Source organism: Coregonus lavaretus, assembly GCF_964263955.1.
Source record: "Coregonus lavaretus genome assembly, chromosome: 30".
NCBI classification, from domain to species: Eukaryota; Metazoa; Chordata; class Actinopteri; order Salmoniformes; family Salmonidae; genus Coregonus; species Coregonus lavaretus.
This window is the reverse complement of record NC_140017.1, coordinates 25,781,415-25,903,310: the sequence shown is the minus strand read 5'-3', so window position 1 is coordinate 25,903,310 and position 121,896 is coordinate 25,781,415. Positions and strand designations below refer to the sequence as shown.

The window sequence follows — 121,896 nt, the reverse complement described above, 5'->3', positions numbered from 1 at the left end:
TTTTAAAATAACCCAACCCTGATCTGTACTTCTCCACAACTTTGTCCCTGACCTGTTTGGAGAGCTCCTTGGTCTTCATGGTGCCCCTTGCTTAGTGGTGTTGCAGACTCTGGGGCCTTTTAGAACAGGTTATATATACTGAGATCATCTGATAGAAAATGTGAGACTTAGATTGCACACAGGTGGACTTTATTTAACTAATTGTGACTTCTGAACGTAATTGGTTGCACCAGATCTTATTTAGGGGCTTCTTAGCAAAGGGGGTGAATACATATGCACGTACCACTTTTCCGTTATTTATTTTTTAGAATTTTTTGAAACAAGTTATTTTTTTCATTTCACTTCACCAATTTGGACTATTTTGTGTATGTTCATTACATGAAATCCCCCCCAAAATCCATCTAAATTACAGGTTGTAATGCAACAAAATAGGAAAAACGCTAAGGAGGATGAATACTTTTGCAAGGCACTGTAGCGAGCTACATTTTCAGATATGTCACGTTTCTAATTTTGTCAGAAAGTCGTTTTCATTTTAAGTTAAAGTGTACTGTTAGCTAGCTAGCTAATGTTAGCTGGCTGGCTCGTTAGCTAACATTACGTGTATGATCTGTGTAGTAATATTATTTGTATCTCAGAGCCATTTGCTTTGCTAGTTATAGCCTAGTGTTAGCTAGCTAACATTGAACCTGGTTGGTTAGCTACCTGCAGATTCATGCAGAGTAGTAACGTCATGAGTTGGGATTATGGTTCATTGTTTAGCTAGCTAGCTACATGTCTTAACAAAAGACTCCACTATGCAAGTATACATTTCAAAAGGGCGAGTAAAATGGTCAGAGTGAGCTGTTCCCTCATTTGTGTCTGGAAGTAGCTAGCAAGCTATCCAACGTTAGCCAATTAGCTTGGGTGCTTGACTGCTGTTGTTAGGTCAGCTATTAGGATCAAATGTTTTGGTTCTAGTCAAGATTCTAGCAGCTGTGTTTAGCACTAACTAAAGTTTTTTAGTTATTTATCCTGGTAGCCGGAGTAGAGCATTGCAGTAGTCTAATCTAGAAGTGACAAAAGCATGGATTAGCTTTTCTGCATAATTTTTGGACAAAAAGTTTCAGATTTTTTGCAATGTTACGAAGATGGAATAAAGCTGTCCTTTAAATATTCTTGATATGTTAGTCAAAAGAGAGATCAGGGTCCAGAGTAACGCCGAAGGCCCTCACAGTTTTATTTGAGACGACTGTACAACCATCAAGATTAATTGTCAGATCCAACAGCAGATCTCTTTGTTTCTTGGGACCTAGAACTAGCATCTCTGTTTTGTCAGAGTTTAAAAGTAAAACAATTGCCGCCATCCACTTCCTTATGTCTGAAACACAGGCTTCCAGGGTAGGCAATTTTGTGGCTTCACCATGTTTCATCGAAATGTACAGCTGTGTGTCGCCCGCATAGCAGTGAAAGTTGACATTATGTTTCCGAATGACTAGATAGTGAAAACAATAGTGGTCCTAAAACGGAACCTTGAGGAGCGCCGAAACATAAAATTGATTTGTCAGAGGACAAACCATCCACAGAGACTAACTGATATCTTTCCGACAGATAAGATCTAAACCAGGCAAGAACTTGTCCGTGTAGACCAATTAGGGTTTCCAATCTCTCCAAAATAATTTGGTGATCGATGGTGTCAAAAGCAGCACTAAGGTCTAGGAGCACGAGGACAGATGCCATTAAAAGGTAATTTACCACCTTCACTAGTGCAGTCTCAATACTATGATGGGGTCTAAAACCAGACTGAAGCTTTTCGTATACATTATTTGTCTTCAGGAAGGCAGTGAGAGTTGCTGCGCAACAGCTTTTTCTAAAATCTTTGAGAGGAATGGGAGATTCGATATAGGCCGATAGTTTTAAAAAATTGGTTTGGCTTATTCAAGAGAGGCTTTATTACTGCCACTTTTAGTGAGTTTGGTACACATCCGGTGGATAGGGAGCCATTTATTATGTTCAACATAGGAGGGCCAAGCACAGGAAGTAGCTCTTTCAGTAGTTTAGTTGAAATAGGGTCCAGTATGCAGCTTGAAGGTTTAGAGGCCATGACTATTTTCATAATAATAATAATATGCCATTTAGCAGACGCTTTTATCCAAAGCTACTTACAGTCATGCGTGCATACATTTTTGTGTATGGGTGGTCCCGGGGATCGAACCCACTACCCTGGCGTTACAAGCGCCGTGCTCTACCAGCTGAGCTACAGAGGACCATGAATGTGTCAAGAAAAAAACTTGAGTGTCTCCATTGATCCTAGGTCCTGGCAGTTCTGTGCAGACTCAGGATACTGAGTTTTGGAGAAATACGCAGATTCAAAGAGGAGTCTGTAATTTGCTTTCTAATGATCATGATCTTTTCATTGAAGAAGTTCATGAATTCATCACTGCTGAAGTGAACACCATCCTCTCTTGGGGAATGCTGCTTTTTAGTTAGCTTTGCGACAGTATACATTTTGGGGGGGGATTGTTCTTATTCTCCTCAATTAGGTTGGAAAAATAGGATGATCGAGCAGCAGTGAGGGCTCTTCGATATTGCACGGTACTGTCTTTCCAAGCTAGTCGGAAGACTTCCAGTTTGGTGGAGCGCCATTTCTGTTCCAATTTTCTGGAAGCTTGCTTCACGGGTTTGAGATCCTCTCAAGCTCTGTCAGGTTGGATGGGGAGCGCTCAGGACCTCAGACTGGGGCGAAGGTTCACCTTCCAACAGGACAATGACCCTAAGCACACAGCCAAGACAACGCAGGAGTGGCTTAGGGACAAGTCTCTGAACGTCCTTGAGTGGCCCAGCCAGAGCCTGGACTTGAACCCGATCGAACATCTCTGGAGACCTGAAAATAGCTGTGTAGCGACGCTCCCCATCTAACTTGACAGAGCTTGAGAGGATCTGCAGAGAAGAATGGGAGAAACTCCCCAAATACAGGTGTGCCAAGCTTGTAGCGTCATACTCAAGAAGACTCGAGGCTGTAATCGCTGCCAAAGGTGCTTCAACAAAGTATTTTCGTTTTTTATTTTTAATAAATGTGCAAAAATGTCTAAAAAGCGGTTTTCGCTTCGTCATTATGGGGTATTGTGTGTAGATTGATGAGGATTTTTATTTATTTAATCAATTTTAAAATAAGGCTGTAACGTAACAAAATGTGGAAAAAAGGAAGGGGCCTGAATACACAGTTTAAAGCAGGTATAAAAGGTGCAGTGAAATGCTTATGTGCTAGCTCTCTCAACAATGCAGTACATTAATCAATATCAATAACAACAATAAAAGAGTAAAGTCAAAAATAACAAGTAGTAGAAGTAAACTGAACCAAAATATAAATGCAAGCTGCAACAATTTCAATGATTTTACTGAGTTACAGTTTCTATAAGGAAATGAGTCATTTGAAATAAATTCATTAGGCCCTAATCTATGGATTTCACATGACTGGGCAGGGGCGCAGCCATTGGTGGGCCTGCGAGGGCATAGGCCCACCCACTTGGGAGACTGGCCCACCCACTAAGGAGCAAGACCCAGCCAATCAGAATGAGTTCTTCCCCACAAAAGGGCTTTATTACAGACAGAACTACTCCTCAGTTTCTTCAGCTGTCCACATGGCTGGTCTCAGACTATACCTCATGTGAAGAAGCTGGATGTGGAGGTCCTGGGCTGACGTGGTTACACATGGTCTGCGGTTGTGAGGCCGGTTGGACGTACTGCCAAATTCTCTAAAACGACGTTGGAGGCAGCTTATGGTAGAGAAATGGACATTCAATTCTCTGGCAACAGCACTGGTGTACCTTCCTGCAGTCAGTATGCCAATTGCATTCTCCCTCAAAACTTGAGACATCTGTGGCATTGTGTTGTGTGACAAAACTGCACATTTTAGAGTGGCCTTTTATTGTCCTCAGCACAGGGTGCACCTGTGTAATGATCATGCTGTTTAATCAGTTTCTTGATAATCCATCCACCTGACAGGTGTGGCATATCTTGGCAAATGAGAAATGCTCACTAACAGGTATGTAAACAAATTTGTGCACAACATTTCAGAGAAATAAGCTTTTGTGCGTATGGAAAATGTCTGTGACCTTTTATTTCAGCTCATAAAAGATGGGACCAACACCTTACATGTTGTGTTTATATTTTTGTTCAGTATAATAGAAGAAGTAGTATGCATAGTAATAATGGACTGTATTTGCACTGTATTTACAAATATGAAGTGGGTAGTGGCACGCAGTAGAGAGATCCTGGTTCGAGTCCAGGCTCTGTCGCAACCGGGAGACCCATGGGCGGCGCACAATTGGTCCAGCGTCGTCCAAGGTAGGGGAGGGTTTGGCCGGCAGGGATGTGGGTTCGTTTCCCACGGGGGGCCAGTATGAAAAAAATAAATAAATAAAAACCGTATACATTCACTAACTGTAAGTCGCTCTGGATAAGAGCGTCTGCTAAATGACTAAAATGTATATGGCCAATATACCACGGCTAAGGGCTGTTCTTAGGCACGGCGCAACGTGGAATGCCTGGAAACAGCCCTTAGCCGTGGAATATTGGCAATATACAACAAACACCCAAGGTGCCTTATTGCTATTATGAACAGGTGCCAACGTAATTAGAGCAGTAAAAATACATGTTTTGTCATACCCGTGGTATACGGTCTAATATACCACGGCTTTCAGCAAATCAGCATTCAGGGCTCGAACCACCCAGTTTATAATAAATAGTATTTACAGTAGAACGGCAGTGTTGACCATGTGTATGTACAGTATGTATGTGTGGCTTGTGTGTGTGTGTTTATGCAGCCTGGTCTCAGAATAGACATAACATAGTAAATGTAAACCATGGACACTCAAATTAGTATGATGTGTTACATTTGGTATGGTTATATAAGACAGAAGGCAAAAATGAAAGTAGGGTGGGTGGTCAGGGTGAATGTGTGGGTGTATAACGTGAACGTCTATCAACCCAAAGGTTCCATGTTTGAATCTCACCATGGACAACTTTACAATTTTAGCAGCTTTGCAACTACTTACTACTTTTTAGCTACTTTGCAACTGCTTAGCATGTTAGCTAACCCTTCCCCTAACCCAAACATTAACCCTTTAACCCAACTTTGGTTTTTGCCCTAGTACTACACAGCTGATTCAAATAATCAAAGCTTGATGATTAGTTGAGTATTTTAATCGGCTGTGTAGCGTTAGGGCAAAAACCAAAACATGCACCCCTTGGGCGCCCCCAGGACCGAGTTTGGGAAACACTGTCCCCCCCTAGCCTAGCTGACTTTAGCCATCTAGCTAACGTTAGCATTAGCCACAACAAATTTGAATTCTTAACATACACAGTTTCATACATTTTGCAAATTGGTAACATATTGTACGAATTGGAATTCGTAACATATCATACAAATTGTAAAGCGTAACATATCATACAAAATGGTAGATGGACATCCACAAATTAATACACACCATACGAAATGTAACATATTATATTAATTGGCTTCTCCCGGATTTACATTTACTATATTACGTCTACCCTTGAGTCCAGGTTGCAACATGGGTTTGTGTGTGTGCACAACCTATACTACTGAAATCCACTGATGAAATAGTTGACAAGGCTGCTTTCTGTTTGCCAATAGCAAATATCTTTCTTCTCATAAATCACCCATGACATAGTAAACATACTTTTGTTTCTTTGTTAGGAGTGGAAGAGCGATTGAAACCTGTTCTCTGATGTACAAGGACAGTTGAGGGCACTAGGACTTTAACAATTTCAGGAATCATTTATTTACCTTGCCTGCGCATATGACCACAGCCAGGTTTTGCACGCTCACAGCGTTGGGTGCAGAGCATACGAGGCTACGGGTTCTATCCCGCTGTCTCTTCTGTAGGACATGTTCACTGACGAATCGCAGATTTGTTTTATTTTCACTGAAGCAGCGCGAACTGGGCTTCGTAGTGCGAGGCTGAAAAATCCAAGTCATTGCTGCCGAAAACCTCAACAGTTGTGAACTGCGCGGCACACTGCGACTCGGAGAAGATAGAGAGGAGACGCGTGGTGTTTTGTTACAGGTATGTTTAAAATACCATCTCAAAGTGTTACCATCGTCGTCATTCTTGTGTTGTGCTCTGTATTGAACTCGGTTTTAGATGAGTGAGAAAGTTAGGATGTGAATGAATGTTGTGGCTTTTGAAGGTTATGAGATATATCAGTTGTGTATGTAATGACAACATGTTGACTATATTTAGATCCTATTACCTTACTAGAGGAGCTATGTTATAAACCCTCAATTCCATAATGGGAGAAAATGGCAGCCATCTTGGTCAGGGAGAAATCCAAACCAGTCTAATTGGAATTAATGGCATAGAGGCGTAGGTGATACATTTCCTGCTTTTACTTATGCTGGAAAATAAAAGTAGGACATGATGTATCAGAAATTGTGTAATGGATTTATAGTCAACCTAAAATAACAACAATAACCACATTTCCATCCACAGTTTTTATGCGAATAAAGTCATACCGTATATAAAAAATAATAATAATCACGACAGCTGTGATGGAAACATTACGTTTCGGTACAATTTTATAAATGCTGACAGAATTTGTTTGTTCAATATGGTGGGATCTCTTTGTGTCGGGAAAATTAATTATGCGAGAAATTGCATAATTGGAAACGCCTTTATGTGCAGATATTGATATACAGTGCATTCGCAAAGTATTCAGACCCCTTGACGTTTTCCACATTTTGTTACGTTACAGCCTTATTCTAAAATGGATTCAATACATTTTCCCCTCATTTTTTCTACACACAATACCCCATAATAACAAAGCAAAAAAGGGTTTTTAGAAATGTTTGCAAATGTATTACAAATAAAAAAACATACCTTATTTACAAAAGTATTCAGACCCTTTGCTATGAGACTTGAAATTGCGCTCAGGTGCATCCTGTTTCCATTGATTATCCTTGAGATGTTTCTACAACTTTTTTGGAGTCCACCTGTGGTCAATTCAATTGATTGGACATAATTTGGAAAGGCACACACCTGTCTATATAAGGTCGCACAGTTGACAGTGCATGTCAGAGCAAAAACCAAGCCATGAGGTTGAAGGAATTGTCCGTAGAGCGCCGAGACAGGACTGTGTCGAGGCACAGATCTGGGGAAGGGTACCAAAATATTTCTGCATCATTGAAGGTCCCCAAGAACACAGTGGCCTCCATCATTCTTAAATGGAAGAAGTTTGAAACCACCAAGACTCTTCCTAGAGCTGGCCGCCAGGCCAAACTGAGCAATCAGGGGAGAAGGGCCTTGGTCAGGAAGGTGACCAAGAACCCAATGGTCACTCTGACAGAGCTCTAGAGTTCCTCTGTGGAGATGGGAGAACCTTCCAGAAGGACAACCATCTCTGCAGCACTCTACCAATCAGGCCCTTATGGTAGTGGCCAGACGGACGCCACTCCTCAGTAAAAGGCACATGACAGCCCGCTTAGAGTTTGCCAAAAGACACCTAAAGGACTCAGACTATGAGAAACAAGATTCTCTGGTCTGAGCACACAGCCAAGACAGCGCAGGAGTGGCTTCGGGACAAGTCTCTGAATCTCCTTGAGTGGCCCAGCCAGAGCCCGGTCTTGAACCCGATCAAACATCTCTGGAGAGACCTGAAAATAGCTGTGCAGCGATGCTCCCCATCCAACCTGACAGAGCTTGAGAGGATCTGCAGAGAAGAATGGGAGAAACTCCCCAAATACAGATGTGCCAAGCTTGTAGTGTCATACCCAAGAAGACTCAAGGCTGTAATCGCTGCCAAAGGTGCTTCAACAAAGTACTGAGTAAAGGGTCTGAATACTTATGTAAATGTGATATTTCCGTTTATTTTTAATACTTTTGCAAAAATGTCTAAAAACCAGTTTTTTCTTTGTCATTATGGGATAATGTGTGTAGATCGATGAGGGAAACATTTTATTTAATACATTTTAGAATAAGGCTGTAACGTAACAAAATGTGGAGAAGGGGTCTGAATACTTTCCGAATGCACTGTAATAACCATCATATCGAAGTAAATTTGGAGTCATGCAATGATATGGTGTGGACTTGGGAAACCATGCAGTTTGAGGTTACAGATGAAATAAGTTAAAATGAACTTCACAGGGTGGTGAAAGTGATGAGCTTGACGCTCCTTTCCAATAAATATTGAGGGTCTTATTCTGGTGACATGATAATGATCGATGCTTGACTGCCATTTGACAAATACAAATATTCTCGCTCTTATCCATAATAATCTCATCAGTTTGGTGGAAACACACCACTGGTGTGAAAATGTGCATATTTTCTTTATGCAGATTTTTGAATATTCACATGAAAATCTGTAATCAATTGGATGGAAACCTAGCTACAGAATAATACATGAAGAATCCAAAGAAATTGTCAAAAGCCACCCATGGACCACCCATGCCAATCCCATCCCAACAACGAGTCAGTCTCCACCATCTCCACTAAGCTGTAAGGAGTTTTTTCCTATTAATAATGTAAAATTAACAGCTGTACAGAGACTCATGTGAATGCCAAATTACAGAGGAGGAACTTCTTGATGCAATTAAAGCCTTTAAATACGGGAAAATAATTAAAGATATTGTTGGATATTATTAATCCTAATCAGACAGGTTTTTTACATGGACAATACATTGGAGATAATATAAGACCAGTACTGGAAACAATAAAATACTATGAGAAATTTGGGAAACCAGGCCTGGTATTCATAGCTGACTTTGAAAAAGCTTTTGAGAAAGTATGACTGGAATATATACACTACCAGTCAAAAGTTTGGACACACTTACTCATTCAAAGGTTTTTCTTTATTTTTACTATTTTTTACATTGTAGAATAATAGTGAAGACATCAACACTATGAAATAACACATATGGAATCATGTAGTAAACATAAGTGTTAAACAAATCAAAATATATTTATATCAAATAGCTACCCTTTGCCTTGATGACAGCTTTGCACACTGTTGGCATTCTCTCAACCAGCTTCACCTGGAATGCTTTTCCAACAGTCTTGAAGGAGTTCCCACATATGGAGTACTTGTTGGCTGCTTTTCCTTCATTCTGCGGTCCGACTCATCCCAAACCATCTCAATTGGGTTGAGGTCGGGGGATTGTGGAGGCCAGGTCATCTAATGCAGCACTCCATCACTCTCCTTCTTGGTAAAATAGCCCTTACACAGCCTGTAGGTGTGTTGGGTCATTGTCCTGTTGAAAAACAAATGATAGTCCCAATAAGCCCAAACTAGATGGGATGGCGTATCGCTGCAGAATGCTGTGGTAGCCATGCTGGTTAAGTGTGCCTTGAATTCTAAATAAATCACAGACAGTGTCACCAGCAAAGCACCCCCACACCATCACACCTCCTCCTCCATGCTTTACGGTGGGAAATACACATGTGGAGATCATCCGTTCACCCACACCGCCTCTCACAAAGACACGGCGGTTGGAACCAAAAATCTAAAATTTGGACTCCAGACCAAAGGACAAATTTCCACCGGTCTAATGTCCATTGCTCGTGTTTCTTGGCCCAAGCAGGTCTCTCCTTCTTATTGGTGTCCTTTAGTAGTGGTTTCTTTGCAGCAATTCGACCATGAAGGCCTGATTCACACAGTCCCCTCTGAACAGTTGATGTTGAGATGTGTCTGTGACTTGAACTCTGTGAAACATTTATTTGGGCTGCAATTTCTGAGGCTGGTAACTAATGAACTTATCCTCTGCAGCAGAGGTAACTCTGGGTCTTCCTTTCCTGTGGCGGTCCTCATGAGAGCCAGTTTCATCATAGTGCTTGATGGTTTTTGCGACTGCACTTGAATAAACTTTCAAAGTTCTTGAAATTGTCCGGATTGACTAACCTACATGTCTTAAAGTAATGATGGACTGTCGTTTTGTCTTTGCTTATTTGAGCTGTTTTTGCCATAATATGGACTTGTTCTTTTACCAAATAGGGCTATTTTCTGTATACCCCCCTACCTTGTCACAACACAACTGATTGTCTCAAACGCATTAAGAAGGAAAGAAATTCCACAAATTAACGTTTTAGATGGCACTCCTGTTAATTTAAATGCATTCCAGGTGACTACCTCATGAAGTTGGTTGAGAGAATGCCAAGAATGTGCATAGCTGTCATCAAGACAAAGATGGCTATTTGAAGAATCTCAAATATAAAATATATTTTGATTTGTTTAACACTTTTTTGGTTACTACATGATTCCATTTGTGTTATTTCATAGTTTTGATGTCTTCACTATTATTCTACAATGTAGAAAATAGTAAAAATCAAGAAAAACTCTTCAAAGAGTAGGTGTGTCAAACTTTTGACTGGTACTGTGTATGTACACTACCGTTCAAAAGTTTGGGGTCCCTTAGAAATGTCCTTGTTTTCGAAAGGAAAACTTTTTTTGTCCATTTAAAATAACATCAAATTGATCAGAAATACAGTGTAGTGTAGACATTGTTAATGTTGATTTTTAATGGAATATCTACATAGGCGTACAGAGGCCCATTATCAGCAACCATCAGTCCTGTGTTCCAATGGCGCGTTGCGTTTGCTAGTTTTTAATTTTAAAAGGCTAATTGATCATTAGAAAACCCTTTTGCAATTATGTTAGCACAGCTGAAAAATGTTGTGCTGATTAAAGAAGCAATAAAACTGGCCTTGAGACTAGTTGAGTATCTGGAGCATCAGCAATTGTGGGTTCGATTACAGGCTCAAAATGGCCAGAAACAGAGAACTTTCTTCTGAAACTCGTCAGTCTATTCTTGTTCTGAGAAATGAAGGCTATTCCATGCGAGAAATTGCCAAGTAACTGAAGATCTCGTACAATGCTGTGTACTACTCCCTTCACAGAACAGACGCCTCACAGGTCCTCAACTGGCAGCTTCATTAAATAGTACCCGCAAAACACCAGTCTCAACGTCAGCAGTGAAGAGGCGACTCCGGGATGCTGACCTAGGCAGAGTTGCAAAGAAAAAGTCCAGTGTCTGTGTTCTTTTGCCCATCTTAATCTTTTCTTTTTCTTGGCCAGTCTGAGATATGGCTTTTTCTTTGCAACTCTGCCTAGAAGGTCAGCATCCCGGAGTCGCCTCTTCACTGTTGACGTTGAGACTGGTGTTTTGCGGGTACTATTTAATGAAGCTGCCAGTTGAGGACCTGTGAGGCGTCTGTTTCTCAAACTAGACACTCTAATGTATTTGTCCTCTTGCTCAGTTGTGCACCGGGGCCTCCCACTCCGTTATTTTCTGGTTAGAGCCAGTTTGCGCTGTTCTGTTAAGGGAGTAGTACACAGCGTTGTACGAGATCTTCAGGATGGTATCAAGAAATAACTGTACATCTAAATGTTGTATAAATATATTATTAAGTATGAGAGTATTTTGGTTAAGATAGCAATGTGATTTTAGCCTTCTAATGATAATTGTTTTCTCATTAGAACTTTTGCCCAGTCAGTAACCATGCCCAAGTGAGCACAGACATTGTGTTGGCGTGATGGAACGCCCCCTTTTTACCCGAGGATAAAAGTCTTGGTAACTACATTTACATTTAGACCAGGAAGCGTGGAGCTGTGGCTACACAGCTTAAAATGGTTAGACCAGATAGACCAGCCGACATACAGCGCGAACTGAATGTTGCAAATGGTTGAAACTCTAAGACCAGGAAACGTGAGACGTTAGTCCACACGTTTGAAATGGTGAGAAACTCTGAAACTCTCAATCTCTACACAAGAAGAAGAAACTCACTAGACCGTAGCATTACCAGTCTGCAGCTGGCATGTAAAGTAGTCTAGAACTTTGACTAAAGACACGAGGTGGCGAGGACAATCCCATCTCAGACAACCGTTGGTACATCTGAAGTATGAGCTCTAACAACCACTTCACAACCAGAGAAGCTCTACAAAGGACTTTGTGACCTCCGGTGGAAAACCAGAGCCTTACACCCATCGGCACCTTCCTCATAGGATTGATTGGTTTAAACAGAGAGACGAGGGAGAATACATTCTACACGTAAATACATTGCATTTCTTACCCAAACGGGCGGTGGTTAGGGTGCTAAGTATTCTGATTACCGTGAGCATAGTTTCCAAATGTATGTACGATAAGTTTGACTCTCTTTGTCCCTCTCTCCCTCCTTCTATTGACCCCTCCCTTTTTGATAACCAAGCAGTAATGCTGTTAGTCCACTAGGGACTTTTCTCATGTATTAAGTATGTATGTATTGTGTTAGCTAGTAAATAAATAATTAATCCAATTTGTGAATTGCTGACTCATAATTAAGGTTAGGGTTCTTGCAGGTTCAAGGATTATGCGACGTTCAGAATGAGACTGATGAGGTAATGATTAAAAAGTGACGGTTATCGATGTATGTGTGTATGTATGTATGTATGTGTGTATATATATATATATATATATATATATATATATATACATATACATACAGTGGGAAAAAAAAGTATTTAGTCAGCCACCAATTGTGCAAGTTCTCCCACTTAAAAAGATGAGAGGCCTGTAATTTTCATCATAGGTACACGTCAACTATGACAGACAAATTGAGAAAAATAAATCCAGAAAATCACATTGTAGGATTTTTAATGAATTTATTTGCAAATTATGGTGGAAAATAAGTATTTGGTCACCTACAAACAAGCAAGATTTCTGGCTCTCACAGACCTGTAACTTCTTCTTTAAGAGGCTCCTCTGTCCTCCACTCGTTACCTGTATTAATGGCACCTGTTTGAACTTGTTATCAGTATAAAAGTCACCTGTCCACAACCTCAAACAGTCACACTCCAAACTCCACTATGGCCAAGACCAAAGAGCTGTCAAAGGACACCAGAAACAAAATTGTAGACCTGCACCAGGCTGGGAAGACTGAATCTGCAATAGGTAAGCAGCTTGGTTTGAAGAAATCAACTGTGGGAGCAATTATTAGGAAATGGAAGACATACAAGACCACTGATAATCTCCCTCGATCTTGGGCTCCACGCAAGATCTCATCACGTGGGGTCAAAATGATCACAAGAACGGTGAGCAAAAATCCCAGAACCACACGGGGGGACCTAGTGAATGACCTGCAGAGAGCTGGGACCAAAGTAACAAAGCCTACCATCAGTAACACACTATGCCGCCAGGGACTCAAATCCTGCAGTGCCAGACGTGTCCCCCTGCTTAAGCCAGTACATGTCCAGGCCCGTCTGAAGTTTGCTAGAGTGCATTTGGATGATCCATAAGAGGATTGGGAGAATGTCATATGGTCAGATGAAACCAAAATAGAACTTTTTGGTAAAAACTCAACTCGTCGTGTTTGGAGGACAAAGAATGCTGAGTTGCATCCAAAGAACACCATACCTACTGTGAAGCATGGGGGTGGAAACATCATGCTTTGGGGCTGTTTTTCTGCAAAGGGACCAGGACGACTGATCCATGTAAAGGAAAGAATGAATGGGGCCATGTATCGTGAAATTTTGAGTGAAAACCTCCTTCCATCAGCAAGGGCATTGAAGATTAAACGTGGCTGGGTCTTTCAGCATGACAATGATCCCAAACACACCGCCCGGGCAACGAAGGAGTGGCTTCGTAAGAAGCATTTCAAGGTCCTGGAGTGGCCTAGCCAGTCTCCAGATCTCAACCCCATAGAAAATCTTTGGAGGGAGTTGAAAGTCCGTGTTGCCCAGCGACAGCCCCAAAACATCACTGCTATAGAGGAGATCTGCATGGAGGAATGGGCCAAAATACCAGCAACAGTGTGTGAAAACCTTGTGAAGACTTACAGAAAACATTTGACCTGTGTCATTGCCAACAAAGGGTATATAACAAAGTATTGAGAAACTTTTGTTATTGACCAAATACTTATTTTCCACCATAATTTGCAAATAAATTCATTAAAAATCCTACAATGTGATTTTCTGGAAAAAAAATTCTCATTTTGTCTGTCATAGTTGACGTGTACCTATGATGAAAATTACAGGCCTCTCTCATCTTTTTAAGTGGGAGAACTTGCACAATTTGGTGGCTGACTAAATACTTTTTTTCCCCACTGTATGTATTCACCCCCTTTGCTATGAAGCCCCTAAATAAGATCTTGTGTAACCAATTACCTTCAGAAGTCACATAATTAGTTAAATAAAGTCCACTTGTGTGCAATCTAAGTGTCACATGAAATAAGCAAACACGTTTGGTGTTCACCAAAAGGCATGTGGGAGACTCCCCAAACATATGGAAGTAGGTACTCTGGTCAGATGAGACTAAAATTGAGCTTTTTGGCCATCAAGGAAAATGTCTGGCGCAAACCCAACACCTCTCATCACCCTGAGAACACCATCCCTACAGTGAAGCATGGTGGTGGCAGCATCATCAGCAGCAACATGCTGTGGGGATGTTTTTTAAATCGGCAGGGACTGGGAAACTGGTCAGAATTCAAGGAATGATGGATGGTGCTAAATACAGGGAAATTCTTGAGGGAAACCTGTTTGTCTTCCAGAGATTTGAGACTGGGACAGAGGTTCACCTTCCAGCAGGACAATGACCCTAAGCATACTAATAAAGCAACACTCAAGTGGTTTAAGGGGAAACATTTAAATGTCTTGGAATGGCCTAGTCAAAGCCCAGACCTTAATCCAACTGAGAATTTGTGGTATGACTTAAAGATTGCTGTACACCAATGGAACCCATCCAACTTGAAGGAGCTGGAGCAGTTTTGCCTTGAAGAATGGGCAAAATAAATTCCCAGTGGCTAGATGTGCCAAGCTTATAGAGACATACCCTCTATAAGCTTGGCACATAGCTCAGCTGGTAGAGCACGGCGCTTGTAACGCCAAGGTAGTGGGTTCGATCCCCGGGACCACCCATACACAAAAAAAAAAAAAAAAATGTATGCACGCATGACTGTAAGTCGCTTTGGATAAAAGCGTCTGCTAAATGGCATATTATATTTATTATTTATTTATATTTATTATTTATTATTATTTATTTATATTTATTTATATTTATATTTATTATTTATATTTATATTTATTATATACCCCAAGAGACTTGCAGCTGTAATTGCTGCAAAAGTTGGCTCTACAAAGTATTGACTTTGTGGGGGGTGAATAGTTATGCACGCTCAAGTTTTCTGTTTTTTTGCAAAAAATATTTTGCTTCTTCAAAGTGGTAGGCATGTTGTGTAAATCAAATGATACAAACCCCCCCAAAATCCATTTTAATTCCAGGTTGTAAGGCAATAAAATAGGAAAAATGCCAAGGGGGGTGAATACTTTCACAAACCACTGTATTTAAAACCGTATTTTAATCTCCCACCATAATAATCGTCTTGTATTTTTTGTAGGGTTGATCAATTATTATATACATTTCAAAGAAGCGTGGATCAACATTATTTGGAACGTATAGGTTAATGAGCCATATCTGTTTATGGTCCAATTACATATTTAAAATCATCCATCTACCTTGAAGATCTGTTTGGACAATTTGCGCATTCGGATCAAAATTACTATGAATTAATATCATCACCCCTTTTAAATGTCTTTGACCATGGAGAAAAATATTTGCCCCCCACTAAAACCCCTCCCCATTACAAGCTGGGTTGTCATCCCAGTGACCGGCAGACCACCCCTGTCCCCCTGGATCCCAGGGCCCCCGAGAGACTGGGACCCATCCTTCGAAAAGAGCACACAGTGCCACTCACAGAACAGAAGCAGATCAACCGCCAAAAGCATTTCCATTGCCCTCATCTCGATTTGCATTATATATAGCTATTAAAAATATATATATTTTAAAAATCCTGCTTATCTTAATTTCTATAATTAACAAATAATATTCGTAATAATGTAGGCAGTTCATGCAAAGGATTTTTACCTTTAACCAGGATTGCCATGACAAAAATTACATTTTTGGCAAGCAATTATTATTTTAGCAAACAATTATTGTGTTTCCTCCTATATTGTCCCTAACATCTTTACACCCTAGCAACAGTTGTGGGATACACAAACACTCATACACACTCAACCCCTTTCCCCCACAAACAACCATAAACTCAGTAAAGGCTTCAATCATACAAAAGTTATACTTAAATCCGAACTGGTTCTCTAGCAGATTAGTAAGAATGTCTAACCGCATCTTCAAGAATAGCCTTTTTCCCTTTTATTCAGATTATAACCTCATCTTTGTAAATTATATCATGAATAGGACTGGTGGAGTTATGTCACACGCAGCTAACAAGAATATATGGAAATATCTACTCTACTCAAAATTACAACCAACTAATTGCAGCATTACTGCAAAAATGGAAGAGGCAAGTGGAAGGGGGAGAAAGTAAGGAACTTGTCTGTCGGCCCTGCATTAAAGACCAAAATTGGCTAAAGAAAATTGTGATAAATAACAAAGTTATACCAGTTTCATTTAAGGACCAAAAAAATTGACAGCTGTTCCATATAGATTGCAAAATAGTTGGGAAGAGATTTTCGATGTACCGATTCCATGGCACATGGTTTATGAACTGATACACAAACAATGCTGGATTCAACATTTTAGAGTTTTTCAATGTAAATTATTATACACAATTCTGCAACCAATAGAATGTTATATATATATAACCATCCCAGCTCTGCAGATTTTGCTGCGAAGAAACAGAATCATTAGATTATTTGTTTTGGTACTGTCCATATATAGCTCATTTTTGGTCACAAGTTCAGGACTGGCTGAAGAATTGCAACATTTACCTGCAAATAGCACTGCTGGGTGATTTAAAAAAGTCATAGTCAATCGATTTAATAATATAATAATACTCTTAGCAAAAATGTTTACCTTTAATTTACAATATGTAGAATCTATGAGAATAGAAAGGTTCAGAACTTTTGTGAAACATCACAGCACAGTTGAAAAATATATGGTAAATAGAAAAAAACTGGATGGTGTGGGAGGGGTTGAGTGGAGCTGAAGGATGGGACTAAAAACAAAAAGTAACTATTATAAAATATACTGCGTCTGTAAAATGTATATAGTATGTATAAGCTGGAAGTAGAAGCCTAAGAATTGTCCATTATTTTCCCCTAACCCTACCATCCCTCCCCTAACTGGAGTAAACTAATCAAGGAAAGTATATTAAAACGTGTATATACAGTACCAGTTAAAAGTTAAAAAAAAAACTATTTTCTACATTGTAGAATAATAGTGACAACATCAAAACTATGAAATAACACATATGGAATCATGTAGTAACCAAAAAAGTGTTAAACAAATCAAAATATATTTTATATTTGAGATTCTTCAAATAGCCACCCTTTGCGCTGATTTGTGCCATAAATGCTAAAAAGTTAGCATTTGAAACAGTAGCCAACAAAACCAATGCATGGGTTGCTGTCATACCTTGTCAATAGACTGCTTACAGGGTAAGGAAACCAATGTAATTTTGTATAGTGGGGGGGGGGGGGGGGGGGTTCAAACTTTTTTCACCTAAGGGACTGCACCATCTAGTTGGGCTGGTACAGCAAAGGCAAGTCAGCCGTTGCTCCCGGTTCTCACATGGGCAGAGCCCCACCTGTTTTGAGCCACACCTATATAGCTAAAAATACAAATGTTATTTTGGCATTAATACGTGTCACATGAGATTGCAAACAATATTTAAAAAATAAAGTTAATAAAGCCGTAAACAAACATGGTCTCTTTTTTACTTTCTTGAGTAAGGCAGCTCCAAAATGCAGGTGTTTCAACCTTGCTCAGTGCTTTCTGTGCTGGTGGGGCAGCCAGCGGAAAATACGGAGTGTAGTGGTTGGTAATGTTAGCTAGTTGCGCTGTGATTTGCTCAGTGTTCTGTCACTCATGGGGACACTATGTCACCGCAAAATCAATGGGGAGAGCTCAAATTCAAGGCCTTTGGGTGCCTAGAGTTACATTCGAATTGCCCATCCAAAAAGGCTCAAGGTCATTGGCCACAGTTAAAATGACGTTAAATCACGTTATATGTACAGTAGCTTTGATTGGACTGATCGTGTCAACATCATACTTTCAAAATCTTAGCTAGTAAGCTAGCAGTCATCATCATGATTCAAGTCGACAATCTACTAACAAATCCTTTTCAATCCTTGTCATATGAAGAAAAATTATAAATAAAACGTATCGGTGCTCATCGGCCATTGGACATAAACATTACACAACAAGTTGGAAATCGCAAATTCAACAATAAGTGGTGTGGGAGGAACCAGTGGCTAACTACAAGCATTGCAAAGCAATGTAGTGGGTGTATGGTCCAAGTCTGGGTTTAAGGGTCTGTTTTTCCAAGCTTAAAGGGATAAGCATTCAACATTGGCCATGCTATCAATCCAGCATGACTTCTGCCGCGTTTGAAACAACTGGAAACTCGGAACTGGGAAATTACATTCTTCAGTGAGTTCAAAACAGCTGGGAACTCTGAAAAAAACGAGCTCCGACTGGGAAAATACGTTTTAAACAGTCATCCAACTCGGAATTCCAAGTCGGGAACTCGGGCCTCTTTCTAGAGCTCCGACCTGAAGATCACTGATGTCATGATTCAACCTTGTTTTTTTTCCGAGTTCCCAGTTGTCTTGAAAGCATCATAAATCCAGAGAATGCCAGACTTTGATGACAACTTTCCACGAAGGACCGCCGCACCACCTTCTTGTTCAAGTGAGCACAGCACAAGGTGAATCCAAAAATGTCTTGTATGCTGCTGCATAAATGATTTAATATGCCAGGGAGATATGTATACTCTAGCTAAGAAAGTAATACTAAGTGTATGTTGTGTAGTAAGCTGTTAGTAGGCCATGTGCCTCACCCTAATAATTTGGTCTCTTTTCCCCTCATAACTTAGCCTACTGTTCTGACTTGGTGGTGCACATTTAGCCTATAGAGAAATGTCATCATCGACTATTGTAAGAGTTTTCATTGTCTGCTTATATGCCCCCTTTATTTATCCTACGGTTCTGACTTGGTGTACAGGGAGAATACTGTAGAACGGCCCGTGTTCTGAATTCTGTCGCTGTACATTTCAAAAGTGCTGAACAAATAGTTATATTGAGTCCGTCTGTCCTAGCTCGCTCATTAATGTCTTAATCAAAATTACGGATTGCCTCTTCTCCGCTCGTCGTCCTCTTATGCCATAGTTTTTACATCTCAATTGTCAGTAGAAACCACATTTGTTTAAGCAAGTCAGCCGTATCAGCTATGTTTTTTTAAAAGGCAGTAAATGAGGCTGAATGAACTATTTCGCTCCCAGACAAGGCTCCGCTGATAGCCAGGTGTAGTAGTGGTAAGGTGTTGGGATTCTACTGTTGGGACAGCTTTATGTAGGCTCTAACAGTTTGTGGTCACCGTTATAGTGGAATTAATGTGTGGTTTAGTGTTGTGTAGTGGCTTTGCTGGCATGCATCTAAACATTTTTTGTTTTTGTTTGCTTCACCAAGGATTACATGCTAAAATCGCCACTGAATGACTTTGATCATGCACGCCGCACATTCCTTTCATTTTCTTTTGCGGGTGCCTTTTCATTATCTGGATAGACAGTGGTTTCTAGCTAACGTTACACCAATCAAAGCAGTGGAGCGTGTAGTGAAGCAAAACTTGGGGGGAGCTATCATATCACGCAATTATACCATTTATAAAATGGTCATTTTTTTATACAGACTAGCAAAAACATTTGTGATAATTGGCATCCAATGGATCGATAATTTTCTAGTAAAAGAAAGTGGTGCTAAAACATAAGTTTGCACCCCCTATTTTAATTTGCTCGCTGGCTCAGGCGGCCAAGTGGACACAAGGCTGTTTGGCGCATCTCAGTCGCGAAGAGGAATAACTTTTCAGCAGTTTCTGATTTAATAAAAAAATGCCACGCTGGTGGGTGGTAACATTCAAATAAAACTCAGCCCTGAAACGAATCGTAGGCTGAAAATAATTTATCATAGGAAAAGACGGCACATTTCTTATTGTTGCATTGTCGAGAAAGAACCTGCAAGGAAGCATTTTGTTGGACGGTGTATACCCCCTCAAACTCAACTCTGGACCTCGAAGCCAGTTCCACTGCATTTTTTCATTGTTCCCCTCTAATCAGGGACTGCATTAGACCTGGAACACCAGGTGTGTGCAATTAATTATTAGAACAGAGACCAGGATAATCCGGACATCGTCCAAATCAAATCAAATCAAATTTTATTGGTCACATGCGCCGAATACAACAGGTGCAGACATTACAGTGAAATGCTTACTTACAGCCCTTAACCAACAGTGCATTTATTTTTAACAAAAAAAGTAAAAAATAAAACAACAACAAAAAAAAGTGTTGAGAAAAAAAAAAAGAGCAGAAGTAAAATAAAGTGACAGTAGGGAGGCTATATATACAGGGGGGTACCGTTGCAGAGTCAATGTGCGGGGGCACCGGCTAGTTGAGGTAATATGTACATGTGGGTAGAGTTAAAGTGACTATGCATAAATAATTAACAGAGTAGCAGCAGCGTAAAAAGGATGGGGTGGGGGGGCAGTGCAAATAGTCCGGGTAGCCATGATTAGCTGTTCAGGAGTCTTATGGCTTGGGGGTAGAAGCTGTTGAGAAGTCTTTTGGACCTAGACTTGGCACTCCGGTACCGCTTGCCGTGCGGTAGCAGAGAGAACAGTCTATGACTAGGGTGGCTGGAGTCTTTGACAATTTTGAGGTCCTTCCTCTGACACATATGGTAAGAGTTGAGTACCTCTGGTGTATACCATGTGTATCCTGTACATACGACTAATAAAACTTGAAACTTGATAGGAAAAGACATTGCATGAAGTGGGCATTTCGGATTTGTCACTTCAAGCCCAAATATATCATACTTTGACTAAAACGATGACGTATTGACTTAAATCGTTGTGCAACATCATGGGTAAGCTCTGGCCATTTGTCTTTCAGCTCGAAAAAGTGGATTTCTACTGGTGTGGGCGTTTTTTTTAAAAACGTTACTACCAGCACCAAACCTATGTCAACTAAGCTTAAAGAATTCCACTCACATACCTAACTGATTAAATTTGAACAACATTCAACTAGGCTTAAAGTAGGTCCTTTGTTGAATTGCTTTTCTCAATGGCAAGAAAGTGTGTGTAAATGAATGAATTTCAGTTTGTTATTCTCGTTTAATGCATCAGCTCCTATTTTTGGATAGAGTATAGTCTTTGACCTTTATACTATAGGTCTAAGCCTCATTTTGTGTGTGTGTGTGTGGAATGGGACAAAGAATGATTTATACAGCTATGGATTTCATCATGAGATGAAACACAATTAATCCCACTGTAGTAGAGTAAATCAGATTATAGAATCGTATGATTCTCCCCCCTGAAAATAAAAGCATTAATCAGGTTTTATCCCATAAAAACAATCACCACTGTACTGTATACAGTATTGTCATCATAGTACAGTATTGTCATATTTTTTATAACTAAACCAAGATAGACCCACAGCCTGTTGTTTCCAATCGGAACAAATTAGTCAAAGTGGGCAGAACAAGCAAGGAGGTGGGCAGAGCCAAGCATGAGTTAGCGAGATCCAATTGGCGCGATCTAGCAGCATCTGCATATTTCCGTTAGGGAACGCCTCCTCTGTGAAGTGCGCGTGTGCAATAACTCAATTTGCCTTTGCACTCCTTCTAAACAACAGTTTTTTTTTTAAGTTTGCAAAGGGTAAAGTCTACAAAACGTAGTCCACTCTGTTCATAACATATTTTAGTTTCAGGAACAGAAACTGTATTAAGATCAAATGTTTCATTGATGAGAAAATGTGTAGAATGTTGGCCAAAATCCATCTAGTTCCATCTTCTCCCGCTGCCGGCCAGTGGGCTTCCTCTCACTACCATATTTGGTAGTGAGTGGAAACGCCAAGCGGATGCTTCACATAATACATCCGGTGAAATATCTGTCTCATTGTTCGATCTGTGGTATTGTACTGTACAGTTTTGTCATCATAGTACATAGTCTCATTTCCTCTTCCTGCTACCTTATCAGTCAAGAAGAGGAGAGCGGCTCACAACCGGCAGGTTGCCATAGCAACCCCAGGCCTTCTCCACTGCACTAGCTTTAATGACTGCATTCCAGATCTCCGAATGAGAGCGTAAAACTTTCCCCTCAACAGCCAGATGGAAACACACTGTGGAGCGGCTCTATCAAAACCCCCCATGGAGATGTTGTTGACGAATACAGTACTGCCTACACCCCTGCGTGTGTGGAGCTCAGCTGTCTGGTTGGGGGGCTGCTCAGTGACCCCAGAGATACCCAACAACATAACAGTATGAGGTGAAACAACAGTCATTTCTCTCTTCCGAGCGACTCCCTTAGTCTCTCACTTAGATATATATAACACTACATACACTACATGACCAAGAGTATGTGGACACCTGCTCGTCGAACATCTCATTCCAGAATCATGGGCATTAATATGGAGTTGGTCCCCCCTTTGCTGCTATAACAGCCTCTACTCTTCTGGTAAGGCTTTCCACTAGATCTTGGAACATTGCTGCGGGGACTTTCTTCCATTCAGCCACGAGCATTAGTGAGGTCGGGCACTATGTTGGGCGATTAGGCCTGGCTCGCAGTCGGCGTTCCAATTCATCCAAAAGGTGTTCGGTGGGGTTGAGGTCAGGGCACTTTGCAGGCCAGTCAAGTTCTTCCACACCAATATCGACAAACCATTTCTGTATGGACCTCGCTTTGTGCACTGGGGCATTGTCATGCTGAAACAGGAAAGGGCCTTCCCCAAACTGTTGCCACAAAGCTGGAATCACAGAATCGTCTAGAATGTCATTGTATGCTGTAGAGTTAAGATTTCCCTTCACCGGAACTAAAGAGCCTAGCCCGAACCATGAAAAACAGCCCCAGACCATTATTCCTCCTCCACAAAACTTTACAGTTGGCACTATGCATTCGGGCAGGTAGCGTTCTCCTGGCATCCACCAAACCCAGATTCGTCCTTCGGACTGCCAGATGGTGAAGTGTGATTCATCACACCAGAGAATGCGTTTCCACTGCTCCAGAGTCCAATGGCAGCAAGCTTTACATAACTCAAGCCGCGGCTTGGCATTCCGCATGGTGAACTTAGGCTTGTGTGCGGCTGCTCGGCCATGGAAACCCATTTCATTAAGCTCCAGACGAACAGTTCTTGTGCTGACTTTGCTTCCAGAGGCAGTTTGCAACTTGGTAGTGAGTGTTGCAACCGAGGACAGACGATTTTTACGTGCTTCTGCACTCTGCGATCGCGTTCTGTGAGCTACCACTTCCCGTCTGAGTCGTTGTTGCTCCTCGACGTTTCCACTTCAGGGCAGAAATTTGACTAACTGACTTGTTGGAAAGGTGGCATCCTATGACGGTGCCGCGTTGAAAGTCACTGAGCTCTTCAGTAAGGCCATTCTACTGCCAGTGTTTGGCTATGGAGATTGCATGGCTGTGTGCTCGGTTTTATACATCTGTCAGCAACGGGTGTGGCTGAAATAGTCAATTTGAAGGGGTGTCCACATACCTTTTGTGTGTGTGTATATACAGTGAGGGAAAAAAGTATTTGATCCCCTGCTGATTTTGTACGTTTGCCCACTGACAAAGAAATGATCAGTCTATAATTTTAATGGTAGGTTTATTTGAACAGTGAGAGACAGAATAAGAACTAAAAAATCCAGAAAAACGCATGTCAAAAATGTTATAAATTGATTTGCATTTTAATGAGGGAAATAAGTATTTGACCCCCTCTCAATCAGAAAGATTAGGAGCACACTCTTAAAGGGAGTGCTCCTAATCTCAGTTTGTTACCTGTATAAAAGACACCTGTCCACAGAAGCAATCAATCAGATTCCAAACTCTCCACCATGCCCAAGACCAAAGAGCTCTCCAAGAATGTCAGGGACAAGATTGTAGACCTACACAAGGCTGGAATGGGCTACAAGACCATCGCCAAGCAGCTTGGTGAGAAGGTGCAACAGTTGGTGCAATTATTTGCAAATGGAAGAAACACAAAATAACTGTCAATCTCCCTCGGCCTGGGGCTCCATGCAAGATCTCACCTCGTGGAGTTGCAATGATCATGAGAACGGTGAGGAATCAGCCCAGAACTACATGGGAGGATCTTGTCAATGATCTCAAGGCAGCTGGGACCATAGTCACCAAGAAAACAATTGGTAACACACTACGCCGTGAAGGACTGAAATTCTGCAGCACCCACAAGGTCGCCCTGCTCAAGAAAGCACATATACAGGGCCGTCTGAAGTTTGCCAATGAACATCTGAATGATTCAGAGGAGAACTGGGTGAAAGTGTTGTGGTCAGATGAGACCAAAATGGATCTCTTTGGCATCAACTCAACTCGCCGTGTTTGGAGGAGGAGGAATGCTGCCTATGACCCCAAGAACACCATCCCCACCGTCAAACATGGAGGTGGAAACATTATGCTTTGGGGGTGTTTTTCTGCTAAGGGGACAGGACAACTTCACCGCATGAAAGGGACGATGGACGGCGCCATGTACCGTCAAATATTGGGTGAGAACCTCCTACCCTTAGCCAGGGCATTGAAAATGGGTCGTGGATGGGTATTCCAGCATGACAATGACCCAAAACACACGGCCAAGGCAATAAAGGAGTGGCTCAAGAAGAAGCACATTAAGGTCCTGGAGTGGCCTAGCCAGTCTCCAGACCTTAATCCCATAGAAAATCTGTGGAGGGAGCTGAAGGTTCGAGTTGCCAAACGTCAGCCTCAAAACTTTAATGACTTGGAGAAGATCTGCAAAGAGAAGTGGGACAAAATCCCTCCTGAGATGTGTGCAAACCTGGTGGCCAACTACAAGAAACGTCTGACCTCTGTGATTGCCAACAAGGGTTTTGCCACCAAGTACTAAGTCATGTTTTGCAGAGGGGTCAAATACTTATTTCCCTCATTAAAATGCAAATCAATTTATAACATTTTTGACATGCGTTTTCTGGATTTTATTGTTGTTATTCTGTCTCTCACTGTTCAAATAAACCTACCATTAAAATTATAGACTGATCATGTCTTTGTCAGTGGGCAAACGTACAAAATCAGCAGGGGATCAAATACTTTTTTCCCTCACTGTATAGTGTTTTAAAGCTTTTGGCCTAATTGCATACAGCACTGTAGCAAATGCATTAGGTTAACATGTTGTGAGTGTGTCTAGTGTGAAGCTTCAGAGGCTCATGGCATGAAATTCTTCTCTTAGAGATAATGTGTAGGCATCAATTCCTCACTCCAGCTCATAAATTCGAATACAGGTTTCATAAATGGCATGCAGAATTGGGTAGGCTGCCCTAGTTTTCCTGGAATACCATGTAGGCCAGAGCCGTCAAAGCCAGATCAGAGCTGTTTTTGTCTCCTGGCAGCAGAAATAGAGAGCTTCCTTCAAGTGGTGAAAAATATGTCTTGTAGCTACCGCTACTGTACATTACAGGTTGATGGTTTTACTATGACTAGTCTGGCATGACTGACAGTTAAGCAGGGGAAAGATAATGTCCCAAATTACACCCTATTCCCTATATAGAGCATTACTTTTTGACCAGGGCCCATAGGGTGCCATTTGGGACATAACCCATACCAAATGTATAGCATTGGCTAACGTGAAGACTTGTCAGGAAAAATCTGTGTCCTCATTAAATTGAATAGCATTGCCATATTATCAGTATCCTAAATGGATAAATGAATGGATGTACCTTGTCATGTTGCCATAAGGCAGTGCTGAGTGTGTCTGCTACACAGCAATGTGAAGCACAGGATGTCCTTATCTGAGACGAAACATTCTCCATTCTGAACAATCATCAAGGTCAGGCATGTTACATTTGATCATGGAATAAATGCAATATCGTCGCCTACAGAGCTTTTGAAAAGATTACTGGAGGTGCATAACGTTTTACCACACATTGTGATGGGTGACAGATTGCCAGACTATACTGAATGTCAAAAACATTCTGTACATACATTTTTACATTTACATTTGAGTCATTTAGCAGACGCTCTTATCCAGAGCGACTTACAGGTAGTGAGTGCATACATTTTCATTCTGTCAAACTGGTGTATTACTTTGTTCATCTTCAAAGTCATGTAGCCTATCCCTGGAGAGACTCAGGACAGCTTTGGGACTTTAGATAAATCGTTGCTTGTTTTTTGTGTGTCATCATGCTATCCTCTCTCAATAGATACATATTTGTCTTTGTATTCATGTTTGATAGGATATCCTCTAGCAAGGCTACAGCCGCCATTGGAGAGATGAGGTGAGAGTACAGTAGAATATAGTAGGTCTGTGCGTGTGGAGTGGGTCTGGTTTGGCCTGTGTCTCTGGCTGGTCACATTGTGCTGAGTCAGAGGGCTGTGTGGAACTCTCTCAGCAGTGAGCACCACTCTGTGTCTATGGGCCAATGGGCTGCCTCCCTCTGCCTGCTCTCTTGGGGAAACTGCTACCCTGTACTGTAATGGCTGGCCTGATGTATCTATCTATCTACTACTCCTTACTCCACACATCTCTATGGTCATCATTACAGCTTCTGATTGGAGAAGAGGGACAACTCCTGTTTTAGTGCTGAGGTGTAGAACCGAGGTACTTTGAGTGCACAGTGCACATACTGTAGTACTCCAGGACCAGGGTTGGTTGGTTACGACTGCTCTGTGCATGCCTAAATCCTACCAGACGTGAGTTCAGCTCCCAGTGCTTCCTTTCATGAGGGCTAGTTATGGAAAGATTGGAAGGCTGTGTGGAGGTGTTGTATTTCGCTGTCAGAGCATTCCTTTTATTTGTTGACAGTATATAAAGAGCTGTATTGGGATGATGGATCATGGGGGCTGTCACAACACTCCTCGTGGGGGCTGTCACAACACTCCCATGCTGGTGGGGTTGGTTTCTCCCTCAGGATAGTGCCAAACAAAGTCCTAGATACATGTTAGCGGAAGGAGAGTCCCAAAGTTGACATGTAGTGCTCCTCCTAGACCTGTATTGATTGTTTTGAAAATAGATGTTCTCTAACTAATGTTTAAGAGGTTGGTATGTACTTGTTGGGATCCCTTCTGGGGTCTCTTCACAACAACACTCATCATGAAGGGTTCGTTTCTGCCTTTCAGGACCATTCCAAACACGGTCACACGTACAAGTCTCAATGCTTTACTCCGCCTGCAGTATGGATGGATTCCATATCATTAAAAAAAAGCATTTTTCAATATAACCTGTTTGAATGAAACAATTTGGTGTGTAAGAAGTGGGTATTTACTTGTTTACTGAATGCCTGTCTTACTATAGACTCATTAACCATTAATCTGTTAAAAGGCGTGAAATTATTCTAGAGAGCAAGCTGCAGCTAAGAGTGGGTTAATGTCTGGCAGGTTCCCAGCTAAGGTTGTCTCTCTCTCTCGCTCTCGCTCTCTCTCTCTCTCGTCAGTCGACTGTTGCAGTAAGGCAGTATGATGGAGGCTGGCTGTGGGGTTGCCGCGGTGATCGGGAATGCTGCATCAGGACCCCAGGGAAAACCAGGAAGTGGTGACGTCCTTGAGGGGTGAGTTACTCTCTCAAACACACGCCGCACCGTACCGCTGCTATGTCAGCTAACCAGGACTCTGCAGATATCACACCCATAAATGTATAGAGGATCAGTTTAGGATGTGTGTGGGTGATTGTATGGGCATGTGTACGTGAGAGATTGACAGGGAGGAAGGAAGTGATAGCGAGAGAGGAATTCTAAAGACATTAGAGATGGCTATAGTATATCATCCCATTGTAAAGGGTTGTGATGACCGACACATGATCTCTTCTCTATCTACTGTAAGTGAGCTGCAATACAACCAGGCCTAGATAGGATAGGATGGCTCTCATTTAATCACAGATCTCCAACAGATGAGATGTGCTCATTCTTTCATTGCCAGTGTTCTTGTCCTTATCAGCAGATCTGAGGAGAGCTAGCCTATGAGACTGAATCACTGCATCACTCAGTCTGTGTCTGAGCCCAGGAAGGAACGAGAAATGTCAGGCATCCACTCTTCTTCATTGTCCCTGAGAAAAGTTGGGCTGAAAGGACTTTTCTTCCTCTGCCTAGCACACTGACTCCGATTTCAGCTGCAGGTTTTGTGAGGCGATCCCTGGTAGGCGGATTGCATTCGTGACTTACTCAAAGGAAAGGCTTTGCTTACCTGAACATACACAAAAGTCATTATAGCTTTGTTTTGGTCCTACCAAGTGTGAGATGCTTCTTTTGTCAGGCTAAGTATGTTCTTTCCCCAAGATGTGTTTACTGTATGTATGCTAGGCTATACTCCTCTCTGGAGCTTTCTGTACCTGTCAGTAGCCATTTGAGACTGTGTGCCGTTATGTGCTACCACCAGAATAACAAGGATCTAAATACCACAGGCTGCACTATGTTTTCTGGACCGCTGGTGCAGTGTCATGATTTGATTTGAGCCCCAGAAACATGATGTGAATACATTGGTCTCTCTCACTGGCTCCCTCTGGTGGAACCCAAAGAAAAAAAATGTAAAATGTAATGTATTTATGGATTCTGATTCTTCTCCATCTTTCTCTCTCTGTCCTTCCCTCCCTCTCCCTGTGTAGGGCCATGTCACCGTGTATTACACCAGATGAAGACGAGACCCAGCCTGATCCACACAAGAGCACTACTCCAACAGATAAATCCCCACAAGAGAGCACAACTGCCATGGTACACAGTCTATTATCACCATCACTAGATGGTACACAGTCTATTATCACCAGGTTACAGTGCTCACTATCACGAGCACTGTAACCTGGGAATAGCAGTCTCTGAACTCTACTACTATGTAGTCTCATAGATACTGCTAGTATGGGTTTCTTTTTAGTATTATTGGACCAGCAAATTACAAGTGTTGACCGTCTTGTAATTGGTTTACACGTCAGGAATGTTGAGTATTGTGTGTGTTGATTGGCAGGTACGGAGTGATGAGGTCACAGAGCTTCCTGCCGAGCATGAGCCCACCCTGCGTTCCTGCGTCAGCACAGCCAGCATGAAGGTCAAAAATGTGAAGAAGTAGGTGCTCCCCACCCCACGGAAATGGGCTATTATGGGCTGTAAAACGGGCCTCTAAACCAGGGCAGGAAAATGATGGGCCGGGCAGAGACCGACTGGTCAACTTGCTCTCTGCTATCTCACTCTCTTATCCGCTCTCACACTACTATCACCCCCTTCTCTCTCTTCCTGCTCTCTTCTCTCTCTCTCTCCTCTCTATGTCTCTCTGTCTCTGTCTCTCTCTCTCTCTCTGCCCTTTCTGCCTCAGTGTAACAGCCAGTTGAATACTGATGAGGTGATTCTGTTGTATTTCAGGCTGACGTTCCCCAGAGGGCATTTTCCCAGGCTGGCTGAGTGTGCCCACTTCCACTATGAGACCGTTGACTTTGGCACTGTGCAGGTGAGACCCGGCCCAGAACTGAACACACATACATTCTATGGAAAACAGAAGTAATTTGTTGATGGTAGTTTGGTAATTGTGTCCTTGGCTCAAGTTCATGTGTAGCTCAGTGGACATCATGGTGAGTTGTTCCACAAAATACCTAATTCCCTTAATGGAACCGAGCCATAGCGTCAGCAGTTTGTCCTAATTATTTTAGATAATCTTGTCCCCGCCCCACCCCCATTCCAATTTCCCATATTTGGAAAAAGTACAGATGGAATTTAAATTCTCATTCATTATGTACTCAAAGGGATACTTCGGGATTTTGGCATGCTAGTCAGTGCGCTAACGCTTGTTAGCATTGGCTCGCAAAATTAAAGCTAACTTCCTTCATAATGGACACAGCGACATAAAAATGGTATCCACTAGTTCATCTGACCCTGGGGAAGTAGATAAAGGGCCTCATTGCCAAAATCCTGAAGTATCCCTTTAATTTGAAAATAAAATTGGATAAGTGATACAGCAATCAGCAACATAGAATCCAATATATGAGTATATTTAAATGTTATGAATTTTTCATCCAGTGTGTGTGTTAATCCACTAAGTAGCAATCATTCCTATCTGATCCGCTCAGCTCAGCATAAACCTGCAATCCTCAGTACTAGTTGGATTAAGCTGATGATATCAACCAGAGAAATAGAGAATGGTTTTCTGGGCAGACAGCGTTACTGTAGGAGCATCCACAGCCGGTCAGTACTACTGTACAGAGAGTGAACTGTGGCAGCTTTCAGCTTCCAGGAGGTGGCAGAAGAGAGCAGTTATGTGCGGGGAGTTATGTTTATCACTGGAGAATGTAAGAGAACATTTAATTGTATAAGATGTTGCTTTGTTTGCTTAGCTTTCACCTGTGATATCGTCATGAGGTGGTCATTTAGGATGGCCCTATGGGTCATTTTTGCTGACACTATAACTGTAGATTCATTGCCATTACAGTCAGCACAGATTTCAGAGGGTTGAGAGTGAATTTTTTTGTGCCTGTGGTGATAATTAGAATCAGTCAAGCAGAAGTGATTACTCACTCATCTGTGTAATGTTGTTGGCTTGCCAGCAGAGAGCAGTAGTCAGCTACTCATTCGCACGCGGATGCTTTTACCACAGTTTCTACGTTTTACATTTTAGTAATTTAGCAGACGCTCTTATCCAGTGCATAGATTTTTTATCTGTTTTTGTCTTATATTTTACTTTTTTTTTTAAATATATTTTTTCATACTGGCCCCCCGTGGGAATCGAACCCACTACTGCGCAACATCCCTGCCGGCCATTCCCTCCCCTACCCTGGGCCAATTTTGCGCCGCCTCATGGGTTTCCCGGTCGCGGCCGGCTACGACAGAGCCTGGATTCGAACCAGGATCTCTAGTGGCACATTGCGATGCAGTGCCTTAGACCACTGCGCCACTCGGGGGCCCAACAGAGAACAGGAACGAATGCGAAGCAGACAGAGCAGACCAGACTGGGGTTTGGAGTTTGAGAAGTCAACGAGAGAAGTAAAAAAGTATTCCTTAGTTGTACATTTGTTCACGAAATCTAAAGGCACAACCTAGATTTGAGCCAATGTCTTACATGGCTGAACATGTTATTACTCCAACCTCGTGAAAGTGACAAACTGACACGTTTTCATTTTCGTAAAAAACGATTTTTTAGCGAAGGAGTGCATTTGATTTGACGGCATGCGCAGTTCGCCGCGAGACGACCGTTAGACCTGATGACGCATAAGTTTAGCTAGCCAACGTTGCCATGACATCGGCTACAAGCGTGATCTGGGATTTCTATTGGAGAAGCAGTTTCTGCATGTCGTCATACTAAACCATCTTTGCTTTTACTGTTGAGAGAGCCTCACTGAACTGCAAAGAGTCAATATTTGCAGTGTTGACCCTTCTTTTTCAAGACCTCTGCAATCCGCCCTGGCATGCTGTCAATTAACTTCTGGGCCACATCCTGACTGATGGCAGCCCATTCTTGCATAAGAGTTTGTTAGAATTTGTGGGTTTTTGTTTGTCCACCCGCCTCTTGAGGTTGACCACAAGTTCTCAATGGGATTAAGGTCTGGGGAGTTTCCTGGCCATGGACCCAAAATGTCGATGTTTTGTTCCCCAAGCCACTTAGTTATCACTTTTGCCTTATGGCAAGGTGCTCCATCATCAGGCATTGTTCGTCACCAAACTGTTCTTGGATGGTTGGTTGGTACCATTCTTTATTCATGGCTGTGTTCTTAGGCAAAATTGTGAGTGAGCCCACTCCCTTGGCTGAGAAGCAACCCCACACATGAATGGTCTCAGGATGCTTTACTGTTGGCATGACACAGGACTGATGGTAGCGCTCACCTTGTCTTCTCCGGACAAGGTGTTTTCCGGATGCCCCAAACAATCGGAAAGGGGATTCATCAGAGAAAATGACTTTACTCCAGTCCTCAGCAGTCCAATCGCTGTACCTTTTTGCAGAATATCAGTCTGTCCCTGATGTTTTTCCTGGAGAGAAGTGTCTTCCTCGCTGCCCTTCTTGACACCAGGCCATCTTCCAAAAGTCTTCACCTCACTGTGCGTGCAGATGCACTCACACCTGCCTGCTGCCATTCATAAGCAAGCTCTGCACTGGTGGTGCCCCGATCCCGCAGCTGAAGCAACTTTAGGAGACGGTCCTGGCGCTTTCTGGACTTTCTTGGGCGCCCTGAAGCCTTCTTCACAACAATTGAACCTCTCTCCTTGAAGTTCTTGATGATCCGATAAATGGTTGATTTAGGTGCAATCTTACTAGCAGCAATATCCTTGCCTGTGAAGCCCTTTTTGTGCAAAGCAATGATGACGGCACGTGTTTCCTTGCAGGTAACCATGGTTAACAGAGGAAGAACAATGATTTCAAGCACCACCCTCCTTTTAAAGCTTCCAGTCTGTTATTTTAACTCAATCAGCATGACAGAGTGATCTCCAGCCTTGTCCTCGTCAACACTCTCACCTGTGTTAACGAGAGAATCACTGACATGATGTCAGATGGTCCTTTTGTGGCAGGGCTGAAATGCAGTTGAAACGTTTTTTTGGGATTAAGTTAATTTTCATGGCAAAGAGGGACTTTGCAATTAATTGCAATTCATCTGATCACTCTTCATAACATTCTGGAGTATATGCAAATTGCCATCATGAAAACTGAGGCAGCAGACTTTGTGAAAATTAATATTTGTGTCATTCTCAAAACTTTTGCCACGACTGTATGCTAAGGGACGTGTGTGTGTGAGAGCTGATGGGAGCTCTAGCGCAGTGCATTGCAACTATAGAATAGCTGAACTACTGTAGCTGTGGCAGATGTGCTACATTAGACGTGTGGCTGGGGCTTAGCTGCTGAACAGAAGTGTCTGTCTGTGACCTTGATCTTCCTACAGGGGAAGATGAGCTGTGCTAGGAGAGAAATATCACTCTAGGGAGAGACCAGCCATGCCTCACTCTGACACTTATAGTACAGACCACACACATACAGTGCATTCGGAAAGTATTCAGACCCCTTGACTTTTTCCACTTTTTGTTACGTTACAGCCTTATTCTAAAAAAAAATTTGTTTATACATAATCTCAGCAATCTACACACAATACCCCATAATGACAAAGCAAAAACAGGGTTTTAGAAATGTTTGCTAAAAAAATTAAAATATATATTTACATTAGTATTCAGACCCTTTGCTATGAGACTTGAAATTGAGCTCAGGTGCATCCTGTTGCCATTGATCATCCTTGAGATGTTTCTACAACTTGATTGGAGTCCACCTGTGGTACATTCAATTGATTGGAGATTATTTGGAAAGGCACACACCTGTCTATATAAGGTCCCACAGTTGACAGTGCATGTCAGAGAAAAAAACCAAGCCATGAGGTCGAAGGAATTGTCCGTAGAGCTCCGAGACAGGATTGTGTCGAGGCACAGATCTGGGGAAGGGTACCAAAAAATGTCTGCAGCATTGAAGGTCCCCAAGAACACAGTGGCCTCAATCATTCTTAAACGGAAGAAGTTTGGAACCACCAAGACTCTTCATAGAGCTGGCCGCCTGGGCAAACTGAGCAATCGGGGGAGAAGGGCCTTGGTCAGGGAGGTGACCAAGAACCCGATGGTCATTCTGACAGAACTCCGGAGATCCTCTGTGGAGATGGGAGAACCTTCCAGAAGGACAACCAACTCTGCAGCACTCTACCAATCAGGCCTTTATGGTAGAGTGGCCAGACGGAAGCCACTCCACAGTAAAAGGCACATGTCTTCCCACTTGGAGTTTGCCAAAAGGCACCTAAAGGACTCCCAGACCATGAGAAACAAGATTCTCTGGTCTGACGAAACCAAGATTGAACTCTTTGGTCTGAATGCCAAGCGTCACATCTGGAGGAAACCTGGCCCCATCACTACGGTGAAGCATGGTGGTGGCAGCAACATGCTGTGGGGATGTTTTTCAGCGGCAGGGACTGGGAGACTAGTCTGGATTGAGGGAAAGATGAACGGAGCAAAGTACAGAGAGATCCTTGATGAAAACCTGCTCCAGAGCGCTCAGGACCTCAGACTGGGACGAAGGTTCACCTTTCAACAGGACAACAACCTTAAGCACACAGCCAAGACAATGCAGGAGTGGCTTTGGGACAACAACCTGACAGAGCTTGGGAGGATCTGCAGAGAAGAATGGGAGAAACTCCCCAAATACAGGTGTGCCAAGCTTGTACCGTCATACCCAAGAAGACTTGAGGCTGTAATCGCTGCCAAAGGTGCTTCAACAAAGTACTGAGTAAAGGGTCTGAATACTTATGTACATTTTATATTTCTAAAACTGTTTTTGCTTTATCATTATGGGGTATTGTGTGTAGATTGAGGGAAAAAAGTAATTAATTTTAGAATAAGGCTAACGTAACAATGTGGAAAAAGTCAAGGGGTCTGAATACTTTCTGAATGCACTGTACATACAACTTAACACTGTACAAAACACACTTAACTGTTTTCTTAAAGGCCCAGTGCAGTCAAAAGTGTGATTTTCTTCCGGTGTTTTATATATATTTCCACACTCTGAGGTTGGAATAATACTGTAAATTTCTAAAAAATTATTAGAACGCCCTTTTAGTGTAAGCGCTGTTTGAAAAGTGCCTGAAATATTTGCCTGTTTTGGTGGGATGGGGCTTTACCATGCAGTAAATGAGTTAATAGACCAATAACAATTTCAGTTTTCCCCTCCCTTTCAGACCACTCCCAGACAGTCCTAGCAAAATTCTTGCTTGAGAAATTGCTCTTTGCTTTCAAACGATTGATTCAGGGTTCTTTAGACATATTTGGTATTTTGGTTACTGCAATTTTTTTTGCTCGCTTTTATTGCTGGCTCGATGCTCGTTTGTTGCTAGATTCGCGGCTGTATTGATTTGGCTCGGATTTAGTAGAAGAAATCTGCCTAGCAACAACTAGTGGGTGGCTGGTGGGAAGATTTTAATGTGAGCATTGAAGTAACACAAATATTTACAGTCTCACACATATTTTGTTTTAATATAATGTTCAATGTTTTGAAGGGATGAATGGTCTCTAGATGGAATTGGCTATTGCTCCTGTCAGATTGACCAGATTATTATTTGCTACTTTTTTTGTAATCGCCCACTGATATTTGTGTAGCTTGTTTTATTCCAGAGTGAAAACTAAAGGGAGAAAGTGGGAGGGTAGAGCGAGATGACATTCAAAGACTGCCTGTTTTCAATACTGAAGGGGAGAGAGAGACGATAGCTATACTGTTTTACTTTTAAACTCAATACCATTGTTTTCAATATCGTAAAGTGTAGTAGCCTATCCAGTCAAAGTGCAAATACAAGTCACGGGAAGGCGAGTCAGAGTCACCAATGGTCGAGTCACAAGTCCTGGACTCGAGTACTACAACACTGCTTAATTGTTACCCAGAAATGATTTGATATTGAGATAAAAACAGCTGCAATGGACCTTTTAACAGCTGTCATGATATAATTTATGCGCTGACTTCACCCTGAGAGGAAGTGGGCTGACATATTAGAGGGAGTGTCATAACATTGTCCCTGTGGTGGGTCTCATGACTCATATGCTTGTTCTAGAACTCACACACAGGACCAGCAGGGATATGACAGATCAGGTCTCAGACACAATGGCAACATGAGGACAGCAGCCATCAGCCTCTGAAACACATACAGCGTACTGGGCTGATTCTGCCCAAGATTACTTCCATTCTCTACAGAAGCACCATTTTGAAATGGAGATGCCTGGGTGGTCTGTGTCCTCCTGCACCTCTGTCTCTGTGTCAGGCTTACGTATGGGTGTGTGCTAACTGCTCTGTTTTAGCCTATATACTGTAGAGCTCCTTTGTCACAAGAGGATGAGGGAAGGTAGAGGGAGGGAGGGAAGGAAGGAGAGTGGGAGGGAGATGGAAATGGGGAGCGGGCGGGAGGGAGATTGAGGAGAGGAAGGGTTGGGAGGGAGAGAGAAACAGTGGGATCCTTCCCCTATTTCTAGTCTCTGCTCTTGTGATGTAATTGAACAGTGAAAACATGTTGTGGATCCACCTTGTGGCGAAGGACAGGCTGAAGGGGATTTAAGCTCGGGGACAGATGAAAGCAACCAGTATCTGTTTAACTCTGCTCAATCCAGTGGCAACTCCACACTTTCCTCTGTCCTAAATCCATCAGCCAGTGGTAGGAAGCTAAGGGTTCAGCTCAGTGACTTCTATCTGGAGACACAGGACTGCAGTTGAACACTGTCCGGGAGACATCCAGCTGTGTTGTAACCTGACTTAATAGCTGAGGAGCAGTAAAGAGCCTGCACTGGCAGGTACCAGTATGCGCTTGTGACTTCATTTCTGTTTCTGGGTCCAGATGTGTATATTAATAGTTAATGGCTGCATGCATGTTTCGATTTAGGGATTTGTGCTGCACTGTGTGAGGTTGTCAGTTTTAGTTGCTTGGCTAAAATGCGTTGGGGGATAGAAAGAGCTTATACAAAACATAAGTAAGACATGCACTAAATTTACTCAGTTTCGTTTTCAATGTTAAATGACTCCGCTCCATGTGACGTGTGTTTCTCTGTCCAGACATCCTCTTGACATATTGTTAATCATCATTGATTCATGTTTGTCTTATCATGCTAACCGTCAATCTTTCCATCCACATGACCATAGTTATTGTTTAATTCACTCATTGACTCATGATTATTCTTCCAGACTGTATTAATAGTTTACGTCCTCCAAATATTATTGACTATTTACATTCTATTTCATATGTTAGCTTTGTAATACCTTAACTATTACTACCCTGCCTCGCAGGCCTTTGAAGTTTTGCCTGTATTTGATATCAATTTATTCCCCTAACTATTCCTGAGGCTTTGATCTCCTCTTGGTATACAGTGGCTTGCGAAAGTATTCACCCCCCTTGGCATTTTTCCTATTTTGTTGCCTTACAACCTGGAATTAAAATGGATTTTTTTGGGGGGGGTTGTATCATTTGATTTACACAACATGCCTACCACTTTGAAGATGCAAAATATTTGTTATTGTGAAACAAACAAGAAATAAGACAAAAAAACTGAAAACTGGAGCGTGCATAACTATTCACCCCCCCCAAAGTCAATACTTTGTAGAGCCACCTTTTGCAGCAATTACAGCTGCAAGTCTCTTGGGATATGTCTCTATAAGCTTGGCACATCTAGCCACTGGGTTTTTTGCCCATTCTTCAAGGCAAAACTGCTCCAGCTCCATCAAGTTGGATGTGTTCCACTGGTGTACAGCAATCTTTAAGTCATACCACAGATTCTCAATTGGATTGAGGTCTGGGCTTTGACTAGGCCATTCCAAGACATTTAAATGTTTCCCCTTAAACCACTCGAGTGTTGCTTTATTAGTATGCTTAGGGTCATTGTCCTGCTGGAAGGTGAACCTCCGTCCCAGTCTCAAATCTCTGGAAGACTGAAACAGGTTTCCCTCAAGAATTTCCCTGTATTTAGCGCCATCCATCATTCCTTCAATTCTGACCAGTTTCCCAGTCCCTGCCGATTTAAAAACATCCCCACAGCATGATGTTGCCACCACCATGCTTCACTGTGGGGATGGTGTTCTCAGGGTGATGAGAGGTGTTGGGTTTGCTCCAGACATAGCGTTTTCCTTGATGGCCAAAAAGCTAAATCTTAGTCTCATCTGACCAGAGTACCTTCTTCCATATGTTTGGGGAGTCTCCCACATGCCTTTTGGCGAACACCAAATGTGTTTGCTTATTTTTTTTCTGCCCACTCTTCTGTAAAGCCCAGCTCTGTGGAGTGTACGGCTTAAAGTGGTCCTATGGACAGATACTCCAATCTCCGCTGTGGAGCTTTGCAGCTCCTTCAGGGTTATATTTGGTGTCTTTGTTGCCTCTCTGATTAATGCCCTCCTTGCCTGGTTTTTGAATTTTGGTGGGCGGCCCTCTCTTGGCAGGTTTGTTGTGGTGCCATATTCTTTAAATTTTTTAATAATGGATTTAATGGTGCTCCGTGGGATGTTCAAAGTTTCGGTATTTTTTTTATAACCCAACCCTGATCTGTACTTCTCCACAACCTTGTCCCTGACCTGTTTGGAGAGCTTATTGGTCTTCATGGTGCCCCTTGCTTAGTGGTGTTGCAGACTCTGGGGCCTTTCAGAACAGGGGTGTGTGTATATACTGATCATGTGACACTTAGATTGCACACAGGTGGACTTTATTTAACTAATTATGTGACTTCTGAAGGTAATTAGTTGCACCAGATCTTATTTAGGGGCTTCATAGCAAAGGGGGTGAATACATATGCACACACATTTACATTTACATTTTAGTCATTTAGCAGACGCTCTTATCCAGAGCGACTTACAGGAGACCACTTTTCCGTTATTTATTTTTTAGAATTTTTTTAAACAAGTTATTTTTTTCATTTCACTTCATCAATTTGGACTATTTTGTGTATGTCCATTACATGAAATCCAAATAAAAATCAATTTAAATTACAGGTTGTAATGCAACAAAATAGGAAAAACGCCAAGGGGGATGAATACTTTTGCAAGGCACTGTAGGATGTTATGGAGTTATATGGGAGGGATGGAGGGAATTGGACAAGGATTTTTGGTACATTTCCATAGCCTCTCAAATGCTGAAGGGGTTATCAATTGCTTATGTATTATTCATATACTGCATTTTTATTTTGGGTTGAAAAACATGTCAAGGGCTCAGTGTCACAGTGTTGAAAATGCACATTCACACTTTCTTAACCTCACGAGTTATTTCCTTATTGTGCATGAAGTCAGCAACTCAAGACCAAAGGACCTCCAACAACCCATTTTTCTAAAGGGACCTATGTTCTTTTTTTTTTGGAAAAACATGGTCGTATATATTATGTATTATCTAGATGTTTCTGGTTAAAACAAACTAACCCATTTCTAACCAGATATGATGTTACCCAGTTGGGGCTACTGTCCATTATTGATAGAGTTTGGAGAGTTGGCTAAGTGACCGAACATGAATTTGGTGTATGTTCTACTTTCACGGTAGTTCTGAAACAGAAAGTGGTTGCTGTGTTAAACTACATTATTTAGAGTGTGGTGTCACTCACTATTTTAATCTCTCTGTACCCATTCCCCTGCAGCTGTCCTTTGCAGAGGAGCAGACTGAGGGGCAGAAGGCTGGTCTGGACTCCAAGGAGCCACTCTTCCTGGTTCAGATCTGCTGCCAGGTATAATGGAGCTTGAGGGCTAGGCTCTAGTTTCTGACCCATAGAAAAATCTGGAACATTTAACTGAAGCATGATATTAATTTCTAAGGGGGTAGGATAATCCAGTGATTCTCAACCCTCTCCTCGTAGACCCCCAGACGTTTCACAATTTTGTTGTAGCCCTGAACTAGCACACCTGATTCATGTAGTCAAGGGCTTGATGATTAGTTGAATAAGGTGTGCTAGCTTTGGACTTGGATAATACATTTTGCGCCTTTGTACAGTATCTTTATCCTAGATAGCTTCTCTGTTTTTCTCAGTCTGGTCTCATTTCAGGCTCACTCTTGTCTCTGTGTTTGTGTCTCAGAGTCGGAGCTGGCTGGTGAAGCGCTCCTATGAAGACTTCCGTGTGCTGGACGAACACCTCCACCTTTGTATCTATGACAGACGCTTCTCCAAACTCACTGAGTTGCCCCGCTTTGACTCGCTGAAGGACACAGTAGAGGTAGGAGTCAGTCAACAGGACTAACTAAATCTTACCACTGGGAATATTTAACTATCTGCTGTGAATGAGACCAGTTGTATCCCAAATGACACCCCATTCCCTAAGTAGTGCACTACTTTTGACCAGTGCACAGGAAACTGGCCTAAACTAGTGGACTACTTAGGGAATAGGGTGCCATTAGGGACACCTCCACAGTCATAGTTACATTACATTATCTCCCCTGGCTTTGTATTCAACCTAACTCATTCCTGCTGGTTCTATTCTCCTTAGGAAATAACCGAGATGTTGGCAGCCTACCTGTCCCGTCTCACAGCCATCGCTGACAACAAGATCAACTGTGGTCCAGTGTTGACATGGATTGAGGTGAGCTACTCATGTTTCTCTTACACACTCCTCAGATAAACAGGACAACTTGTTTATTAAATTAGACTTCATGCAGAATTCAATTTTCCATTTTAGTAATAGATCTGATATCAATGCTAAACTCCATGATGTTGAGTATTTTGTAGACTCTGTCAACCTGTGTTTTGTCTCTCAGATTGATAACAAGGGTAACCACATTCTGGTAGCTGAGGAGTCCTCCATCAATGTTCCTGCCATCGCCGCGGCCCACGTCATCAAACGCTACATTGCCCAGGCCACAGACGAGCTGACCTTTGAGGTGACCCCTCTGTGCATCTTGTGATTGGACAGGAAAGGGGAGGGGTTTAGGGAACAGTGTGGAGATATGGGGATACATTCACTAGGTGATTTGTACACATTCTGCCGTGGATGTTGATGTTTTTAAACCCACTCAAACTGCTATATTCTCTCATTTGACTTTTCTGTGCTGACCCTTTTCTAGGTAGGGGACATTGTGTCAGTCATTGACATGCCTCCTAAAGAGGACACTGGCTGGTGGAGAGGGAAACATGGTTTTCAGGTAAAACCCTTCAAACAAGTCTGTGACTCAAACAGCTCTGTCTGTCCCTTCATACTAGTGATCAATTTTCTCCATCCCACTCCCTACTGTACATGGAGCTTACTACCACTTACTCTTCCTTAGATCAATATCTGGTGCATGATAGAGCGCAGGAGATTGTTACTATTCCTACTTCTGTTTCTCTCTGTGCAGGTTGGCTTCTTCCCCTGTGACTGTGTGGAGCTGATCAGTGACAGGATTCCCCCCTGTGTGTCCAGCTCTGTGCCAAAACCAGGTACTGTGGGCGGTTTTACAGCAACAATACTCTGTCCTCCCTCTTCTCTGTGATTAATATATAACTGACTGGAGGTGCCTCTTACAGTTTTTTCCAACTGCATACACACGTTTTCAAAACTGTCTCCTTTTTTCAAAACGCTACACACAATTCCCAAAACTGCACACACAAAATGCAAAATGCCTCACATCTCCTTCAAAATGTAACACTGCATTCAAAATGCCATAAACACATGTCAGAGTGAAGCATTTGCATCAAATGGCAAACACTTCTTTCATAATAGTAAATTTTTGGATATACCATGTAAACACTGTTGTTCTAACTCTAAAGCACTTTGTATTGAAATGTAGATAAGCCTATGAAAGACCAATGTTCTACAGTGAAAGTAATCTGCTGAGAGGGGTAACAAGTACACTGTAAACACCAATGCGATGTAGAAACAGAAAATATTTATTAGGCCAAACATTACTGTTGTATACAGTAGCATACAACAAAACCATAAACATATGTAAACCAAAAGTATATAATTTAGAATACACTAAATAACACAATTGTGTGTGTGTGTGGGGTCCCGGGGGGGCAGTCCAGGAATTGGGGGGGGGGGGCAGTCACCAGTGCTAAGCTACGCTTCATCTCTTCTCTGGGCTGGGTCTGGCCACAATACTTCGTCCACATCACAAGATACGTTTTCTCTTGCCAAACATCGAGGGAAGTATCTCCTAGCATGGCGTATCCAACCTTGGACAGAGGCAACCTCTATGTCCCCACATGCGTCCTCCATTGCCTGGAGAAGCGGCATGCGGGCATAGGGTTGGCGATCATACACTTTCCAGCGCCAGGCTGAGAAGACTTCCTCTATGGGATTTAGAAAAGGTAAATATGGGGGTAGGTACAAAACTACAAATTGTGGATGGATGGCAAACCAGTTTTGGAACAGAACATCCCGGTGAAAACTAACATTGTCCCATATGACCACAAATCTAGCAGGCTCCTGATCTGGATCAGAGACAAGCATTGTGTAAATTGCATCCAGAAAAGTGAGCATATGGCTGGTGTTGTACGGACCAAGTGTGGCATTGTGATGGAGGACCCCGTTTTGAGTGATGGCAGCACACACAGTTATATTACCCCTGCGCTGTCCAGGGACATTGGTAATTGCCCTCTGTCCGATTACATTTCTTCCGCGGCGCCTGGTTTTGGTGAGGTTGAAGCCTGTAGTGTCTGTAGTGACGCATGATCAACAAGTGTTGCCCTAATCTCATCAGAGATGGCTCTCCTTCCTTCTCTTCTTTGCCCTCATCCTCTTCTTCCTCTTCCTCCTACTCCTCCTCTTCCAACTCTTCGTATTTGAATTTGTCCTCGTTGTTGTCCCCTGCCTCTCCCTCCTACTCCTCTTGCTCTCTGTTGTCTTGTTGGCATCCATTGTTCAAAACAGGTCATCTGACCTTTGACCTATTTATAGGCCTATACTACAGTAAAGCAGTGATTGGTTAGTGATCAGTTAAGCAATTAGTGTTTGCACATGTGAGGAGTGTGTGTGTGACCTGGTGAATAAGTGTAGCATTTTGATTGGTTGTTTGGAAAAGGAAAGCAAGTCACTTCCTGTTAGATTTTTGTGTTTTAGGTAGAGAATTGTGTGTAGTGTTTTGAAAAAAGTGTTTTATGCAATTGACAACTGAGTCAAAGGCTGAGAAATAGCTTATGGTTTTGGAGATTTGGTGTGTAGTTTTGCACTTTGAGTGAGAGGTTTCAAAAATCGTGTGACATGAAAAGATTTTGTGTGTAAGCAGTTGGAAAAAAACTGTAAAGTGTGTCTGAAAGAATGAGATGAGTCTGGCATGCGTGTGTGTAACAGCGTTGTATGGGTTGACTCTTCGTGTTTTTTTACTCATACTTTCATGTGTTATCCACTGGGATTCAAATGCACATCTATTGTATGTTTTATTTACAACCCCAAAACAAAAGTATATTCATTCAGTGTGTGTGTGTCCATCAGTGTGTAAGAAGCATGGGAAGCTGGTGATGTTCCTGAGGAGCTTCATGAAGTCCCGTCCACCCCCTCAGAAGCTGAGGCAGCGTGGGATCCTCAGGGAGAGGGTGTTTGGCTGTGACCTGGGGGAACACCTCCTCAACTCAGGACATGATGGTCAGTCTCCCAGCAGCCTTATCTCTGTAGTTAGCACTGTATAGAGAAAGGTAGACTTCTCAGTCTTTGTTGTGAAAATCTCTTTGATGTTACTCTGTGTTGACAGCCATTTATCCTCTCCTTTCTCCAGTCCCCCAGGTGATCAAATGCTGTACTGAGTTCATTGACAGACATGGTGTCGTGGATGGGATGTACAGACTCTCTGGGATCTCCTCCAACATCCAGAAACTGAGGTAAGTCCCTGCTTCACTTATTAGCATCAAATAATGTACAACATCCTGGAAAAAAATGAAGAAATTCAATCATCATGGCAGTACTGCTTATGGACTTAAACCGTGTTAACTGTACGTGATGGTCTGATGTTGAGTGTTAACCAGTGTCTTCTCTCCTCTGTTTCCCCAGACATGAGTTTGACTCGGAGCAGATCCCAGACCTCAGTAGAGATGTCTTCAATCAGGATATCCATTCCGTAGGGTCCCTCTGTAAACTGTACTTCAGAGAGCTGCCCAACCCTCTGCTCACCTACCAGCTCTATGAGAGATTCTCAGTAAGGAGCAGAACACTGAACTGGGACTGAGGGGAAAGGTGGAGGCTGATTGGGGAAAACATGAGTAGATGGAGATATTCTTAATAATATAGTCATCTTGGAATAAACCAAGGGAGATACTGTACTAACATACGCTTGTATTTCCCATTCAAAATATGTGAAATAGAAAGGTCTTATCACTGAAATGAACTTAGAATTCTTAATCAGAAACATCCTCGTAGCACAGCGGGGTGTATTGAAGATAACCGTAAAGGGGGGGGGGGGGGGGGGGGTAAAGGACTGAAAGCTCCTGCTGGCCTAGTTATCAGGCTCTCTCTCAGTGTGGACCTCTGGTGTTCCCTCCCTCCCTCCACAGGAGGCTGTGTCTGCAGCTACTGATGAGGAGAGGCTGGTGAAGATCCACAACGTCATCCAGCAGCTTCCTCCTCCTCACTACAGGTCAGTGGGAGATGAGTTCACAGCACATCCTAGTGGCTCCTGCAATTCTGCATCTTCTGTATTCACTACAACGGTGTATAAAGTCACCACTGAACTGTAGGTGCTAAAGCGCCATCTGTTGGCTAACAGAGAGCATTGAACAGTCACAGTCTTGGCATTGTAAGCTGACAGTAAAGAAGGGTGTATTCCACATGTCTGTGTTCTACCTGATCTGTAATACTCTCTGGTCTGCGCTGCAGGACTCTGGAATTCCTCATGAGACATTTGTCCCAACTGGCCACCTTCAGCCCTATTACCAACATGCACACCAAGAACCTGGCCATCGTCTGGGCTCCCAACCTGCTCAGGTATACTGTAACGTTCCAACCACCAACACTGTCATTAGTATTAACTGCGATTATAAACTGGGTGGTTCAAGCCCTGAATGCTGATTTTATCTGAAAGCCGTGGTATATCAGACCATATACCACGGGTATGACAAAACATTTATTTTAACAGCTCTAATCACGTTGGTAACCAATTTATAATAGCAATAAGGCACCTCTGGGGTTTGTGGTATATTACCAATATATCACTGCTAAGGGCTGTATCCAGGCACTCCGCGTTGCGTCATGGTTAAGAACAACCCTTAGTCGTGGTATATTGGCCATATACCAAACCCCCTCGTGCCATATTGCTTAAATATACACTGTTTTGTAACTGGCTATGACTGGCCATGCAGTTGATTAGGACATAACTGTGTTTCAGGTCCAAACAGATTGAGTCGGCCTGTTATAGTGGAACCGCAGCCTTTATGGAGGTGCGTATCCAGTCAGTGGTGCAGTCAGTGGTGGTGGAGTTCATTCTGAACAACACAGAGGCACTCTTCAGCCCCAAAGTCAACGCCCTCATCCAGGAGAGCACAGGTACAGCATTACCCTGGCTTTGGCACTCGTTATGGGAACGTTATGGGAACTTCAAAAACATTTCTCTCTCTGCTCCCAGGTACCAGTACCCTATCCAGACCCAAGTCTCTGCTGGTGTGCTCTCCCTCCACTAAGCTCCTATCTCTGGAGGAGGCCCAGGCCCGTACCCAGGCCCAGCTGGGCTCCCCTGTTACTACCCCCGTTCTGTCCCACAGCGAGTACATCGAGGTGGGGGAGGGACCCGGGGCACTGATGGGCAAGTTCCACACAGTCATCGAGCTCCCCACTGAGAGGTAGGTTGTTGGTGCTTCTAGAAACTAGTAGCCTACAGTACATTGTAGTTTTATAAACCATGCAGTGGCTTGCGAAAGTATTCACCCCCCCTTGGCATTTTTCCTATTTTGTTGCCTTACAACCTGGAATTAAAATGGATTTTGGGGGAGTTTGTATCATTTGATTTACACAACATGCCTACCACTTGGAAGATGCAAAATATTTGTTATTGTGAAACAAACAAGAAAAATAAGACAAAAAAACAGAACTTGGCCGTGCATAACTATTCACCCCCCCCTCCCCAAAGTCAATACTTTGTAGAGCCACCTTTTGCAGCAATTACAGCTGCAAGTCTCTTGGGGTATGTCTCTATAAGCTTGGCACATCTAGCCACTGGGATTTTTGCCCATTCTTCAAGGCAAAACTGCTCCAGCTCCAAGTTGGATGGGTTCCGCTGGTGTACAGCAATCTTTAAGTCATACCACAGATTCTCAATTGGATTGAGGTCTGGGCTTTGACTAGGCCATTCCAAGACATTTAAATGTTTCCCCTTAAACCACTTGAGTGTTGCTTTATTAGTATGCTTAGGGTCATTGTCCTGCTGGAAGGTGAACCTCTGTCCCAGTCTCAAATCTCTGGAAGAATGAAACAGGTTTCCCTCAAGAATTTCCCTGTATTTAGCGCCATCCATCATTCCTTCAATTCTGACCAGTTTCCCAGTCCCTGCCGATTAAAAACATCCCACAGCATGGTGCTGCCGATGATGCTGCCACCACCATGCTTCACTGTAGGGATGGTGTTCTCAGGGTGATGAGAGGTGTTGGGTTTGCGCCAGACATAGCGTTTTCCTTGATGGCCAAAAAGCTCAATTTAAGTCTCATCTGACCAGAGTACCTTCTTCCATATGTTTGGGGAGTCTCCCACATGCCTTTTGGTGAACACCAAACGTGTTTGCTTATTTTTTTCTTTAAGCAATGGCTTTTTTCTGGCCACTCTTCCGTAAAGCCCAGCTCTGTGGAGTGTATGGCTTAAAGTGGTCCTATGGACAGATACTCCAATCTCTGCTGTGGAGCTTTGCAGCTCCTTCAGGGTTATCTTTGGTGTCTTTGTTGCCGCTCTGATTAATGCCCTCCTTGCCTGGTTTTTGAATTTTGGTGGGCGGCCTTCTCTTAGCAGGTTGTTGTGGTGCCACTTTCTTTCCATTTTTTAATAATGGATTTAATGGTGCTCCGTGGGATGTTCAAAGTTTCTGATATTTTCTTTATAACGAACCCTGAATCTGTACTTCTCCACAACTTTGTCCCTGACCTGTTTGGAGAGCTCCTTGGTCTTCATGGTGCCGCTTGCTTGGTGGTGCCCCTTGCTTGCTTGGTGTTGCAGACTCTGGGGCCTTTCAAAACAGAGGTGTGTGTGTATATATACTGAGATCATGTGACAGATCATGTGACATTTAGATTGCACACAGATGGACTTTATTTAACTAATTATGTGACTTCTGAAGGTAATTGGTTGCACCAGATCTTATTGAGGGGCTTCATAGCAAAGGGGGTGAATACATACAGTTGAAGTTTACATACACCTTAGCCAAATACATTTAAACTCAGTTTTTCACAATTCCTGACATTTAGTCCTAGTAAAAATCCCTGTCTTAGGTCAGTTAGGATCACCACTTTATTTTAAGAATGTGAAATGTCAGAATAATAGTAGAGAGAATGATATATTTCAGCTTTTATTTATTTCATCACATTCCCAGTGGGTCAGAAGTTTACATACACTCAATTAGTATTTGGTTGCATTGCCTTTAAATTGTTTAACTTGGGTCAAACGTTTCGGGTAGCCTTCCACAAGCTTCCCACAATAAATTGGGTGAATTTTGGCCCATTCCTCCTGACAGAGCTGGTGTAACTGAGTCAGGTTTGTAGGCCTCCTTGCTCGCACACGCTTTTTCAGTTCTGCCCACACATTTTCTATAGGATTGAGGTCAGGTCTTTATGATGGCCACTCCATACCTTGACTTTGTTGTCCTTAAGCCATTTTGCCACAACTTTGGAAGAATGCTTGGGGTCATTGTCCATTTGGAAGACCCATTTGCGACCAAGCTTTAACTTCCTGACTGATGTCTTGAGATGTTGCTTCAATATATCCACATAATTTTCCTTCCTCATGATGCCATCTATTTTGTGAAGTGCACCAGTCCCTCCTGCAGCAAAGCACCCCCACAGCATGATGCTGCCACCCCTGTGCTTCACGGTTGGGATGGTGTTCTTCGGCTTGCAAGCGACCCCCTTTTTCCTCCAAACATAACGATGGTCATTATGGCCAAACAGTTCTATTTTTGTTTCATCAGACCAGAGGACATTTCTCCAAAAAGTACGATCTTTGTCCCCATGTGCAGTTGCAAACCGTAGTCTGGCTTTTTATGGCGGTTTTGGAGCAGTGGCTTCTTCCTTGCTGAGCGGCCTTTCAGGTTATGTTGATATAGGACTGGTTTTACTGTGGATATAGATACTTTTGTACCTGTTTCCTCCAGCATCTTCACAAGGTCCTTTGCTGTTGTTCTGGGATTGATTTGCACTTTTCGCACCAAAGTACGTTCATCTCTAGGAGACAGAATGTGTCTCCTTCCTGAGCGGGATGACGGCTGCGTGGTCCCATGGTGTTTATACTTGCGTACTATTGTTTGTACAGATGAACATGGAACCTTCAGGCATTTGGAAATTGCTCCCAAGGATGAACCAGACTTGTGGAGGTCTACAATATTTTTTTCTGAGGTTTTGGCTGATTTCTTTTGATTTTCCCATGATGTCAAGCAAAGAGTTTGAAGGTAGGCCTTGAAATACATCCACAGGTACACCTCCATTTGATTCAGATTATGTCAATTCACCTATCAGAAGCTTCTAAAGCCATGACATCATTTTCTGGAATTGTCCAAGCTGTTTAAAGGCACAGTCAACTTAGTGTATGTCAACTTCTGACCCACTGGAATTGTCTGTAAACAATTGTTGGAAAAATTACTTGTGTCATGCACAAAGTAGATGTCCTAACCGACTTGCCAAAACTATAGTTTGTTAACAAGAAATTTGTGGAGTGGTTGAAAACAACATGTTTTAATGACTCTAACCTAAGTGTATGTAAATTTCCGACTTTGAAACAAGTTTTTTTTTTTCATTCCACTATTTTGTGCATGTCTATTACATGAAATCCAAATAAAAATCAATTTAAATTACAGGATGTAATGCAACAAAATAGGAAAAACCCCAAGGGGGATGAATACTTTTGCAAGGCACTGTATATGTCTCTGACCACCCTGTATGGTCCACTGTAGTCATGGGGGATGTTGTGTTATAGTAAGAGGGCTCCTGGGAAGGTGAAAAAGTCCCCAGTGGGAAGCTGGCGTTCATTCTTCCACCTGGGCAAGTCCTCCTCCATGACCTCCAAACGCAAGCTGAAGCGTCACCCCAGCGAACCAAATGAGATCAAGAGCATCGCGCTGCCAGGTCAGGCCTCAACCAGCTCTACACTGTCACCATCCAGTACTGTACACAACCATAAGGACCCTCTTCAGAGCCATGTTATAAAATACTTCCAGTCATGTCTCTGTGGTTATATGTATGGGTGATGTGATGAAGTCATGTTTAAAAATAAATAAAAAATAAATAAAAACGTCAATTTTCAACTTCAGTTTGTAATTTCATATTATTCAGGTGGAAGAGGTGATAGTGGGACACTGCGCTCCTCCAAAAGTGAAGAATCTCTCACTTCTTTGCACAATGTGGAAGGTAAATATGCCCCCAGTCACACTTTCAATCCTGTCAGTACCTGTGTTTCATAATAGGTGATAAACAAATTTAGACAGATAATTTGTTTGTTACCTTTATTTTTATGTTGTCTAATGTTGAAGTCTGCCTCTGAACGTTAATGTATACTATCTATCTGTCTGTCCTAGGGGAGCCCCAGATGTACCACCCTCCTAGACCACGCTCCACCACATTCAGGGATGACCTGTGTGATGCCTGGATCAAAGTTGACCTCTACAACAACCAGGCCAAGAAGGTCCATAGTGGTGCTGATGGTCCAGCCTATGACCCAGCTGGCGTGTCCCCTCCACATCAGGAGGACGACCTTGACCTCTGTCTTCCAGCCCCTGGCATGGCCTTTCTGGACTTTGACCCCATGTCTTTCCAGTGCAGCCCAGTGAGCCCACCAACAGCTAAATCCGCTCCTCAACGCAAAGCAAGCGTCAACTGTAGGAAGAATGTCGGGGGTTCCAGTGAATCAGAGCCCATCTCCTCATCCCTCTATAAAGTCGTCAGTAACTCCCAGTCCCCTGACATCAGCCCAGTCCATAGGAAAGGAGGGGAGAAAAAGAAAGTGTCTCGGGTCGTCTCCCCCAAACTCAGACGGAAGTCCTCTAAGTCCCCCCCTGTGGTTGAAGCAGATGTGCACACTGTGTGTGCCTCTGCCCCACGCTGTGTTTCGGACACCCAGGGTGGTGAGTCCTCGTCCCCTCCACCTCTGGATCTGTGTGAGGCCCAACTAGTGAGTGAGGCCAGGGCACCCTGCCGGCCCCCCAGCCCACCAAGTTTTGCCTCAACTGTCACAGACAGCCTGGCTTCACAAAACCCTCCGGATGCAGGTCAGTGGCACATTAAAAACAAATTCAATTTTAGTTCATTTTATATCGACAGTTTATCATTAATGTGCAGCAATGTTTACATGGATATGTACAGTTCTTAATGTGTTTCCTTATTAGCTTAAGTTCTTATGGTATTATTCTATGTGTTGTCCCCTCATGTCTGATCACAGCATTGTTTGTCCTGTCATACTGTAGCAGCATTGTTTGTCTTATGCCTCCCCAGGAACAGATAGGCTTGTGAATTCCGTGTCAGTCCTCCCTCCTCACCCTCCGTTGACGAGTGCTGCCCGCAGGCTGGCCCTGGCCCTGGCTGAGTCTGCCCAGAAGGCCACCCTGACCTCTCAGAGGAGGAGCACCCAGCCCCCCTACCCTCTCCAGAGACAGGACACCCCCCACCCCCTGACCTCTCAGAGGAGGAGCACCCAGCCCCCCTACCCTCTCCAGAGACAGGACACCCCCCACCCCCTAGACAGACCCCCACGGCCCTCTGTTCTCCACCTCCAACCCTGCTCTCAGGATTACGGTGACCTCAAGGTCTCTTCTCCAGCCCCCCTCTTACCCTTGGCTGGCACACCAGTTGAGAGTCCGTGTGACCGTTTCCCTGGCTATGAGAGAAAACAGGCCCCTGAGGGACAAGTGGCCATGAGTAACTTCACTCCCACTATCAGTCCCTTAGAGGCTAGAGCTCTACTGCAGGGCAGCACAGAGGTGAGGGACCAGAGGGAAGGGAGAGACCGACCCCTGGGAGCTGTAAGGACTGTTCATCTTCAGACTGTGTCCTCCTTGTATGGCAGTGGTGGGGCCTCCCCTCCCATTCAATCAGTCTGCTCCATTCAGAGCCAGTTAGCTGCTGCTGTCCTCGCTAACACTGACTCAGTCAATGCCTATAACTATCGGGCTGTTCTTGCTGAGGCGTCCATGCCAGGGTCTGTGGATGAGATCCCTCCACGTCCTCCTCTGCCGTCCTTAGTCCACCAGTACAGCTCTGATGAAGAGAGAGCTATGAGGGAGGCTGAAGACGTATACAGACATCATCGGGTCAATCCAGCAGGACGGGTATCTGGACATCCTCATCCTCAGCCTGACTGTCTCCCTACCCACCAGGCAGGGCCCAACAGCATGTACAAACCCACGTCTAACAGCCACTACAGTACTTTAGGCCTCCTGAACTACCCCTCTTCATCCTCCCAGTACAGAGGTCAACCCCAACCCCAACCCAGGGAGGAGCACAGCTCCAGTGGCCACCACAGATCCAAGGGACAATGGCAGAGGACTGAGGATAGAGCCCAGGGGTGCCCCGTCATCCGCAGGGCACACTCCTTCCATGCCCAGCAACCTATTCGTATTCAACTGGCAGACACCCTGTTCTACGTCCAACGTCCAGCTGTCCAGGAAAAGGAGTACCAGAGACTAGTCCAGTCAGATGTCCAACCCATGCAGCCGTACTTTGAGAATGGCCGTGTTCAATACCGCTACAGCCCCTATTCAGACGCAGCGCCTCTAGAGGAGTCTTACTACTATGTGGACCCTTACAGGACGAGCCGCATCCGACACAGTCAGTCATACACCATGCGCTCTACCAGGGATTGTGGACATCCTGGCTACCACTACCATCCCTCACACAACATCCCACCTCCAAAAAGACAACTCTTCTTAGAGAGCAGAGATCCAGAGCGAGTCATTTACAAGTCCTGGGACCACCCAGAGGGTTGTGACAGACTAGTCTATCAGCCAATCAGGCAAGAAAATAGAGCCAGGCAGAGGCCCCAGGGCCCTATCATGTCTCCTTATGAGAACCTAAATCCTCCCCTCCCACAGAGTGACATAAGGGGCAGAGATATCAGTCACACCAGAAGCAGGTCAGACCCAGGTAATGCCTGGCTGCTGGCCATCGACAGAGTGGACAGCCAACGGGAAGTAGCTGCCGTGTCCCCAATCTCCCCTGGCCAGCAGCTTTCAGACCCTAGTGATTACATCAGGCACCAGAGGGGTCATTGGCTAGGTGAGGAGCCAGTCCCTCCCCGGAGAGAGAGCGTCTCCAGGAGAACCCAGTCCAAGCAGGGCACCTCCCAAAGACATCAACCCCAGTCACAGCATTGCAACGTCCCCATGCTCCTAGATGTTAAGAACGTGGAGCAGGGTGAGGGTGGTCATAGTAGAGGTCATGACAAGGTAATTATGGGCAACGCTGCTAACAGTTACTCTGCCCGATTAAAACCAAGCACCCCCAGGAGACCACGATCACAGAGCATCAGAGAGCCTCATTACTACCACCATGTCAAATCGCCTGTGGAACCAGAGCACCCTGGGTCTTTCTCCACCCAGCCCCACAGGAGAACCCAGAGCACCAAGGCCATGCCCTCTCACTATGCTAACCTGGAGGGGTACTACCCAGCTCCCAAGCCCAAACCCTCAGGATCTGGTAAGGCCATGCCAGGGCCGTTCCCTGGGCCTTTCCCTGGCCACGGCTGCATGCCCCCACACAGCCACAGACCGCTGTCCCAGGCCCTAGGGGGCCACAGGGCCTTCCTGCAGACAGGCCTCAGGCCAGAAGCTGGAGTCTACGCTGAGTGATTCAGTCCTCTAATCACACCAGCAGCTAAAAGAGGCCAGCTTGGCATACATCTCTAACTCAACAGATTAATGTTGATGGTTATAAAAATGTAAAAAATGCATACAGACATATCCCTTCAAACAATTTTTAAGAAAATGTTGAATTGACACGAATGGGTGGGTCATACTGTTGGTAACATGTAGATAGCAAAGAAAGAGGGAAATTATTTTCTCATAAACTACAAAGGGACTTTAAGAGGTGAGATTTTGAAAGCTCGTTTTGGGAAATGGTTTATGTAGGTTTTGTATCATTTTTATGTCCGAAGGATAATTATAATTTAATGTCCGTAAGATAATATTGTCCAACAAACAGAAAATGCCATTTGAAATGTCTGCCAAATATTGTTAATTTTATGAGCAATAATATTCTAAGATAGAATGTCTTACTGGGCCTACAGCCAACGTGATATTGTTAGCCTAGTTAATTTACGCCCTAACTGAAGAAACATGCACTTTTTAAATAATTATAGCATCTGAAAACCATGCATAGATCCTTGACTTTTTATGTTTTGCAATTCCACTGATTCTTCACTGAAGGTGTTTGGTAACACTTTGTTTGGCACTTGTGGTGTTATTTAGTTCAAACAATAATGGAAGACACTGAGGACATTTCTTCACCTGCACTTCTCCCACCTTCACAAATTAAGGAGCATGGAGGATTGTGACCACAGTTAGGGTCCATCTAATGTCATGTTACCAGGATAAATAACTTCCAAATGTGTACGTGTGCTGCAAATGTGAAAGAAGTGTATGTCAATGCACTCCTCACATTAACCAGAAGCTGTAATGCTTTATGACATTGTGTTGTATTATGAGAGGACATTAGTTTCTCTCTTTTGTAGGGATATTTTAATTGTATGTCATGTTTTATCTGTTGCTTTACTCTTTTGTTATAGTTTTTTATTCATTAATGATGTTATTTCAAACCCAACCCTCTGTAAATGAGGAGATATTGCTAAGACATTTTGTTGTTTTTTCATGAGATAATCTAAATAAAAAAAAAAATAATATCCTAAAACATACTATGAAAAATTGTGGCTGAATTTATTTGATCTTTTGGACTATTTTGTTCATTGGAATGCACATCTGATTAAGTCATTGGTTGGAGCAACAATGCATACTCACTGGGCCTTGCATTTGCTACCGTGCAGATTCAGAGAAGTTTAAGCATTAGACAGCAGAGGGCACTGCAGTATTGCAGAGAAAGTGGTTCCCTAATAATGTCTCTGAATCTCTAGTGAAGATAGAACTCCATTTTTATTTTTAAATCACTTTAAGTCAGTTTTTGTCCTAAAGTCTGTCTCATTCCTTAGATGTGTAGTGTATTGCTATACACACAGTGACTGTAGTTGTTTCCCAATAGTATCTCATTAGCATAGACAAATCTGACAACTCCCGAAAATATAGTATTTTTGTTAATGCATCCTCTCCCCTTGATCTGTCATCCATATTCAAGGAAACTGCCAGTGCAAATTTAGGAACAAATCATTCAGGATCATTTTTTTGTAGCGTCTGCCCAGCAAACCGGGAACATTCCCAGAACATTAGCTAACGTTCCAATTAAGTTCTAGTTAGGGTTTATCTGGGCAAAGGAAACTGACGAGATCTCCTCTGCTCAGAAAGCTACCATTCAAGCTACCATTCACCAGCTCTGCAAGCGTTATGTCAAAATAAGTTAGTTACTCACCAAATATGCCTGCCCTTCCTGCAACTATTGTAATTTACTGCCATTACGTCTGGTATGTACTTCCAAAAAAGGTCTAAATTAAAATTCACAAGCAACCAAAACAATTTCTGTGTTTTAGACCTTCGCCTCTCCCGAGCCCGTTGGGCAGTTGCAGCGATGAGACAAGATCGTAATCACGAAATTGGGGAGAAAAAGGAGGTAAAAACATAAACGATAATGGAAGTAGTTCTGAAAACATTTATGCAATGTTCTGCTAATGTGTAGTGTAACATTTTCAGAGGATTTCCCTTATATTATTATTATTATATACCCTTTTTTTCTCCCTAATTTCATGATATCCAATTACACTCTTGTCTCATCGCTGCAACTCCCCAACAGGCTTGGGAGATGCAAAGGTCGAGTCATGCGTCCGCCGAAACATGACCCGCCAAGCTACACTTCTTAACACCCACTTAACCCAGAAGCACCAATGTGTCAGAGGACACACTGTTCAACTGACAACCACTGTCAGCTTGCAGGTGCCCAGCCCGCCACAAGGAGTCTCTAGAGCACGATGATCCAAGTAAAGCCTCCCCGGCCAAACCCTCCCCTAACCCGGACGATGCTGGGCCAATTGTGCATAGCCCTATGGGACTCCCGGTCAAGCCAGTTATGACACAGCCTGGGATCGAACCCCAGGCTGTAGTGACGCTGCAACACTGTGATGCAGTGCCTTAGACCACTGCGCCACTCAGGAGGCCTCGATTTCCCTTATATTATTATCCAAACTATGGCTATATGTCTTAGTACATATGAATATCTATGTATACCTCACCGCAATCTGCCAGGCAATAATTTAACATGATTTCTGAAATCAAGTTTGTAGGGAAAATAAAAGTCTATATAAAGAAGATTGTCAGAGTAAAAAATAAGAGGATACTTATTTTTCTAGATTTAGTTATCCTCTCTTTTGCAAAGACAAAGACCACAACCTGGAATAAAGGTGTAAACAGCTTTTACATACACTCAATTAGTATTTGGTAGCATTGCCTTTAAATTGTTTAACTTGGGTCAAACATTTCGGGTAGCCTTCCACAAGCTTCCCACAATAAGTTGGGTGAATTTTGGCCCATTCCTCCTGACAGTGCTGGTGTAACTGAGTCAGGTTTGTAGGCCTCCTTGCTCGCACATGCTTTTTCAGTTCTGTCCACACATTTTCTATAGGATTGAGGTCAGGGCTTTGTGATGGCCACTCCAATACCTTGACTTTGTTGTCCTTAAGCCATTTTGCCACAACTTTGGAAGTATGCTTGGTGTCATTGTCCATTTGGAAGACCCAGCTTTAACTTCCTGACTGATGTCTTGAGATGTTGCTTCAATATATCCACATAATTTTCCTTCCTCATGATGCCATCTATTTTGTGAAGTGCACCAGTCCCTCCTGCAGCAAAGCACCCCCACAGCATGATGCTGCCACCCCCGTGCTTCACGGTTGGGATGGTGTTCTTCGGCTTTCAAGCGACCCCCTTTTTCCTCCAAACATAACGATGGTCATTATGGCCAAACAGTTCTATTTTTGTTTCATCATACCAGAGGACATTTCTCCAAAAAGTACGATCTTCATCCCCATGTGCAGTTGCAAACCGTAGTCTGGCTTTTTTATGGCGGTTTTGGAGTGGCCTTTCAGGTTATGTAGCTATAGGACTGGTTTTACTGTGGATATAGATACTTTAGTACCTGTTTCCTCCAGCATCTTCACAAGGTCTTTTGCTGTTGTTCTGGGATTGATTTGCACTTTTCGCACCAAAGTACGTTCATCTCTAGGAGACAGAACGCGTCTTCTTCCTGAGCGGTATGACGGCTGCGTGGTCCCATGGTGTTTATACTTGTGTACTATTGTTTGTACAGATGAACGTGGTACCTTAAGGCGTTTGGAAATTGCTCCCAACGATGAACCAGACTTGTGGAAGTCTACAATATTTTTTCTGAGGTCTTGGCTGATGTCTTTTGATTTTCCCATGATGTCAAGCAAAGAGGCACTGACTTTGAAGGTAGGCCTTGAAATACATCCACAGGTACACCTCCAACTGACTCAAATTATGTCAATTAGCCTATCAGAAGCTTCTAAAGCCATGACATCATTTTCTGGAATTTTCCAAGCTGTTTAAAGGCACAGTCAACTTAGTGTATGTAAACTTCTGACCCACTGGAATTGTGATACAGTGAATTATAAGTTAAATAATCTGTCTGTAAACAATTGTTGGAAAAATTACTTGTGTCATGCACAAAGTAGATGTCCTAACCGACTTGCCAAAACGATAGTTTGTTAACAAAAAATGTGTGGAGTGGTTGAAAAATGAGTTTTAATGACTCCAACCTAAGTGTATGTAAACTTCTGACTTCAGCTGTATGTTTATACAATATATGTCTAATAAATTATGTGATTCCAAATAATTGCCATACTGTATATGTTTCTACGTGGATTGTTGTACAACTACTTTAACCTCCGCAACAGTAAAATAACATTAACACTTGAAAGAAACCTCCATGGACTGTTCAAAAATGTATTATCATTCTGGGAACATAGGAATAACATTCAAAGAACATTGAGGGAATGTTTTGTGCACCCTGATACAAACATTGTAAGAATGTCATCAGAATTGGAAAGTTTTTGTGTTTTGGGAACCTATTTCTTGTCATATCCTCACAAACAAAAAAATGTTTTGGGAACTTTTAAATAACATAGGAAATGTGTTCTGGGAACATTCTTGCCGCATCAGGCAAAACATTTTTAAACCTACTAGAAACATTGTAATCATCAGCACAACTGGACAGTTTTTGTGTTTTGGGAACATATCTTTTGTGATGTCCCCACAATGTCACCACCACGCTGTTCCCATAACCTAATGAAACATTCTGGGGATCTTTAAAGAACAGACAAAATGTGTTCTGGGAATGTTCTTGCAACGTTAGGCAAATGTTTTATACAACTGGACAACTGGACAGTTTTTGTGTTATGAAAACATTTTCCGCAACCTAACGAATATTCCGGGAACTTTCACAGAACCAATTTTGGTTTGCTGGATGTTTTGTTGTAAATTAAGAGAAAACAAGCCTCCATCAAATCACAGCTGACTGAGAGGTTTCCTTGCACTGTGGCAGAAGCAATTACTGAGACCTGAGGAGGTCGAGACATCCCTCCTGTCAGTTCAGCATTGCTCCGGGAGCAGCCATCCCACAGAGCCATTGTATATTCATCGCTGCATTGACATTCAATGTGCACCCGTACCGCGTCCTCTCATAACCAACAAGTTGCAATTGTTATGCATGTGAACATTGGAGGGGAAATTATTTATGGGAGACGGCTTGGGTAAAGTGAGCTTTTAGCAAAGCGTTTTGCGCTGCATCCAGACCCAAAGTGATCCGTTTATGTATTGGATGTGCTGGATCACAGCGAGGTGTGCATGCATTATTCAGATTTACTGTGGTGGGTCTGGTCCCCAGCTAGACGGCCATCTGCTCGGTGGACATTGTGATGTATTTGGGACATGCTGCCTTTCAGCTTCAGGTTTACACCTCATCGTTCAGTGAGGACAAATTAAATGAAGGGGTAATGGTTTCCTGTAATAATGTCCAATGTCCTTTTCTCAAAGTTGGCCGCCCTTTCCCCTAACCAAAGTAGTTTAAGTTAAGGGGAAGAGAGGGTTAAGTTGAGTTAAACTGTGAAGACTAAGTCTGAAACCTCTTCACCTGGTTGCTTGGAGAATTATTCCTGAACAGCTGTGCCTGTCCAGATGCAGAGGCAGCAGAAATGTGCTGTGTGGGGTAGTTTGGTGCCATGCTGTGCCCGTTTGGTGGAGACAGCAGGTGCCTGGCGGTAGAACGCCTCTCAAGGGGGAGTGGTCTGTAATCTGCCCTATGGGTGTGATTGTTGTCTGAGAAAGATTGTGGGTGGCTCAGCACAATAGACCCCTGTACAGAGACACTGTCCTTGGGGATAATACCAGGGGGAAAGCAGGTTTATGGGGTGTAATGCAGACGCTAAGGAAAAAGGCCATGGGAATATGCACTTTTGAATCTGATTGGCATGTGGCATATTCTGCTTTTCAACAGCTCAAGGTTGACCCTATTGGAATAATTTCAAAGGGGTAGTTGCCATTACCAAGGCAAATAGAAAGCTTAAAAAAGTATTAGCATCCCTCATAATCACCTCAGCAATAGGGTGCTAAATGAATTAGCAACAACCCTAATCAACAGAACCTTGTTAGTGCTTGAGGTTTCTAATGCTGTAACCTTGGATTCGGATGGAATAGAAGAGGCAATCAGTGGCTTTCACCTTCTTGCTGATGGATTGGAGGAATAGGGGTTGATGGGCTAGAGGAGGGCAGAGAAACAATACTGGGCTGATTGAGTGGCTGATTAGACCTCACAATTACATTAGGCAACAGCTCTTCACTGAGCATTAACCCTTACACGGCCCCTCTTATTCTGATATTCTCATGTGGATTCTGTATTCTATTCTAGAGGAGTTGATTGTGGTTGAGAAGAAGGCGTAGTTTGACTGTGATCTGATGCTAAATGCCAGGCGTCACTGTCACAGACTGATGATGAAGCTCTTGACCTTTCCCTCTAGGTGACCAATCCTAAATGATAATTCCCTACCTGTCACCCTAGCAAGGTAGGCAATTATTCAGGAAAATACTGTTGGTACAAAGGGTATTTGTTAGACTTTATTAATATTAATTAGCTGTGTGCCACTAATTATCTGCTGTACTTGTCACTAGTCAGCACCTAACCTTGTCCCCAGGCTGAAGTGCTAGAGAGCCAGCTGGGGATGAGATTAGTCAGTGTCTTATAATACAGCTGTTATTGGGTGATTGTCTTTATAAGCTGTAAGGAGAGGGTTAAAGGGTTTAGTCCATAAATGGCTGTTTGCTTTCTGCCTCCCTTCGGATCACTTAACATTTATGACTGATCCATAAAGGTTATGTGCTTGAGTCACTTGTTCCCCATCAAATGAGAGACCAAAACACACACACACACACACACACAGCCTATGCTAATAGGCAAAACACTCAACGGATGCCACTCTTCCATGACTGAGTGAAGGCGCCGGAGGGGATGGCTGCCGTTTTACAGGCTCCTAAGCAACTGTGCTATTTTGTTAGTTTTTTTGCGTTGTTTGTAACTTATTTTTTTACTTATTGTGTACATAATGTTGCTGCTACCGTCTCTCATGACTGAAAATAACTTCTGGACATCAGAACAGCGATTACTCACATCGCACTGGACAAATATTTTTTATTTAACGAGTCCAACACGAAGGATATACTGCTTTCTCGAGAACAGGCCCAAATCCCTGTCATTTGCGTGAAGAAAATATGGAGAAAAAGGGGGCGGAGGTCGGGCTGCCTTCTGAGAATTCGTAGGCGATGGCCAATGTGCAATCATTGGAAAACAAAATGGATGATCTACGATCAAGAATATCCTACCAACAGGACATTAAAAACTGTAATATCTTATGTTTCACTGAGTCGTGGCAGAACGACGACATGGATAATATAGAGCTGGCGGGATTTTCCATGCATCGGCAGCACAGAGAAGCTACGTCTTGTAAGACGAGGGGCGGGGGTGTGTGTCTATTTGTCAATAACAGCTGGTGCGTGATGTCTAATATTAAAGAAATATCGAGGTATTGCTCACCTGAGGTACACTACCGGTCAAAAGTTTTAGAACACCTACTCATTCAAGGGTTTTTCTTTATTTTTACTATTTTCTATATTGTATAATAATAGAGAAGACATCAAAACTATGAAATATATATTTTATATTTGAGATTCTTCAAATAGCCACTCTTTGCCTTGATGACATCTTTGCACAATCTTGGCATTCTGATTCCATATGTGTTATTTCATAGTTTTCTACAATGTAGAAAATAGTGAAAAATAAAGAAAAACCCTTGAATGAGTAGGTGTAAACTTTTGACCGGTAGTGTAGACCACACTATCTACCAAGAGAGTTCTCATCTATGTTATTCGTAGCCGTCTATTTACCCCCACAAACCGATGCTGGCACTAATACCGCACTCAACGAGCTGTATAAGGCCATAAGCAAACAAGAAAATGCTCATCCAGAAGCGGCGCTCCTAGTGGCCGGGGACTTTAATGCAGGCAAACTTACATCCGTTTTACCTCATTTCTACCAGCATGTCACATATGTAACCAGAGGAAAAAAATCTCTAGACCACCTTTACTCCACACACAGAGACGCATACAAAGCTCTCCCTCGCTCTCCATTTGGCAAATCTGACAATAATTATATCCTCCTGATTCCTGCTTACAAGCAAAAACTAAAACAGGAAGTACCAGTGACTCGCTCAATACGGAAGTGGTCAGATGATGCGGATGCTACGCTACAGGACTGTTTTGCTAGCACAGACAGGAATATGTTCTGGGATTCATCCAATGGCATTGAGGAGTATAACACCTCAGTCATCGGCTTCATCAATAAGTGCTTCGACGACGTCGTCCTCACAGTGACCGTACATACATATCCCAACCAGAAGCCATGGATTACAGGCAACATCCACATCGAGCTAAAGGCTAGAGCTGCCGCTTTCAAGGAGCGGGACACTAATCAGGACGCTTAAGAAATCCCGATACGCCCTCAGACGAACCATCAAACAGGCAAAGCATCAATACAGGATTAAGATTGAATCCTACTACACCGGCTCTGACGCTCATCGGATGTGGCAGGGCTTGAAAACTATTACGGATTACAATGGGAAACCCAGCCGCAAATGCCTTTTATGCTCGCTTCGAGGCAAGCAACACTGAAGCATGCATGAGAGCACCAGCTGTTCCGGACGACTGTGTGATAACGCTCTCGGTAGCCGATGTGAGCAAGACCTTTAAACAGGTCAACATTCACAAAGCCGCGGGGCCAGTCGGATTACCAGGATGTGTACTCAAATCATGTGCGGACCAACTGGTAAGCGTGTTCACTGACATTTTCAACCTCTCCCTGACCGAGTCTGTAATACCTGTATGTTTCAAGCAGACCAACATAGTCCCTGTGCCCAAGGAAGCGAAGGTAACCTGCCTAAATTATTACCGCCCCGTAGCACTCACGTCGGTAGCCAGGAAGTGCTTTGAAAGGCTGGTCATGGCTCACATCAACAGCATCATCGAACAGGCCCCCATTAACATCGACGGGGCTGTAGTGGAGCGGGTCGTGAATTTCAAGTTCCTTGGTGTCCACATCACCAACAAACTATCATGTTCCAAACACACCAAGACAGTCGTGAAGAGGGCACGGCAACACCTTTTCCCCTCAGGAGACTGAAAAGATTTGGCATGGGTCCCCAGATCCTCAAAAAGTTATACAGCTGCCCCATCGAGAGCATCCTGACCGTTGCATCACCGCCTGGTATGGAAACTGCTTGGCATCTGACCGTAAGGCGCTACAGAGGGTAGTGCGTACGGCCCAGTACATCACTGGGGCCAAGCTTCCTGCCATCCAGGACCTATATTCTAGGCGGTGTCAGAGGAAAGCCCAAAAAATTGTCAAAGACTCCAGTCACCCAAGTCATAGACTGTTCTCTCTGCTACCGCACGGCAAGCGGTACCGGAGCACCAAGTCTAGGACCAAAAGGCTCCTTAACAGCTTCTACCCCAAAGCCATAAGACTGCTGAACAGTTAATCAAATGCCACCCTGACTATTTACATTGATCCCCCCCCACCCCTCTCCCCATTTGTTGTTTTACACTGCTGCTTCTACCCTCTGTCTATTATCTATGCATAGTCACTTTACCCCTACCTACATGTACAAATTACCTCGACTAACCTGTAACCCCGCACATTGGCTCGGTACCGGTACCCCCTTTATATAGCCTCGTTATTGTTATTTAATTGTGTTACTTTTTATTATTTTTTACTTTAGTTTATTTGGTAAATATTTTCTTGAACTGCATTGTTGGTTAAGGGTTTGTAAGTAAACATTTCACAGTAAGGTCGACACCTGTTGTATTCGGCGCATGTGACAAATAAAGGTTGATTTGAATTGATTTGAGTATCAAGGCCTTTTTTGACATTGCATTCTTTGATGGAGAGGAAACTTGAGTGTATTGAATCACATGGTTCATGGTTCTCCCCCTGAGAAGCCACACACAGTCGAATCAGGATAAGATGGTAAATAGATCTGAAATACATTAACTCTCGGAGTCTGAGCTCAGGGGAGCATGATTAAGATGTCATCTTGTTAATAGCTGCAGGTTCATCTTGCCACCTTTGTCTTAAAAAGGAAGCCGCTGACTGTGCAGGAAAGAAAATTAAACTAGTTGATGGCTTCTGAGGCAAGCCACTGGCCACCAGCGTCAGATGGGTCAGTGGACTCCAGCCATCTCCCCAGAGGCAGCCATGTGTGCCCTACAGCAACCTCCCCACACACACTCAATAACAAACAGGTAGTCTGTTATCTCTATTAGAATAATTTGATGTGGATTTCATTAACGTGCTTTACGACATGAAGGAGCTGAGGATGTGTCATTATTATAAGTCAGCTGATTGGCACACTCATTAATCCGGCAAAAACAAATAGAAACACAAATGAGGAGGTAAACAATGTAAAGAGCAATTACTGCTGCCATGTCCTGCAGCTGTATCAGACAGATTGGGCTTGCTCTAATCGCTTTACATTCAAAATGAGACATAATGGGGAAAATATGACTTTGTCCATCTTGATAAGAGGTATTTAACTGAATTGATGAACATTTTTTTTGTAGTAATTTAACACTTTGGCCTCAGACAATAGGCCCATTTGGCCTCTCTTTCATACAATACATTTTCTCCTCTTTTATACAGAGCCAATTCTCCTCTGTTCACATCAGTGGTTTTACTGATGGACACAGCCTATTGATAATCTGCAGGGCGAGATAGTGGGAGTTCTACTCTCTAACTTCAGACACTTAGCTATGCTCTGCTCTGCCTTTCATGACTTTGGAGAATGAATAGCCTTTGATAGTCGTTGAATTCTGCTCTTGGTGATGACTTTGCTCATCCACCCAGAGTGAAATCCCATTCCACCGCCCTCCTCTCTGTCTGAGTGTTTCATCGTATGGAGACATGCTGTGTCACATAGAGCATGAGGACGCCATAGACGATATGCTATACTGTATTATATGTGTGTTATACATGTGTTATAATAAGATTCTGCAAGAAACTCAACAATAATACGGCGTACAGTGTCGATGAGCTATGCAACATTTTGGCATTCAAGAGCATTGAATGTATGACTTGATGTACTACATGCTACATTACACTTCACAGTCTAGTAGTCCATATTGACTCTTTAAATACATAAATAAACTTCCTCTGACAGTCGATTTGACATATAGTCATTGGCAGCTACTTGCATACAAACACAAGATTCTGTCTCTCTAAGATGCTTTTCCACACCCACACAAATGAAATTCAATTTAATTTTAAACGCTAATGAATAATAAGCCACTAACCTTTTGTTTTCTGATGGAGTCCTATAGTGTTGAATTCAGGTATATTTAATTAATTCAAGTCACACTTAATTACCAAACTAATTAATTTAACAAGGCAAATGCGTCACACTGATAAATGATTTGGGAGGAAGTAGGCACTCCCTCCCAGCATCAACAAAGCCTATTTCTAATGGCTTCTACTAGTGTCATCAATAAGCCTGATTTATCCTCTAGTTTACTGTTATTTCACTCACTGTTCGATCGACAAAACAGATTATACTTTACACACTGTTAAGTAATGTAGACAGCCCTTTATGAGGTTGACACAGTTTACACAGTCATTTGTAGTGTTGCTGAGCTGCTGCTCTCCTCATGGTAGATGAAGCAGGAAGACTAGGGGTCATGTTTTCTCTGTGTTTTTCTCCAGGACCCCAGAGGAGCTAGAGGGCACTAGCGGGAGAGAGGTGAGTTCAGGTAGCAGATGAGATGTCCACTATACTGAAGTTAGGTAGCTGTCTGTCTGTCTGTATAACGTTAACATAACGCTCATTCAGTCAACAAAGTAATTAGAAGTAAAACTCTCTGGCTTTTAGACAGGCACAGAAAAACAACTTTCACTTAAATAAACCTGCCACAGAAAAGTTCTAAAAGTATTTCCTTTGACTTCAGTTAGAAGTTTTTTTAACTGACACTAATAAGTATGGTCTTGTGGTCGCCTAATTGGACAAGTTCCAAAGGAAAACAAATTAAACATACGTCAGCTGACAAAGTAAGAATATAACTAATTGCACACAAAGACAGAAAGTACATAAATACTGAAAGTAGTTGAAGTGAGAAGCAGGTAGGAAACTGCACTTTTCTTACTGTACCTGCAGCAATGGTATCTTCAAGCTATCCAAGGCCATAGAGATAAACATTAACTGCTATCTAACCACTACATTCAAATTAAACGTTTAGAAAACGAATTACGTCTGAACAACATTTAATAAGATGCAGGGCAGATATGCATTAAAACAGGAGTAGATAAGGTACCAGGACTGGGAAGATTTAAATACAGTTAGGAGTGTGAGCTAATTTGTTCTCAAGTTTCGATTGTGACTTGGTAACTGTACAACAATGTGGTAAATTGCATATAAAAACTTTTTAGAGAGAAAAGGAGTCACCTTGAAAATGAGTTTGAGGGAAGATTGAGGGAAACATTTCAAGAGTGCTAAAACAGAACATTGTAGAAAGCTCAATTTGAGGTAATTGTCGTTTTCTGTGACATTCTTTAATTTGGTCTATATTCATAGAAAAGTAAGAGGAGTAAGGAAATTATTATAATATGGCATTATCAGCCATATGCAAACTGAACATCAAATCCAGCACATTTTCCCTCTGGTAAACATCAGTGTCTGATTAAGTACTAGGCAATGAGTATTAAACCGAACATCAAGCAATAGCATTTCTGACTTATGAGCCTGTAGTGCTGTTCACAGTATCTTCAGGCTTAGAGTTAATCACCTCTCTAACACAAGACTCCTCTGTCTGCCACTCACACACAGGATTAGCGGGGCTTGGGTATGTGTTTTAATTAACCAACATCTCTCGTCTTCATAGAAGGCTGAGATAACGGCCTGTCTTTCAGACTGATCATACGATTCAGATGTTTGCAATTGTGATTCAGTATTTAGATTTATTTATAAAGTGGCTAACCTCATCTATTTTGTTTGTTTAAATATGGGGCTTTGGTTTGTAGTTTTCAACTTTTTAATGAGGTCTGTTTTGAGCATTTGTTCCCCATTAAAAGTTTGAAATGGGTACCTTTTTTGCACTCAATATACTCCAATGTGTGCCTTTGCTTATGACCAAGCCCTGACAACAACCCCCACAGCACTTCTGGTCAGAATGATATTCTTATTCTAGTGAGGCAGCCGCTGTCTATCAACAATCAATTCTCTCCACTGTTGGTAGTGTAGATCTCTTGTACAAAGCAAGTCCCTGAAATAATTATATGTTTTCTTGTTGTTGTGTGTATTTCCACTGAATCTGTTGTAACAAATGTATCTCTGTAGAAAAACTAGAGGACATATTATTTCAGAGGATGATTCACCCCTCACAGTTCTGGGTGACTTTAACCTCCCTTCGTCTGCCTTTGACTCATTTCTCTCTGCCTCCTTCTTTCCACTCCTTTCCTCTTTTGACCTCACCCTCTCACCGTCCCCCCCTACTCACAAGACAGGCAATACGCTTGACATCATCTTTACTAGATGCTGTTCTTCTACTAATCTCACTGCAACTCCCCTCCAAGTCTCCGACCACTACTTTGTATCCTTTTCTCTCTCGCTCTCCTCCAACACTACTCACTCTGCCCCTACTCACTCTGCAACCTTCGCTCTCTCTCTCCTGCTACTCTCTCCTCTTCCATCCTATCATCTCTTCCCTCTGCTAAATCCTTCTTCCTCCGATCTCCTGATTCTGCCTCCTCTTTCTGCATCTTTTGACTCTCTATGTCCCCTATCCTCCCGGCCAGCTCGGTCCTCCCCTCCTGCTCTGTGGCTTGACGACTCATTGCGAGCTCACAGAACAGGGCTCCGGGCAGCCGAGCGGAAATGGAGGATAACTAGACTCCCTGCGTCATCTTTTCACTCCCTCCTCTCTACATTTTCTTCCTCTGTTTCTGCTGCTAAAGCCACTTTCTACCACTCTAAATGTCAAGCCTCTGCCTCTAACCCTAGGAAGCTCTTTGCCACCTTCTCCTCCCGGCTGAATCCTCCTCCCCCCCCCTCCTCCCTCTCTGTGGATGACTTCGTCAACCATTTTGAAAAGAAGATTAACGACATCCGATCCTCATTTATTAAGTCAAATGACACCGCTGGTCCTGCTCACACTGCCCTACCCTGTGCTTTGACTTCTTTCTCCCCTCTCTCTCCAGATGAAATCTTGTGACTTGTGACGGCCGGCCGCCCAACAACCTGCCCGCTTGACCCTATCCCCTCCTCTCTTCTCCAGACCATTTCCGGAGACCTTCTCCCTTACCTCACCTCGCTCATCAACTCATCCTTGACCGCTGGCTATGTCCCTTCCGTCTTCAAGAGAGCGAGAGTTGCACCCCTCCTCAAAAAACCTTCACTCGATCCCTCCGATCTCAACAACTACAGACCAGTATCCCTTCTTTCTTTTCTCTCCAAAACTCTTGAGCGTGCCGTCTCTAGCCAACTCTCCTGCTATCTCTCTCAGAATGACCTTCTTGATCCAAACCAGTCAGGTTTCAAGACTGGTCATTCAACTGAGACTGCTCTTCTCTGTGTCACGGAGGCTCTCCGCACTGCTAAAGCTAACTCTCTCTCCTCTGCTCTTATCCTTCTAGACCTATCTGCTGCCTTTGATACTGTGAACCATCAGATCCTCCTCTCCACCCTCTCTGAGTTGGGCATCTCCGGCGCTGCTCACTCTTGGATTGCGTCCTACCTGACAGGTCGCTCCTACCAGGTGGCGTGGCGAGAATCTGTCTCTGCACCACGTGCTCTCACCACTGGTGTCCCCCAGGGCTCAGTTCTAGGCCCTCTCCTATTCTCTCTATACACCAAGTCACTTGGCTCTGTCATATCCTCACATGGTCTCTCCTATCATTGCTACGCAGACGACACACAATTAATTTCTGATAACCAGGTGGCGAATCGCATCTCTGCATGTCTGGCAGACATATCAGTGGGGATGTCGGATCACCACCTCAAGCTGAACCTCGGCAAGACGGAGCTGCTCTTCCTCCCGGGGAAGGACTGCCCGCTCCATGATTTCGCCATCACGGTTGACAACTCCATTGTGTCCTCCTCCCAGAGTGCAAAGAACCTTGGCGTGACCCTGGACAACACCCTGTCGTTCTCCGTTAACATCAAAGCGGTGACCCGATCCTGCAGGTTCATGCTCTACAACATTCGTAGAGTACGACCCTACCTTACACAGAAAGTGGCACAGGTCCTACTCCAGGCACTTGTCATCTCCCGTCTGGATTACTGCAACTCGCTGTTGGCTGGGCTCCCTGCCTGTGCCATTAAACCCCTACAACTTATCCAGAACGCTGCAGCCCGTCTGGTGTTCAACCTTCCCAAGTTCTCTCATGTCACCCCGCTCCTCCGCACACTCCACTGGCTTCCAGTTGAGGCTCGCATCTACTACAAGACCATGGTGCTTGCCTACAGAGCTGTGAGGGGAACGGCACCTCCTTACTTTCAGGCTCTGATCAGACCCTACACCCAAATGAGGGCACTACGTTCATCCACCTCTGGCCTGCTAGCCCACCTACCTCTATGGAAGCACAGTTCCCGCTCAGCCCAGTCAAAGCTATTCGCTGCTCTGGCACCCAAATGGTGGAACAAGCTCCCCCACGACGCCAGGACAGCGGAGTCCCTGACCACCTTCCGGAGACACTTGAAACCCTACCTCCAAGGAATACTTGGAATAGTCTAACAGTAATCCTTCTACACCCCCCCTCCCCTAGTGGTGGTTGTCCCACTGGCTATCCTAAATTGAATGCACTAATTTGTAAGTCGCTCTGACTTAAACGTAATATCCTCTTTTGAACACTGAGAATTAGAGTTTTGTACAGAAGGCTGTTGAGTAACTGGAGTAAAGTTTGTTTGTCCTTCCCAGTCATTGTCCACTTATGAATCAGCCAAGGCCTGTGTGTGTGTGTGTGTGTGTGTGTGTATGGTTACACAGTACCTGGAATTACGCTAGCAGGCAGAACCTGTCACCCCTAGCTGTCTCTGTCTTTGCTCACACACATGCATCTATTTATACTTGCATCATTTAATTAGGCCGCAGCCAAGTGAAGTGATACATGCCATCAATCTTAATCAATAAATTAGTCAACTAAACAAGCCATGCACTGACACTCATTCACTCTCAATTTCCCCACTGTGCTAATTACACTTAAACATGACATTGCAGATTAAAATGGAACGTTTAAATAGAACATCTTAATGAAACATCATACCGTAAAGTTAATAAATTCATGTACTTGTGTACTGCTTCATGCTATACGTGTGTATGCATACAGTGTGCATAATGTTAATTCAAATGGCAGCATTTGCATGATGAATATTTTCACACGATTGTTGTCCCAAGCTCATCCCATGTGTAGATCAGATTGTTTCAGTCATTTTCACACTAGGGTAGCTTGCAGAGGCAAACTCTTCACAATTGTATATAGAACTTAGAGGTGTGTAGTGTTCAGTGACTTTCAACGTGGCACCGTCATAGGATTCCATCTTTCCAACAAGTCAGTTCGTCAAATTTCTGCCCTGCTAGAGCTTCCTGTAAGTGCTGTTATATTGAAGTGGAAACATCTAGAAGCAACGACAGCTCAGCCGCGAAGTGGTAGGCCACACAAGCTCACAGAATGGGACCGCCGAGTGCTGAAGCACGTAAAAATCGTCTGTCCTCGGTTTCAACACTCACTACCGAGTTCCAAACTGCCTCTGGAAGCAATGTCAGCACAATAACTGTTCGTCAGGAGCTTCATGAAATGGGTTTCCATGGCCAAGCAGCCGCGCACAAGCCTAAGATCAATGCCAAGCGTTAGCTGGAGGGGTGTAAAGCTTGCCGCCAGCGGTGTAAACGCATTTTCTCTGGAGTGATGAATCACGCTTCACCATCTGGCAGTTCGACGGATGAATCGGGGTTTTGCAGATGCCAGGAGAACGCTACCTGCCCCAATGCATAGTGCCAACTGTAAAGTTTAGTGGAGGAGGAATAATGGCCTGGGACTGTTTTTCATGGTTCGGGCTAGGCCCCTTAGTTCCAGTGAAGGGAAATCTTAACCCTACAGCATACAGTGACATTCTAGACGATTCTGTGCTTCCAACTTTGTGGCAACAGTTTGTGGAAGGACCTTTCCTGTTTCAGCATGACAATGCCCTCATACACAAAGCGAGGTCCATACAGAAATGGTTTGTTGAGATCGGTGTGGAAGAACTTGACTGGCCTGCACAGAGCCCTGATCTCAACCCCATCGAACGCTTTTGGGATGAACTGGAACGCCGACTGCGAGCAAGGCCCAATCGTCCAACATCAGTGCCCGACCTAACTAATGCTCTTGTGGCTGAATGGAAGCAAGTCCCTGCAGCAATGTTCCAACATCTAGTGGAAAGCCTTCCCAGAAGAGTGGAGGCTGTTATAGCAGCAAAGGAAGGACCAACTCCATATTAATGCCAATGATTTTGGAATGAGATGTTCGACGAGCATGTAGTGTAAATTTATAATATTTAAAATGATCAGACATTTAACTCAAGGGGGGTATTACATTTTCATGATCCTGTGGATAGTGGAGAAATGTCCGGTTTCTAAGGTTAAAACATTTCTATTAAAGCTTGAATAATGCTGCTGACCTTTAGCTGGGATCACTTCAAATAATGGGAAAAGGTGCTGTGACAAAATTATGATGACAAAATGGTCCATGCTTATAAATTAGGTCCTGTTCTTGAAAATGCCTATCAATTTGTCAAATCAATGTTAACATCCAAAGGCTGTTTCTGATATCTTAACATGTGTGTGGAGTTGAGCTATGAAAAAAAGACTCCTTCAATCAGGATCACTAACTGCAGTACATCACTCACCACATCACAGCTCATGGAGATTAATACACTGCTCAGTTTCAATTGAGAGGCCAAACTGGGGAGTAAAATATTTAAGAAATATCAAAAGCTCTGGATCTAGAGGTAGAGTTGAATAGAGGGTTTTGAAGCAAAGTATTAATACAAAATCTATATCCACACCAGGAGTAACAGTGCAGGACCAAGGGATTGACTGCTGTCACAGAGCAGATAGGATGGTAACTACCTTAATGGCTTGAACCGTATTAGAAAGTACTTGACAATAGGAATATCAGGTAAAAGACAATACAGCCCATTTAACATTGATATCTTTTTATTAAGACAAGTACTCTTCAGATTTTTTTTTGTAAAAATGTTTTATGAACCAATACAAAATATGTATGGGAACATGAGGAAACCTTTCTTTACTACACATAAATGTTGCCCAGGTACAGAGAGACTACAGATTTGACCTCAAAACAACTAACTAGAGCAATGAACAACCAAACGTTCTAGGCATCAAACATATTCTCCATCCAAACATCCAAGAAATGTTGGGGGTTAATCAGAAAACTTAACCACTGCAAATATGCCACCTGTTTTTTTAAAACCAATCTGAAAATGTGACTGACATGCATCATACTCAGGATGCTAATACACCATTAGAGAGTAAATAGATGCTATTTAAGTCTCTACTCAATCCGTATCGCCTAAGTTCAGCATTACATCATGATTGAAATTTAAAGGCAATGTTCCTGCGTTAGCGGAGACTGCATTCACAGTAAACGCTGTATATGTCAGCTCAATCGGATATTATCTTTACATTTCTATTGCACAATCTGTAACGCGATCAGCGATACAGATTGAATAGAGCCCTTAGTCTCCATTTTGTTTGGTGATTACTTGTTCTTTATGTCTGTAGATATAAGGATTTATCAATAACCACCCTTCTATTTTAGTGGACACTGACTGTACAAGTGATATTGTCTGATTAACAAATCTAGTTCTTTCTTTGTGAACTAGGTCTATACAAAATAATATTTAACATTTAACAGTGCACCATATATTAAGAACACAAACATATACAACTGAGAAAAAAATATATATCTTTTGATTTTCTAACTTTCTGAAATGTGTAGTATTCTTGGGGGGCCTTCACTTTGCATTTCACCTGAAATGAAAAACACAAGATTCAACATGAACCTGAGAAAGTGGAAACACATACATATCAAATACACTCAATGGCCAATTTATTAGGTACACTCATCTAGTACTGGGTTGGACCCCCCTTTGCCTCCAAAACAGCCTGAATTATTTGGGGCATGGAAACATTACTCAATTGGTATCAAGGGCCATAACGTGTGCCAGGAAAACATTCTCCACACCATTACACCACCGCCACCAGCCTGTACCGTTGACACCAGGCAGGATGGGGCCGTGGATTCATACTGCTTACACACAATCCTGACTGCCATCAGCATGACGCAACTGGGATTTCGTCGGACCTGGCGATGTTTTTCCACTCCTCAATTGTCCAGTGTTGGTGATCGCGTGCCCACTGGAGGCGCTTCTTCTTGTTTTTAGCTGATAGGAATGGAACTCAGTGTGGTCATCTGCTGCAATAGCCCATCTGTGACAAGTGTGGTCATCTGCTGCAATAGCCCATCTGTGACAAGGACCGACGTGTTGTGCATTCCGAGATGGACGTTCTGCAAACCACTGTTGTACTGCGCCGTTATTTGCCTGTTTGTGGCCCGCCTGTTAGCGTGCACGATTCTTGCCATTCTCCTTCGACCTCTCATCAATGAGCTGTTTTCGCCAAGGGGACTGCCGCTGACTTTATGTTTTTTGTTTGTCGCACAATTATCTGTGAACCCTAGACACTGTTGTGCATGAAAAGCCCAGGAGGCTGGCCGTTTCTGAGATACTGGAATGGCGCGCCTGGCACCGACGATCATACCACGCTCAAAGTCGCTTAGGTCACACGTTTTTCCCATTCTAACGTTCAATCGAACAGTAACTGAATGCCTCGATATCTGTCTGCCAACTGTATATACTGTAGCGAGCCACGGCCACGTGACTCACTGTCTGTAGGAGCGAACCATTTTTATGAATGGGGTGTTGTACCTAATAAACTGGCCTCTGAGTGTATACTTAAAATAAAAACAACACTTCATTTGAATCCCTACAGCGATAATTTCAATTGTATCCAGAATAAAACATTGATTAACAAGTTTTTTTTTTTTTTTGACGCGTTTCCGCTGCATGGCCTTCCCTGACGAAGGCCATGCAGCCGAAACGCGTTGGATAAAATTTTTTTTTGTTTCTATTGAACATGCCATACAAATAAAGGCATTTTAATTAATTATATGAAGAGTGCCTTGGTCCTCCTTTCTTTTTGATGACCAATTCACCCCTTTGACCAAAGAGCACGTTCTGTCTACCAACATTTACTATTGTGTACCTTAGTAGTGCCTCTTTCTACTACGCTTTGAGATTAATATTGATTTGCACATTTTAATTTGTTATACTGGTATCGGTTATGTTCTGCATCACCCTCAAGCAATTCAATTAAATAAACATCAGATTTCCAGGGCTGTTTCGCTTGTTTTACCTTTCCTAAAAGTGTGGTGAGCCTTGGCCACAATTACAGCACATAACCTCATACAATAACCATATAAATACAACCAAAATTGATTTAGCAAATAAATTAAATAAACTATTTTGGCTACCTTATAAATTTTCAACGGACAGAAATAGAACACCCGTCAATAAAATAATTAATACTACTTAGCTTGTTTGTGATGAGGAGCTGCTTTTCAATAGAAGCTGCCATATCATTCAGTTATGATTCCAATTATTTATCCAACCTGAAAATAACTCTAGCTTGTTATTCCAGTTCTTAGTACTGTCTGATTTATGAGTTACATGTGAATAGAGAGTGATACTACCACTACTGGTGTAAGGTACAGAGAGATTCATATACTAAGATATATTCGGTATGACACTGTTGACATTGTACTGTGTACCCTTTAAATAAAGGAAGGCACTGAATTTAGTCCTTCACTCTTTTTTCTTCATTATTATGATATATTCAAAAGCAAAGTATAATCATATTGTTTAAGGCAGTGGCTGTCCTTTTTTATTAATGTGTTTGGAGTCATTTTGTCTATCACACTGTTATATCCAATAAATCCATTGACTAATGCACCATGGAAAGATAAAAGCAGGAACTTCAATATGCATTACAGGGATTCCACAGCAATCTGTACATTTACTTCAAAAGCTGAAACATGGCAGAAATGGAAACCGTGCTAGTCATTCCCCATTCAAAACTTATCGGGGATCTTCAATAACTTATTATTCACAGACACCATTAGGAATGCTCATTGAGCAATAAACATTTGTTTTGTGTTACTTTTTCTAATTTGAAAACAAAACATTTTAACAAAACAAACAGTAAATCATGCAAAAAAAAAGTGTATCATAATATCCATAAAATATACAATGGCAGTCCAAATAATCCATCCAGAACTCCTTGTGTCCTGGCTACAGTTTGGAAAATAGAGACTTAAAATATGTTTTAATTAAACATCATTACAATTAAAACATCTTAAATCTAAAGTATAAGTAACATATTTTCTTCCCTTTCATATTGAGATATATTCCTCTCAATAGCAACCCGAGTCAATAGACTAGATAAAGGGTATGAGTATGATGACCCAGAGTACACCATTGTGTAGCGACTTTAACCCAACACCTAGTGACCTCATCAAGGGTATTGGACCTCTTGGCATAACAGTTAAGGTGTTGGTTTGACAGTCCCTGGACCCGGGTTTGAGTCCTGGTTGGGGCTACCCCGTGAATTCTCTATCGTATCATAATGTTGAAACAACACAACAGCCTGTTGCACCGACCCACGTCTGACAGACAACACAAGGCTTATGACCATGGCAGAAACTCCAGTCAGTCTTTTAACCGCAGAAATAAAATAAAAGTGATGTTTCAGAATGTCTGATTGAGCAGGAGAGGTGATAGATATGCTTGAGTTAAGAGGAACAGTACAGTTTGATATTGATGAGAGCTGTTTACAATAGGTTTCAGATGGTCTGGAAATTACTAAAATGTGTTGTTGGCTGCTTCTACAGTACACAGCATAGAGAGAGTGAGAGAGAGAGTGCTTCTAAAAGCCTGGTACACAAGCTAAGATAGAGCTGCAGGACAACTAGAGAAGAAGTGCCGTGTCATTCAATCACCTCTGAAAGCTAACTGCAGCAAAAATGATCTGGTGGAGTCGACAGGCTTGAGGGGGAAAAGAAAACAACAATTATGAAAGAAATAGAACAAGGCACAAAATTGTCTGTAAAATAATTGAACTGTACAGAATGGGCCCCAGCAGTCCAGGAGAGGTTGGATGGGAGAATCCAACGACGAAGCAATGAAGCCTCCAACTATTCATCCACTCCAATACTCCTCTCCTCTTCAGTTCTCATCACTCCTCTCCTCTTCTCTTCTCCTTTCCCCACCTCTCATCTTTCCTCCTCAGCTGCACCAGTTCGACATCCCTCGTCACCCCCCCCCCCCCCCCTTCACCCCCCCCTTCACCCCCCCCCACCCCCACCCTCTCTGGCCCACTCATCATTAGATGTAGTACTCCTTCTTCTCTTCCGTGTTGTTGTGTCCCCCCTCTGCATTAATGATGGCCGTGTCTGCATCTGCAGCATCATCTGCCCCTTTGGCTTCATGTGTGAAGTAGGTGCCTGCAACGGATAAACAAATTAATGAACACTCCTGTTGGACTCAAATGAATGGTAATGAATCTCTACAGCTAGTTCACTTCTAGGTCTATGAATTATCAACGATAGTGTACACCAGTTCATCTCAAGCCAGTGGAAGCATTTTAACAGCCAGATGTATTCTTCATGGGATCCAGGTGAGCCCTTATACCTTTGTGTCTGGCGAAGTAGCGCCCCAGGACGATGAGTACACAGAGGATAGCGAACATCACTACGGCAACCACGCCTCCGATGACAGCGTGGTCTATCTTCTGTGGTGCCCCCTCACCAGCTCTGGAGTCTGGAAACAAGCCAATCACAGCCTCTTAAAACAATGATCCCCAGACCCCTTCTTTGAGCCAATCACAGCTATCAGAGTAGTGACTCCCTTCTGATTAAATCACAGAGTAGGAGACTGGCAGTAGCATAGTAATTTACAGTGTATTCAAAGTCCCAAATGCTTTAAGAAATCGGGTAACATATGCTACCAGAAATACAGGGATGTAGCAAGACTACATTTGACAACTTCTACATAGAATCTATCATAGACGTCCATGGTCAAAGACTGACCCATTCAGGGAGGTAGCTGCGACTCAATTCAGAGTGACTACTGTCATATTCAATGAAATTCTATTAGAGCTATTCTGTTACAGGGTGTGTTGTTCAACAATGAAGGACAACAACGCATTGAACAACATGAAGCAGTGGAGTGAAGACAGTGTTTTCAGTTCCAATCAACATTCAAATATAAGATTAACCTCCACCCACTCAGTCACACCTTCTCTTCCCTTCCTACTGTGGTTGTATGGGTTGTAGAACAGAATAGCCCACTTCATTACGGTTTCATTACTTTTTCTGCATACAGTTGAAGGGCACTTCTGAATGATGTTATTCAAACTACCAAATGCAAGTCTAATGTGTATGTATGTGTTACATAATGAACACCCCATGGCCATTGAAACTGATACTGCACTGCCGTGAATGAGGCCTCAATCATCGTCTGTCTGTATCTACAGTATGTCATTTATATGTGATTAGTCATTGTCTGTGTGTGGCGATGGACATTCACAACAGGATATCTACAACGTCAATGCATTTGTTCTCTGTGCTTTCAAATAGAATGAAATCTTGCGAACTCTATGACACTGTATCATATTTCCAAATACCACCTATTCTGGGAGGCTAGAGCTTTTCCTCTCCAAAAAGTGGTTGTGTAAAATGTTCAGAGACTGTTACAAAAAAATTATATACTTGACATACCCCACAATTTAAACAGAAACAGTCCAGGGAACTGTAAAATACACTCTGATTTAAGAGGTAATATCAGGAAGTTATGAACCTCAATCATAGGGAGTAGACACAAGCACGTAGATAAATCTGGTGTCCCCTCTCGCAGAAATACATTTCACCCACAGGAATCAAAAAGTGTATCGTTGTCCACTGTTTAGTGAGATTTATACGTCTGCTAGCTACAAAAGAACAAGGCAAGGCATTAAATCTCCAAACTTTCCACATTTTCGGCACTTGAGGTCTACAGATTAAGTGTGGGGACCTGTGTCAGTTGAGACTGATGAAGGGGTGAAGAGGAGATGTGAGAGAGTTACTTTACTGCCTGAAAGAGAGACTCCATTTCCCATCAGTCCCCTCCAATCATTAACTGAAATTGGATGGTTTTGAATAAAGATTATGATTAGGAGAAAGGACTTTCTTTCTGAATGCGGATGGGAAAAGCCTAAAATGTCTGACACCTCCTTAACTTGAATAGAGACTAAAGACACACTTCAATGCCATTTCCTCTTCGAAATGGACTTACCTCCACCAAGCAGGGGCAGAGCTCACATACTGTAGACACAGACTAGAGTCTCATCTGCTGCTGCTGTTGGTTGTGTCTCAGGCAGGATGAGTCGAGCAGAGCAGAGCTGTTTGTTTCCAGTATCAGGGACATCTGGTAGCACAGCACAGAATGCTCTCTGAGGAGAGGGAAGGGCCCATGCTCCATGCTAATCAACATCAACCCGCTGAATGGACTGAGCCGAGGAGCCCTGTCACATCCCCTCCCTCGCCTCGGCCCGCCCCGCCTCACCCCCACCTCGCCCCCCCACCGTCTTCCATTTAACACCTGAACCAGCCAAACGTCTGGGAGCACAACCAGCCTGCCACAGCGCACAGAGGGGGAAATGGAGCTGGGGGTTTTTCACACAAAGAAGTGGGCCCGTCTAAAGCATTGAACATATCTAAAAGGTATCACAAAATATCAGCAGGGGGACTGTAAAATCTATAACCTGTCACAAACGTCTAATGGCTAGATGAATGACAGATCTGTAATGGAACTGTCCCATGCTGTTACCCTGTCTGGAGTCATTCAATAGTTCTGCCTTTTAGTTCAGAACCACATTAGATGCCCTTTATGGCCTTGCACGTAAACTAAATAGAATTTTGATTATGTTTATAACGTGGATGCGCTCTAACATTTGGCCATTACCTCCCACATAGTCCTGCTGTTGGCTGGGGAGCTGTGACATGCCCACACCTCGGTCCTGACAGGATGTGGCTGGGGGAGCTGTGACATGCCCACACCTCGGTCCTGACAGGATGTGGCTGGGGGAGCTGTGACATGCCCACACCTCGGTCCTGACAGGTGTGGCTGGGGGAGCTGTGACATGCCCACACCTCGGTCCTGACAGGATGTGGCTGGGGGAGCTGTGACATGCCCACACCTCGGTCCTGACAGGATGTGGCTGGGGGAGCTGTGACATGCCCACACCTCGGTCCTGACAGGATGTGGCCGGGGGAGCTGTGACATGCCCACACCTCGGTCCTGACAGGATGTGGCCGGGGGAGCTGTGACATGCCCACACCTCGGTCCTGACAGGATGTGGCCGGGGGAGCTGTGACATGCCCACACCTCGGTCCTGACAGGATGTGGCTGGGGGAGCTGTGACATGCCCACACCTCAGTCCTGACAGGATGTGGCTGGGGGAGCTGTGACATGCCCACACCTCGGTCCTGACAGGATGTGTCTGAGGGAGTTGTGACATGCCCACACCTCAGTCCTGACAGGATGTGCACAGCCAGGTGGATTTATGAGGGAATAAAGAGGAGTTGTGGCTGATGCCCACGTCGGTCGGCACAGCACTGAAATGTACTCTGCTGGAGTGGAGGGGCCACATGCTTTATGGTTCCCTCTCTCTCTGTGTCGGTTCTGGAATTACTAATTATACATAGCCAGGTCACTGGTGGAATACTCTAGCAGCCTCACACTGACTGACTGGCTGACTGATTGACTGACTGACTAACCGACTGGCTGGTTTAGTGACTGACTGACTGACTGACTGACTATCTGACTGGCTGACTGGCTTAGTGACTGACTGACTGACTGACTGGCTGACTGGCTTAGTGACTGACTGACTGACTGACTGACTGACTGGCTCAGTGACTGACTGACTTACTGACTGACTGACTGCCTGGCTGACTTATTGACTGAATGACTGACTTAGTGACTGACTGACTGACTTCTTGACTGACTGACTGACTGCCTGAATGAGTGACTGACTGAATGACTGACTGCCTGAATGACTGACTTAGTGACTGACTGAATGACTGACTTAGTAACTGGGGATCAGTTGTGTGTATCTCTGTCCCCTGTTTGATTACATGGAATATTGATTTCATTAGTCATACTGGAACACACTCTTGCGAAAACAGGCAGGTGGCTTGTATGCACACTGTGGATTTACAGATGTAATTACACACATTTAATTGCAATGATGACTCTTGTGAATTGATGGAAAAAGCTCATAACATATCAGGCAAGGGGCCAAATTCAATCTCACCCTCCATAGCAATGTGTTTGTGGAGTATGTGGCCTGCTCTCACACACTCCTGAAGAAGACTGGAAGCATCTACCTTGTAGCAGATTCTACTTGGTAGTAGTAGAGTCTACTTGGTAGTAGCAGAGTCTACTTGGTAGTAGCAGAGTCTACTTGGTGTAGCAGAGTCTACTTGGTAGTAGCAGAGTCTACTTGGTAGTAGCAGAAGCTTTTTAAACTGTATGTTTTTGTGAAAAAGAGCTACAGATGTAGAATCTTAATTTGATTACCCTGTTGCAGGGGAACTTTCCTGCAATGCAGGAAATGTAAAACCTGTAGCGTATTTGAGGTTTAAAAAGGTTTCTGAAGTTTGTAATTTCAACTTTGACATTTCTGACTTGATTTATCAACCTACAAAAATGTCCATTAATTATAATCCACATAATAATTCAAAGTTCCTGTTGCTGCAGGATTATCTTCCTGCTGTAGCAAACTGGCTCAAATTAAGATCCTACATCTGTACAGGATAAATATGGCAACGCAGGCTGGACTGAACTCCATTGAGCCTTAGATTTGAAAGTGTCTTTGTTGAGGTCAGTTCATAGAGCGCAGGCATCACTTAGGGCTGTGAGGTCAATCCTTAATGTGTTGTTTGGAAGGAAAATGAACACAACAAGTTATAATGTATGTTTTCATTAAAAAAAAGAGTTCTTATTCTAGACAGGGTCATCTAAAAATCTCCAACTGCACTGCTGAAAAATATGAGCATTGTCCTCAATACAATTGCAATGCTTCAACCTTCTTCAGCACAATAGAGATTCAGAGACAGACTTGCTTTATCAATTCTGAACAAAGCAGTGAAGATTCGCAGACTCAACCATTACATTTTATAGAAGTGTGAAAATACAGGTGAAGGACTGATGGCAACACATCAAATCTGTGAATGGAGAGTTGACTGTGAACTCCGGACATTGGGATGTTAGCAAAAATGTAGTTGGGAAAACTTTGGATTGACAAAACAAGCTTCTTGACTACACACAAAAGGACATAGTGAATGCACCTGCTTCTACCTAGTTCTTTTAAAGCTGTTTTTCTGTGGAAGGTCATGGCTAAGAAAAGTGATTGACAAGCTAATGGAAAATATGTTCCAGTGCTCTGCCCTTCTCTAACATTAGCTACTATACCACATGTTCTGGTGGACAACATAACCAAGACTCTAACCTCCTCAGAAAGAATATTAGAGGAACTGAGTTCCCTGAACTTCCAATGCCATATATTGTTACCCTTTGGAGGGTCAGCAGGTAGACAAACTAATAAACCACTTCTGGATAGACATTCTAATGCCCTGCATGTCAACCTAAGAATTTTGAAAGGGTTCATCAATGGTTTTGAGGAATATTGAATCCATCTGTGCCTGTTTTCCTTTTTTACCTAAAACATTCCAAAATATGCTCTTCTAACATCACAACTTCAGTTCCTCAAGATCTGAGAAAAAGTATCCATAGTTTTAAAGTATCCATATTTCAAGTTAAAATCAGGCCATATGAGAAAACCATCTTTATTTAGTATGATACTCTCTGAACATCCCCATACTGGCACAGTAACACCCATACACCCCTAGGGACCAATTAGAATGGACTATTGTAGAGAATGAAGTTAGTGGCTCATTTTCTCCACACATATCTATTTTTTTGTTGTTGTTGTTGCTAAATCAAGGAAGCAAGCACACCCATTACAAAGGGAACCAATCTGCTAATCTGAGCCAAAGCTCATTTGCATATTAAATAAGCATTTAATGTTAAGCCTCAAAGGCTAATGATATACAAGTGTTAAGTGTTTGCATTAAATGTTTAACAAATGCCTTAATGTTTGATGAACAATGAATTAACACACATTAACTGTCTGAGTCAATAGTGTTAGAGCCAGGCTTGAATCAGAATGCAACATGTGTATTCTGATTCAAGCCTAGCTCTAACACTATTGACTCAGACAGTTAGTGTGCATTAATTCATGTTAATCACTATGCAGTGGAAACCGACCTATTGCCTCTACCATTCACCTCTCTTTCATATACAGTATATTTCATAATACACTAGTATGACTTTACTTCAGCCCTAAATGCATACATTATCATAAGGTGCCATCTGATTTCTAAGGTGCTAAACCATGTGGGTGTACAGTACCAGTCAAAAGTTTGGACACACCTACTCATTCAAAGGTTTTTCTTTATTTTTACTATTTTCTACATTGTAGAATAATAGTGAAGACATCAAAACTATGAAATAACACATATGGAATCATGTAGTACCCAAAAAAGTGTTAAACAAATCAAAACATATTTTGTATTTGAGATTCTTCAAAGTAGCCACCCTTTGCCTTGATGACAGCTTTGCACACTCTTGGCATTCTCTCAACCAGCTGCACCTGGAATGCTTTTCCAACAGTCTTGAAGGAGTTCCCACATATGCTGATCACTTGTTGGCTGCTTTACCTTCACTCTGCGGTCCAACTCATCCCAAACCATCTCAATTGGGTTGAGGTCAGGTGACTGTGGAGGCCAGGTTATCTGATGCAGCACTCTATCACTCTCCTTCTGTGTCAAATAGCCCTTACACAGCCTGGAGGTGTGTTGGGTCATTGTCCTGTTGAAAAACAAATGATAGTCCCATTAAGTGCAAACCAGATGGGATGGCATATCGCTGCAGAATGCTGTGGTAGCCATGCTGGTTAAGTGTGCCTTGAATTCTAAATAAATCACAGACAGTATCACCAGCAAAGCACCCCCACACCATCACACCTCCTCCTCCATGCTTCACGGTGGGAACCACACATGCGGAGATCATCCGTTCACCTACTCTGCGTCTCACATAGACACGGTGGTTGGAACCAAAAATCTCAAATTTGGACTCATCAGACCAAAGGACAGATTTCCACCGGTCTAATGTCCATTGCTCGTGTTTCTTGGCCCAAGCAAGTCTCTTCTTATTATTTGTGTCCTTTAGTAGTGGTTTCTTTACAGCAATTTGATCATGAAGGCCCGATTCACGCAGTCTCCTCTGAACAGTTGATGTTGAGATGTGTCTGTTACTTGAACTCTGTGAAGCATTTATTTGGGCTGCAATTTCTGAGGCTGGTAACTCTAATGAACTTATCCTCTGCAGCAGAGGTAACTCTAGGTCTTCCTTTCCTGTGGCGGTCCAGTTTCATCATAGCGCTTGGCGGTTTTGCTTGCACTTGAAGAAACTTTCAAAGTTCTTGAAATTTTCCGGATTGACTGACCTTCATACCTTTAAGTAATGATGGACTGTCATTTCTCTTTGCTTATTTGGGCTGCTCTTGCCATAATATGGACTTGGTCTTTTACCAAATAAGGCTATCTTCTGTATACCACCCCTACCTTGTCACAACACAACTGATTGGCTCAATCACATTAATAAGGAAATAAATTCCACAAATTAACTTTTAAGAAGGCACACCTGTTAATTGAAATGCCTTCCAGGTCACTACCTCATGAAGCTGGTTGAGATAATGCCAAGAGTGTGCAAAGCTGTCATCAAGGCAAAGGGTGGCTACTTTGAAGAATCTCAAATATATAATATATTTTGATTTGTTCAACACTTTTTTGGTTACTACATGATTCCATATGTGTCATTTCATAGTTTTGATGTCTTCACTATTATTCTACAATGTAGAAAATAGTAAAAAATTAAGAAAAACCCTTGAATGAGTAGCTGTGTCCAAACTTTTGACTGGTACTGTATGTATCTGGAGGAGTCACTAAGTCAAAGCCGTGAACAGCTGAATCATTCACGTCTTCTTGCTTCTGTTTCAGCACCAGGAGAATTAGCATAATAATGTCACACTCTGGTCTGCCTGACTGCCTGCCTGTCTGTCTGTCTGCAGAGCTATCTTTGGCAGTGCTTCAGCAGTACAATGAGGAGTGCCAAAGTTAGACACTGTATCGTTTCAACATCAGAACGTGGAAGACTTCTCACTTCCAATGTAGCCCATTAACTCACTGACATATTCAGGCTTCAACACTATTTAGTGACACCATGTAGCCTCGCCTCGGTGTGGTTGGTAACACTTAACATGGCTATATTTTCTAACAGATAGGACTTAGCTTGTAAGATACTGTTAACCATTATTTTCTCAAACTAGCATGTATTACGGTTTATAATCTTGTTACGCATTGTTGTGACAGTAAAGACAGTTTGACATTTTGTAGAACATTTGCTGATGTTTGGTTGCACTGAAGATTACATGCACAGCTTGAAGACACCGCCACCATACTTTTGGAAGATGAAGAAGCCAAACCACTCCATAAGACAGTGATGAAACATGAGAACACATGAATAAAAACAGTGAAAGTATCAATGTGCACTTACAGTAAGACAGCATACTTTCTCTAGTTTCACTCCAATATATTTCAGCTTTAGTCATTGACAATTAAATAGCCTCACAAAACAAAGCAGGGGAGAGAAAAGTCGAGGTCAAGAGTTCCATCCATTCCTTTTTCTTAGTGCCAGCTAAACTCAGATTGACTCATTCATTGTTTATGAAAGGTCCTTCCCTGGAGTAGGATCAGTTTAGCTGGTTGATAGTGGATATGCTGTGGTGGGCTAGCATCCTTGCTGCATACAAACACAGGCTTTACAGAGTTCTATGTGGTAGCAGGCAGCATGACTGGTGGCCTATCTTTGGCTCTGTATACATGCTATTCTTTAAGACAATATAGAGCCTGCAGCTGAACGGGGGACTGTGGGAACCCTGCGTGGGGAGGACTTAGTGCTCCTCTAGCCACTGAGCCTGTACATCTGGACCAGTGGTTAAACCATGGGGCTCTGGAGATGTCATTCAACTGTACAGGATTCTCAACATTTACCCTCTTTCTTCTTACAGTTCATTTATTCAACATGCACACCAGCTAAATGTACAGGAGCACTGTCAAGTAGTTTGAGTTTTCCATAGAGATCATTGTGAATGGTGAGAAGTGTTTCTGTCCAGATTCTTCTCTACTCTCTACTTTCTCCAGCCAAGGCGAGGTAAGGAGGGGGTTAGCAGGAGATTACCCAGAATATGATGTCCCTCCCTGGGATCATCTCTGAACATTTGACGAGTGAGGACTTTACCTCCGCAGACTGCCTTTATAACCCTTGAGCTGTAGAACATGAGCTGCCAGCACAATACCAGAAACCACTCTGTTTAATATTGGTGGCTGAAATCTTTTCACGCCAGCCCCTCTCATATATGCCGTGGTGCCTGGGGCATTGCATTAGTTTAGCAAACCAATCAGAGGCAGCACTAATGAATTAGGATGGGCACTGTACTTGTTTGTGTGCCATTTTATAATAGTACAAATTATTTTAAAATAAATTCCCCATACATTTGTGAATTGGAAGACCTTCAGGAAAAATAAGGTTTGGGAACCCCTGCACTCTCGGTCTCCTTACTTTAAAAAAGTTACTTTTTAATGCACTTTACTATAACCGTTGGTTAAGTAACTGTTGGTGTAGATATAGTTGACAGTACAGCATTGAAAATAGGTTTAATAAAACCTATGACACAATGCTTTCATAGACTGATCGTGACTCATCTCTCCCCAAACTCTACAGGGACTTAAAGTGCCTTAGTCCTACATACAGTATTTTATATAGGAACGCTGAAAAGCTTGACAATGTGAACTCTCCAAGCACCCTCTATCTTTCTTTCTTTCTTTCTTTCTTTCTTTCTTTCTTTCTTTCTTTCTTTCTTTCTTTCTTTCTTTCTTTCTTTCTTTCTTTCTTTCTTTCTTTCTTTCTTTCTTTCTTTCTTTCTTTCTTTCTTTCTTTCTTTCTTTCTTTCTTTGAGATAGAGCAGTAGATACAAAACGTGGAGGGCTGGCCAGCTCTACAACAGAGATGTACAAACGACTCTGTGGTTTCATGCTTTACCATGGCATTTGCTCCTCCTCAACACAAAACCATATTTAGGCCTTGAACCGCTGCCTCTCTCGCCTGTTGCTAGGCTACACCAAGGAAATTGAGAGAAGAAAAGAAAACACTTATCAGAGGAGAGAAAAATCTAGCAGGGCATGAAAGAATTACACTGTGGAAATGAAAAGCTACATTCTACATGAACTAGGAGCCACACAAAGAGGAAACAGTGCATAAACAACTTGTTCAGAATGGAACCCCACAGAATGTTTCCCTTAGCTTCTAAAAGGGAAGTGGAGAGGCCACATGGAGGGATGGTTGCTTGTGTGGATCAATGGAAACTGGCAGCTTGAGAGCTGCATGTTTACACATTCATTTGTATAATACCATTCACACACATCACAGGAGCGACTGTGTGACGCTCAGGGCTGGGAGACACTAACTCAAGTTGTCCTCGACGTGTTCCTAACAGGAATTCCTATGAAGGCCAATGAAGAGTTCTCTAAGTACAATGTAAAGCTATGGTACATTACATGATATTTCAATCTCTATGGGCCTCAGGCTTACAATAATATTTTGGTCATGACACTCATTACCCTCTGTTGCGAATGAAAGTTTTATACTTGAACAGAGTAAAAGGCTGACAGAAGGTGCGGTTCTGCAGCTTAGAGTAATGCAATGTGATGCATTGCACGCCAGGTTAACAAGGCCCCTGTGACATAGTATTTAGAAGAGTAGTGAACTACAAGAAAGCTCTATTACATCCTACCAGCATGCACTGCAGAAATCATGTCAAACCCCCGTTTTAGTCCTCTCTCTGAAATCACTGAGGAGTTATGAAAACGTCTCCACTGCTGCATACAGTAAACCGTAAGTGAAGAGTAATTGGTATACAATGAAAAACACAACACACAATTTTAACAACCACCTGTTTATGAATTGCATTTTCACTGTAAATTGGCTGACGGCCATGGGAGTTGAACCCCACTACTACAGTTGAAGTCGGAGGTTTACATACACCTTAGCCAAATACATTTAAACTCAGTTTTTCACAATTCCTGACATTTAATCCTAGTAAAAATGCCCTGTTTTAGGTCAGTTAGGATCAACACTTTATTTTAAGAATGTGAAATGTCAGAATAATAGTAGAGAGCTTTTATTTATTTCATCACACTCAATTAGTATTTGGTAGCATTGCCTTTAAATTGTTTAACTTGGGTCAAACGTTTCGGCTAGCGTTTAACTTGGGTGAATTTTGGCCCATTCCTCCTGACAGAGCTGGTGTAACTGAGTCAGGTTTGTAGGCCTCCTTGCTCGCACACACTTTTTCAGTTCTGCCCACACATATTCTATAGGATTGAGGTCAGGGCTTTGTGATGGCCACTCCAATACCTTGACTTTGTTGTCCTTAAGCCATTTTGCCACAACTTTGGAAGTATGCTTGGTGTCATTGTCCATTTGGAAGACCCAGCTTTAACTTCCTGACTGATGTCTTGAGATGTTGCTTCAATATATCCACATAATTTTCCTTCCTCATGATGCCATCTATTTTGTGAAGTGCACCAGTCCCTCCTGCAGCAAAGCACCCCCACAGCATGATGCTGCCACCCCCGTTCTTCACGGTTGGGATGGTGTTCTTCGGCTTGCAAGCGACCCCCTTTTTCCTCCAAACATAACGATGGTCATTATGGCCAAACAGTTCTATTTATGTTTCATCATACCAGAGGACATTTCTCCAAAAAGTACGATCTTCATCCCCATGTGCAGTTGCAAACCGTAGTCTGGCTTTTTAATGGCGGTTTTGGAGCAGTGGCTTCTTCCTTGCTAAGCGGCCTTTCAGGTTATGTAGCTATAAGACTGGTTTTACTGTGGATATATATACTTTTGTACCTGTTTCCTCCAGCATCTTCACAAGGTCTTTTGCTGTTGTTCTGGGATTGATTTGCACTTTTCGCACCAAAGTATGTTCATCTCTAGACAGAACGCGTCTCCTTCCTGAGCGGTATGACGGCTGCGTGGTCCCATGGTGTTTATACTTGTGTACTATTGTTTGTACAGATGAACGTGGTACCTTCAGGCGTTTGGAAATTGCTCCCAAGGATGAACCAGACTTGTGGAGGTCTACAATATTTTTTCTGAGGTCTTGGCTGATGTCTTTTGATTTTCCCATGATGTCAAGCAAAGAGGCACTGACTTTGAAGGTAGGCCTTGAAATAAATCCACAGGTACACCTCCAACTGACTCAAATGATGTCAATTAGCCTATCAGAAGCTTCTAAAGCCATGACATCATTTTCTGGAATTTTCCAAGCTGTTTAAAGGCACAGTCAACTTAGTGTATGTAAACTTCTGACCCACTGGAATTGTGATACAGTGAATTATAAGTGAAATAATCTGTCTGTAAACAATTGTTGGAAAAATTACTTGTGTCATGCACAAAGTTGATGTCCTAACCGACTTGCCAAAACTATAGTTTGTTAACAAGAAATTTGTGGAGTGGTTGAAAAACGAGTTTTAATGACTCCAACCTAAGTGTATGTAAACTTCTGACTTGTACACCTGTTCTGAAAGGCCCCAGAGTCTGCAACACCACTAACCAAGGGGCACCATCAAGCAAGCAGCACCACGAAGACCAAAGAGCTCTCCAAATTGGTGAAGTGAAATGAAAAAAATAACTTGTTTCAAAAAATTATACAAAATAAATAACGGAAAAGTGGTGCGTGCATATTTATTCATCCCCTTTGCTATGAAGCCTTAAATAAGATCTGGTGCAACCAATTACCTTCAGAAGTCACATAATTAGTTAAATAAAGTACACCTGTGTGCAATCTAAGTGTCACATGATCTGTCACATGATCTCAGTATATATACACCTGTTCTGAAAGGCCCCAGAGTCTGCAACACCACTAAGCAAGGGGCACCACCAAGCAAGCGACACCATGAAGACCAAGGAGCTCCAAACAGGTCTGTATAACTACAGTACCATCTGTTGATTCTCTGTAGAGACCATATGAGATCATTCAACAGTCTCCTCAGAGTTTTGTCCTAGTCCAAGGACAACCATAGAACATCAGACGTACACATGTAGGATATTTTGAGCCAGTTTGCTACAGCAGGAAAATAATCCTACAGCAACAGGAAATGTGAATTATTATATGGGTTATAATTAATAATAAATACAAATGAATCAGTGGAGATTCCAAACTTCAGAAGCCTTTTTAAACTTCAAATACACTACAGGATAAAAATATCCTGCATTGCAGGAAAGTTGTCCTACAACAGGGTGATCAAATTAAGATCCTACATCTGTATAAAAGTAGAAATACTGGGACACAGTATAGTAGGCATGTCACTGATGCAGGAGATCCTATATATAAAAGTTCACCCCTCTTCTGTGGAGTAAAATATTACAAATGGACTATTCAAAAAACCTTAGAAATAGGGGCTCGAGCTCCTTCATGTCCCAGACCACTCACTCACCTTGTAGACCTGATTGTGCAGTTGATGAGACACTCAGACTCTCTACTCCCTCTACTCAGACACACAAAATGGCCTCTGGAGCTTTCTAGCACCAGCATGAAAGGGACCTGATTACTTCTCTAGTGCCTGAGTGGAAATCAAAGAGCCCACACTGTACCACCACCCACCACCACCTCCTCCTCTGTAGGAGCCTGCGCTGTGACATGCCATGGGACATGTACGTATGGTACAGCTCAGTGGGCTGGCTTTGAATTAATTGGGATGACTTCAAGTTAGCTCTGGAAGTACATTGTTGGCTATGAACGTGCATTTGCCCCTTCCGTGTGTGTTAGTAGATAATCAAAGCAGGACCTATGGAGTACTTCCATAGAGAAGGATTTCATCCAAGCATTTGAGGGAACTCTGCTTGCAAATATTGATAGAAATCAATTACGAGGTCTGCGTTTAGCTGGCAAACAACAAATAAAATAATTAATGGCAGTTGTCAGTGCTGCAGTTACTCTGCAATATAAATGCCATATTTAGTTATCTCTAAATGTCACCTCCCGATGCTGCCAAGTACTTTTGGCCAACATTAGGCTTTAATAGATATTTTAAAAGCTCCAGCCCATCCCAGCACTCCCATTCTATTTCTCTCACTGCCAGTTTATCAGAAATGTATTATCTTCTAAATGGGCCAACTTTCTCTCACTGATGAATGCATTTGGCACTCCTAATAAATGGTCTCCATTTGTATGTATATGAACAAACCTGAACTATCTAGAATGCAGGAGAGACAGATTTTTGTTTTGTTTCCAGTTTATTAGAACAACCATATTCTACACAAAAAAGTCTTACCAATAGTCAACAAACTTCTTCCACAAAAGTGAAAAGAATAAGAACTGAACTACATACAGTACCGTAGAAGATCCAACACTAAAACGTATGTACAGAGGTGGGCCAGCTGACACTGTAAATAAACTGTCCTTCATCCATATCATAAGTCAAAGAGACCTACAAAGATGGATGTGATTGTGATTTGATGGGGGAGATGTAAAGGGCATTGTAATGTGACTGTGATGTGAGCGTGGGCAGGTTGAGATACGGCTGCATGGTGATGCTGATAAGATAGCAGATAGCAGAGCGACCGACATGTCTCCTCCATCCTCACAGATCAAACATGTGACAGGAAAGGGCTGTGACAGGTGTCACTGAAAGCACAGCACAGGGCGTCCGCTATGTCACCTATCAGCAGGACAATCTGATTAAGACTGCTCGGCCGCAGTCTCTCCCTCTCTCTTTCTCTCTCCCAAACTCTCTCACCCGCTCTCTCTTTCTCATTGTAATACACTACTGCAAACACACACACACACACACACACACACACACACAAGCAAGCAAGCATGCACATGCGTACACACAGGCGAGGGGTGAGAATGAACAAAGTGGGGACATACAGTACCTTGGGTGTTGTCTAGGTTCAAGGTGGTGGGTGTGGGGATCGTGGTAGGAGCATCTAGATGGAAAACATACAAAATAAAGACGTATAAGACATAAAGAAAGTGTGAGAAGCCATTAAGAATGGGGTCATGCAAGTATGGAAGTAGCAGGATTGGGACAGTATCACATCTCTCAGTAACTACTGTAGTATTAATACAGAAAGAGATAATAATTTGTGTTCTGTATGGACTCAATAAAATTATGGCTGTTTTTCCCCCAGGAAAGACGTTGCTTTTCCCAAATTGCGTTCTTCATCTGTAACCTGTGTCAACGCATCATTGATGGCTTTTCAAATGTCTGGTGATAGTGAATGCAATAACAGAGCTTTGACAATGCACAGTGCGTGATATCAGGTCATTCCAACCTTATTTAAACCTCCACTCATTAACAATAGGCCAAAATGTTGGAATGAACACATCTAATTGACTATTTAGTATACTCAATGTGCCCAATATTGTTCATAAACATTCAATGGGTAGTTGGGAAGTTATAAATTAACATATTAAGTGATTATTTCCAGTAATTAAGGTAAGCAGTGTATTAAGCAACTCTGGCGTCTCCCCTGCAGTTATTCTGCGGCCCTTGCAACAACAACAGACTGATAGTGTACTGACGAGGCCTTTCATTACACCACAAACAAAATAATGAGAATTACAAGATGGAGGCCAATACAGTTGTGCTAATAGACTGGAAAGCTTCCCTCCCACGAGGAATATCTGCCTGTTTCTGACACAGAGAGAGATAGTGCCGGCCCCTTGCTGGGGACAAGTCACAGTGGGAGAAATTGTCTGGCTGTCTCCATGCCTTTACTGTCTGTGCCCATCAGAAGCCCACAGTAGGGGACCACACACTTCCAAACTAATGATAAAACATCAAGGGTGGCATAATGTCGCTGCTGGGGGAGGAGGGGGCAGGGGGGGAGAGGTGAGGGGATATCAGGAACAGATTCTCCGCAAACAATATTTATGGGGGATTTCTTATTTCCCTGTGACTGAAGGCGGTCTGATAGCTGAAATGTCAGTCTGGGAAATTGGCCATGCAGGCCAGGGATAAGAGGCTGCCACAAAGGCCTGGATGGGATGTGGCACATATAATAGTCTAGCAAACAAGTATTCTCCATGGGCAATTTGCAGGCTGGATGACTCTTGGCTCCACATTATGAGAGCTGAAATATGAATGTATTTGGAGGTGCCATATTTTCAGGGTGCATTTCTATTTGTAAGAAAATGTGATATGAGAAATTCTAACCATAAACTGAAACAATGCGGGAGAAATTGTTTAGCTATGCCCTCTTAAACCTGGCAGCCAATAAACTTGATTTTTGTTAGCTTTATATGCACATTTGCTTCATAACATAGCAAAGGAGATTTCTGACTCAAACAAATATTCCATAAAGTAATACAGTACAACCATGTCCTCAGATGCATTTTTCAAAACACATTAAACTATGTTTTCTCTTGACACTGTATGACTAGGTTATTAATTTGTAGCCTGATGTTTAATTAGTTATTCTGTTCTATGGTGCAGAGATGGGTGATGGTTCAGAATCTGTGTGATTCAACACGTTCGTTTTCACAACAGCCCTTCATCCAACTCAGGGTCAACAGAGCCATATTTGAGCCTACTTTCTGACTGGGCTTGACGCCCAGATGGCTGCATGGCTGTGTAGGAAATCTCTGGGTCAGGGAGTCAACTGCAGAACAAACCCTTGAGCAAAATACATAATTGTTCTCCTGCCAACAGCCAGTATGTGTGAGTTACAGCACCAGGTCAGCTTTGTATAGTGAATGGAGTTTGGTGGGAACCTACAGTGGCTGGTAGCTGCTCTGCCCAGTTTACTCCCACACCGGACGTCAACCAACCACACACCAGCACTCACAGTTTTCTGAAAACAACCCAGAACCAGCAGAGGAGGCCAACCATTGTAACCACCTTCTCTCTCACCCTTAGACCAGAATAGAACTGACAACTAAACATGCTTTGTTACTTATTGTAGACTTGCGCAGAGAGTACAAAAGGTCACAATATTTCTAGTGTCAGGGATAGAGTGTGTCTTAGTGCAGTGGTAGGCAGAGGCAAGATGAGAGTAGCATATTGTACATTCGCACACTCAGAAAGTAGCATACATGAATATGTAATATATCTAGAATAGCACAGCCCATTGATACACATACTGTACTCTACTGTTGCACTACATTAGCTAGGAGTGTTCCTGGTCATCTAGCTTTGACATGGTACAACTACTACACGCAGTCCTCTGACAGATCCACATTAATGAACATCAGGGACATACTAAGAGATAGCAGCTGTGGATTCCAACGCTAGACACTAATAGGCTCCTCCTGGGCCTAATACAAGTAGAAAACAGGATACTGTACACAGAAAAACCCACCCAGCAGTCTCTTCACTTAGAGACACACCTGCTAAGCTCACACATCTGTTGTTCTCATCATGCTTACCCGTAGACGTAGCCATGTTTAAAAACACACACTAATTAAGCTAGTGTACAGTAACTCGCATGATTAGTCAGGGAAAACAACCCTCTTATGGACCAACAACATGGCTTCTTTTGTCTGGCATCTAATCCTGTGGAATAACAGAACTGGGAATCTCAAACATAATTACTCAAAGCTTTTACAAATCTCCAGTGTATCATTAATGCTCTAACTAAAAGAATAGAGACTGCACTGATAACACCAGAGATATGCTGTTTCTAATGTTGCTAAGCTCCACTTGTGATGGGAAGCTATTTCTGTAAGATGGGATATTTCACTGTGCCAAAGGCATTCAAATAGGTAATTCTACTACAAAACATGTACAGCTCACACATGCTAGCATGTTTGCTGCACTGGCAAACACACATTTTCACCATGGAAATTCATTAATAAATCTTCTTAGCGTGCACTGTAGTTCGTCCAGTTTATCACTGTTGAATAGGGAGCAGGTTGTTCCTTCAAAGAAATGTAGGAAAATGCAATATGGAGACATGAGGAGAGCCTACATGAAGAGACGCCTACTATAGAACTTGATTATGCATGGGAGGGGGGTAAATCTCAAAACCAAATGGTCAGCTCACGTTCCCCATCAAACCAATGTACCAAAACAAGTACAAAAGTAAAAGATAAAACAACATAAATCAAAAGATGGTGTGTATGGAAAATGTTTGCTGTCCTGGCAGTTTTCATTTCTCACAAGCTCCTTTATGAAGCTAAATCTATTTGGAAATGCAAGATGTGTGTAATCATATTCCAAACAAAGGATCCGCATGGAAGCAAGGTTACAGCCTGCTTCCCAAACCTCAAACCTCTTCCTGTAGATACTGTAACTGTATGACAGTTACATTACAGAGGGAGTGTGAATCATGCCTCTAATGGATGAGAGTGGATGGTGCGCCAATTATGACTTCAGTCATAGGATGAAAACCTGAATAGGCCTGGACTGTTCCTTAATAGCACATGCCATGCTTTTGGTTGGGAGATGATCACTAGGGGACTAAGAGGGACAAACAGACGTCCCCATCTGCCTAAGAGCACTTACAGAAATACAATCTCAGTGGCATTGCTATAAGTGCCATAGTAACCTAAGTCAGAGAGTCATTCGTAAACTACATGTTAGATTGAGGATTATATGTGAGGTGTCAGTCAGAATATATCAGTTAGTCAGAGCCATCTGTTACTATGTTACAGTGCGTCAGTGATATGTTTCTGTGACAGATTCACCCAGAGAAACCTGTAATCAGTGAACTGACACATGAGAAGCTTCAATGGAAAATCTAGCAAATTCTAGTGAGTGGCCACGATTGCCTACTCGACACATCTGTACACGCTGTGAACATGACATCCTGTATCAGCAATACAGACCACCTGGCCTGGACTCATCTCCAAATATAGATAGAATCGCAAAACAAACTACAGGCGACAGTAGCCAAGACGCCCCGTATAACAGTTCGTACCGTATACAAAGAGGATGTAGTCATCGTAGGCCTCTCCCACGGTGTTGGAGGCAACACAGCGGTACGTGCCGTTGTACGACTTGTTGAGGTTTTCAATGAAGAGGTCAGAGCCGGTGATCACGGTGTGAGACGGCACATCATCATCCACTCTGAGCCAGCTGATCTGATGGGGCCTGGAGGACACAAATACCAGCCGCATCAGAAAGACCCTGCACGACGCCCTTCAATAGACAAAATCTCACTCTAAAGTTCAGAACTCAGATCAGTGTGGGAGAGTCATTGGCAGGTTCTGTCTAATGATGTATTTTACACAAAACACACTAGCAATTGGTAACATTTAAATGCTACAATGCATTGGAAAGTTTATGGGAGTGCTTTGGCTGGCAGAAAAGGGATCTAGGAAGCCTGGAAGTGTCATGTAGCTGTCTATGTTGGTATTTTTAAGGACAGAGTGGAGTGCTGTACTGTTAACTAGTATTAAATGATATGTGTGGATGGATGGCTACTCACTGTGGTTTGCCTTTTGCTATGCACGTCAGCTCTAGATTCTCTCCCTCTCTCGTTAAACCTTCAGGGAACGCCTGAACGATCTTCACTTCTGGTTGATCTGAAAATAGACAGATGGTATTTTCACATACACATTGTATACAAGCAGTACACACTTTCTAATTCATATCATACTCACAGCTATAGCAATTTCAACCTATCTCAACCTGACTCATGCTTTAAGTCACTCTATAAAAACGCTTTATTGTATGTTCAAACCAGTGAAAGAGCCATTTGTCGGTGAGCTATAATATAATTTAGCAAACACTTTAATCCAAAGCAATTTATAGTCATGCGTGTATACATTTTACATATGCGTGGTCACAGGAATCGAACCCACTACCCTGGCGTTACAAGTGCCACGCTTTACCAACTGAGCTACAAAGGACCATGCTGCAACGCATTGGGAAGGTTAGGGGAGTGCTTTGGCTGGCTACGACAGAGCCATTACTACATTGCTTATATTATTACTCTTGTGTGACCAGTGTATTTTCAGTTCAACTCCACCGACTAAGGCTTTCAGTGGAATAGAACTGCATAAACCTGGCTATCAAAGGAACATAGCCCCTTGGTTAAACATACAGAGAAAAAGGCTATGTGTTCAGACAGTCTAACTACAAAGTAAAATATATATATTTTTATTTATCTTATCTATGTTAGCAAAAGATTGCCAAAATGTCAAGCGGTTCTAGTTGACCTTTCTCTTTTGCCTAGAAAGGTTAGGCAAAGCACTCGTCTCTGTTAATAAATTCATATTCTACACAGACTACCAAAGGTTTGTCCTTTGGTCTGGAGTCCAAATTGGAGATTTATGGTTCCAACTGCCGTGGCTTTGTGAAACGTGGTGTGGGTGAATGGATGATCTCCGCATGTGTATTTCCCACCATAAAGCATGGAGGAGGAGGTGTTATGGTGACAGTGGCTGTGATTTCTTTAGAATTCAAGGCACACTTAACCAGCATGGCTACCACAGCATTCTGCAGCGATATACGCCATCCCATCTGGTTTGGGCTTAGTGTGACTATCATTTGTTTTTCAACAGTGGTCACCAAGGTCCTTCTTGCCCGGTTGCTCAGTTTGGTCGGATGGCAAGCTCTAGGCAGAGTCTGGATAGTTCCATATTTTTTCAATTTCCCAATGATGGAGACCACTGTGTTCTAGAAATTGTTGTATATATGACTCATCACAATTCTATCTCGGAGATCTACGGACAGTTCCTTGGACTTCATGGTATAGTTTCTGCTCTGACATGCACTGTCAACTGTGGAACCTTATATAGACAGGTGTGTTTCTTTCTAAATCATGTTCATAACAATTGAATTGGCCACAGGTGGACTCCATCTCAAGGATGATCAAAGGAAATTGGATGCACCTGAGCTCAATTTGAAGTGTCATAGCAAAGGGGTGTGAATACTTATGTAAATGAGATATTTCTGTATTTCATTTTCAATAGATTTGCTAAAAAAATCGACAAAGATTTAGTCACTTGGTCATTATGGGGTATTGTGTGTAGATGGGTGAGAGAAAAAAATATTTAATCTATTTGGAATTCAGGCTGTAAAACAACAAAATGTGGAATAAGTCAAAGGGTATGAATACTTTCTGAAGGCACTGTATCCCTTATCTCTGTGATAGACTTCATAGGGGCTACAAGAGTCAATAACATTCTATTTCCAGGCCATGCCTGTTTCACTTCCGGGTCACTCACATAGCACTTCCAGGTATCTCTGTGACTGGAGGTCCTTCACGGCTGGGTGGTCGATGATGCAGCTGACTGGCTCTCCGTCATCCTCCTTGGACACGATGAGTCTCAGCCGACTGGTGACCGTGAACATCCTGTCATAGGTCTCATCCACCGTCATCTCACCTAGGAACAATATAACATACACAGGTGTGAGGGAACCAAAGTCTATAGAGATGTCTCAATTCACAACAGACTATCATAAAGAGCATGGGCTAACTGAGACAGCTTAAAACAATGTGACTAGCATCACTGGTTATTCACATGGACACAATTAACAGCTACTGCAACGGATGTATTCCATTTCACACTGCACTATTTTTGCAGTCAAGCTAAAAACAAGGTCACTTTGACCCCCTTTACACCTTCAAATCATTACATTTACTTAAGCCTACTTCATGTGGTTTTAGAACCCACAGATTCTCATTGAGTCCAGCGCGAGGTAGGGACAATGTGGTTGTGGTTTGATAATGAGTGTGTGTCTATGCAGCATCCTGGATGCTGAGTGGGGTTCTGTTCTGTGGTGTCCAGCCTAACCCCTACAGTAATCAGCTGCCCTCCAGGCTCCTACACGTGTCTGGCTGTCAGGAAGGCATTCATTTAGAGAGCATTACAATGCCACAGGGGCAGCGCATTAGCCGCAGTGCTGAGTGTGATGGTTTACTCGCACTTAATGAAGTGAGAAAATAATTACAGGCCCTTCTGTGACCTGCAGCACACTTCCATCTCCACCAGCCGACCAGCCAGTCAGCCAGTCACAGGGGAGCACGCTTAGGGCTCAGAGAGGGCATCACACTGCTGCTCCAACACACACTGACCACATACACTAACATACACATTGCTATAGCTATTAACCCCATGACTCTTACATAGGGAAACATCCTGAGAGATAGGCGCTGAAAAACAACCCCAGAGAAAGGTTATTTCTAGTGGTTTTGCTCTGCAGATATTCAGTAATAATTGTAGCAGAACAAACATGGATTAGGCCCCTGTTTTTAGGTGTTTTCAGATGATCTGTTCTTAATCGTTGACAATTCGTTAAGTATATCACCAATTTGTAACTTGGATCTCAATGTAAACCTGACCCACTGGGCACAGACATCAATTCAACATCTATTCCACGTTGATTCAACGTAATTTCATTGCAGTGACATGGAAACAACGTTGATTCAACCAGTGTGTGCCCAGTGGGGAGCTAATTAATTTCTTATGAGAGTCATAATGAGAACTGTGCTGTGTTTCCAGAGGTGCTAAAGGACTTGACTTCCTGGTCCGTCCACATCCTCCTCTGCCAGTCTGGATTAGCCCCTGTTCAACATGTTGGCATTTCACTAATCTAACGAGCCTGTCTGCTTGCCTGCCTGTCTAACGTACCCACACCACACCAGCCCAGCCTTCCCCAGAGGACCTGACATCTCATAAACACAAATTGACTTCCACTTCTCTAACACTGGAGGCGCAGATGGCATTTGGCTTATATTCGCTCCTTCTAAATATTTAATCCGCTCAACAAGCCAAATGAGTCCTCTCTATTTTAATACATACATGTATATAATTTGACGACAGAGATATCCAGTCCCTATGTAAACAGGATCAGGCTGAAATTAATTCTCCCTCCTGCTGTAGGGTATGGATAGGCTGAATAATAGATGGATCTTCTTGATCAGATGTGAGGCAATAAGGCACCACACCATAGTACCATACACTATTGCACCTCTCTCCAGGAGCCTACAGCGACCTTGAGGCATTCAAATAAAGTATTTTCATAAAAGGACTTAGCAATTAATTTAGCAATCAATAGTGTCAAATGTAATAAGTGAGGTTCAAGGCTTTCAAACCGTTGAATCAGAAGTCTGATCAACCAAAAGACAACATGTGATCAACAGAAGCAAACGTGTTGCTGGTGTGTGAGCTGTGGTCCTTCAGCAGCAGGTAACGGATGCTCTCAGTAGGCAGGGGCAGTGTCTAGATTTACAGGCTGTTGCCGGGCGGATTCCTCAGAGAGAGTGTTGATTCTACAGCAACTCCCTGCTGTTTGGAGATGACACAGGTTGATGAGTGTATTAAACCAGTAAAGACACTGGGCGCCTCAGTGATGTACTATAGGGATGTACTTTAGCCTACACACTGTTCTGTTACAGCTAGGCTGCTGGCTGGTCCATGGGGGAGGCTGTAGTGAGTGGGTGGTGAACAGTTTGGAGTTAATTTGAAGCCACTTATCTAGTCACTGTAAAAGGCACACTACAAGTTCAGCCCAGCACTAAAATGCTCTGCTTCTTTGGTAACTATTGTAATGTGGCTATTGCTGAGGAGACAGTAAGTTAACGCAGTGCTTTATGAATAGGTAATACTCAATGTCAATGCTATAACTATTTCAATTGAACAACTGAAATATTCATATCCACACTCACTCTTTAGTCCTTGAACAGATCAGTATATATAGCATATTGTGATGAGTTTGAAACCAAGTCCTGAATGTAAAAGGGGGCCTTTGCATTTTCCAGTAGGATGCTGTGGAGAGTTAAAGCTGCCTGGCTGGGGATATATCTGAAGGATATCTTAGGGAAAGATATTCCTCTGACCTGTCAGCTCCTGCTCTCCTTTCATCCATCTGATGGAGGCAGCGGGCTTGCTGCCCATGGCTGTACAGGTGAGCTCTGTCTCGTTCCCCTCACTGACCACATCCTCTCGAGAATCGATGATTGGACTGCCTGGTGGGACTGATAGACACACAGCAAGAGCGTCAGATATATACACTACCAGTCCAAAGTTTGGACACACCTACTCATTCAAGGGTTTTTATTTATTTTGACTATTTTCTACATTGTAGAATAATAGTGAAGACATCAAAACTATGAAATAACACATATGGAGTCATGTAGTAACCAAAAAAGTGTTAAACAAATCAAAATAAATTTTATATTTGAGATTCTTCAAATAGCCACCCTTTGCCTTGATGACAGCTATGCACACTCTTGGCATTCTCTCAACCAGCTTCATGACATAATCACCTGGAATGCATTTGAATTAACAGGTGTGCCTTCTTAAAAGTGAATTTATGGAATTTTTTTAGCCAATCAATTGTGTTGTGACAAGGAGTGTGTGTGGGGGAGGGGGGGGGGGGGTTATAAAGAAGATAGCCCTTTTGGTAAAAGACAAAGTCCATATTATGGCAAGAACAGCTCAAATAAGCAGAGAAACGACAGTCCATCATTACTTTAAGACATGAAGGTCAGACAATACGGACAATTTTAAAAACTTTGAAAGTTTCTTCAAGTGCAGTCGCAAAAACCATCAAGCGCTATGATGAAACTGGGACTCATGAGGACCGCCACAGGAATGGAAGACCCAGAGTTACCTCTGCTGCAGAGGATAAGTTCATTAGAGTTACCAGCCTCAGAAATTGCAGCCCAAATAAATGCTTTACAGAGTTCAAGTAACAGACACATCTCAACATCCACTGTTCAGAGGAGACTGTGTGAATCAGGCCTTCATGGTCGAATTGCTGCAAAGAAACCACTACTAAAGGACACCAATAATAAGACGAGACTTGCTTGGACCAAGAATCACAAGCAATGGACATTAGCCTGGTGGAAATTTGTGCTTTGGTCTGATGAGTCCAAATTTGAGATTTTTGGTTCCAACCGCTGTGTCTTTGTGAGACTTGGTGTGGGTGAACTAATGATCTCCGCATGTGTATTTCCCACCGTAAAGCATGGAGGAGGAAGTGTTATGGTGTAGGGGTGCTTTGCTGGTGACACTGTCTGTGATTTATTTAGAATTCAAGGCACATTTAACCAGCATGGCTACTACAGCATTCTGCAGTGATACGCCATCCCATCTGGTTTGGGCTTAGTGGGACTATCATTTGTTTTTCAACAGGACAATGACCCAACACACCTCTAGGCTGTGTAAGGGCTATTTTACCAAGAAGGAGAGTGATGGCATCATATGACCTGGCCTCCACAATCACCCGACCTCAACCCAATTGAGATGGTTTGGGATGAGTCGGACCGCAGAGTGAAGGAAAAGCAGCCAACAAGTGCTCAGCATTTGTGGGAACTCCTTCAAGACTGTTGGGAAAGCATTCCAGGTGAAGCTGGTTGAGATAATGCCAAGAGTGTGCAAAGCTGTCATCAAGGCAAAGGTTGGCTATTTGAAGAATCTCAAATATAAAATATATTTTGATTTGATTAACACTTTTTTGGTTACTACATGATTCCATATGTGTAGAAAATAGTAAAAATAAAGAAAAACCCTTTAATGAGTAGGTGTGTCCAAACTTTTGACTAGTACTGTATGTACAGACGGACACACATATATACAGACACACACACGTACACAAACAAACATGTATGCCCAAAGGAATGCACACACAAACATGCATGCACTCTCCCTTGCTTGCAAGCACATCAACACTTAATGTCCTGTTCCACTATGCTACAGGCTATAATGTCCTGTTCCACTATGCTACAGGCTATAATGTCCTGTTCCACTATGCTACAGGCTATAATGTCCTGTTCCACTATGCTACAGGCTATAATGTCCTGTTCCACTATGCTACAGGCTATAATGCCCTGTTCCACTATGCTACAGGCTATAATGTCCTGTTCCACTATGCTACAGGCTATAATGTCCTGTTCCACTATGCTACAGGCTATAATGCCCTGTTCCACTATGCTACAGGCTATAATGTCCTGTTCCACTATGCTACAGGCTATAATGTCCTGTTTCACTATGCTATAGACTATAATGTCCTGTTCCACTATGCTACAGGCTATAATGTCCTGTTCCACTATGCTACAGGCTATAATGCCCTGTTCCACTATGCTACAGGCTATAATGTCCTGTTCCACTATGCTACAGGCTATAATGTCCTGTTTCACTATGCTATAGGCTATAATGTCCTGTTCCACTATGCTATAGACTATAATGTCCTGTTTCACTATGCTATAGGCTATCATTTCAATTTACCCTCAATTTCCCCCCCCACATTGACTCTGTACCGGTACCCCCTGTATATAGCCTCGTTACTGTTATTTTATTGTTGCTCTTTAATTATTTGTTATTTTCTATTTTCTTCTTTTTGATGTTAAGGGCTTGTAGATAAGCATTTCACTGTAAGGTCTATACCTGTTGTATTCGGTGCATGTGACAAATAAAATTTGATTTGATTTGGAAACAAAACATATATAGTAGCATGACCAATGAACACAAGCTAAGTACGTCCAACCTTGATTATTTCTTCAGCTGAACTACATTTCTCATTGAAGTACAAGAACCGCCACTCTCTCAAATAGAGAAACTGCCAGTCTGAGACACTTGTAGAAAATTCAGAAAGATATTATGTTTCAAGAGCTCCTAAAAATCACCCTTAGTTCACACTTTTTGCTACTAGATTTAATTTCTAAAAGTAGAGTAAATACTTTGAAGTGTACTTAATTCCTTTTCAATCCCCCAGGATGTCTGCAAGTATAATACAGCTGTAGTATTAGTGTAATTTCACGCCGTAGCTCCACTGTTTGTCACAGCTGACTCTCAATAGGGAACTATTTAGAGCAGCCAAGTTAACATTCAGTAGGATTCACACAGTCAACAGTCAGAAGTCAACAAAGCTGCCAAAGACAAGCCAGTCTGAGATAGATCTATTCTGTTATCCATAGCAGCATCTGTTCATATTCATTACCATGCTATTGAGCACTGTAAGAGCCTAATTGGCTACATTTTGTTACAGTGGAACTCAATATAAGATTAATCAAGAAAATACATCAATTGAAATAATTGTATATTCAGTTTATATAGGATGGGACTCAATATAAGATTAATCAAGAAAATACATCAATTGAAATAATTGTATATTCAGTTTATATAGGATGTGTGAGAGTGTGGTAGAAAGCAATGTCTAAGTTATGAATATGGCACCATGTAATGTGCATACATAATATGTTGTGTACATACATAGTGTCATGTGTGTGTGTACGTTATTTGTGTATACATGCAGGCGTACATTCATGCATGTGAGTTTAGGCATGTGTGTGTAAAACCTACCCAGCACAGTGATGTCTGCGTAGGCCTCCTGAGGAGGGTCTGTGTAGAGCTGGCACACATAGCGTCCCTCATCTGAGAGAGACACGTTGGACAGAGACACCCGCAGCTCGTTGTCGGAGAAATTCACCAGCTGGAACCGGCTGTCCTTCAGGGCTGAGGAAATACAGACACCAGACAGACAGTTAGGATGGGGAGATACACACACGCGTGTGTGTGTGTGTGTGTGTTTGTGGTATGTGTGTGTGTGAGAGAGAGAGAAACAGAAAGATAGAGAAACAGAGAGAGAGAAACAGAAAGAGAGAGAAACAGAAAGAGAGAGAAACAGAAAGAGAGAGAAAGAGAGAGAAACAGAGAGAGAGAAACAGAAAGCGAGAGAAACAGAAAGAGAGAGAAAAAGAGAGAGAGAGAAACAGAAAGAGAGAGAAACAGAAAGAGAGAGAAACACAGAGAGAGAAACAGAGAGAGAAAAACAGAGAGAGAGAGAAACAGAAAGAGAGAGAGAAACAGAAAGAGAGAGAGAAACAGAAAGAGATAAACAGAAAGAGAGCGAGAGAGAACAAACAGAGAGAACAGAGAGAAATACTGAAATAGTGCAGTAAAAGTATTTGGTCTGTATTCATATAGCTAGTAGTTATGCTGAAAAAAGCCTCCTAAATGGTAAAAAGCCTCAGCATTACAACCCAGGTCTCTAAAAAGAAAAGTGAGTTTCAGAATGATTCATAAAAGTTGATTTATAAACCATTTCATCTCTCCAGTCTACAGAGCACTTCCAGGGCAGGAAAATAGGAGAAGTGCTCATGAAGACTAACAAGATGGGATGTCAAAATGGTCTACTGCTGGTCACGAATGAACGCATCGACCTCACATATTCTGGAAAAGGAGAAGTACTGTAACATACATTATGAATTAAATCACGGTTCTGAGGTAGCAAGAACTAGAGGTCCATACTAAATAAAAAAGTAGCTGTTTTGAACAAAAATCTGTAGTTTAGACTGGCGTGCCATAGAAGAGTGGTGTTGCTCGAGTTAGCTTTGAGTGTGGCAACCTGGCTTAACATCTTACATTTAGCTACATATTTTTCCACGTCAGTTAACCCCCCACTTGAACACTGTTTTACATAAATGCCCCCAGATGATTCCTTAGAGAGTGTAATGATGTTTTGACCTACCCATTCCTTATCAGGTCTTCTATAAGCGCAGAGCTAAAGAACTCAATCTATTCAGTCTATCTTTAAAACATGAGGAGTGTTCGTTCCTGTCATAGCTCTATGTCAGGCAGCATCTTGATCATTACAGAGGCCTTTGAGCATCTTCCTATATGAGACATCATTCCCAATCCTGTCTCATAATTTGAGGAGTCTTTGGAAGTCTCTCCTCAAAGGATAGCGATGAGCCTCGGCGTAGCTTTGAGAGTCAAAGGCCTTGCTAGGAAGGAATTAGTTGACATGAAGCAGAATGTTCATTGACAGGGGATTACTCAAGTGTGTTGAGATTATAAAGAGGCTGTAGCTAACATCAGGGTTGCACTGTAAAAAAAGCTCAGAGGAGTAAAAAATACAATCAATAAGTAATGTTGGATCATTGCCCTCTACGTCAACTGAAGGTGTAATGTAATGTATGTGAGCTATAAAGGTTGATGATGACACCAACATGAATTGATGATGACATCCATAAAGTTGGCCACAATGAAGTATTTTGCTCTGTTAAGTACCCTCTCGTTATTGCTTCCCCTTTAAAATCGTATTAGTTAGTGGTTTGTTTCCTCGATCCCTAAGTATTGGCGCGCTGGACCAAATACATGAAGCAGCAGCAAAAGCCTTGACATTGGGTCTCTAGCATCAGGTTCAGGGATAGTGTTACTGTGTTAGTAGCACTGGAACAGTAACTTCCCACGTGGTTGACAGTGAGTGGATTTGATAGCTCTGTTGACCAACTCTATGGTATTTAAACCAAAAGAAGCAGAGGGGGAAAGCTAGTGTGTTTGTAGATTTGATAGGGTATGTGTAGCCCTACGGTAAATGTTCAGTATTATTTTCCTGGTAGAGTGTTTTGTGTAAGTGTCTGTATCTGTGTTTGTCTGTTATTTTCCCTGTGTGACTGTGTGTCACGGTTGTTTTCCTCCTCATACACAAAGGGCTGGCTCTGTAGAGAGAGGCCCTGGTGACAGGTAACAATGCCACTAGTCAGAGGGGGGTCCCCACAGAACACAGCCTTCTGGGAGCCCAGCCCAGAATAGACCTGCTGCCCTGGGATTTACCAGGCTCCTCTGCAGGGGCAATGTTCAACCGGGAGCAGCAGTTAGATATGATCAGAGCTCTGACTCATATCTGATACTAACTCCAGCCAATTTACTGATACCCAACTGTTTCTGTAATAACACTTGACTATTGCACTTCAACCATTTTCATTGCTGCCAGTGTGAGTTGGCCTTGAAATGGGATAAGTGGTAAAATGACTAACTGTTCAAGAGGCTGTGTGGAATATGAGACTAAATAGAGAAAAGACAGAAAACATGTGAGGCCAGCGTGATGATGTTATAGGAGCTCTTTCAAACACAGATTTGGTAGATCACACACCCTTCTATTTTTGTTACGTTCAAGGCTGTCACGAGTGTCATTGTGTTATCTTTATTTTAATCTCTCCTTTAATGCGGTAAAACACATAAATGACATTAGCAATACAAACATGACAGAGATGTACACTCAACCTTCTGTAACTTTCTGCCATACAGTGGGAAATTTAGAACACCAATCTGGGTACCACTCAGACTTGTGAAATAATTTTGGATGGAGATGAAATATGAAAACAAGAAGAAGTGTTTCTCATATCACCTTGAAGGCTGGCTCCAATCCAAGACACAAACAAGCGAAACTCATGCAAACTCAGTTTGAACCTAGAGGAAGCCATATGCTCATGCATAAACATTGTCCTAATCTTAGATTCTCTTTAGATTCCTAATCTAAGAGATTATCTTGAAATTGCATGAACAAAATTATCAATAAATCTACTCAATGGCCAATGAACCAATAAGTCAAGGACAGAAAGCATCCCATTTATATCAGTACTGTACTCTAGTCCTTGAAATATGAAGCCATCATCAATAGCATCATAACGGATGAGTTGTGATAAACTGCCAAAACCTTAAAGAGTGATTTATTTTACTACAAGAGACCCTGAGATATGGTTCATGAGGGAGATAACCTGTATGTTATCTGTTGGAAATGTGTCTAATGAAATGGTCAGTATAATGGCAGAGTGTCCAGTGATGTTCTTCCTGTTGAGAGTATCAAGTATGATGGGGATGTGTCCAGTGAAGCAGCACCATAGAATACTAGAATGGATGTGTTAGCTAACTTGCCATACCGTTTTAGAGGAATGATTCCATAAATTTTTCAAATTAAATGATTAGTTTCCTTTTTCACAACCAAATCTATATTTTGGATGTAAATGGCATGTTATAGGAGGGTCCAGACACCTTTTTTTGTGATTTCATATGTTTTTGATAAACTTACCCCAAACAGCAAATCACTTCCTTATCCTTGTTGTGTAGTATGAAAAAACATGAACAAAGGACTTTAGATGTTGTACATATGAAATTGTGTCATTCCAAACTTTATCCGCAATGTTATATTCCATTTTGTTGCGACTCGAAAGATACATCTCCGTCCATTCTACATGTAACTGCCAAAGTAAAGGAAACACGTGAGTAAATGAGGGATACAAAGTATATTGAAAGCATGGGGTGCTTCCACCCAGGACGTTTCAGACACTTGTAGAATATATGCCAAGGCGCATTGAAGCTGTTCTGGCGGCTCGTGGTGGCCCAATGCCTTATTTAGACACTTTATGGTGGTGTTTCCTTTATTTTGGCAGTTACATGCAGCAGCAGGCTACATGGAAAATGGAACAGCTGGATAGGGGAAACGGCTTGAGTCGAGCAAATGGGAATATAACATTGCGGATAAAGTTCAGAATGACCCAATTTCATGTGAACAACATCTAAAGACCTGCATCACTATACTGAGAGCTTTGCCGTTTCTAAAAGGATGTGTTTGGGTGTTTTTGGAACCTTTGTTCATGTTTTTCAGGGCCCTTATACTGCACAATGAGGATGAGGAAGTGATTTGCTGTTTGGGGTAAGTTTCTCAAAAACATGTAAAATCACAAAAAAAGTGTGGAACCTTCTATAACATTCCATTTACATCACAAATAGAGATTTGGTTTTTAACTGCCAATATTCCAACATTCCATTCAAACAAAGCAGTGAATCCACAGCCATACACTGGCTCCAATCAGTTGATGACAGGACTTAGACAAGTTGTAAATGCAACAAGTACTGATATTGTATCATATAATAGCACTCACAGCTTTTCAAGAAAACTAAATCTGAGACATTTATGGTCTGTTTACATATATTTTAGCTATTGATGCAAATGTATATAAAACCCATATAAACGGTATTTATAATTATATGACAATAACAATTCCATTACACAATTTATACATCACATGCCTTACTTTTATTTTCCTGCATAAGTAAAAGCAGGAAATGCATCACCTAGAGCGGCTTGCGAAAGTATTCACCCCCCTTGGCATTTTTCCTATTTTGTTGCCTTACAACCTGGAATTAAAATGGATTTTTGGGGGGTTTGTATAATTTGATTTACACAACATGCATACCACTTGGAAGATGCAAAATATTTGTTATTGTGAAACAAACAAGAAATAAAACAAAAAAACAGAAAACTTGAGTGTGCATAACTATTCAACCCTCCAAAGTTAATACTTTGTAGAGCCACCTTTTGCAGCAATTACACATGCAAGTCTCTTGGGGTATGTCTCTATAAGCTTGGCACATCTAGCCACTGGGATCTTTGCCCATTCTTCAAGGCAAAACTGCTCCAGTTCCTTCAAGTTGGATGGGTTCCGCTGGTGTACAGCAATCTTTAAATCATACCACAGATTCTCAATTGGATTGAGGTCTGGGCTTTGACTAGGCCATTCCAATACATTTAAATGTTTCCCCTTAAACCACTCAAGTGTTGCTTTAGCAGTATGCTTAGGGTCATTGTCCTGCTGGAAGGTAAACCTCCATCCCTGTCTCAAATCTCTGGAAGACTGAAACAAGTTTCCCTCAAGAATTTCCCTGTATTTAGTACCATCCATCATTCCTTCAATTCTGACCAGTTTCCCAGTCCCTGCCGATGAAAAACATTGGGGATGGTGTTCTCGGGGTGATGAGAGGTGTTGGGTTTGCGCCAGACATAGCGTTTTCCTTGATGGCCAAAAAGCTCAATTTTAGTCTCATCTGACCAGAGTACCTTCTTCCATATGTTTGGGGAGTCTCCCACATGGTGTTATCTTTGGTCTCTTTGTTGCCTCTCTGATTAATGCCCTCCTTGCCTGGTCCGTGAGTTTTGGTGGGCAGCCCTCTCTTGGCAGGTTTGTTGTGGTGCCATATTCTTTAATTTTTTTATAATGGATTTAATGGTGCTCCGTGGGATGTTCAAAGTTTCTGATATTCTTTTATAACCCAACCCTGATCTGTACTTCTCCACAACTTTGTCCCTGACCTGTTTGGAGAGCTCCTTGGTCTTCATGGTGCCGCTTGCTTGGTGGTGCCCCTTGCTTAGTGGTGTTGCAAACTCTGGGGCCTTTCAGAACAGGTGTATATATACTGAGATCATGTGACAGATCATGTGACACTTAGATTGCACACAGGTGGACTTTATTGAACTAATTATGTGACTTCTGAAGGTAATTGGTTGCACCAGATCTTATTTAGGGGCTACATAGCAAAGGGGGTGAACACATATGCACGCACTACTTTTCCGTTATTTATTTTGTATAATTTTTTGAAACAAGTTATTTTTTACATTTCACTTCACCAATTTGGACTATTTTGTGTATGTCCATTACATGATATCCAAATAAAAATCCATTTAAATTACAGGTTGTAATGCAACAAAATAGGAATAACGCCAAGGGGGATGAATACTTTTGCAAGGCACTGTTTGCCTCTACTGCCATTCATTCCAAATAAACTGGTTTTGGATTTCTCACTGACCAAGATGGCTGACCCCTCTAGTAATTTAATAGGATCTCTATGAGCAGCACTTACGTCTGACGTCTTTGAAGTAGATGGTCTGTCTGTTGGGGTTGAGGAGCTGGATGACTGAGTCATCATTGTTCTTCACCCTGCAGCTGATGGTCGCCATCTCCCCCTCGATCACTGACACATTATCAGTCTCCAGGTTTTGACCTTCAACTGGACACAGACAGATGGACAAGAGGAGGAGTAAAACCTATGAAACGTCTAGAATTACTGCCATTCTGATCACTGCTTTTATTTCGTAGTGTTTTTTTTCCATTGTGTAATGTTAATAATTTTTGGATTGAGACACACATAAACACGTAACAACATAGGCACCATTACAGACCACGACATTGAACAGCATAATACTACAGCACACCCACAGAGATGTGAACACAGCCTGACCGCTATAGATGTATGTTGGCTTTACTTGCAGCCACATTCCTAATCCTCCTAATACAGTAGAAGGGCCCAGTGCACTGGTTGGCGTTATTGATTTCTCAGCTCAGAGTGGGTCCTGTGACTCTCTGCCAGATGGGCTGTGAGCACTACCTCACACACACACAGAGAGACAGAGAGACAGAGAGAGAGAGAGAGAGAGAGAGAGAGAGAGAGAGAGAGAGAGAGAGAGAGAGAGAGAGAGAGAGAGAGAGAGAGAGAGAGAGAGAGAGAGAGAGAGAGAGAGAGAGAGAGAGAGAGAGAGAGAGAGAGAGAGAGCTGAATTTTAGCTCTCCATCTGAGTCTGTGAGCACAGGGCTTTAGTCTCCATCTCTTAGGAACCACAGCCGAGTCAGCCACTGAGTCAGCCACTGACTGAGTATAGCCACACCTGTGCCTGCCTGCATGGTCATGTCCTCATCATTAAAGCCAGAAACCAAGCATCCATTTGGTTTTCACAAAGAAAATGTTTTTGTTTTCAGCCTTCCAGGTGAGGGAGGTGGTAAATCAAAAGTCACCTTGTGCTATATTTATCCGGCAGGAGCCAAATGGCATAAGAAGAAGAATGGAGAATGCTTTTAAACGCCTCGGATTAGCAACAGGAGAGGAACAAGACTCCCAGCAACAGCCAGAAGAAAACATCCAAACTACATTTGCATGCCTGAGTCGTGACACCTCCAAACCGGGCATTTTCAGATAGAGAAAATGGGAATAGACAGCCAAACTAACAGGATTCAAATGAGCTGAGAGAATGCAGCGACCAGCTAGAAATTAACCTCCTGTGGAGAAATACACCTAAGACCTGTCCGTAGCAATGAACATCCATTTCATTCCACACCACAGATATTGGTTCATCAAGCACACACAACACAGGGTGTTGATGACTGAAAATGGACATTGATATTGAGCAGAGTACAGTACATTCTGTACTAAATAGGTAGTATCTTGAGGTATCTGAGTGTTATCCTATCGTAAGGAAATACTTTTTTTATACTCCATTAAAGTGTGCTGTTTTTAAACTGTCTTAATTGAGTATCTGTGATGTTTGAGAAATCCATCTTTTTTTATCATTAGAAAAGCCTCTGTTTTCAACTACCTGGTCCATAATTAACTAATTATAACACAATCAAATTCTTGTTTATTAAGTGTGCTCCAATGTTGGAATGTGGAAGTGTGTAATTAATTTGAGTGTGTCTGACTGAAACCCCAAAAGCAGCTCTGACATACTTATAGTAAGTAGGCCTACCCCAGCAGAGGAGCCCAAAACAGTTTGAAGTGTTTTGATGTCTGTTTTTATTTAGGTTTTGTTAAAGTAATATAGCTGGCAGTCAAAACAGCAACACAAAGGAGCCTCAAAGCAAAGTTGAGAGAGAGATAGAGGTGGGCTGAGGCGAGGCAGGGCGCAGATGACTGGCTGATAAATTCACAATCATTCTAGCAGCTGTCTCAGAGTGCAAAGCGCCAGTATTGTCACACATGACTGCCCTCCTGTTCCTCCATCAGAATACACTGAATGACACAGTCAAAGATAATTAATTACAGGGCCTTCAAAGGTCTGTGAACTCAACGCCGGGATGTTACAGCAGCGGTCTGACATGGCCCCCATCAACAAGTAGCTCATAACGCAAGACACCGAGAAGAAACCCTGCTGCTAACTTTTAGAAGTAGGGCGAAATCAAGTTAGGAAAGGGCACCTTTTGATTTAAATTCCTTTTTTCTTTGAACTTTTTATTTTCTCACCAAAAGACATGAAAGGGGCAGTGGAAAGCAGGACAGCGCCAGGCCCCTGATTCCTCTCCCTTGAGTCACCGATGTCTGGAGCGGCCCTGTCCTTTTCAAAGAGGAACCAGGATCATTCCACAGTCATTAAGAATGAAAATAGCTCTCTTTCTCACACTACTATTCACTGCCTTATGAGCTACATACATCTCCAGCTCTGTCATTAAGCCCTGCTCTCTAAGAAGGGAAGCTCTTTCAAGGACATCTGTGAGTAAAAAGCCATCATATCATTGGGCATTATTAGTGCTTCACTGTTTCAAGGCTTCTCTGCATCGTAGCAGGGTTTCTAAAGTTTTTGGCCTTCTAATGTAATCTCTTTTATCTCTGAAGACAATCTCTCACTCAAGTTTAATCATGTTTCTGATGTGATGTCAGATGTCTGATGCTGCTTTGACAAGGCTTTGTCTGAATAGAGATGTACGGAGAAATTTCCCATCGGAAAAGCAGCCCTCCTGTACTCTATTATGTTCTGCAGATTGTGCCAAATTCACTGCAGATCAATGTTGGGGACTGCTCAATCTCATGTTCCACTGTATTGGCAGGTTAGAGGCTCTTTGTGCTCGTTGTGACAGAAAGACAAGGGGAGCTTCTAGCTTATAGTAGTGGTAGACATGGGCTTTCACAATACAGATTGTTTACCTTTGGTTTAGTGTAGGCTACCATAGTCACTTTGTACATACCAGTCATGGGTCAACCAATAGAACACTAGACATAGACAACAATAGAATGCACAAACAGTAAACATAGTGACAGTAGCCATTAACAACAGGGAATGTAGAATGTACGCTGCCATCATCTGACATAGTCTTAGTTGAAATGGTCTCTATGTACAATAGCTGTGCTATACAAATTCAATCACATTGGCAGTAGATTGACATAGGATTGTAGACATTGCACAGCACATGAACACACAACTCGATGCTTTACACAAATCAATAAAGAGCAGGTGGAGTAAATGGCATCAGACATCGTCAGATGAACATTAGAGGAAAATAAAAAGTACCTGACAAGGTCTCAGCGGCTCCTGTTGCAGCAGAAGAGAAGGAGGAGGAGACAAAAGGAAAGAAGAAAGACAGAACAATTGTAAGCAGAGGCCCATATTCATGATAAGACGGACACATTCATTCATAATTCACACACGGAAGGTAACTCTGTCAAAACTCATTTCATTTAGGATGAGTCATAATCCACTGGTTTAAGCGCTTCCTCTCTTTAATTTTAGAGACTGGCATAAATCCCGAAAGTGTGTCAACTGAAAAATCCAATACGGAAAATTCCAATATACTTTCCAGAAAGTGATTGAGTATTTGAGAGTGTATAGCTTTACAACACCACACAAAAAAGTTCAAACTTTTCAGCGCCTCTTTTATAACCACTGTAAAGTTTCAGTCGGTTGGGGGATATTAATATGGAACAGCTCAAGGGTAGCTAGTTAGCTATCTGTGGACTTGTTTTTCCCAGCCACTCTCTGTTTGAGATTCCTGCCAGCCCAGGGGTAGAGCAGCCTCTGCCTAGTGAAGGTCCCCTGAGAGCCCTGGGGCACACCGGAATTTGCCCGCTCGGAACAGTGGCCAGTCACCCGAGACTGGCATCTCACACCAGCAGGCCAAGGGAGACTGGCATGTTCCCAACTCCCCACGGCACCACCCTGGGCATCCTGGACTCACAGCACCGCTCTGAGTGGGCTCAGAGCAGCACCATGGGACCCTACCCAGAGGATAGCTACCATCATTCACACACACAGACCAACTGACATTCATAAAACAACTCCACTGACTGCATAGTCTTATCTGCATCCTATTTGTAACATCACAGCTTGATACAGTGGCTTGCGAAAGTATTCACCCCCCTTGGCATTTTTCCTATTTTGTTGCATTACAACCTGGAATTAAAATGGATCTTTGGGGGGTTTGTATCATTTGATTTACACAACATGCATACCACTTTGAAAATGCAAAATATTTGTTATTGTGAAACAAACAAGAAATAAGACAAAAAAACAGAAAACTTGAGCGTGCATAACTATTGAACCCCCCAAAGTCAATACTTTGTAGAGCCACCTTTTGCAGTGATTACAGCTGCAAGTCTCTTGGGGTATGTCTCTATAAGCTTGGCACATCTAGCCACTGGGATTTTTGCCCATTCTTCAAGGCAAAACTGCTCCAGCTCCTTCATGTTGGATGGGTTCCGCTGGTGTACAGCAATCTTTAAGTAATACCACAGATTCTCAATTGGATTAAGGTCTGGGCTTTGACTAGGCCATTCCAAGACATTTAAATGTTTCCCCTTAAACCACTCGAGTGTTGCTTTAGTAGTATGCTTGGGGTCATTGTCCTGCTGGAAGGTGAACCTCTGTCCCAGTCTCAAATCTCTGGAAGACTGAAACAGGTTTCCCTCAAGAATTTCCCTGTATTTAGTACCATCCATCATTCCTTCAATTCTGACCCAGTCCCTGCCGATGATGCTGCCACCACCATGCTTCACTGTAGGGATGGTGTTCTCGGTGTGATGAGAGGTGTTGGGTTTGCGCCAGACATAGCGTTTTCCTTGATGGCCAAAAAGCTCAATTTTAGTCTCATCTGACCAGAGTACCTTCTTCCATATGTTTGGGGAGTCTCCCACATGGCTTTTGGCGAACACCAAACGTGTTTGCTTATTTTTTTCTTAAAGCAATGGCTTTTTTCTGGCCACTCTTCCATAAAGCCCAGCTCTGTGGAGTGTACGGCTTAAAGTGGTCCTATGGACAGATACTCCAATCTCCGCTGTGGAGCTTTGCAGCTCCTTCAGGGTTATCTTTGGTCTCTTTGTTGTCTCTCTGATTAATGCCCTCCTTGCCTGGTCCGAGAGTTTTGGAGGGTGGCCCTCTCTCGGCAGGTTTGATGTGGTGCCATATTCTTTCCATTTTTTAATAATGGTGATCCGTGGGATGTTCAAAGTTTCTGATATTTTGTTATAACCCAACCCTGATCTGTACTTCTCCACAACTTTGTCCCTGACCTGTTTGGAAAGCTCCTTGGTCTTCATGGTGCCGCTTGCTTGGTGGTGCCCCTTGCTTAGTAGTGTTGCAGACTCTGGGGCCTTTCAGAACAGGTGTATATATACTGAGATCATGTGACAGATCATGTGACACTTAGATTGCACAGATGTGGACTTTATTTAACTAATTATGTGACATCTGAAGGTAATTGGTTGCACCAGATCTTATTTAGGGGCTTCATAGCAAAGGGGGTGAATACATATGCACGCACCACTTTTCCGTTATTTATTTTGTATAATTTTTTTGAAACAAGTTATTTTTATCATTTCACTTCACCAATTTGGACTATTTTGTGTATGTCCATTACATGAAATCCAAATAAAAATCAATTTAAATTATAGGTTGTAATGCAACAAAATAGGAAAAACGACATGTGGGATGAATACTTTTGCAAGGCACTGTATGTCACAGTAAGCCTATTAAGGAGGCTAACATCAAATTGGACCATTTCGTAAAGAGCAAGCATGCACACACTAGTCTTCTTGCCTGAGTTACCATCTTTGACCTAACCTGAATGGAAGGCATGTCCGTGTTGTGCTCTCTCAGCCTGGCAGGAATCCCCACAGGAGACAAATCACAAACCAGCACATAATAATAAAGGTACATCTCAGATTACAAATCGTACAGAAAGTCCACTGAAAATGCTGCATTTCTGTTACAGTATGAGGAGTGAGCATGTAATATATCGCATATTCTCAGCCTAGTTTAAAACTGTATTAATGGGGCAAAGTGTACAGCCACAGACAGGACCTGTCTCTTGTCCCCTACGCCCCCCTGTTACCCCCATCCCCTATACTCCCCTGTACCTGGAGCACATTAGGCAGGAGTTATGAGGTGCCAGCCAGGCTGTGATTAGATGTCATGGCTGTTGCTCTGCTTAGACAGCACTGATAGACAGATTTCTGGGGAAATGCGTGTGATGCTATTCCCTGCAAGTGGCAGCCTCCAGCGCAATCTGTCAGTCATAGAGGATGAGGCCAGACAGGCCAACTGTCCTCCAAATAAAGCCTGTCCTTGTCTGGGCCTGCTCTCCTCCTCTTCCAACCCATATGCCTTAGACTTCTGTACTTTATTGTACTTAGACAGAATCTACAGATGTCTGATATGCTGTTGTATGAATAAGAATGATAGTTAGCGAGTGTTCTTTGTAGTGTATTACCTGACAGATAGTAGAATCTACAAACTATCTGAGCATTAGATAGTATGTTCATGCTTTCAGACAATACTAGTATCTTGGTGAATCCACAGAGCTGCAGTACACTCTGTGAGCCAGACTGATATCTCTGGAGACGGTCTCTCTCTGTGAGGGTGGAGGAGATCAGCCTCTCTTTCCAGGCTGCTGGGTAATAGCAGTTGCGGAAAGGTAACATTCCCTCTCTATGCTGTCATGGTGTCATTAAATGTATGGGCCTCCTTATTTCCGGCCATGATCTGCAGCTTATCGCATGTTATCCATGTGTGTGTTCACACCGCATGTGTGGAGACAGCAGGAGGAGGATGCTGGGATGCTGTGCGGCCCAGGCAGTCTCCTCTCCTCAGTGACTCAGCTTCTGGCGTGTGTGTGTGTGAGTGTGTCCCACTGTGCTTTCATTTAATTAAAAGGTTGGGAGGAGGGATGCAGACCTTTTTCTTAAAGGACATTTGATGGAAAAGCCAGCACCTGCTGAGTAGACCCAAGGAACACAGATTGGTCACTGTGGTCATCATTTTCCAAACAGCAAGCCATCAGATGGTTTAAGACCTCTTCTCAGAAGTCAGAACACTGTCCAGTTACCTTCAGTGACCTCTAGTATTTGTGTTCTAGCCAGTGTCTAGCCACAACTACTGCTCACAAGCTCCTGTGCTTACTTTTAGGGGTGGATATTCTACAAATAAACAGCTTTAAAGAATTGAAATACTGTACATTCAATCTGGGATTTGAATGTCATATTACTGTAGTAACCACTCTCACTCATGCTGAGTTCATGTCATATTTGTCTCAGCCTCAAGTCAAATACCATAATATACACTACAAAACATTATGGACAACTGCTCTTTCCATGACATAGACTGACCAGGTAAATCCAGATGAAAGTTATGATCCCTTATTGATGTCACTTGTTAAATCAACATGGGACAGCATCCTTGTGGAATGCTTTTGACACATTGTAGAGACCATGCCCCGACGAATTGAGGCTGTTCACTCAGTGTAGTACACTGTGCAAACACTGGACAAAATGTGACACTCCAGCTATCTGTATACTGTAGTTGCCTGCAGCAGAGCGCTTTAGAGGAAGGTGTAGAAAGAGGTGTCAAGAGCAGCTACACTGCCTTGCAAAAGTATTCATCCCCCTTGGCGTTTTTCCTATTTTGTTGCATTACAACCTGTAATTTAAATGGACTTTGGAGGGTATTTAATGTAATGGACATACACAAAATAGTCAAAATTGGTGAAGTGAAATGAAAAAAATAACTTGTTTCAAAAAATTATAAAAAATAACAAAAGGAAAAGTGGCGCGTGCATATGTACTCAGCCCCTTTGCTATGAAGCCCCTAAATAAGATCTGGTGCAACCAATAATCTTCAGAAGTCACATGTCACATCTAAGTGTCACATGATCTGTCACATGATCTCAGTATATATACAGTTGAAGTCGGAAGTTTACATACACCTTAGCCAAATACATTTCAACTCAGTTTTTCACAATTCCTGACATTTAATCCTAGTAAAAATCCCTGTCTTAGGTCAGTTAGGATCACCACTTTATTTTAAGAATGTGAAATGTCAAAATAATAGTAGAGAGAATGATTTACTTCAGCTTTTATTTCTTTCATCAATTAGTATTTGGTAGCATTGCCTTTAAATTGTTTAACTTGGGTCAAACGTTTCGGGTAGCCTTCCACAAGCTTCCCATAATAAGTTGGGTGAAATTTGGCCCATTCCTCCTGACAGAGCTGGTGTAACTGAGTCAGGTTTGTAGGCCTCCTTGCTCGCACACGCTTTTTCAGTTCTGCCCACACATTTTCTATAGGATTGAGGTCAGGGCTTTGTGATGGCCACTCCAATACCTTGACTTTGTTGTCCTTAAGCCATTTTGCCACAACATTGGAAGTATGCTTGGGGTCATTGTCCATTTGGAAGACCCATTTGCGACCAAGCTTTAACTTCCTGACTGATGTCTTGAGATGTTGCTTCAATATATCCACATAATTTTCCTTCCTCATGATGCCATCTATTTTGTGAAGTGCACCAGTCCCTCCTGCAGCAAAGCACCCCCACAGCATGATGCTGCCACCCCCATGCTTCACGGTTCGGATGGTGTTCTTCGGCTTGCAAGCCTACCCCTTTATCCTCCAAACATAACGATGGTCATTATGGCCAAACAGTTATATTTTTGTTTCATCAGACCAGAGGATATTTCTCCAAAAAGTACGATCTTTGTCCCCATGTGCAGTTGCAAACCGTAGTCTGGCTTTTCTATGGCGGTTTTGGAGCAGTGGCTTCTTCCTTGCTGAGAGGCCTTTCAGGTTATGTCGATATAGGACTCGTTTTACTGTGGATATAGATACTTTTGTACCTGTTTCCTCCAGCATCTTCACAAGGTCCTTTGCTGTTGTTCTGGTATTGATTTTCACTTTTCGCACCAAAGTACGTTCATCTCTAGGAGACAGAACGCGTCTCCTTCCTGAGCGGTATGACGGCTGTGTGTTCCCATGGTGTTTATACTTGCGTACTATTGTCTGTACAGATGAACGTGGTACCTTCAGGCATTTGGAAATTGCTCCCAAGGATGAACCAGACTTGTGGAGGTCTACAATTTTTTTTCTGAGGTCTTGGCTGATTTCTTTTGATTTTCCCATGATGTGCATGTGTATGTAAACTTCTGACTTGTACACCTCTTCTGAAAGGCCCCAGAGTCTGCAACACCACTAACCAAGGGGCACCATCAAGCAAGCAGCACCACGAAGACCAAAGAGCTCTCCAAATTGGTGAAGTGAAATGAAAAAAATAACTTGTTTCAAAAAATTATACAAAATAAATAACGGAAAAGTGGTGCGTGCATATTTATTCACCCCCTTTGCTATGAAGCCTTAAATAAGATCTGGTGCAACCAATTACCTTCAGAAGTCACATAATTAGCTAAATAAAGTCCACCTGTGTGCAATCTAAGTGTCACATGATCTGTCACATGATCTCAGTATATATACACCTGTTCTGAAAGGCCCCAGAGTCTGCAACACCACTAAGCAAGGGGCACCACCAAGCAAGCGACACCATGAAGACCAAGGAGCTCTCCAAACAGGTCAGGGACAAAGTTGTGGAGAAGTACAGATCAGGGTTGGGTTATAAAAAAATATCAGAAACTTTGAACATCCCACGGAGCACCATTGAATCCATTATTAAAAAATGGAAAGAATATGGCATCACAACAAACCTGCAAAGAGAGGGCCGCCCACCAAAACTCACGTACCAGGCAAGGAGGGCATTAATCAGAGAGGCAACAAAGAGACCAAAGATAACCCTGAAGGAGCTGCAAAGCTCCACAGCGGAGATTGAAGTATCTGTCCATAGGACCACTTTAAGCCTTACACTCCACAGAGCTAGGCTTTACGGAAGATTGGTCAGAAAAAAGCCATTGCTTAAAGAAAAAAATAAGCAAACACGTTTTGGTGTTCACCAAAAGCCATGTGGGAGACTCCCCAAACATATGGAAGAAGGTACTCTGGTCAGATGAGACTAAAATTCAGCTTTTTGGCCATCAAGGAAAAAGTTATGTCTGGCGCAAACCCAACACCTCTCATCACCCCGAGAACACCATCCCCACAGTGAAGTATGGTGGTGGCAGCATCATGCTGTGGGGATGTTTTTCATCAGCAGGGACTGGGAAACTGGTCAGAATTGAAGGAATGATGGATGGCGCTAAAGCAACACTTGAGTGGTTCAAGGGGAAACATTTAAATGTCTTGGAATGGCCTCGTCAAAGCCCAGCCTCAATCCAACTGAGAATCTGTGTTATGACTTAAAGATTGCTGTACACCAGCGGAACCCATCCAACTTGAAGGAGCTGGAGCAGTTTTGCCTTGAAGAATGGGCAAAAATCCCAGTGGTTAGATGTGCCAAGCTTATAGAGACATACCCCAAGAGACTTGCAGCTGTAATTGCTGAAAAAGGTGGCTCTACAAAGTATTGACTTGCACGCTCAAGTTTTCTGTTTTTTTTTGTCTTATTTCTTGTTTGTTTCACAATAAAAAATATTTTGCATCTTCAATGTTGTGTAAATCAAATGATACAAACCCCCCAAAAATCATTTTTAATTCCAGGTTGTAATGCAACAAAATAGGAAAAATGCCAAGGGGGTTGAATACTTTCGCAAGTCACTGTATAGCTAAACAGAGAGCTGCTCTTTTCTTCCACTGTTTTCTTAGATATGGCTTAATCCAGGTATCTGGTTGCCTGTGGAATATCTGTGAAAACACTTGCCTATAACACCACAGGGAATGCTCGGGCTAATTCCTCTCCGTGGCAGACAGAAACATGTTAATACATCTATAGGCTGTTCCTTCGATATACTGTAGTCAATGAGGATTCTGTATGTATCCCCATTCAAACAGTTTTCCGATGGCCAGAGGAGGTTTAACTGCACCCTATTGATGGAACATACAAACAGACACTGGAGCTCAGACATGACAACCTCTCACTGGATATGGCTGATTCAATGCTCAGAATATTAACATGGGCCTTTAGCAAACCCCTGAGCACAAGCACACAAGCACACACACACACGTATGCACGCACACACGTACACACACACACACACACACACACACACGACTACGCGAGCAGACGTGCGCACACACACACACAGAGTTAAAGCCTGACACGTTAGAGATAACTAACTAACAATTCAGAGGGATTGAACAGTACTCTCCCATGGTGAGTTCACAGTGTGAGTTTCTGGTATTCAAGGGCTAGTTGGTAAGGAGGCTGAAGTATGTGAGGATCTTGCAAAGATTGCATCATGTTTGTCTGAAAGCATTTGCAATACGTGTTTATAAGCTCTTCATTCAGAACTTCAAGTCCTTTCTGTAACACTAAAGTAATGTGTTCATCAAAATAAAACATAGAAGCTGACAGAGAACTCTGCCACTACTTGTCTCAGGTGCCACTCACTGTCCGTGGTTTTGTCAGAGATACAGAATCTGACTGGATGCCCAGCAGCCCTGCCAACTGCCATCTCTCACTCTAAAACACGTCACATATACAATGCTTTCTCTGCCAGTTGTACAGCACTGTGCTATATATCTGTGCAGAATACTGGCATCCTTTATTCATAAAAAAATTAACAAAGAAACCAACAAAGCAACAAACTATCGCTATGTCACCATGACACTTCAAAGTCACTCTGGTGTTTGAACCTTAGGCATTATACAACAACAGTGACACCTCAGCCTCCCACAGTCATCCAAAATAGATTTAAAGGGGTTCAAAGGTTTTGAACAAACCAACCAATATCAGTATAAGCATGATTCTGCATTGTGTTATGCTAGCACGAATGGTTGGGTTAGCACTGACTTCAAGGCTGCCGTTACAATAGGCGATGTATGCACCCACAAACCACACAGGTTTAGAGAGAAACAGATCATAGTGAATGCTTAAACCATGGCTGTGAGACACGTCACATCTTATTCACGGTGTCTGTTCAGCTAAAGCCCTGTCTTCCATCTCGCTCCAGAGAGAGAGATCACACAGAGCCCTGCTTCTTTTCAACCCGGTCTCAGGTGGAGGCGAGGCGGCAGCAGGAGCGTTAGTGTTAATTCCACTGGAGAGCACACAAAGCTCTGACTCAATGCACAGCTCGCCTCTGATTGCATTGTACTCACATGCAGCTTTTTAAAATCAAAACTTGGAGAGAGTCTTATACGGGTGTAATCATTGCCTCTTTTTTTTTAGTTTTGGGGACATTGTTCCCCTTCATCTAATGTGGTGCCATGCATGGGGCATACAAACGTTGTGCTGACGCCTGACGGGACAGGTTGGGATGTGTGTGTGTGTGTGTGTGTGTGTGTGTGTGCTTGCGTGCATATGTGTGTGTGTGAGTGTGTGTGTGTGTGTGTGTATGTATGCAGGTGTGTGTGTGTACATGAACGCGTGCATATTCTTGTGTTGGTTCATGTGTGTACATGCATGTGTATGTGAATGTGTGTTGGGGGGTAATTAGGACATCAGTAGAAGCCTCTGACAGGCCTGTCATCTCCACAGCCTGTCCAGCAGGGAGAGATGGGTCAGGGAGGTAAGAGGGCTGGAGATGGGTCAGGGAGGTAAGAGGGCTGGAGATGGGTCAGGAAGGTAAGAGGGCTGGAGATGGGTCAGGGAGGTAAGAGGGCTGGAGATGGGTCAGGGAGGTAAGAGGGGCTGGAGATGGGTCAGGGAGGTAAGAGGGCTGGAGATGGGTCAGGGAGGTAAGAGGGGCTGGAGATGGGTCATGGAGGTAAGAGGGCTGGAGATGGGTCAGGGAGGTAAGAGGGGCTGGAGATGGGTCAGGGAGGTAAGAGGGGCTGGAGATGGGTCAGGGAGGTAAGAGGGCTGGAGATGGGTCAGGGAGGTAAGAGGGGCTGGAGATGGGTCAGGGAGGTAAGAGGGCTGGAGATGGGTCAGGGAGGTAAGAGGGGCTGGAGATGGGTCAGGGAGGTAAGAGGGGCTGGAGATGGGTCAGGGAGGTAAGAGGGGCTGGAGATGGGTCAGGGAGGTAAGAGGGGCTGGAGATGGGTCAGGGAGGTAAGAGGGGCTGGAGATGGGTCAGGGAGGTAAGAGGGCTGGAGATGGGTCAGGGAGGTAAGAGGGGCTGGAGATGGGTCAGGGAGGTAAGAGGGGCTGGAGATGGGTCAGGGAGGTAAGAGGGGCTGGAGATGGGTCAGGGAGGTAAGAGGGCTGGAGATGGGTCAGGGAGGTAAGAGGGCTGGAGATGGGTCAGGGAGGTAAGAGGGGCTGGAGATGGGTCAGGGAGGTAAGAGGGGCTGGAGATGGGTCAGGGAGGTAAGAGGGGCTGGAGATGGGTCAGGGAGGTAAGAGGGCTGGAGATGGGTCAGGGAGGTAAGAGGGCTGGAGATGGGTCAGGGAGGTAAGAGGGCTGGAGATGGGTCAGGGAGGTAAGAGGGGCTGGAGATGGGTCAGGGAGGTAAGAGGGGCTGGAGATGGGTCAGGGAGGTAAGAGGGCTGGAGATGGGTCAGGGAGGTAAGAGGGCTGGAGATGGGTCAGGGAGGTAAGAGGGGCTGGAGATGGGTCAGGGAGGTAAGAGGGGCTGGAGATGGGTCAGGGAGGTAAGAGGGGCTGGAGATGGGTCAGGGAGGTAAGAGGGCTGGAGATGGGTCAGGGAGGTAAGAGGGCTGGAGATGGGTCAGGGAGGTAAGAGGGCTGGAGATGGGTCAGGGAGGTAAGAGGGCTGGAGATGGGTCAGGGAGGTAAGAGGGCTGGAGATGGGTCAGGGAGGTAAGAGGGGCTGGAGATGGGTCAGGGAGGTAAGAGGGCTGGAGAGGTGTCAGGAGGCAGCTGCTGCACCACCACTCACTGTCTGGAATCTCTCACAGAACATTAAACCACTGGGGCCTCAGGCAAGACGCTCCCCCGCCTCATTTATGGAAAACACAAAGCCATCTCATAGGGTATTGCTATTTGATACCTCTGTCTGCTCAAAAAGTGTGCATTGGGATGGAGTATGG

The 121,896-nt window shown here is 42.9% G+C and overlaps 2 protein-coding genes across 2 annotated transcripts in view; one reads left to right on the top strand and one right to left on the bottom strand.

Annotated features, from left to right (window-relative positions):
• The first annotated feature begins 5,862 nt into the window (after positions 1-5,862).
• On the top strand, positions 5,863-53,317 carry LOC311106174 (rho GTPase-activating protein 32-like). The gene is made up of 22 exons (XM_084148494.1): positions 5,863-6,068; positions 27,418-27,531; positions 28,581-28,686; positions 28,934-29,031; positions 29,326-29,410; positions 39,052-39,138; positions 39,485-39,622; positions 39,893-39,985; positions 40,161-40,283; positions 40,467-40,544; positions 40,737-40,818; positions 42,815-42,964; positions 43,095-43,197; positions 43,367-43,511; positions 43,867-43,949; positions 44,189-44,296; positions 44,697-44,854; positions 44,934-45,147; positions 48,476-48,624; positions 48,832-48,906; positions 49,074-49,763; positions 49,987-53,317. The coding sequence occupies exons 2-22, from the start codon at positions 27,440-27,442 to the stop codon at positions 52,335-52,337; spliced, it is 5,208 nt and encodes a 1,735-aa protein (XP_084004620.1). The 5' UTR covers positions 5,863-6,068; positions 27,418-27,439; the 3' UTR covers positions 52,338-53,317.
• A 21,432-nt stretch (positions 53,318-74,749) lies between these two features.
• LOC311105670 (cell adhesion molecule 1-like) overlaps positions 74,750-121,896 on the bottom strand; it is a gene marked incomplete at both ends in the record, with an annotated part of 135,695 nt that continues 88,548 nt past the window's right edge. Inside the window, 8 exons of the mRNA XM_084147885.1 lie at positions 74,750-74,868; positions 75,056-75,184; positions 93,518-93,690; positions 94,028-94,124; positions 95,772-95,930; positions 98,387-98,524; positions 101,853-102,005; positions 107,973-108,119. Coding sequence (XP_084004011.1) covers positions 74,750-74,868; positions 75,056-75,184; positions 93,518-93,690; positions 94,028-94,124; positions 95,772-95,930; positions 98,387-98,524; positions 101,853-102,005; positions 107,973-108,119 — 1,115 coding nt within the window. The remainder of the gene's footprint in view (positions 74,869-75,055; positions 75,185-93,517; positions 93,691-94,027; positions 94,125-95,771; positions 95,931-98,386; positions 98,525-101,852; positions 102,006-107,972; positions 108,120-121,896) is intronic.

Bases quoted from the DNA above. Each gene is read 5' to 3' on its own strand.
- LOC311106174 (XM_084148494.1), top strand. From the start codon at position 27,440: ATGATGGAGGCTGGCTGTGGGGTTGCCGCGGTGATCGGGAATGCTGCA. The intron at 28,687-28,933 runs GTACACAGTCTA...GTTGATTGGCAG, and splicing joins AAGAGAGCACAACTGCCATG to GTACGGAGTGATGAGGTCAC. The intron at 43,512-43,866 runs GTAAGGAGCAGA...CTCCCTCCACAG, and splicing joins AGCTCTATGAGAGATTCTCA to GAGGCTGTGTCTGCAGCTAC.